Source organism: Humulus lupulus, chromosome 9 (genome assembly GCF_963169125.1).
Source record: "Humulus lupulus chromosome 9, drHumLupu1.1, whole genome shotgun sequence".
Classification (NCBI taxonomy): Eukaryota; Viridiplantae; Streptophyta; class Magnoliopsida; order Rosales; family Cannabaceae; genus Humulus; species Humulus lupulus.
In genome coordinates, this window is record NC_084801.1 from 80,313,597 (window position 1) to 80,457,775 (window position 144,179).

Consider the following 144,179-nt stretch of genomic DNA (forward strand, 5'->3'; position numbering starts at 1 on the left):
TGGATTAATGATTACTGATTTATGTGAGGTGTGGGAGGTGCCTAAGTATACTAGTGATATTTATAAGAAAGCAATGGGGCCCATTTCTCGAGCTTCTGTGTTTAAAATAAATGCCCCATCTATGGAGCCATATGCACCACAGCCATGTCCTGTGAGAGTTGAAGAAGAAGGAGATGCAGTTGATGAACCCGTCCATGCCTATGCTCAACCAAAAGAATCAAGGGAATCTGAGGAGGAGAGGAGAGGAGCTTATCCTCAATTTCTGGCACTTGAGGCTCCACCGGATCCACAATTGGCAAGATTGGATTACATCATCTGGAAAAACCAACACACTCATAATTATTTGGGGGAGCTTCGTGATTATCATTGAGCTCAGGTAGACAGACAAAATGAGTTGGTTTACCGGTGGTCCAATTAGGAGGAGGACAGACATTATTTTCCTTATCCACCACCTTGGCATCCTTTCCCAGATCCACCACACTTTTGACATGATCCGTAGCATGTATGTTTCCTTTATTTACTTATTTTTAAACATTGGTGACCAAGTTTAGCTTATGTTTTGGGGAGGGAGCTTTATTTTTTCGTTCGTTTTGTTTGTGCTGTTTGTTTTTTTTTTTTGTGTTTGTTTGTCCAGTTTGTGTTAGTTGTTTAGTGTAAAGTTTTTTTTATTGTGTGTTTAGTACCAACATGAATGATGGTTGACAACAAGAGCTAATGAGAACAAAGTGAATTATATGCGTATAATCCAAAGAAAATGAAATCTAAAAAAATCTGTGTGCTTGATTGAACACTCCGTTAGTTCATTTTAGTTTATGCAACATTTGTTGAATATCTTATCATGATGTTTAAATTGATGTTTTGATATTGATTATGATTGCTGGAATTGGTTCGTGGATTGATGAATGGAAAGTGGAAATTATTTTCTACAATTCTAGAACATGCTTACTTGTTATTTGAGGCGAAATAATATATCATGTATGCTTAGGAATATGATTTAGGTTATCATTTGGACCGTTTGAACTTTTCTTGCCGACCTGAAATTAATTGATCCTTTGTTTAACCCTTTTGAGCCTAACATTGTATCTTTTTGTTCTAAACCACAATTTAAGCCTAATTCTTGAAACTTGGTTATATATTTGTCCCTAATATACTATAAGCACCTGATTGAATAAAGTTATGAGGATTGATGTGTAATGGAGTTTATTTGTGAATATAGTGGGGTTAGAAAATGAAAAGTGCAATAAATTAGAGAGAGTATATATTGAGAAAAAAAAGAGTTCAATAAAAAATACACTCCCAATATGAATATATAAAATAATCAAGTTTGGGGGAGTGTAGTTATCATTTTCAAAAGAAATATTTTATATCTCTCTAAGTAAAATGAAGAAAGGGGATTATGGGAATGTATTTTTGTGGCAATCTTGAGTATTTATGTTTGTTTTGTGCAAGATTACGCATGTTTTTGTCTTTGTTGTAGGTCGGTGCGCTAAATCATGTGATAAATGTGAAAATAAGAGGAAATGGTGAAAAAAAGGAGCCTTCAGTGGTTTCTTGATTCAAAATGGCGCTAAGGATGAGTTATAATAAGCTTTTGATGAAGCAAGGATGTTAAAAGGCTAAAATTTGAAAATAATGGAATTAGAGTCGCATCATGGGCTGAAGGGGTGTGACTCTAGTCAAGTTAGAGGCTGAAGGTTGCTGAAGGAAATTAGAGCCGAAACTTGCTCATATGAGTCGCGGCGCTAGTAGAAGTCAGAGGGGAACACAGGTGGTGCATCAACACGTGGGCCGCAACCTGGGTTTAGAGGGTCGCAGCGCCTGATGACTGAATCAGAATTTGTAGTACCTTGAAAACGACATTGGTCGCGACCTAGGAAAGGCCATGTTGTGACCCGCCTATAAAAAAAAGGAAATCGTGTTTTTTTTAAGTATAAATTTAGACTTTATGTTTTAATTAGGGTTAGGTCAGATTTTAATTACGAATTTAAAGACTAAATTTGATTCTGAGACTAGTTTTTCTGCCCTTTCATTTTTTTATTTCATCTTCAAGTGTTTGAATTTTATGTTTCTAAATAATTATTTTGTTGTTTTAGTCATGTCTGATATGAACTAAACACCTCTGTCTAGGGGTTAATTTAGTCGCTTCGATTTCTATTTAATGTCATTAAGATGTTCTATTTATTCTTCTTCTTTATTCTAATCTATATAATGTTTGCTTAATGCTAGTAAATACCTAATCGATATTTGCTTGATTTATGATTTTGATTCAAAATTCGAAAGATGAAAATTGAATATGCTATCGTTATATAGACATATGTTACATATTAGACGAAAGTACTTGTATGGCTTGTATAGCAATTAGGTTTTTTTTATGCTTAATGCCCACTATATGTTTAAGTTTATCATAGAGATGTAGAAAATCTGCATATAGGATGAGATATTATATCATGAAAAAGAATAGGACTCGATTTATGTTAACCTGCTATTAGAATAGGAAGAAAGAAATTTAGAACCGATTAATAAAATTAATAGAATGAAAAGTTGATGAAGTTAATATCCTAGGTATTTTTATTATTGATTTTCATTTTTTAATTAATTATTTTGTTTATAGTTATTTTAATTTTATAGTTAGATCTATTCATCTTAATTTTACTTGCCAAGTAGAATGTAATGAAAAATTATTGGTAATTGGTTAATAGTCTCTGTGGGACGATATCCGTTCATCCAGAATTTATTACTTGACAGGACCACGTACACTTACGTGCATATAATATAGATAAAATTTAAACTCCACACTCATAGAGATAAGCCACAAGCTTTTAAGAGTTATAATTGTCACTTTAAATAATCATTATGGCCCAAGGCTGCCAAAAGTGATAAATATACACCAAGTTCACACATAGGCACTAACATATCACTTAATTAATATAGGAACTATATTTTTGAAAATATAAATCATAAGACATAAAATGTGGTTTACATTTTAAAGGGACGTGGTTCAAATTTTAGGTCTTATGGTTTAGATTTTATGCCTAGTTGTTTACATTTTAAAGGGTTGTGGTTTAGATTGTCAAGGATTGTGGTTAATATTTTAAAGAGTTGCGATTTACATTTTCAAGAGACATGGCCTACATTTTAAGCCTTATGGTTTACATTTTAAAGAGACGTGGTTTAGATTTTTAGCCTAGTGGTTTACATTTTAAGTCTTGTTGTTTAAATTTTAAAGAGTCATGGTTTAGATTTTAAATTTATGCTATATAGTTTCAAGGGTCATCTTTTAGATTTTTAGCCTAGTTGTTTGCATCATCAACTTTGTGGCATACATTTTAAAGAGTTGTGGTTTAGATTTTAAGCCTTGAGGTTTAAATTTTAAAGGGTCGTAGTTTAGGTTTTAAGACTAGTGGTTTAGATTTTAAGCCTTGTGGTTTACATTTTAAAGAGTCGTGGTTTAGATTTTAAGCCTTGAGTTTTATATTTTTAAGGGTCATGATTTAGATTTTAAGCCTAGTGGTTTAGATTATAAAGGAATGTGGTTTACATTTAGAGAGATGTGGTCTACATGTAAAGCCTTGTGGCTTACATTCTAGAGAGATGTGGTTTAGATTTTAAGCCTAATGGTTTACATTTTAAAGGGTGTGGTTTAGATTTTAAAGGTGTAACGCCTTGGTTACCCCAGAACAGTTACGCTGAACGGTGAACTGGAAATTTGACCCGATACCCGAGTCCTTTGGTTAAAAACGTGTTCTAAGTGTTATTAACAGGCTAAGGTGAAAAATCAATAAAAAGGAAAGGATATGTTTTATTTAATACATAAAACTATTCATGGGCCCATAAAAGCATTCACAAGTTATTTACAACTTAAAATGGTCATTACAGTTTCAAAAATTACAAACCCGCTGACCTAAGAGGCAAAAATAGGGTAAAACCCCTAGTTCCTCTGAGAACTCCTTGGCCGTGGTGGTTAAGCGGCCAAATATGTACACATCACAACCTAAGCTCTCCACTCAAGGTTGGGTGAGTTTTTCTTTCTATTTACCTGCACCACATAGCACCCATGAGCCAAGGCCCAGCAAGAAAACACAATAAAGCATAATATAATATCAACAATGATCATAATAATCATTCAGGACCATCAATCCAAACAAATAGGTGACAGTCGCAAAAGTTACTAAGTTGGGTCTAGCTCTCTTTAGCCTTGTGACGATAGGGTCACCGGGGCTTAATAGATAAGTGAAATTTTATTAGTTCGAACAAGATAGGTGCACGATGACTAATCACCAACATAACCTTCCTCATGACCTTAGAGTCATAGCCCTAGAACAACGTTCCCTAGCCATGTGACAAACAGTCACCTAGGCCTTTGGCCTTGGCTCTAGTAACTAGTCTTAGAGTAGACAAGCGCTTATAACTTCATCGACCTTAGGGTCGGTCCAGCGTTAATGCCTTAGAGCCATTCAACGCTGATATCGATTAGATCTAATCTTCATTTGGCCTTGCGTTCATGACGCTATGCCATTTCTGAATCTTAGGTCAGTGTCCCTAACTAGTCATTACATATACATATAAACAACATTCGCTAGCATTTAATAGGCAATCCATGTCCACATTTATCAATCAACATGCCTCAATAACAATCACGCATGTCATATATACACAGGGTGCAGTTTTCTTACCTCGGGTTCGAGCGAGAAATAATATAAGAACGACCCTTGAGAACGATCAACCTTTAGATTCCTTAGCAGTTACCTAACCATAACCAATTAGAAACCGTCAATAAAGTAAATCAATGAATGGTTCATAATCTAAACCACACTCCCAGGATCAATCCCTAACTCTCGTGACTCTCAAACTACTCAAAAAGGGTAAAGGAACTAACCCCCGAGCCTTAAAAAACCATCCCGAGCCCTAAAAATAACTTTCCCTGAAACTGACCTAGCGCCTAGGCGCTGCCAACCAGTGTTAGGGCGCTGCCCCAAAAATAGAGAGGGCTACTCTCTGCCCTGCATAGCGCTGGGGCGCTAGGACTGGCACTGGGGCGCCAACTTCAGACCAGCAACTCCACAGATTTTCCCTCCTTGCGATTCCCCTTGAAACCAACCTTACAAACCAATCCCAAACCTTACCAAAACATCCAATTCAACCCTAAACCTCATCTACATCACCCCCTCACCAAAACCCAATCAATCTTACACAAAAGCTCCCCTTGATTCCAACTATCCACATCAAAATCTATAGGCTGAAAAATAAAAGAAAAACAGAGTAACACTTAAAACTCATGGACAATTTCTTACCTCCAGATAGTTTTGAATCCTCCTTAATAGATGAACAAAGTCTATAACCTCCAAGCTTTGATTTCCTAGCTTGATACTTCAATTTGGGACCAAATCCTTCAAAGGTAGATAGAGGGAAGATGATGTACGGGAAGAGGAAGCCTTGCTCTATTTTTGTTCTATATGTTTCTACAGCCAACTTAAACCATATATATCCTAAGCCAAATGACCCTAATGCCCCTAGGTCATTTAAAGCCTTTAAAATCTCACCAAGGGTAAAATCGTCATCTTTCACCTATTTCGTTAATCATAATTAACGCTCTCCAATTCCCACTATTCTCGTCATTCCCAAATACCAATAATTCATATCCCGTTACCCTTTTATTCCCGGCAACGCTCTAACCATTAAAACATCCCGAGACTCACCCCGAGCCTCGAACTTAATCCTGTTATGACTAAGCCGCTACTTGGTATTCAAAGATGGTCTCATGATGAATAGCTCGAACAAATCCACATTATAATGTGGCCTCAACAACATATCACCGACATGCATACAAATATACAATTACGCCCTCAACGGGCCAAATTACCAAAATACCCCTGTCATGAAATGTGGTCCCACATGCATGCATTTAACATCATATTATAATATAATTAACATAAACATTCATATTATCATTTAATGGCACAATTAAACAATTATGGCCCTCCCGGCCTACCAATCCAGCCATTAAACCGCATTAGGGATTTCGGGCCATTAAAAAAGGATTGTGGTTTATATTGTAAAGATTTATGGTTTGCATTTTAAAGAGACGTGCTCTACATTTTAAACTTTATGGCTTACATTTTAAAGAGATGTGATTTAGATTTTAAGCCTAATTGTAACATCCCAAATTTGTTAATAAGGCTTAGTGCCTTGATTAGCATGTCGGGAGGGCAATAATTGATTTAATTATGTTATTACATGGATTAAATGATTACGTTATTAGAAATGCATGTTTTGGTGACTTAAATATACATGTGGGATCAATTTGGTTAATAGGGCTATATTTGTAATTTTGGCCCGTTGAGGGCATAAATGTAAATTGTATGTGTGTTGTGGTTGTGTGATTCGAGACGATTCTAGGGAGAAAAATAGCGAAATAGTCACAACGGAGTCGAGTACTCAGCTCGAGGTGAGCCTAGGAGTATTTTGGGAATGTAGCACGTGTTTGGGGTTACTACGTAGCAGCAGGTAGTGATTTAGTGATTATATGGGTATGTCAGGATTATATTGGGGAATTATAGGAATACTCGACGAATTAGTGGGATGTGGCAAATGATGGGATTGTCGTTCGAGGCATTAGGTGGTTAGGCTAGATCTTAGGGGTAATTTGGTCAATTTGGAGGATGAGGATGGGCTTGGACTTATTAAAGGCTCTAGAACTAATCAGAAGAAAATAGAAGGAAACACTTAGACTTTTCCTCTCAACCTTATCTCTCTCTCTCTCTCTCTACTCGGCTCTTTCCCTGTTTTTGGTGTGTTTGGAAGCTTGGTGGATTTTGAGGAGTTTGGCTAAGGAATTGAAGAACTGGAATCTTGAAGTGCTTGGGGATTACCTCAGGTTGAATTCTTAGTGAGGTAAGGGTTTCAATTTGATGTTTTTTTATGAATTATGTTGTGATCCATAGGATTTCATAAGGTTTGAACTCTAGACTGATTTGTGGGTTTTGGATGAGCTTATGGGATAATTTTGAGGTATTTATACTGATTATGTTACTTGAATATGAATTCTAGACTGAATTCAAGGTTTAAGGTTTGAATTTGGTGAATTTTAGGGTATTTAGCTCGTAAAGATGCTTGAGGATTTTTGAGTTTTGGGCTTTAGTCACGGCCCTGTTCTTCAGGCGTCGCGACCCGTGTTTGCGAAAATGGTTGGGAAGCCTCTCACTTTGCCCAGGCACCGCGGCCCATGTTCCCCAGATGAGAGAGCCAAGTTCTCTGACTTGCTGTAGTCTGTGGCCCTAGGGGGCGGGCCGTGACTTAAATTAGGGAAAATGGGCTATGTTCGGTTTTAAGCTTGGGAACCCAAATCTTAAGGCTCGGGAAGGATTCTACTACCCAGTTTAGTAGAATTTGAGGCTCTTAAGGCTAGTATTTTAATTTGATGTTCTTAATTTGTTAGGGATTGATGGATGTTTATTTATTAATGCATTGTGACTAGGTTTTATGTCAAGGCACGGGTTTAGGGGTTCGTGCTCACCACTCCACTCGGGACATAGGTAAGAAAATTGTTTGTGCCCTTAGAGCAAGGCATGGCCCTATTATTTGTTTTTAATATGTGTGTGAATACTTGTAAATGCTATGCTATGTTGTGCATGATTATGAATGAACGACGAAGGCTGAGAACGACAAAGGCTGGGAATGGCAAAGGCCAGGGATGACAAAGGCTGGGAATAGCGAAAGCATATTGAATGCAAGTCGCTAGGACGAGACCCTCTAAGTATGCAGTATTCACCTGCTCGGTGAAGACCGTGAACACAGTGCCTGGTAAAGCACCTTGCTCAGCATATGTTGCTTTGTGTTTGATCTACTGTCTGTTTAAGTTGTATATTATTGGAATGGATTGTGATGTGCTATGTGTTGAATTTTCTTGTTGGGCCACGGCTCATGGGTGGTCTATGGTGCAGGTAAGGAAGAGGGAAAGGTCGATGAACCATGAGTTGGAGAGCATGTAGTGCCGTGTACATGTTCAGCCTACCTGGTTGCCAAAGCCATAATTGTTTTGCAGGATATGCTGTAAATAGTTAGTTTTGTTGCTTAGGTCGATGTTATCTACACTTTTGAGTTGTAACACATTTTTGAAATAGTATTTTGGGATCCCAGATGTATAAATTTTATGAATTTTAATGACTGTCCAAATCTTTTGTAATTAATGTTTTCAAATGAGTATTTATTTTGATTGTATCACACTTTTCAACCTAAAACCTTGATTAAAGAACTAATGACACATTTATAAATCACACGGTAACGACTCTAAGGTAGTAGGGCGTTTGTATTAGAGCGTGCCAAGGTTTATGGTTCCTGAGATCGACCAAACCTGTATGCTTACTATCAGAACAAGCTTGACTAAGGGTTGGTAGGTATTAAGTGAATTATGTATTTAATTGTTTGTTTAAAGTTGCCCTGTTTGCCTGAATATTGTAGATAGAGCATGATGAATGTGTTTATATATGTATTATGCTAGGGCACGACCCCTTGATTGCTATATTCTTATGCATTGTGTGCAATTTGCTGATCTGTTGTTTGTGACTGATCAATGGGACTGGGAGGTGGTTTTTGGATGTTGTTATCATGCTTGATCTGCGATATCATTGATTTCAGGCTTATTGAAGCTATGCCTCGAAGATTGATTAGACTCCGCGACAATGTGGCCAAAGATCCACAGAACTTGCAATAGTTGTTTGCTGAAATGGAAGCAAGGCTTTAGCGAACGAAATAGGAACTCTAAGAACTGAGGCAGCCGACCCCTCCTTGGGGTATTGGGTTATAGATTCCATAGGATTTGGCACCAATGGCAGCCTCCCCTGTGATGGAAAATAGATGGGAGCCCTTGTATGAGAGGTTCAGGAAGCAACACCCTCCCACCTTTGATGGTGATCCAGACCCACTGCGGGTAGAGTAGTGGATAAATATGACTTCTTCCATCCTTGATTTCATGAGGGTTGAATGGAACGAAAGGATGTCCTATGCCAACTACATGTTGAGAGAAGACACCCGTATCTGGTGGGAAGTTGTGTCCCAGAGGAGGGATGTGACACCTATGACATGGGTAGAATTTAGAGATGTCTTCAACAAGAAATACTACAGTGTCACAGTTTGAGCTGCAAAGGTGGATGAGTTTGCTAATCTGACTCAGACCTAAATGACAGTTATAGATTATGCACTGATGTTTGACCGGTAGGTGAAGTTCGCGCCAGACTTGGTGCCTACTAATATGGCACAGAGGGATCAATTTGTTCAGGGACTGAACGTCATGACAGCCCGTGACGTCCTCATAACATTAGATGTGAGGAATACCACCTATCCTTAGGTAGTGGAGAAGGCCCTTACAACTTAGGGGGTCGAGGATCAGATATGGCGAGAGGGTGCTGCAAGGTGCGATGCTCAGAGGATAGTGCCTCCTTTCACTTTTTCTAGCCTGTGTAGTTTCCCTAGTGAGCAGAAGAGAAAGGCCTCAGATTCCTTTGTCCCTCCTGTTCCAGATAGGAGGGCACGGGGTGCTTTCAGCAGCCGCAAGGGCGGTGGAAAGAACTGGAGGAGTTTCCAAGAATGTCCTCAGTGCAAGCGATGACATTAGGGAAAGTGCAGAGTCAGAGCATGTTTCATATGTTGGTGTGTCAGTCACCTGCGGAAGGACTGCCCACAAACCCGGAAAGAAGAACCAAAGAAGAGCGACAACCTCACTCTAGGTAGATTGTTCACTTTGACCCAGAGCGAGGTTGAGGCTAGTCCCTCGGTCATGACAGGTAAGATTTGTAGTGTTGGTTCTTCATTTACTGCATTGATTGATTCAGGAGCTACATAATCATTTGTATATGCTAGAGTGATAGATCGTTTGTGTAGACCTTGTGATATGTATGCTAGAGGATTTAGGACATTGTCACCAATTGGGGAACTGGTAGTCTCTAGGAGATGGGTTAAAGCATTACCAGTAGAGATAGACAGTAGGGAGTTGTCTATGGATCTGACTGAGCTAGTGATTGATGACTTTTATATGATTATGAGGATGGATTGGTTATCAAAGTACGAGGCAATGATAGACTGCAAGCAAAGAATGTTGACATTTGAATCAGAAGGGGAGGTACCCTTTGTATGTGTGGGGACAGTGAGAGGGCCACGAGTACCTATGAACTCTGCACTGAAGGCTAGAGACATAATACAAGATGGTTGCATAGGATTCCTAGCAAACATAGTGGATACCTCTAGGATTGTTTTAGTTGGACCGGATGAGACCAAACTAGTCTTTGAGTTTCCGGATGTATTACAAGGAGACCTGCCAAGGTTGCCACCACACAAAGAGATCGAGTTTGTTATAGAGTTGGCGCCAAGGGCAGAGCCAGTATCTAGGACATCTTACTGAATGGCTCCAGTAGAGTTGAAGGAACTGAATATTCAGTTGCAGGAATTACTAGAACTATGATTCATTAGACCCAATTTTTCGCCATGGGGTGCTCAAGTGTTGTTCGTCAAGAAGGAGGATTAATCCTTAAGAATGTGCATCGACTACAGAGTGTTTAATAAGTTGGTAATTAAGAATAAGTATCCATTGCCCAGGATCGACCACTTGTTTGACCAGCTACAATGGAAGATGGTGATCTCTAAGAGTGACCTTCGGTTTAGCTCCCACTAGTTAAGGATTAAGGAGGAGGATATACCAAAGACCGCATTTCGTACGAGGTATGTACATTATAAATTACTGGTCATGTCCTTTGGATTAACCCATGCCCCAATAGTCTTCATGGACATGATGAATAGGGTCTTCAAGGATTACTTGGATAAGTTTGAGATCGTATTCATCGATGATATATTGGTGTACTCCCAGTTAGAGACAGAGCACGAGCAACATGTTTGCTTGGTACTACAGCGGTTGAGAGAGCATAGGCTATAGGCTAAGTTCAGTAAATGTGAGTTTTGGTTGCCCCAAGTAACATTTCTAGGCCACATTGCGAGTAAGGAGGGGATTTTGGTGGACCCAACCAAGAAGCCGTAAGAGATTGGCCAAGGATGAGCAGTGTACCAGACGTTATGAGATTCATGGGATTAGCAGGGTACTATCAACATCTTTTTCAGGGATTCTACAGAATATTCACACCGTTGACTGAGCTGACGCCTAAAAAGACCAAGTATGTTTGGACATATAGATGCAGAATAGTTTCAAAGAGTTTAAGCGGTGATTTCTCACCACTCCGGTACTGAGTCTTCCATCAGAAAATGAAAAGTTTATAATCTATTGTGATGCTTCGAGGCAAGGATTGGGGTGTGTGTTAATGCAAGCTAGGAAGGTGATAACCTACGCGTCGAGACATCTTGAGTAGTATGAGCAGAGGTATCCCACTCATGATTTAGAACTGGTAGCGGTTGTGTTCGCACGGAAGGTATGGAGGCACTACTTTTATGGGGAGAAGTGCAAAATATACACCGACAATAAAAGTTTAAAGTATTTCATTACTCAGAAAGATCTAAATATGCCCCAAAGGCGTTGGATGGAGTTTGTGAAGGACTATGATTGTTAGAACATGTATCATCCAGGAAAAGCCAATGTGGTGGCCGACACACTGAGTTGGAAGGGCCCAAGACAGTTGTTCAGTTCGAGTTAGATATCAGAAAAGTTAGTTGAAGAGATGACTAGAGTAGGAATTGAGTTGGTAGTTGGTCAGCTAGCCAATATCACTCTTCAGTCCACGCTCCTTGAGAGGATTAGAGAAGCACAGAAGGATGATCCCCAGTTGAGGAAATACAGGGAGGATATCTTAAACAGAGTGGCTAGAGACTTTTCAATTTCTGAAATTGATCTACTAAGGTATAAAGGTCAGATTTGAATTCTGATGGAGACCGGTATTAGTCGAGGGATTCTGGATGAGTCTCATTCCACTCCTTATTTTTTACATCTAGGTACTACGAAGATGTACCAGGACTTGAGAACTCTGTATTGATGGCCAAGGATGAAAAGGGACGTAGTGGATTATTGGCCAAGTGTTTAACCTTTCAGCAAGTGAAGGTTGAACAACAAAGGCCAGTAGGGTTGTTGCAGCCTTTACGGATTCCAGAGTGGGAGTGGGAGGATATCACCATGGACTTCGTGGCTGGACTGCCAACGACAGTGGGGAAACATGATTCGGTGTGGGTGATTGTGGATAGGTACACCAAATCAACCCACTTTTTGCCTATTAGCACGACATATACGGTGGAATAGTATGCTGAATTGTATGTAAAGGAGATTGTGCGACTCCATGGGGCTTCGAGGTCGAATACCTTCACCTCTAATTTTTGGGAGAGCTGCAAATGACAATAATTGATTTAATTATGTTATTATGTAGATTAAATTATTATATTATTAGAAATTCATGTTTAGTTGAATAAAATATGCATGTGGGCTTGTTTTCGTTAATAAGGGCATATTTTTAATTTTGGCTAGTTGAGGGCATCAATGTGATTATGTGTGTGGGTTGTGCTTGAGACCATAGTATGGTGGAGATATAGTTGATATGTGTGATTCGAGACGGTTATAGGGAGCAGAATAGTGGAATAGTCACAAAAGGGTCGAATACTCAACTCGGGGTTAGCCTAAGAATATTTTGGGAATGTAGCACGTGTTCGAGATTACCGGGTAACGGGTAGGGATTTAGCAGTTAATTGGGGATTTATAGGAACATTCAGGAATTAGCGGGAATAGTGTGAATGATAGGGTTGCCCTTGGAGGCATTAGGGCTAAGGGTTAACCTAGGGGCATTTTGGACATTTTGCAACTTGGGATAGACTTAGACTTGGGTTAGGATTCTAGAGCTAATCAGAAAACACAACTCTCTCTCTCAAACACCTCTCTCTCTCTCACTAAGCGTTGAAGTTTTGGTGAATATTGAGGAGATTGGCTGATGATTTGAAGAACTTAAGGCTTGAAGTGCTTAGGAAATAGCTCAGGTCGAATACTTAGTTGATGTAAGGGTTTCAATTTGTTTTTTCTGTTGATTTTCTGTTGTGATCTAAGGGCCTTCATGGGGTTTGAACTCTAGGCTGGTTTTATGGTTTTGATGAAATTATGGGATAGTTTTTGAAGTGTTTATACTGATAAAGACTCCTATATACGGATTCTAGATTTAATTTTGGTTGTAGGGGTTGAATTGGGTGTGAATTGGTAAATTTGGTTGAGGAAAACGTAGTGAAAACATGCAAGAATTCTGGGTTTTGAGCTCGAGCCACAGCCTTGTTCTTTAGGCACTGCGGCTTGTTTGTGCGAAGAGGCTTGGGGAGCCTCTTATTTTGCCCAGGTGTCGCGGTGCAAGTAGGGCGTGCGCGGCTTGTGTCCCATAGAAGATAGCGTCAAGGCTCTCTGACTTGTAGCACGACGTGAGCCTAGGGGGCGGGCCGCGACTCAAATTGGGAATAATGGCCAATATAGGGGTTTTCAGCTCGGGAACACAAATTTAAAGGCTCAGAAAGGATCCTACTACTCATTTTAGTAGGATTCGAGGTCGCGGAGGCTAGAATTTTTTTTTTTTGAAGTTTTTAATTGGTTTAGTGCTAGATGAATAATTATTATTAGTGCGTTGTGGCTAGGTTTTACTGCCAAGGCTCGGGTTTGGGGATCGTGCTCAAGATCGCACTAGTCAGTCAACTCGGGACACTAGTAAGAAAAATGTTTGTGCCTGTAGAGTAGGGCATGGTCCGATTATTTGTGTTTAATGTTGTGTGTGAATATTTGTAGTTATTATGCTATGTTTGCATGATTATGATTGATTTGCGAGGGTCGGGATCGGTGATAAGCATGAAGAATGCAAGCTGAATGACAACAAGCATATTGAATTCAGGCTGCCATGGCATGACCATCTAGGGTGTTGTACTTACTTGTTCGGTGAAGACCGTAAACCTAGTGCCTGGTAAAGCACCTTGGTCGGCATAGGTCGTTATGTGAATAGTCAGTTTTCTGTTTAAGTTGTGCATTTACTAGATTGAATTGTCATATGCTATGTGTGGAGTTTTCTTTCTGGGCCTTGGCTCACGAGTTCTCTATGGTTCACGTAAGGGAAAAGGAAATATCGACCAAGCATGAGTTGGAGGGCATGGAGCGGTGCGTGCATGTTCAGGCCTACCTAGTCGCCACAGCTGGAGTTGTTTTGAGGGACAAGTTGTAGACATTTGATTTTGTTTCTTAGGTCGACTATACCTTAAGTTTTGAATTGTAAATACATTTTGAAACAGTATTTGGGATCCCAATGTATCACTTTTATAGCTTTAATTCATGTCCATAACTTTTATACTTAATTTTCATCAAATAAGTCTTTATTCTGATTTAATCACACTTTTTGGTCTACAGCCTCTATTAGCGAGCTAATGACACATTTTAACATCACATTGTAAGGACTCTAAGGTAGTAAGGCATTACATTGGGGCCTGGAGTAATGAGCATTATAAAGTAAGTGCCTTCCTCCTGCTGGATCTGTACTTTGTAGACTTCCAGAAATACATTGAGCTCGCTCCATTCCAGTTCCCCCTGAGTTCATATCGCTTCCTTACGGGGTTATATTATTTATTCCTCAAGAACGAGTGGGAGGGCCCTACTATAGAAGACATTATGTATATTTTTTTTTCTGAAAGCAAACCCAAACATTATATTGGAGGTGACGGTTTCTACTACCTCACCCAGTTTCCTAAATCTGCCAGCGTCATCGACCTCCTCCGCCACCCAAATGACTATAAAGACAAATTCTTTATGTCAAACAGGTTCAAGATCTGCACTCACCGATACTTCAACCGTCCTTGTAAGGTTCTCAGCTTTTTGAACTCCTTACTTGAGTTCATTATCTTACCCAAGTTAAAACTTATTATGATAGAGTTGTTACCTTGAGCAACTATATACAGGAGAACAGAGAGATATGAGACCCTTGGAGGTCAATACTGGACTCTGGCCAGTGGTCTTGCCAAGGAGAAAGAGTTCAGGATGGTGGTGAATGACGCCACCATGGTGGCTTGTAAGCTGATCAAAAAGGATCAAACACTAGCAATCCGGCTCTGGTGTCATCTCCTGGAACTCCCTCCTCATAGAAGCTCTTCTCAATCTCTAAACAGGTTAAGGAAGAAGATGAGACCACATTGTTGGTGCGTAAGAGAAAATGTTATCAAGATAAACAATAATCTGGTGCAGGTCGTGCTTAATCAGGGGCAGCAGCCGACACCTCTGGCAAAGGTAATCCATAAAGAGAAATAAACCAGGCTGCTATAGTTTTAGGGTAGACTGATTCAATACTATAGTGTGTTGATCAGCTGCTCTTACGCCATGTTTATGGCTACCCCAGATGTACTGTAGTGGTAGATATTACCTTGCATTTTAGATCCACTATTTTTTAACAGTATGGTACAAACCTTTTGTCATGGCCTTCCCCATGTCATGGTATATTTACTCTGGGTATTAGGCAGGCTGAGCATGAGTCTAGTCTTGATGAAGAGCCTGAACCCCATAGGTCCCATAATGTTGTAATGCTAGAGTCTCTCCCTCCTCTGATAATGCAAGAGTTAGAGGTTTTACCCAGCCCGGTCCATAACCCGGAACTGATCATGGTAGTCTCATCCTCTAGTTCGGAGGGTAGGGTTCTTGTTCTATTAGTCTTTGCTTTGTGTTATCTTATCTAACATTTCTTGGGTCTGACTTTTCTGCTCGCACTTTTGAATACGAAGACATGAATCTAAATGAAGGTCTTTACACCAGAACACACATAAAGAGGCAGAGGGCCATGACAAGGGTCTCCAACGAAATACACCACCGGGTCTCCTACGAAAGATGAAGGCCGCAACAACCTCATCCCACCATAGTCACGACCCTACTAGTTCCTCCACCAGTTCTTCACAACCCCACTCCAGTCCCTAAGGTTGCCCAAAATGAAGCCCCGACTGTCACTATCCCAGTTCCCCCTCACGAGGTGGGGAATTATCGAGAGCCTTTGCGCTGTTCATATCATGAAATCATGAGCCATATGATGAAACACGCAAGTGTGGTAAGTGCAAAGAGTTACAGGCTATTGAGTCGCGACCATCAATGACAATCCTCAACTCTGCATTGGGGATGACTCTGATGGTATGTATTATACTTATCCTCTTCTAGTTCCATCCTTTCAGAAACTAACCTCTCTTTATTCATTTTTTGCAGTCTTGCATGGCTCAGATCTGTTCCATCGATCGGGTCTTAGCAGAGGTTGATGTTCTCAGGGCATCCATGGGGGAGGCACATGTCACCTTTGAGGAAGCCAATGCCACAAAGGCCACCCTAGATGAGGCCAACGAGGCCCTAAAGACCTCGTAGGAGAATGAAAGAATTTCCAAAGCAGAAACCTTGGAGATAATCCGTTAGCGGGACCAGCTTTAGCTCGAGGAAAAAGATCTTAAGCAGAAGATTACGTAGGTTGACAGTCTCAAGCGAAGATTTCTGGAGGTAGAGGTCAAGGCCAAGGAGGACGCTACAGAAGTAGAGAACTCGTTAGAAGAAACTTTTTATCGGGTTTGGGCATATAATTAGGAAGGAGATTTCTCATTCCTGGACGTAGAACTTTTGCAGGCGCTACCTCGCCCCGTTCAAAGACTTGTTATCGAAGGGGCCTACAGATATAGTTAAGGCTTCTGGAGCTGTGCCAGCGACCGAAGTAGAAGAGGTGTCATACTGGGAGCAAGTTACCAGAGCTCAGGGATGAAGGAGGACCTTTTTTATACATATTTATATCTTTTTTGGCCTGGATCCCCTTGTATGTGGGCCCTTTAGACCGAGACAATTGCCCTTGAGCTTTTAATTCAGGCTTATTTTTATCCTCAATACAATTCACATATTTTGGTATATCTCTAATCTTTTTGTTTATTCCCATTTTCTATCAAGTATTTATGTTTGTGAACCTTTAATGTCCTTATACATCCAAATAGTCATACGGGTAATTTTAGATCAAGGTATTGTTGCCTGATGGCTCGCCCAGTTAATTTTTGGTCGATGACTTGGTTATTTCTAGGATTTTGATCACCTATTCACATATACCTGTTAGGGATCAGGCCTTCGACCTGGTTTAGTTCAATAATTTTTATCCGTAGTTATGTTCTATGATTTTTGCTTGTGCTTTGAATTTTTTCAACTTAGTTCATATTTGAATTTTTTTTGAAAGCTCAAGCTTTAAGTAGCCTTAGAATAATATATTTTCCAAATTCTATGTTGAAAAAAAATTTAACCTAAATATGCCGAATATTTCAAGGACTTTTAAAGGGTTACATGGCCCCCAACTGATCAAAATTTATAAATATTCTAAATCGCTTTTACATAATCAACTCACGCTGAATTACAAGAATAAAGTGAAAAAACTCGTACCACGTTTAAAATATGTAGCAACAATTTATTTTTCAAATTTGAATAAAATGAAATGGCTTTTATAAATGAGCCTTACAAAGAACCAAACACATTAAATCCAACAATGATGTCCTATTACTGTAGCGTCCCAAATTTGCTAATAAGGCTTAGGGCCTTGATTAGTGTGCCTGGAGGGTAATAAGTGGCTTATTATTATAATTTGTGAATTTTGATGAGTATGTGATTAGAAATGCATGTTTTAATGAAATAAATATGCATGTGGGCCCCGTTTGGTCATTAGAGGCATGTTTGTAATTTTAGCCCATTGACGGCATACATGTAATTATTGTGATATATTGTGATATATATGTGTGCATGATCCGAGACAATCTTAGGGAGCGGTTAGCTAGGAAGTCCCAACAGGGTCGAATACCCAACTCGAGGCTAGTCGAGAGGTATTTTGGGCATTAGACAATTTATTGGGTTATCAGGTTTTGAAAATAAATATTTGGAGATATATTTGAAGTTATAACGTTTAGAAGGAAATATTAGGGAAATTTACAATTTTTCCCTCGGGGACATTTTTGGTACCCCGAGCCTTTGAGGTAACCATAGAAACTGAAGTTAAATAAAAAAAAATTGAGGAAGCACTGAGAAAACCAAGGAACCAACCCAAAACTCTCTTCTCTCTCTCTTGTTTTCTCTTAACCTTACCAAGGGGAACTTTGAGGAGATTAAGCTGGGAAATTCAGAACTCAAGGCTGGAGCTTAGGGGGATTGAAGCTTGGAGCTTAGGAGATTAACTCAGAGATTCAATTAAGTAAAGGTAAGCTCTTAACTTGATGAATTGTGTTGAATTTCTGCTGATATTTCAAAGTTATGCATGTGAGCTAAGAGAGAAATCATTCTTGAGTTTTAGATGAGGTTTGGTGTTAATTCTTGTTAGGTTTTGTTGCTGAGACCATAGTAGAGCTTCTGTAGTAATTGAATTGGACTATTGGGTTGATCTGGGTTCGAAGGGTCGGGTTGTGGCATTGTTCTCGTTGAGCCGCAGCCCTCTAGAACAAGTTGGAGGCCTAGATGAAGGGAGGGACGCGACACACCCTAGTTTGGGCCGCGACGCGCCTGCCCTGTTTTGGGGTTGGGAGTTTCTGGTTGAGGCGGGCCGCGGCATGGGTTCTTGGGGCCGCATCACTTCGTGCGTTTTTGGGCTTCAAGGAGGTTTTAGGCTCGGGAATCCAAAAGTTAAGGCTCGGATTGGATTTTATCACCTGGATTGATAGAATTCAAGGTCCCAGAGACTAGAAGTATGACCTAAAGCTATTTAATGGATTAGAACTTGATGGATGGATGTTGTTGATGCGTTGTGACTAGGTTTTCAACGAGGCTCGGAGTAGGGGACTATGCTCGGGACATCGGTGCTTGGAAAGCTCGGGATGCAGGTAAGAAAACTGCTATACCCGTAGAGCAGGGCGAGGCCCTATAGTTATGTTGCAGGGAACGACCCTATATGATTACGTTGCAGGGCATAGCCCATTGATTTTGTTTATACATGTTGAAGTATTTTTTTAGTTATGTTGTGTGTGCATATATGTGAATGAATGGCAAGAGTTGGGAACGGAGAAGGTCGAGAACAACGAGGGTCGGGAACGGCGAAGGCCGAGAATGGCGATGGCCGGGAACGGCGAAGGCCAAGAACGGCAAGGGGGCCGGGAGCAGCGTTTAGCACGCAGAGTGTAAGTTTCCAAGGAGAGACCGTATAGGATACCTGGGATATCCTCACAGTGTAGATCGCGAACCCAGGGCCTAGTAAAGCACCTGGGACGACATGCCTGTATGTGTTTAGCCTGGTGGTGGCTTGATTATATGTTGAATGATTGATATGCATATGCTATTTGCTTTTATGAGTTTTCTTTCTGGGCTTCGGCTCATGGGTGCTCTATGGTTGAGGTAAGGGCAAGGGGAAAGTCGACCAACCAATAGTACGGAGAGCGTGAAGTGACGCATACATGTTTGGCCTGCCTGGCTGCCACGGGCATGGGTATTTTGGGAGATGTTTGTATTAAACCTAAATTTTGTCATTTAGCTAACCTTAATTATATTTTTGAGTTGTAAATATTTCTAAACAGTATTTTGGGATCCCAAATGTTAAACGCTTTATAATTTTCAATGAATGGATATATTTTCAAATTATGTGACTTTGTTTATGGTTTAGCTACACTTTTGCCTTAAAACCTTGATTAGTGAGTTAATTGCACGTTTAAAACTCACTTAGTAACGACTCTAAGGAAGTAAGGCGTTACAATTACTGATACTACTTTTTGAGATGTAGAGAGTTCTAAGTTTGTGGAACCAATTATCGACTTAACCGACCTAGTTTGAAGGTTCCGTCTTGTAATATCTCCATGATCTGATAGGGTCCTTCCTCGTTCAGTCCCAATACACCATCAGTAGAATCATTGTTAGCCAAAAATACCCTTCGGAGCACCAAATAAAATATCGAGGTACTCTTTGCTGATAATGGGCGAGCTGCAATTGATATTCTTCCCGTTGCTCTTCAATTAGATCTAGGGATGCTTTTAGCAGTTCATGAATCCAATAAATGTTGTAGGTCCTTTGCCTATGTGACTTCACTAGAGCCTCTGCATGGAGCATAGCCTCACTCCCAAAGGTTAGAGAGAAGGGAGTATGTAGTGTCCCAAATTTGCTAATAAGCCTTAGGGCCTAGATTAGCGTGCCTGGAGGGTAGTAATTGATATTGTATTAATATATAATTTTGATAAGTATGTGATTAGAAATGCATGTTTAGGTGAATTAAATATGCATATGGGCCCCATTTCATTGTTAGGGTTATATTTCTAATTTTAGCTTGCTATGGGCATACATGCAATAGTTGTATATATTGTGATTGATACCACGTGTGAGTGGTGATAAAATTGTGTTGCATGATTCGAGACAGTCATAGGGAGCAGTTTAGCCAGAAAGTCATCGGTGGGAATAATTAGTGGTTAGTGGCACGTAGGTAACTTTGGTAACTATAGGTAACTCTTGGGGATAGTTGTTATAAGTGGGAATGTGGCATTCTTGCAAGAGGTTAAGAAAAAGTCTAGGCTGCCTTTCAGGATTAGTTAGAATCTAAGTTAGAATGGAGGGTATTTTGGCTTAGTTAGTGGTGAGGCTTTGGCTGAGGAAAGTTTTGGTACGTTTCTCTCATTTTCGGCTTATACATGGGTTATGTAGACGCTCAAGATTCCGTACTTGTGAAAGGTCCAAAGCACCCATTAAAGTCCCCTAAACGCCTAGATATAAGCCTCGCAAGCGGCCATGCCTTACTGGAGGTGTCTCGCGAAGATTGCGTGACACAACTTGGCATGCCCAGATGCTCTACCTCGCGAGTGGCGTCTCGTGAGGGCCTCACACCCAGTGGCCATGCCTCACTGGAGGCGTCTTGCGAAGGCAGCGTGCCACTACTTGGTGTGCCCAGATGCTCCGCCTCGCGAGGGACGTCTCGCAAGGGCCTCGCGCACAGCCGTCGTGCCTGGCTGGAGGTGTCTCGCGAAGGCAGTGTGCCACAACTCAGCGTGCCCAGATGCTTCACCTCACGAGGGGCATCTCGCGAGGGCCTCATGCCCAGCCGTCACAACTCGCTGGAGGCGTCTCGTGAAGGCAGCGCACCACAACTCGGTGTGCCCAGATGCTCTGCCTTGCGAGGGGCGTCTCGCGAGGGCCTCACGGCTCGCTAGAGGCGTCTCATGAAGGCTGTGTGCCCAGATGCTCTGCCTCACGAAGGGCATCTCGCGAGAGCCTCACGTCCAGCAGCCACGCCTCACTAGAGGCATCTCGCAAATGCAGCGCGCCACAACTCGGCGAGCCCAGATGCTTCGCCTCGTAAGGGGTGTCTCACGAGGGCCTTGCGCCCAGCCATCACGCCTCGCTTGAGGCATCTCGCGAAGGTTGCGTTCCCAGATGCTCCGCCTCGCGAAGGGCGTCTCATGAGAGCCTCGCGCCCAGCAGCCACGCCTTGCTCTAGGCGTCTCGCGAAGGCTGTGTGCCACCACTAGACGTGCCCAGATGTTCTGCCTCGCAAGGGTCTCACGCCCAGCAGCCACGTCTCGCTAGAGGCATTCTGTGAAGCCTTGCATCATGCCTTATTGGCCTCACTAAAGGGGTCTTTTCTCACCCCTTAAGATTAGCACCAACTACTAGGCACCACTTTTACCGTAAGTCCAACAAGAGGTAAAATCATGGATCTCTCTAACACACCAATAAGGGCGAATTGGAGGGGCCTCATAGAGATTCACACCAAGTCAGAAGAAGTACGGACACTAAGCCCATGCTAGATGAGTACTGGCCGTACAGGTGAAGTACTTGTTATGATCCACACCAGGAAATCTCTGACACTCGTACTGAATAAGCAGTGGAGACATCCCCACGGACTCTAACCATGTACTGGAGCTGACACCACTACCCTTGAGAACACTCTCCTGATAGTGTATTCATGTACCATCTGGTCCCCTAGACCACAAAGTATCAAGGGCCATTAGAGCCCACTATAAAAGGAACCCCACTTCCACTTGGAAGGGGGTTGGAAAAAACACTGTAGCACTACACTATAAAAAATACAAGTTCATTTCACCATTTTCTTTCTGCAACTATTCTTTGAGTTTTTTATTAGATCTTTGAAGTTTTTCATTGATAAGCTCTATATTTCAATTTTTCTAACTTAACTTGGTTGATGAGTTCTCCTCGTAACAAGTATGGTGCCGTCTGTGGGAAGAATAGGTTGTAAGCCACTATTCTTCCGTCGATTTCGATAAGAAAAAGATGCCGCGACGTTCGAAACGATTGAGAGAGCCGCGAGAGGTGGAGGTCAATCTTGATGGAGATCAGCTAAAAGCCTCCATGAGGGATCCTCCTCCACCTACAAACGTGGAGGCCCTAAAGGAGCCTGAGGTTTACAAAGATGAAAGGGAGGCCTCGTCCCTGGCGGTCCCACCTGAGGAGGATCATCCAAGGCCGACGGCTGCCCCAGCAAGGGGTGCCGGTGAGTTCCTGCCTCCAAGGCCGCCGTAGGTGCCAAACTCCTGTCGGAAGGATCCAGGCCCATCGATGCACCAGGTTGACATGCACCCTCGTGTCCACTCCGTGAGCTCGAGTTCTAAGTCTCAATTCTACGAACTTCACCACAAGAATCAGAGGCTAGAAACCACCTTGGAAAACATGCAAGAGGTGCTAAATGGCCAGTTGCAAGGGAGAATAGGAGGGGGTAGAAACCACCGTCCCAGTAGAAGACAGAAGGACCCGACTCTCCACTAGTAACAGCCCCCGGACAAAGCAGCACAAACGTCCCAGACCACCGAAGCAGCCTCAGGGGCCAGATTCGAAAACCAACGCTGCTCCTCGTAATGATGTTGAGGTCACCTCAAGGAGAACTCAACAAAAATAGGGCGGGTAAAAGGACCACACCCCCTATGGCGCCCCGGAAAGGCAAAGGAAAGGGGGATCCTAACCCATCCACGCTGAGAGACTCCTTGAACAAGAGGAGACAAGACTTGGACACAGAAATGAGGAGCCTACGAAGCAAAATCATCACAGCCTCCAGAGGTCAAGCCTTTGAGGATGAGTTCGACCATGAGTCGCCCTTCATCAAGGAGATCCAAGCCATCCAGCTCCAGGCCAAATTCAAGGAGCCCCATATGACCCCTTACGAAGGAAGCACAAATCTGAAATACCATTTGGATGAATTTAACGACTTGATGAAGCTGAGGGGAATTAGTAGCGGGGCCAGATGTCATTACTTCGCTGTCACATTGAAAGGACTTGTGTACAAATGGTTCAAAAGACTTAGACCGGGGTCCATTAGATCTTGGCAACAGTTTTCCGATGAATTCCTCCAGCAACACCACGCCGTACGAGACTACACGATGCCAAGCACTAGCCTCGCCAATGTGAAGCAAGGAGAAAACGAGAGTCTAATGAGCTACATTCACAGGTTCAATATGGAGGCAGCTAAAGTAGGGAGCTTGACCTGCAGAGAGCGAAAAATGGCCATCACAGCTGGAGTGTACCCGGGAAGCAAGTTGTGGGATAACAAGCTCAAGAGGGAGGTCACAGACTTGGATGATTTCTCCGAGCCAGCACAAAAATATATTCGCGTGGAGGATGGTCATGAAAGACTCAAAGCCAGAAAAGGCCAGTCGCCACCAAAACCTTCAATCCAAGAAAGCCAAAGTGGTGCAAAGAATAAGAGGGTCTATGAGGGAACGAGAGATGATCGACCCCGGAAGCATCAACGCTCTGATGAACGTAGACAGGGCCTCTACACCTTTTACACTAACCTCACCCATGCAAAAGAGCATATTTTCGTTACGAATGAAAACTAGGTCCCTTTCTGAAGGCCCCCGCCTATGAAAAAAGACCGGTCTAAAAGAGACCCCATCAAGTATTGCCAGTATCACAAAGATATTGGCCACACCACCGCGGAATGCAACCATTTGAAGGTGGAAATGGGGGAGCTAATCCGCAGGGGACATTTGGGCAGATATGTGCACAAGGAGAACCAAAGGCCAGAAGAAGGAGCATCCCCTCCGCGGGTGCGAGAGGTGGCCCCAGAAGTACAGGGAGTGGTTAGGACCATCTTCGGAGGACCAGGATTAAGGGGCGAATCAAGGAAGGGATGAGACAGATATGCCAGGGAGGCCAGATGAAGTCCATCACCGTGCGTCTTAAGTCTGGAGCAACGCCCCCAAAGAGTTTTAAGGGTGAAAATGACTCAATAACCTTCACCGAAGAAGACGCCCGGGGTGTACACTTCCCCCATAATGACCCCCTAGCGTTGACTGTACATGTTGCTAACATGAGGGTGCATCGGGTCTTGGTGGATAACGGAAGCTCTGTGGACATCTTATATCGCCCAGCTCTGGAGAAGATGGGACTAAACATCGGACCCCTAAAGCCTTGCAATACTTCTTTGTATGGATTTACGGGAGATTCGATACAGCCCCTAGGGGAAATCGAGTTAGCCCTCACTATGGGAGAACAACCCAGACAAACCACCATCATGGAAAACTTTGTTGTGGTAGATTGTGCCTCATCCTTCAATGCAGTATTAGGGAGATCTTCCCTAAGAGAATTGAAGGCGATAACTTCTCTATACCACTTAGCTATGAAATTCCCAACTCCTGGGGGAATAGTGTACATGGAAGGAGAGCAGAAGGAAGCGAGAGAATGCTATAGCACATCCCTCCGCACAGCCACAAAGCCATCAGCGCCTATGGAGATGGTTGTGCATGAAGGCGCGAACCCACACGAATTGGACCCACGAGTCACAGAAGAGCCCAGAGCTGAACCGGTAGAGGAATTGGAGGAAGTAACGGTCATGAATGAGCCGTTGAGAAACTTGAAGGGAGGAAAAAACCTTGTAGGTGATATAAAGGAGAAGCTAGTAGAGTTCTTAAAAGCCAACCTCGACGTATTCGCCTAGAGTCACGAGGATATGGTAGGGATAGACCCAGAGATCATGTGCCACCATCTGAACATCGACCCAAAAGCAAGGCCGGTGAGGCAGAGAAGGAGAGCGCTGGACCTAGAGCGATACGCGGCCCTAAAAGAGAAGGTTGACAAGTTGAAGGCGAATGGGTTCATCCAAAAGGAATTTTACCCACTATTGGTATCAAACCTAGTGCTAGTCCCGAAGCCCAACGGAAAATGGAGGACTTGTGTGGATTTTACCAGCCTCAATAAGGCCTACCCTAAGGACAGCTTCCCGCTTCCTAGGATAGACCAATTGGTAGACGCCACAGCAGGGCATGAGCTACTTAGATTCATGGACGCATATTCTGGGTATAACCAAATACCCATGAACCTTGCTGATGAAGAGCAGACTTCGTTCATAACGGACAATGGGTTGTATTTCTATAAAGTGATGCCCTTTGGTTTAAAAAATGAAGGTGCCACTTATCAAAGGTCAGTGAACAAAATGTTCGCAAATCAAATAGGAAGGAACATGGAAGTATACGTGGACGATATGCTTCTGAAGACAAAGAAGGCGGGGGAGCTCACCAGCGACCTAATGGAAATGTTCAATACCCTTCAAAGGTATAAGATGAACCTGGATCCACTCAAAAGCACCTTCAGAGTTTCGTCAGGAAATTTCCTTGGTTTCATGGTGAATTCTCAAGGTATCGAGGCTAATCCTGAAAAAATCAAGGCCTTGTTGGAAATGAGCCCACCACGAAGCAAAAAAGAGGTACAATGCTTAACGGGGAGAGTAACAGCCCTCAATAGGTTCATCTCCAGGTCTACTGACAAATGCCTCCCTTTCTTCAACATCCTAAAAGGGAACAAAAAGCTCATTTGGGATGATGAATGTCAGGATCCCTTCACCAAGCTAAAGGAACACCTTGGAAAGCCACCCCTTTTGGCTATGACAGAAAAAGGGGAGAAGTTGTATTTGTATCTAGTTGTATCAGAGCATGCCATAAGTGCCACCTTGGTCAAGGGGGAAAAGAAGCACCAGCAACCTGTGTACTATGTGAGTAAATGGTTGACAGACGCAGAAATAGAGAAGATAGCATAAGCCCTGATAGTGGCCTCTCAAAAGTTGAGGCCCTATTTTCATGCTCATATGATTGAGGTGCTCACAAACACCCCCTGAGTCAAGTCTTGCACAAGCCGGAGACTTCGGGAAGGTTGTTAAAATGGTCGATTGAATTGAGTCAGTTTGACATCACTTACACCCCAAGGACCTCAATCAATGGGCATGTACTTGCAGATTTTATAGTCGAGTTTGCATACCGACCACGAGAGGAGGGGGAAATAGAGGAGAATGAACCGGCGCATGAAGAGGAAAGGCACCCTGAAGAATGGAGTCACCATGTAGATAGGACGTCTAACGAAGGGGGAGTCGGCGCTGGCATAGTGATGATGGGACCTGAAAGGCACAAGATGTATTGTGCCTTGAGATTTGGATCTGAAGCTTCCAATAATGAGGCAGAATATGAGGCATTGTTGGCTGGCCTGCGGCTAGCTAAGGAGTTAAAGGTAGCCCACTATCATGTCTTTAGTGACTCACAGCTGGTAGTGTTTCAAGTGAAGGGCGAATACTAAGCTAGAAGTCCAAAAATGGCTGCATACCTCACCAAGGTGTAGGAATATTTGGATCAGTTTGAAAAATACACGATAGAATAGATCCACAGGGAGCAAAACGCAAACGTTGATGCGCTCGCGAAACTCACCTCCACACAAGACAAAGACACGCTTGAGTTCATACCGGTCAAATATCTCCCCAAGCCAAGCATAGCAGAAGAACGGATCAACATGGTCAATAGCTCTGAGGAGTCATGGTTTGCACCCATTGGGAGGTACTTAAATGACAGGACATTGCCTTTTGATAAAAAAGAGGCCCGTAGACTGATTTATAGAGTTGCTCAGTACACCCTAGGAGATGGAACCTTGTATAAGAGAGGCTTCTCTACCCCGCTCTTGCGGTGCGTAGATAAGGCATCAAAATTTTTACAAGAGATACACGAAAAGGAATGTGGAAACCATGCTGGGGGGCAGTCCACGGCTAAAAAGGCCATCAGGCAGGGGTATTATTGGCCTACCATGGAGAAGGACGCGAGCAACTTCGCGAGAAGGTGTGACAATTTCTAGAGACATGTGAATTACCCCCGACAGTCACCAAATGAGCTGGTGAGCATGACCAGTCCGTGGCCCTTTGCTGTGTGGGGGATTGACTTGATTGGGGCATTGCCAACAGGAAGAGGGGGAGCTAAATACGAGGTGGTAGCAGTCGACTATTTCACTAAGTGGGTGGAAGCGGAGGCTTTAGTCAACATAACAGCTAAGCAGATCACCACCTTTTCCAACGAGTATATTGTCTGCAGATTCGGAATACCTTACAAAATTATCTCCAATAATGGAACGCAATTTGGAGCGATGTTCGAGGAATACTGCAGGAGTAAAGGAATCAAAAGGAGTTTCTCCACAATAGTACATTCGCAGGCCAATGGACAAGTAGAGGCCATCAACAAGATCCTGAAAAGGAACTTGAAAACTAAGTTGGAAATGTTGAAAGGGGCCTGGGTCGAGGAACTCCCAAATGTACTCTGGGCCTATAGGACCACCCCACATTCCACCACTTGGGAGACACCTTTCGCCTTAGCCTACGGCTGCGAGGCTGTCCTTCCGATAGAAATAAAGATTAGCTCCATCCTCACACAGGCATATGATGACAAGGCTAACATCACAGCATTGGTCGGGAACTTGGACCTGCTAGAAACCAAGAGAGAAAGGGCACAACTAAGGTTAGCCACGTATCAGCAACGGGCTGCGAGGTACTACAATTCAAGGGTGCGAGAGAGAAGGTTCAAGGTAGGAGACTTGGTACTAAGGAAGGTACTCCCCAACACGCGAGACCCGAGGGCGGGGGTACTAGGGGCGACCTGAGAAGGATCCCATCAGGTCGCTCAGTGCATACAACCAAACACCTAAAAACTGGCCCGCATGGATAACACCATTATACCTCAGGCATGGAATGCGTAACACCTCAAGAAATACTACGAGTGAGACTTCTACACCCATGCAAAGAAGACCTATGTTTAGTTTGTTACCTGGGTAACCTCCTAGTTAGATGTAACCCTTTCATATGTATTTCATTGTAACCCGCACGCTATGAATGAAATAGTTCGCCACTTTACGTGTCATTCTTCTTCTCTATAGCACCTGCCAAAGTCCCTGCTGAAATAAATTTCACCAAGCACTTGGGGGGGTAGGACAACATGCAAAACATACAGCAAAGAAGAGGATCCTAAAAAGGATCCCTATAAAGGACTCCTAAAAAGAACCCCTCGTCTCAAGACCCCTTATCAAGAGGATCCTAAAAAGGACCCCTTATATCAGAGGGAACCTAAAAAGGACCCCTTAACAGGAGGATCCTAAACAAGACCCCTCATATCAGAGGGAACCTAAAAAGGACCCCTTATATCAGAGGGAACCTAAAAAGGACCCCTTATATCAGAGGGAACCTAAAAAGGACCCCTTAACAGGAGGATCCTAAAGAAGACCCCTCATATCAGAGGGAACCTAAAAAGAACCCCCTATCAGGAGGGTCCTAAAAGGACCTCTTATATTAGGACCTTAAACGAGGTCCTTATATATAAAAAAAATGTGATGAACCTTTAAAAATAGGGAGAAGACATTGCAAGGAATCTCTTGAGTTCACAAGGATTAGATACCCTCGTGAACATCAAGGAGGGCACGAGGTCTTACAAAATAAAAAAAATAACTTCCAAGTAAAGGCAGATACTCCCACAAAAGGAAAGGCCTCAGAAAGAGTACCCACCAATAAGCCTAGAGCGGCCACCAAGCCGTCTAGCAAAATAGGGTCCAAAAAGAGACCCTTGCAAAAATAGTACTATGAATAATGATGAGAAGGGGTCAATATATCCTTATAAGAAAATTCAAGAGGCACCAAAAAGGACCTATTAAACCCCTTCACATGGGCTCCGAAGGACCTCTAGCCTGATAAATAAAAAAGAGAACCTATCGAACCCCATCATATGGGCTCAAAAGGACCTCGAACACAAAGGAATAAAAGATGAATGATCGCATATGTATATATTAAAAAGAATTTTGAAAACATAACAAGAATTTTAAAAATTACAAGAAAAATAAGGCTCGAACGAGCATACACCCACAGTGGACTAACTGGCAAAAGTCATAAAATGATAATATCAAGGCCTCCTGCCACGGGCGTTCCACTAAGCCGCCCGGGCAACGGCGTGCTCTCCAAAGGAGGAGAAATTGAAGTTAGGATCCTGCCTCCATACCCCATAAAGGGAGCGCTCTATGGAACTATACTCAATAGCTGCCTTGTCCACCTCTAAGGAAGCGACCCTCCCCTACAACGCAGTTGTAGTAGCCTTGGCACCCTCAAGTTCGGTCTCTAAGCTAGTGACCCTTTCTTGCAGCATCGTGCCCTTGGCAATTGCCCTCTTCTTCTTTTTTGATGAGGAAGAAGCTTTCCCCAAGGCCTTCTCTAGCTTAAGCCTGGTTTCAGCAAGTTCCCTCTCGAGCTCCTGGACTTGGACCGTAAGATGGTCCCTCTCAACATTCGACGCGAAAAGGTTTTGAACCGAGTCAGAAAATCAGTGAGCCATTCTATAGGTCTGCACAAGAAAAATAACAACAACAATGATAAGCAACAAACAAGAAAAGGAAGAAAAAGGGACAAGGCCAACATAAGATGCATGAACTCACCCAAGCAGTGGAGCGCACAAGAGTCTCCCCAAGATCCGACATAGCAAAACTCCCAAGACCACTCCAATCAGCTTCAGGAAGGTCAGTGGCGATCTGGACATACAGCCGCCCGTAAGAGGCCGCCATGCGACCCACCCAGGGTGCCCCTTCTGAGCCAAGGGTACTTGGCTGAGTAAGGTCAGACGACCCGCTCGCCGAAGCAGGAGGGGGCGCAGGAAGATCGGAAAAATGAGCCCCTGGTAGATCAGGATGGGGTGCAGGAAGATTGGAAAAGTGAGACCCCGATGGACCAAGTTCGAGGGGAGCCTAAGGAAAAGCATCGAATTCCTCAGGATAAGGGCAGACGAAATGCCCGGCATGGCCTGTTGATCCTGGGAGTGAGAAGCCATGTCAGGGTCTAGAAGGGCTAAAGTAGGGCATCCCCCAGGGGACAAAGATAGCTGGTGGGGTTGTCCGTGTCCAAGGGAGACCCCCTCTAGCACGCGTTCGGCCTCACCCTCATCCGAGCGATGTTCAGTCGAGGCAGCCTTCTTCTTCTTTGACCCGGGAATATTCCCAAACAACCCGGGATCCGAAACCGGGGACAACTTGTGAAAGTTGAGTTTTTCCACAGTGAAGAGGTATGTAGCCATTTTCTTGGCAGGGTTAGAATTGATGAATGCATTCATCGTGTCCGTCTCCAACCCAACAACTCCAGGCATGGCGAAAGTCTCTACACGATTCACACAATTGCCGACACAAGCATATGTTACAATACAGTAAGTTTAAAAAAATAAAAACAAAAAAGGTGGCTTGAAGTACTTACTGGGTGTAGAACGAAAGTGCTCACGAATAGAGAGGGGACCCTGTACAAAGAAAAAGTCCTGCTTCCAAGACCCCAAGTGGGACACAGCGCCCTCTATCAAGGGGACCGAAGTATTGGATTTTTATAGGAAATAAAAGCCCTTGGACTTAGGAGAGGGCATGAGATTGTATATGAAATGCACCTCTTGGGCCGTAGGAGCACGATGGACAAGATCCCTAAATGAGATGAAGAGGCAACTCAAGGTCATCCAACTGTTGGGCGCCAGCTGGAGTGGAGCGAGGTCAAAATAATTGAGAACAGCGATGAAAAACGGGTGTAATGGGATTGTACCACCTGCTTTCAAGATATGCTCACTCATAGCCATGTAGCCCGGATTTGGGCAGTCAGCCCGATACTTGTCCGAAGGAAGGTAGAATGCGTATTCTAGAGGAACACGTTAGTTCCCTATTATTTCCAACAATTTAATATCGGACACATGGGACACTAGAGAGGATGCCAACAGGGGGCAGTGTCCTAATCATCAGCAGTCACCTGTCGTCGCCCTCTCTTCGGCTTATCTGTAAAACAAAAAGAAAAAGGTGAGGTGGAGACAGAACACTTTACCCTCAATTTTTCTTCCTAGCAAGAGACTTCCACTAAGGCACCGACTGCGAAAGAGCTAAACTATGGTAGATCGAGAATAAGGGTTGAGGAGAAGACAGGACGGCCCCATGACAGTCATTAGGGGAGAACGGTCTAGGAGGCTCAGGCGGGAGATATCCCTCCATAAACTCCAACTCCATCTACAAATCTAAAAGGGTCACCCTAAGGTTCGCTACATGGTCGTTAAGGTCAAGGGGGAAAGGTACTTCGTCTCCTCTCAACACTGAGTCTATTTCTCTCTCTACCACCCAAATTTTACGCCTAAGTTCAGCCATATGCTCGAGATGATGAATACGGGCCTGCCTTAAGGTGTCATAGTCATGGTAAGGATTTTCCTCAGGGGACTCTGAGTCTGAAGACAAGTCAACAAACTCGACCCCTGAAGGAATGTCGAAAGGACCTTCACATGCCATGAGACCTCGTCCCGAAAGTAAAAAGGGTTCACATATAAATGATAGGATTGCAACAAAACACAAAGGAATGGGCTCAAAACCTCTAGGTACAAACACTCTGAATGACCCACTACGTGGTATGAATAAAGCGGCATGCAACAAGGTTAGTTCACGACAAGCTCAGGCCAAAATACCCCATCCCGAGTAATGCTAATTTCAACCCAATGAACATAAGGAAAAAAAAGAAAATATACCTCAAGCAGGTAAAATGAGGCACTTTCGTGGTCAAAAGGAGGTTGAGGGCCAAAAGCACTGTCGCAGTAGAAGAGAAGCAAATGGTCGAAAGCACGCGTCTGCAAAAACAAAGGAAAAAGGTGTTTTAGTCCTCAAGTACTTGCATGGATATAGACCTACAAAAAATGAACTCAAATAATAAAAAAAAAGGGTAGAAAAAGTGAGGTTGTGGGGGATTGAACCACCTACCTCTTGAAAAGAGCAAGGATCTAAAACCCACTAGGCCAAGGAGATGGAGTGTAAGGAATAGGCTAGCTGTGAAGGCTTATTTATAGGAGCCACAGGCTCATCTCAACCATCGAACAAAAGGCGTGATCAATGGTCAAGAGTGGAGCATGGTACTTGCCTTGGGACCCGCAGAGCACAATAATAAGCCTAAATTCACCCTCAAAATCTCGCAGACATCCTGAATGCATCACACCATGAAGTCTACAAGAGAGCCTAAAGACCCTCTCCTAGACTGGGGGCAAGTGTAGACGCACAAAATTTCGTACTTGTGAAAGGTCCAAAACACCCATTAATGTCCCCTAAATGCCTAGATACAAGCCTCACAAGTGACCATGCCTTACTGGAGGCGTCTCGCGAAGGCTGCGTGCCACAACTCGGCGTGCCCAGATGCTCTGCCTCGCGAGGGGCGTCTTGCAAAGGCCTCACACCCAGCGGCCATGCCTCACTGGAGGCGTCTCACGAAGGCAGCGCGCCAGAACTGGGCATGCCCAGATGCTCCACCTCGCGAGGGGAGTCTCGTGAGGGCCTCACGCCCAGCCATCGCGCCTCGCTGGAGGCGTCTCGCGAAGGGAGCATGCCACAACTCGGTGTGCCCAGATGCTTCACCTCGCGAGGGGCGTCTCGCGAGGGCCTCGTGCTTAGCAGTCACGCCTCGGTGGAGGCATCTTGCGAAGGCAGCGTCCCACAACTAGGCATGCCCAGATGCTCTGCCTCACGAGGGTTTGTCTCGCGAGGGCCTCGCGCCCAGCCGTCACGCCTTGCTGGAGGCATCTCTCAAAGGTTACGTGCCCAGATGCCCCACCTTGTGAAGGGCATCTCGCGAGAGCCTCGCGCCCAGCATCCACACCTCGCTGGAGGCATCTCATGACGGCAGCACGCCACAACTCAACGTGCCCAGATGCTCCGCATCGCAAGGGGCATCTCGTGAGGGCCTTGCTCCCAGCCGTCACGCCTCGTTGGAGCCGTCTTGTGAAGGCTGCGTGCCCAGATACTCTGCCTCGCAAAGGGAGTCTTGCGAGAGCCTCATGCCCAGCACCCACGCCTCGCTGGAGGCGTCTCGTGAAGGTAGCGCGCCACGACTCGGCGTACCTAGATGCTCCGCCTTGCAAGGGGCATCTCGCGAGGGCTTGCGCCCAGCCATCACGCCTCGCAAAGGCTGCGTGCCCAGATGCTCCCCCTCACGAAGGGCGTGTCGTGAGAGCCTCATGCCTAGTAGCCATGCCTCGCTGGAGGGATCTCGTGAAGGCTGCGTGCCACCACTCGGGATGCCCAGGTGTTCCGCCTCGCGAGTGCCTCGCGCACAGCAGCCACGTCTCAATAGAGGTGTTCCGCCTCCTCTTGCTGCACTCGACCTTACCATGCCTCATCCACACCACTAGGGGTCACCTCCCAAAATTGGCCTCACAAGAGGGGTCTTATCTCACCCCTTAAGATTAGCGCCAACTACTGGGCACCACTTTTATCGTAAGTCCAACAAGAGGTAAAATCATGGATCTCTCCAACATGCCAATAAGGGCGAATTGGAGGGGCCTCATAGCGATTCACACCAAGCCAGAAGAAGTATGGAGACTAAGCCCACGCCAGATGAGTAGTGGCCGTACAAGTGAAGTACTTGTTATGATCCACACCAGGCAATCTCCGACACTCGTACTCAATAAATAGTGGAGACATCCCCATGGACTCTGATCATGTACTGGAGCCGATACCACTACCCCTAAGACCACTCTCCTGACAGTGTACTCATGTACCATTTGGTCCCCTGGGCCACAATGTATCAGGGGCCATTAGAGCCCACTATAAAAGGAACCCCATTTCCACTTGGAAGGGGGTTGGAAAAAACACTGTAGCACTACACCTTAAAAAATACAAGTTCATTTCACCATTTTATTTCTACAACTATTCTTTGAGTTTCTGATTAGATCTTTGAAGTTTTTCATTGATAAGCTCTATATTTCAATTTTTCTAACATAACTTGGTTGTTGAGTTCTCACCGTCAACAGGTTATTTTTGGGAGCTCTAGAGAGAACCAGAAACCAAAAGAAGGAAGGACTTCTGATTTTTGTGGGATCAAGTGGGGAATCAAGCCAAGGATGCTAGAGGTTGTTCTACATATTTGAGGTAAGGATTTTAAGTGGTTATTTTGTGGAATTTAGCAAAGAAATGTTATTGTTGAGAGCTGAATTTTGTTTTGTCTTGTGGATTATTGGAGTAAAATTCAGCTTGGGAATCAAAGGATTTAAGCTTGGAGTTGGACTTGAAAGTAGCACAAGGTTGAATTCTTGCTTAAGGTAAGAATTCCATGCATTTTCGAGGTTTAAGTTTTCTAGTTTGTGGTTTAAGTTTGTGGAGTTTTAAACCACTAGGTGATTCTTGGATTTGATTGTGTGTTTGAGTGTGTTTCTGGTGTTTATGGGTTGCTATACTGTCTATATGGGGTTTTAGTTCGAATTGGGATTTGGGTGTACCTTGGTATTAATTTGGAAGAGTTTTGGCTTGGGGAAAATGTTAGAAAAAAACCCAGTTTTCTGGGTTCGCGTATGAGCGTCGCGTCCCTGTTCTTCCGTGTTGCGGCGCTAGGTTGAATTAGGATATGGGAACAATTCTTGGTGCCGTGGCCCCTATAGGGTTGTGCCGTAGTGCTAGGCCAAATTTAGAGGATGGGATTTTGTGTTTAGGGTTTTGGCTCAGGAGGCAAGGGGGGACACTTTCGCTACCTTGTGTGGGGAAACGGGAGGTCCCGAGAGCACGAGATTGGTTCCGGGAGATGAATATGAATTTGTTAGTAATGAGAGTGCTATGTATGTGTTGTGACTAGGTTTTCCGTGAGGCTCGCGTTAGAGGAATGTGCTCGGGACTTTGGTGCTCAAGAAGCTTGGGGTATAGGTAAAAAAACTGTTGTACCCATAAAGCAGGGCAAGGCCCCAAAGTTGTGTTGCAGGGCACAACCCTATATGATTGTGTCTAGGGTGAGGCCCCATTGATTATGTTAATACGTGTTTAAATTATGCTATGTGTGCATGTATGTGAATGAACCGCAAAAGACGGGAACGGTAAAGGCCAAGAACGGCGAGGGTCGGCAACGGCGAGGGCCGAGAATGGCAAGGGGCCGGGAGCAGCGTTTAGCACGTGGAGTGCGAGTTTCCAGGGTGAGACCCTAAAGAATACCTGGGATATCCTCACGGTGGAGACTGCAAACCCAGGGCTTGGTAAAGCACCTGGGACGGCATGGTCGTATGTGTTTAGCCCATTACAGCTTGATTATATGTTGAATGATAAATATGCTTATGTTATTTGCCTGTATGAGTTTTCTTGCTTGGCTTCGGCTCATGAGTGCTCTATGGTGCAGGTAAGGGTAAGGGGAAAGTCGACCAACCATGAGTACGCAGAACGTGAAGCAATGCGTACATATTTGGTCGGCCTGGCTGCCACGGCCAGGGGTATTTTTGGGAGACGTTTGTATTAAACTTAATTTCTACAACAGTATTTTGGGATCCCAAATGTAAAATGCTTTATAATTTTCAATGAATGGAAGTATTTTTAAATTTTGAGAATTTTTTTATGGATTAGTTAGACTTTTGTCTTAAGACCTCGATTAGCAAGTTTAATGCACGTTTTAAACTCACTTAGTAACGACTCTAAGGAAGTAGGGCGCTACAGAGTATGCTCAGTAGAGGTGCGATGTGAGGTCCTGTAGGCCCAGAGCACTTGTGGGAGCTGTTCACGCCAAAGCCCTTTAGCATCTTCTATTCAATTTTTTAAGCTCACCTTTAGTGTTTTGTTTACCTCCTTGACCTGCCCATTGGCTTGAGGGTATGCTACTGAAGAGAAACTCTTCACTATGCCATATTTCTCACAATAGGTTGTGAGTAGGTCACTATCAAATTGAGCTTCGTTATCAGACACAATCTTCTTTGGGCATCCAAAATGACATATGATGTTTGTCACGAAAAAATCTAGGACTCCCGTTGAGGTTATAGTTGTTAGGGCTCATCCTCAACCCACTTAGTAAAATAGTCGACCGCGACAACTTCATAGTAAAATCCTCCTTTTCCAACGGGAAATGATCCTATTAAGTCAATCACCGATGCAATAAATGGCCAAGGCGATGAAATCATGGTTATTTACATGGGAGCTACTCTGGCAATAGTGGCAAAACGCAGGCACTTTTCGCACTTTTGGACATACAAAGTTGAGTCCTTCTTGAGAGTAGGCCCGAAATGGCCTTGCCTTAATACCTTTAGAGCCAAGTTTTGCTCCCCAGGGTGGTCTTCAAAAAATCTGTAATATCCATCTTTTTACTAGTAAGGGTATTATGGTAAATTGTATGACAATATGTGTTTAATTATGTGAATTGCGGTAAATGTATTTTGTCAAGCAATCCACACAGATTAGTTTCTTCAAGTGTTAGGGACCATGGTGTAATAGAAGTTGTGTAGTGGGTGTCCAAATAGAATTATGGGTTTTATGATAGAAAGTGTAATTATTAAAAGTTGAAGCTTTTAAATTTGGATGGAAATTACAATAAGGTTCTTAAGAGATAATTAAGGAATAATTTGGGGTTGGGGACAGAAAGGTCATTTGGTTTTTATACGAATTAATTCAAATTAAATAAATCAAAATAAGTCAAATAGGTTTAGAAATTGTGTCTTTCAAACTCTGGTTTTGGGCGATAGACTAAAGGGGTAATAGACCAAGAATAATCTCTTTTTCTTGTTCTAAGTTTGTGAAGACTTGAAGTTGAAGGAGATCAACGGTCTGGGCTAATAAAGGGCTAGGAATTTCATAGGTGGCATAGATCAAAGTCTTGTGGCTGGATTTTATCTATAAGTATTCAAACCTTTACTGTTTAAAGCTTTCTCAAATCTATGTTTTGGATGATCTAAGACTGTTGTTATTTTTTTTGGGTTGACGAATATTTAATATAGGTTTAGTGATGTTAATATCTAGATTCATGGGGTTAGAAACATGCTAGGTGTTATCCAGATTTCTGGATAGCAGTTAGATCGACATCCTCGTGGAAGCAGAATTACCAATGTCTTTCACGGTAGGTGACCAGAGCTCGCGGATGGACAGAAAGGCTTCGCCTCTCCCGTTTAGTGTCCGAATTACTCTTCCAAGCAAACACAACACGGAAACTCGTCAACTCTCCCGGACTCCCGAAGGGGTATCCTTCGGGGAAGCCCCTTCCAGGAGAAGCTCTTCGAGTGGTCTCCGCGGAAATAGTTCCGTGCCTCGCACGGAACAAAACCAAACGGTCGAGTCCTGGAGGAGGCATATTTGGAATGATATCCACCTGACACAGGATCCCGCCTAACACGCCCGTCAGGTCAAAGCCGCACACATCCCAGCACGCCTAAGGGTACCTTTTCGCCTACTGTTCCGCTGACAACTTGGAAAAGACGGCTGACTTTGTGTGTTCCCCATACTTTCACGTAAATATACCCACATAGAGTCTTGTAGCCATGCTACTACAGTAATTGTATCCCCTATTTATGGCTGGTGTAATTAAGACTCATGTACGTAGAGAAAAACCCTAATCCAAAACCCTAGCTATAAAGACCCCTTCATTTTACAAGAAGAGGGTCGGCCAACAAATCACATAGCAAGAACTCTGCTAAAATCTCTCTAGCTTCTTCTTCTTCAAGAGAACCCGAGAGAAACATTGTGAGTGTGTGAAGTTCTTGTACACCAGCCATCTTACTGTAATCCTTTCCAAGTATAATAACATCGACTCGTGGACTAGGGCTCGTTAACGCCTGAACCACGTAAAAACACTGTTTGTTTAGTTACATTTTAGTATTTCTACAGTCCTTATCTTTTTATTATTCTGTTTGTATTCGTTTCCGAAAACTCGGTAAACATTTTGGTGCTTTCATTGAGAGCTGTAGGAAGTTGTTAGTCAGCTCTTTTTCTATGTACGTTTTTTGTATTCACTTCGTGCTAAAGAGATGGTGACTACGAGAAAATCCGCGGTTGACAAAAATGCTAGGGTCAACCCCGATACTGCGATGGAAGATGCGGTGCAAAGCGAACCCTTGGACTACCAAGGTGAAGACCCGACATCCCGCCAGGATCGGGTCAGTAGCGAAGATACGACATACTTAGAAGACGAAGAAGACTATGTCCAAGACGATTATTACAAGGACGGCTGCTACTATGAGAAGGACCCAGAAGAACTGGAGGTCACCAAAGCCAAGCTTGCTGAGCAGGAGCGCCTCTCCGAAAAAATGCAGCGCATGATGGAGCGCCTCCAAAGCAAGCTCGGAGACCTAGGCGACTCAGATGAGGACGCCTCTGTTTTAGCTGGTGCTGATGCCGCTATGCCGGATCCAGCCGCTGCTGGACCATCCAAAGCCGCCCCTAACAAGGGCAAAGAAAAAGTTGGAGAGCCTGTACGCGCTGACGCCCCTGCACCTCCTAAAGGCTTGAATCACCAGGCCGACTGCCCCCCCCCGCGCGCAGAAGGTCTCTGGCGCTCCTACGCCCAGAAGTCCTTCAGCCCCAAGGGGGCACTCCGTGCCTAAAGGGCCCGGTGCTAAGGCACCCAGGCCTAGGGGAAGGAACAACCGCCCCAGTGATTCCGTCAACCAGGACGGTCGGGCTGCGAACTCGCACTCCGAAGATAGCTGGTCCACGGTGGACCTAAGAAGAAGGTTGGAGGCCAAGTATGAAAAGGCCAAAGGAGAAAAGGCCCGGCCTCGCGGAGATGACCTCCGAAATCATATTGATGACAAGCTCCGGGGACGTCACCTCCCGGAGAGTGATACGAAGAGGCTCGAGGAACAGATTGCTGCCTTGACCAAGCTGGTCCGGAAGCAAAGTGGGGCCCTGTCAGACTCTGAGGAGGAAGACCCGGAACCATGTATTCGAAGGATCGCAGAAACGTCCCTCCCGGATAACTTCAAAATGCCTCACATAGAATTATATGATGGGAGGACGGACCCGCGTACCCACCTAGCTAAATACAACAAAATGATGCAAGTGGCGCGTGTCAGTGAAGACGCCAAATGCATGTGCTTCTCACTCACCCTTACCAAGTCCGCGGAGGACTGGTGGAAAAGATTAGCTCCCGGATCAATCCTCAGTTGGAAGGAGCTACAGTTCGCATTCAGGAGGCAGTTCATTGCTGCCCGCGACCACGACATGGAGGTTGGTTCCTTAACCAACATCAAGCAGCAACCCAATGAGAACCTCAAAGCTTTCATTCAGAGAATGATGGAAGCTGCTGCAAAGACCAAGGTCAGCGATGACATGAAGCTGATCGCCCTTGAATCGGGCCTTACTGTCGGCTCCCTGCTATGGGGGGAAATGCAAAGGAGACGGGCAGAAACGCTGTCCGAATTCATGTCAAAAGCTCAGGGAATCATCAACATTGAGGATGCCTACCAGCAGGCCTTTAGAGTTCCCCCGGCTCCAAAGCCTTCCGTGACTGCGCCGAGCTTTGCTTCGCAAGCTCCCACACCAGCCCTCACGCTTCCAGGAGCCCAATTCACTCCAAGTGTGTATGGGCCTTCTGCGTCTGCTCAGACGCCGAGTCAAACCCATTTCTCTGGGTACGGAGCTGTACAAACCGGATGTAGTATCGCTCCTGGCATGCCGCAGCCGCAAGCGGAAGGTCCAGAACGAAATTTGAGCCAATCGCGGAGCAAACGAAGCGGAAGAAACTCCAACCGGGGAGACCATTCAAAGAAACCCCGGAAGGACTATGAGCCCAAGTTCACGGAATATACCAGTTTGATAGACTCGCGAGAGAATGTTTATCGGGCGACCTGTAATATGGTCAATTACAGGAAGCCCCCGAAAGTGTCTCACGGAGGAAGGCGTCCGCGAGACTCCAATAAGAGGTGTGAGTTCCACGGAGACGTGGGGCACACCACGAACGAGTGCCTTCAGCTGAAGGATGAGATCGAGTCCCTGGCAAGAGTGGGACACCTCGGTCAGTGGGTGAGGATACCCATTATCTATCCCGTACAGGGGGTAGTTCACGGAACTGCGTATTCCCCGGGACAGAGGGGGACCGCTGGCGCTCCTGGAGCCGGTCACCCCCAAGCTCCCGGGTCTCAGTTCCCTGCGCTTCCTGCTCCAACCGCCCCGGCACCCATCGCCTTGTTGGCTCCAGGACCGGGCAACCCATATCCGCCCGGCCTTGCTCCGCCACCCGTTGACGCACACGTAGCCACCATTTCCGGAGGACCGCACCTTGCCGGAAGCACCCGCAACTCCCAGAAGAGGTACTTGAGGGAGTTAGAACACACCGGGGAGATGTGTGCCTTGGTTCAATCACCTGCTCAACGTCCCCGAATGATGGACCTTCCCATCACCTTCACGGAGGACGACGCTCGACATGTGCACTTCCCCCACAACGATCCCCTCGTGGTGGAAGCCCAGATTTCCAATAAGAAGGTCTCACGGATCTTGGTCAATAACGGAAGCTCCGTAAACATCCTCTTCAAAGCGGCCTTCCACGCGATCGGATTAACCGAGACAGACCTGACCCCATGCCCCATCCTGCTTCAAGGGTTCAATGGGGACGCACTCATGCCATTAGGAAAAATTCAACTTCCAGTCACCCTCAGAGGAGAAAGCGACGCTTGTGCCTTCAAGCACAGCACATTCGTGGTGGTCGACTGCCCCACGGCGTATAATGCTATCTTAGGCCGACCGATCCTAATCGATTGTGGGGCCATAACCTCGATACGCCATTTATGCTTGAAGTTTCCATGCGACGATGGGCGTATTGGCACCCTCCGAGGAGACCAACGAAGTGCACGGAGCTGTTATAACGTCTCCGTCCGTTCCGTCTACACGGTCCATGAGACGTTTGCTGCCATTCCTTTGGCGGAAGAATTACCAGAAATTGGGGGTGCTCAGGAGGCATACTTTGACGAACTCGACCCAAGAGTGGGAATCGAGAAAGCAATAGAGCCGATGGAGGAAGTCGAAGAGGTGATCCTCAACCCGGGAGATCCCACCAAAGTCATTCAGGTGGGGAAAAACCTGCCGTCGGCCATTCGAGATAAGATCGTGGCCACTGTGAAGAATAATCAGGATATCCTGGCATGGTGCCACGCTGATATGACAGGGATTAATCCTAATGTTGTGTGCCACGCACTCAACATAGACCCATCTGCAACTCCAATTCGCCAAAAGAGGAGCCCGTTAGACCCAGTGAGGGCCGAAGCTGTCAAAGCTGAAGTGGACAAGTTGATGTCCATAGGCTTTCTCCAGGAGTCACACTATCCCGTGTGGTTGGCCAACCCAGTTCTGGTCCCAAAACCCGATGGGTCCTGGAGAATGTGCATTGACTTCACGGACCTAAACAAATCCTGCGCGAAAGATTGTTTCCCTCTTCCGCGAATCGATCAGATGGTAGACGCTACTTCCGGGTACGAACTCTTATCCTTCATGGATGTGTACTCCGGATACAACCAGATCAAGATGCATGTCGTGGACCAGGAACACACCAGCTTCCTCATGGACAAAGGTGTCTACTGTTACGTGGTCATGCCTTTCGGTTTGAAGAATGCTGGGGCGACGTACCAGCGTCTAGTAAACAGGATGTTCAAGGACCAACTGGGGAGGAACATGGAGGTGTACGTGGACGACATGTTGGTAAAGTCCAAGACCTCCGGGGACCACAGTGACGACCTTGAGGAAGCTTTCGACGTGATCCGAAAGTACGGAATGAAACTGAATCCAAAGAAATGTACTTTCGGGGTCTCGTCTGGGAAGTTCCTCGGTTTCATTGTCAGCTCCCACGGAGTGGAAGCCAACCCTGAGAAAATTAAGGCGTTCATAGATATGCCTTCCCCCCGGAAGCATAAGGATGTCTAGAGTGTTACCGGAAGGATAGCTGCTCTCAGCCGCTTCGTATCCAAGGCCACTGACAAGTGTATCCCCTTCTTCAACGTGTTGCAAGGAAACAAGAAGTTCGAGTGGACCCCCGAATGCGAAGCAGCCTTCCAACACCTCAAGGAACATTTAACCCGAGCTCCCATTCTGTCCAAACCTGTCGAAGGAGAGGCGTTGTTCTTATACTTAGCCGTGACTGAGCACGCAGTGAGTGCCGCTCTCGTCCGGGAAGATGGCCGTATCCAGCTCCCTGTGTATTACGTAAGCAAGAGGTTATTGGACGCCGAGTCCAGATATTCAATGATCGAAAAACTCTCCCTCTGCTTGCTAATTGCTTCGTGGAAGCTGAGGTCATATTTCCAGGCGCACACCATCAAAGTACTCACTAATCACCCTCTCCGACAAGTCTTGCAAAAACCCGAATCTTCTGGCAGATTGCTTAAGTGGGCCATGGAACTGAGCCAGTTCGACATCCACTACCAACCACGTGTTTCCATAAAAGGTCAAGCACTCGAGGACTTTATTGTGGAATGCTTGGGAATGAATGACCTCCCGGAAGATCCTGTCCCGGAACTTCCCACCTGGAAGGTCTATGTAGACGGAGCCTCAAATGAAAAAGGAGCTGGAGCAGGGGTCATCCTAATATCTCCCCAAGGGCATCAGCTCTAGAGCGCTATCCGTTTCGCGTTCCCCGCTTCCAACAACGAGGCAGAACACGAAGCCACGATAGCTGGATTACGACTGGCCAGAGAAGTCGGAGCCCAAAAAATCGAAGTATACAGCGACTCCCTACTTGTGGTAAACCAAATATCCGGGAAATACCAGACGAAGGGCAAAAAAATGGCTGCCTACGTGTCTCTCTCCCGCGGCCTACTGCAACATTTCAAAGGCTACCAAATCCGCCAGGTCCCCCGGGACCAGAACTCACTCGCGAACACGCTGGCCAAGCTTGCAACGGACCCGGAGATTGAACAGTATGGCCTAGTCCCCATCGGGCACTTAGAAGCCCCCAGTACTGAGACACGGAGGATAAACGCCATCATCGACCATTCCCACTCCTGGATAGGACCCATCCTCAGACTTCTCACCACCGGAGAGCTCCCCACTGATAAAGCTGACGCAAGGATGCTCCAATATCAAGCTCCCCGATACGTGGTTATGGATGGAAAGCTTTACCGCAGGGGGTTGTCCATACCTTTCCTTAGGTGTGTTGCCGGAACCGACGTCAGCACCATCATCCATGAGGTTCACGGAGGCTTCTGTGGCGATCATACCTCTGGGCTGAGCCTCTCCAAAAAGATCCTTCGACAAGGATACTTCTGGCCCACCATGAAGAAGGATTGTGTGGATTATGTCCAGAAATGTGAGCAGTGCTAGAGGTACGCCAAGGTTCCGCGAGCGCCGCCTATAGAAATTACCTTAATGACCAGCCCCTGGCCGTTCGCCGTTTGGGGCATTGACCTAGTAGGTTCCCTCCCAACTGGAAAGGGTGGAGTGAAGTATGCCATAGTCGCGGTAGACTACTTCACCAAATGGGCTGAAGCTGAACCTATGAACACGGTCACATCTAAAAAAGCACTGGACTTTGTCATCAGGAATATAGTGTGTCGTTTTGGAATTCCACGAAAAATTATGTCCGACAACGGAAAGCAATTTGACAGTGAACACTTCACGAACTTCTGTGCTTCGCATGGAATTATCAAAAGCTTTTCCGCAGTCGCCAGACCCCAGGCTAATGGGCAAGTGGAGGCTGTAAACAAAATATTAAAGACCACGTTGAAGAAAAAAATCCAAGCCTGCAAGGCTCACTGGCCGGAAGAACTTCCGCGAGTACTTTGGGCCTATCGCACAACAGAGAGAACTTCGACGGGGCACACGCCTTATTCCATGACCTTCGGTTGCGAGGCCGTCATCCCAGTAGAAACTATGATCCCCTCTCACAGGCAGGACACCTACGACCCTACCCGGAACCATGCCCTTCTCCAGGAGTCCTTGGACATGATCGAAGAGCTCCGGGAGCAGTCACAGGTCCAACTAAAAATGTACCAAGGCAAGATAGCCCGACACTTTAACACGAGAGTCAAGAGCCGTACATTCGAAGTTGGGGATCTTGTCCTACGGAGAGTATTTCCTGCTACGCAGGATCCGGGAGTGGGAGTCCTCGGACCCAACTGGGAAGGCCCCTACAAAGTCCAAGAAAAAGTGAGCCATGGGACGTATCACTTAAAGAGACTCGACGGATCTAAAGTCCCGCGCGCCTGGAACGCGGAGCACCTCCGCCGTTACTACCAGTAAGCCCCGGACCATCTAGTCGGAAGTCCTTGGTGAAATTAGCAAAAGTGAAAAATGTGGAAATAATCCTCCCTGTTGTAAAACTCACGCCTAGCAGGCTAATTTAATGAAACACGGAGAGATTCACTCCGCTTTTACTGCACTTTTTATCCCTGTGTTCAAAGCTGCGTTTTAACAAGTGACCACGCGGTCCGGATACGTCCGGACCCCACGCTCACTTGGGGGGGTATACATGGCTAAGGCATAGCCATACGCCCCTTGAACAAAACGTACACAGAACATCAATATTGTGCTAGCATTGTGTTTGAAATTTTTAAATTGTTTGAAATGTTTAAATTGTTAAGCTTAGGTTTATTTGTTGCCATGAACATGCTTGCATTACGTGTCATATGTGCATTATGTGCTTATGTGAAAATTGCCATGGAAATGCCTACCATTATGTATCATGAAAATTATCTCCTGTGTAGCCCAGCGATGGACAGGACTGGGGGTTGAGGGACGTTCATAGAGCTACGCCGAAACACCCCCAACTCCCTGACAAGTCCTTTGCAGAATACCCTGCGATCGCTGTAGAGCTTTGCTTCGCAAGCTCCAGCGCCGGGTCCCGCAAGGCGAAAGATGGCAAGATCCGCGATCGCTGTAGAGCTTTGCTTCGCAAGCTCCAGCTCCGGGTCCCGCAAGGCGAAAGATGGCAAGATCCGCGACCGTTGTAAGCCTTGCTTCGCAGGCTCCAGCTCCGGATCTCACAAAATAATGCATGGCGAGCTCCTCGACCATTGCAAGTTTTAGCTCCAGGAGCAGACATGGTCGATCCCCCACTCACAGCAGGCTTTGCTCCGCAAAGCCCCTGCTCCGGTATCACACCTGGTGGGCGTGGCGATTTCCCCGACAGCAACGAGCCTTGCCTCGCAGGGCTCCATACCAGGTCCCTGAAGTCTGCCACCATGAGGTTCGCAACAACAGTTATTTTTGCTTCGCAAAGATCTAACCTTAAGTCTAGCGACGCTCACCAAAAGAACTCCCGTTCCAAACCATGGAACGGCTCACCTTAGCAATCCCAGCGAACAGTATAACTACAAGTCCCGGGATTGGCTATTTGCCTTAGGAAAGCTAAAATACGGTGAAAGGAGCCTGGCCTTTGGAACCAGGAAACCTTCGTAACCTAGAAACTACGTGGGAAAAGACATCAGCCGTTAAAGCTTCAAGTGGGAAGTGCATAGGTTTTGGCCGTTGGAACCAAAACCTCATGCGCCCCTACAACAGTTTCTACCGTATAAAAGTCTACCCTAAGCGCAAAGATAAATAAAGAACTCGGCAGAAAAGAAAGGAGAATGCTATAATTATGGCAAATATGTCCGCAATGAAAAACTCAAATGAAAAATAATTAAAGATAAAACCCCTTCAAGCATTGGGGGTAGCTGCAGCTTCCACGACCGCGGCCTCGGGGGCATCGGCTTCAACTGAGGCTGGCGGAGTCGGCTCATTGGAAGGCGGAACTTTGTCACGGGAAGGTTCAGAGGTCCCCGCCTCTCCGGGATCTCCCGCCTCAGGGGCTCCAGCACGTTCGTCAATATTGTAAGTTTGGACGTACGCCTCTGGGCCTTGATCCCATACGAGTAGCTTCTCCCTCATGGCTTCGGCATCCTCTCCCAGATAGCCTAGTACCTCTGGGTTCACTTTCCAGAGTTGATGCATGAGGACCACATGCGATATATTAATCGTCCTGTTCAGTATCACCTCAGCATCCTCCTTCTCCTTCAAGCGCTCCGCCTCGGAGGTTGCCAGCTGTGCCTCCGCGACAGCTAATGGAGCCCTTACTTTGTCCATCTCGGCCTTGGAGGCATCCCGCTCCCCCTTAAGAGAATCAATCTCCTCGCGCTGCTCCCTATTTTGGTTCAGCACGGATTGCTTCTGGGTCACATGCCCCCTGGCAGTGAATTGCAAGGCCCCGATCTCTTTATCCTTCTCGGCGAGCCCCAACTGCAGCATAGACATGAGATCCCTGCTCCTCTTATGGAGTTGCTCCTCCTCGTGCAGCTTACTCTGAAGAGTGGAATATTCCTCTTGCTGCTTAAGGAGGAGATCATTTTTTGATTGCAAGCGGGCTTCCAAGGTATCCTTCTCCACCCTGGCTTGGGACAGCTCTTCCCGGAGCTTGGAGTTTTCGGCCTTCTTCCCATCCGACCGCTGTCTAAACTCATTCTCTGCCTTTTCCCGGTACTCTTGATATTTGGCAAGATATTTCTTGTCCGCCTCTTCCTCAGCCGTGCGCCGGGCATGATCAATCTTCTCCGAAGCCTCCAAGGCCTGTTGGGTCAGTTTCTGCTTCTCCGCCTCCAAGGCCTGGCGAGCCAGCTGGCTCTCCTCCAGCTAAACCAGAACTGCACCAACCTCCCAGAACAAGCGTTCCGCGATCATAGAGGCCTGTAAGGAAAGACAATAGAATGAGTTAAGCCAGACCAAAAGACAGATGATCCCAAAACACAACAACTGACGGCTTACCCCGGACAGTTGCTGCTTCACAGCGTGTGTCAGCAACAGCGGATCCTTACTGTTACTGATGGCCCATTTCTCATAATTGAGCTCGCACAAGCTCAGGGCCATGTCCTCCATCATCTCAGCTCCGAACGGCACCAATGCACGTCCGAGCCTAGGCACCAGCCTCTTCTCCAAGGCTGGGCCATCCAAAACCGCTCCGGCCGGGTGAAGGGATCTCACCCCCTCGGCCAGCTCAGCTCTCTTCACGGCAGACAAGTTATCTTCCCTTCCCTGAGTAACAGCCTTCTCCGCCTCTAACCGCCTCTTCAAAAAACTATCGGCCCGTCTTACACCCTCCAGGAGGGCAGCGGGGAAACTGGTTGGCTTCCGAGGGAAGTGGAACTTCAGGCCAGGCAGAGGAAGGTTTGTTTGCTGAGAAGAAGGAGACCCCGAAAGGTTGGACTCCCTTTGGGCTGGAGGAGGAGGAAGACGGGGTATTAAGGCCCCGGCTGTTGCTTTTGCTGCTGCGGCAGTGGATGTAATTGCCCTTGTTGCTGCTGCTGGTTTGGATGTTGTAGTTGATGCCGCTGTGGCGTTGGTGATTGTCTCTGTTGTTCTTGTTGCTGCTGTTGTTGTGGTTGTGGTTGCTGTCGTTGCTGTTGTTGTTGCCTTCGACCAGGAGAAGAGTGTCTAAGGCGTTTCTTCTTAGCGCCCTCAGCATCTTCTCCGGGACGCTTGCTCACCCCAATTGTCTTCACGGGGAACACAAGCCCTTCCCCGTCGCTGCTGCTACTCGAGACCATCATAGTCTCGGAAGGCCCGTCGGCAGGAGACTTCTCTACCCCCGGAGACGCTTGCGCCTCGCCACTTGTCTTCTTGGGGGAGGCAGCTTTACCTCCCCTACCAGCCTTAGTCTTCCGTCCTTTCCCCGTGGACGGGTCTTGGCTGGTGGCAGCCTTCTTAATGAGCAAAGTAACCCTCCCCAACATCTTGGCTTCTGGATACTCTGCAAGAAACGTACAAAGCAAGGTTAACAAACCAACAAGCAATGAGAAAGAAGATAAGCGGAAGACAAGATAATCAACAACATAAAAGCACAAGCAAGCCCGCCAGCAGGGAACAAGAAGCAAGAAAAAGAAAAGTTTGAAAGGGACGACCATGCACGAGAAACGTGGATGGCCTTCCCCAAGCAAAACAAAACACCGCTTCCTGCTCGAGGAAGCTCCCGTACTCCTTGAAGTCCGGGAATGACATGCTGAGGGAAGAAGGGTCAACCATGATGACACCTTCTGGCAGACTACCGTCACTCAGACACCCGAGGAGCTCATCTACCCTATCGCAATATCTGTCAAAAGGTATCCTACGCGGATCTAGCCTAAGGAAGCGGGGATCGAACCCCATCTGAGAGGTCCGGGAAACCTCAGACAGGCTGGGGGTGTGGATCAATCGAAAACTAGTCTTACCTCTCCCGGAGGTACTAGCCCACGGAGCCCCTTCGTTAGGGTAAGCCGCGGCGTGGCGGACCTCGATCTCCTCTTCCTCCGGCTGGGGGTCGGGGAACCTCTCCGCCCAACTAGGAGATAAAGTATTCTCGTCCCGTGCTGCTTGGTTGATCACCTTGGACAGCTCCAGGGCAATCTGCTCCCGGATGTCGGCAGACACCTGAATTTGCCCCCTGCCACTCACGGGCTCGATGTTTTGGAAAGAGGCGAGCAGCCCATACTCCCTCAAAGATTCAGAGGTCACAAGTCCCTCCACTTTCAACTCTTCCTCCGAAAGCCCTTCGTAGAACTTGGACCTCCTTATCATCTCCGCACAGCGAGGTGTCCGCGGAACGACTTCTGCAAAATTCAAATACAAGCATTAAAGATCCTCCCAAAAGGAAAATCAAACGCAAAGAAACAAAGTTGAAAAGGAGAGGAAGGAGCACTTACCAGGGATTTTGAAGTCCAAAGATAGGGCTGGCACCCTCTTCAGCGGGAAGCCAGTCGTCACGAACCAGTACTCCCGGAGGTCTGGAACCCTCGCGGTATGACAAGTGGGGCACATCACGTCCGGGTGCCTTTCCAGCCTCTAAAACCCCACCTTGTCTGGATGACCCCTCATAGGCTGAGACTTCAACCCGTAGAAGTACAGCACCTCCTCTGGGGTAGGAGCTTCCAGTTTCCGGGACTTGCAAAAGATGAACCACCCCGCTAGGAGCTTGTAGCTGGGAGGAATCAATTGGAAGGGGGCAATCCCCTCCTTTACACAGAAATTGGCAAAGTAACTTCTTAGGGGCAAGTGCGCCCCACACACTATGTGTGCCCAGCTCCAGGCACCAAAGCCCTCGTGAATCTGGCTAGCCGACTCGCCCAGCACCGACAGACGGTGCCACATCGGACCTGGGATGTTCTTCAGGCCTGCCTCGGAGGAATACAGCTCCAGCATGCCATAATTCCTGAAAAGGTTCGGCTTCTGGTCCATCTCCCAGATTGAACTATTGGAAGTCGGTGGGCTAGCCGCGACCACTTTTGCCTTTCCTTTCCCCTTTGCGCCAGCGACAGGGGAACCCTTCTCCTGGGCATAATGAGCCTCCACCACAGCGAGGAGTTGTTCCTTTGAGATTTTCGTCACTAAACAAAAGAAACAAAGAAGAAAACACTCTAAGCAGTCAGCACCCTTGTCATACCCTAGTTGTATCAAAGGCATCGAGGAGACCCTCCCCGAAAACTGCTTGGAGAGGCTCCCATCGAGCTTGCCGAAGGGTTGGCACCATGCCACCCGAAGGGCAGCAAGGAGCCAGACTCAGACTCCGAGCCTAAGCCCACCAAAAGAAGTGTTTTTCCAGAGAAAGACACCCAAAAGGCGTTCATGCTTATGCCCTAAAACAGCAAAACAAGGAACGACTTTCCAAACGCAAATCGTCAAAGCATGCAAAAAAGGCTACTTATCGACTCACATCAATCACATGCCTACCAAATCCCTATTCACGCATGCACATAGGCGATAATGGCAGAAACCTCAACTCTAACAACTACCAACAACCTAAGGTTTGGGAGGAATGAGCAAAGTAGAAATACTTACTGGTATTCGGGTAGTCGGAGGTCGAAGGAGTAACCGGATCACTGCACAGCACGATCGCGAGAAGTAAAAGCTGCAAAGACGAACGGCGATTCAAACCAGGAACTTCGGCGAATAAACCCACTGCCAAATCAAAAGAAAAGTTTCCAGATCCCTTACCAAAAGAAGTGGCAAGTTCGAAGGAACGGAAGCTTGGAAGCCTGAGAGTTCGAAGGTTTGGAAATCTAAAAATCCGAAAGATAGAGAATTTGAAAGCGTAAAGAGGAAGAAAGGTCCTTTCCCTCGTTTTTATAGCAGGGAAGAAGTCGTTTCGAATTCCTCAAACGGACGGTCCCGATCTTCCCATTCCGTGTGCATCGGATCCAGCGGCTGGAGATGAAGCGACGATCCTATTTATGACTCCTCGGATGGGAATAAAGTATTTATTTCCCATCATTATACCACCTCGGGCCCGGAGTACCATTAAAAACCGTCAAATCATTACTCAGATGACTGACGCACGCATACTCAACCAGTCACCTCACGCACACGTCTTGGTCGCAGAACCATCCCCAGCATGACGCGTGGTCCTTGCCGCACTTGAGTACTTGAGTTCAAACAGAAGAAATTCCCTTTCTTTTTCATACTAACGTTCAGGCAGGAAAAAGGAACCCTTCCGGGAACACAGAAGGTGGCCCCTCGCCTAAACTAAGAAACCGAAGTACCCGGAGGACTGTACAAGCTCCCGGACCTCTCAAAGCTCCGTGACCTTGGGGGGTAAATGTTATCCAGATTTCCGGATAGCGTTTAGATTGATACCCTCGGGGAAGCAGAATTACCAATGTCTTTCACGGTAGGTGACCAGAGCTCGCGGATGGACAGAAAAACTTCGCCTCTCCCATTTAGTGTCCGGATTACTCTTCCAAGAAAACACGACACGGAGGCTCATCAACCCTCTCGGACTCCCGAAGGGGTATTCTTCGGGGAAGCTCCTTCCAGGAGAAGCTTTTCAAGTGGTCTTCGCGGAAACAGTTCCGTGCCTCGCACGGAACAAAACCAAACGGTCGAGTCATGGAGGAGGCATATTTGGAATGATATCCACCTGACACAGGATCCCGCCTGACACGCCCGACAGGTCAAATCTGCGCACATCCCAGCACGCCTAAGGGTACCTTTTCGCCTACTGTTCCGCTGACAACTTGGAAAAGACGGCTGACTTTGTGTGTTCCCCATACTTTCACGTAAATATACCCACATAGAGTCTTGTAGCCATGCTACTACAGTAATTGTATCCCCTATTTATGGCTGGTGTAATTAAGACTCATGTACGTAGAGAAAAACCCTAATCCAAAACCCTAGCTATAAAGACCCCTTCATTTTACAAGAAGAGGGACGGCCAACAAATCACATAGCAAGAACTCTACTAAAATCTCTCTAGCTTCATCTTCTTCAAGAGAACCCGAGAGAAACACTATGAGTGTGTGAAGTTCTTGTACACCGGCCATCTTACTGTAATCCTTTCCAAGTATAATAACATCGACTCGTGGACTAGGGCTTGTTAACGCCTGAACCACGTAAAAACACTGTTTGTTTAGTTACGTTTCAGCACTTCTATAGTTCTTATCTTTTTATTATTCTGTTTGTATTCGTTTCCGAAAAACTCGGTAAACAGGGCTTAAATGGATTAATGGGTACTACCTATGCCAACAAGATGCTTCTTCTTTTTGGTAGCCCATCACTTGAGAACTCCAAAGTTAAGCGTGCTTGACCTAGAGCAATCTGGTGATGGGTGACCTCCTCGGAAGTTTTTCCAGGAAGCGTGCGAGTGAGGACAAAGCACGCTGGAAAGACTCGTGTTGGTTTGTAGGGCCAGTCGTCATTCCAAGAAGCAACCATAGTGATGTGGGGCGTTACACTTGAAGAGACGCGTTAGGGTGTGTGTTGATCACTTCTACATTTGTGTGAAGAAGAGTGGACACCTACACACAAGGTGCCACTTGACGTACTCTATGGTAGAAATTATTTACATGATATGCTTATGTTATTCATGATATGGTTAGTGAATGTTATGTTTAATGAGCTTATGTGAATTATGGTTATGTTTTGTGCATGTGTATGTGATAACTGTTTGTCCTTCTTATGTCTAAAATGCATGCTTAGGTTATACGATAGTTGTGAAACTCCACTTGGACTACGTTTTATTTTCATGAGTTGTGATTTATGTTATATTATTGTTATCGATTTAAGTTCCCGGTTAAAGGTATGGGGTTGTGTCCTACATATTTCTTCTTGTTAGGCTTTGGCTCATCGGTACTCTATGCTACAGGTATAGGGAAAGCGGTGGTTATTTGGAGAGCTTTGGCAGAGGGCGTACATGTCAATTATTTTAACGACCATAGGGGATCGGGCCTATTTTTGAAATTTACTAAGTATTTATTTTTGAATGATGTTTTAGTTTTATGGATTAGATTTTAAGTTGTTTATTTTATTTTATTTATGAAAACTCTGAAACTCTGGAGTTTCATTCTTTTTAACATTTGAGTGGTATTATTAAAAGATTTTATAAATGAAAGAGTATTTTTATTTTGAACTTTAATTATGTGTCTTGTCAAGTTAATGCTTCAAGAAATTGGGGTGTTACAAAATCCTCCATGGATTTCTCAGAGGATAGCTTGTGATTCAAGGGTAAAACGCAACTTAGAAGGGGTAAAGAATGACCTCGCCTATAGACAATTTTTTCGACCATAATGTTGACCGCGTTTTTGGCCAACGACGTGTAGACGTCAAAAACGATAAAAACCTTCCAGAGAAATAAACGACATAGACGATTTTTATAGTGGTTCAGCCCCAATGTGTTGGTAATAGCCTAATCCACTTAGAGTTGTGATTATAGATCTACACTGAAGATCAGATGAACCTGAGTCAACTGAGTTTTCTTAGTGCAAATTACAAGAATACAAGAATTCTCTCTCTAGAAAATTAGAATTCGAATCAAAAAATCCAAAAGCCCCCTTTATGATGCCATAAAACCTTATATTTATAGGCTCAGGATCGTACAGATGATATCCCCCCATAATCGGGATATTTTGCTATTCGCATTATATTTAATTTACAATAATATTCAAAATATAACAGTATACTATATTCATGGGATAAACTTAGAGATTCCCTCGCAAGCCAAGACCGATTCTTGTTGAAGCCGTTTCTGGGATCTCTTATATAGCCCTGCTTTGTCTAGTCGATCCATATCACACTCAAGCTGGTCGACCACACCTTTACTGGGCAGACACGCACCTGACTGGGCAGACATGCACTTGACTGGGCAGACATGCACTTGGCTGGGCAGACATGCACTTGACTGGGCAGTCATGCACTTGGCTGGTCGGACATGGTCATGACCGATCGGCCAAGGTCATGCCTAGGCAGACAAACATGTGACTGGCCGGACAAGGTCATGCCTGGGTAGGCAAACATATGACTGGTCGGACATGGTCATGCCTGAGCAGACAAACATGTGACTGGTCGGACAAGGTCATGCCTGGGTAGACAAAAATGTGACTGGCCAGTCCAAATTCTTCACTGGTTTACAGGGTCATTCCTAAGCCAGATCACCTAACCATTCCTTGCCATTTGTCATTTCTATTGCCATGTCATCGAACTCCAATTTTTGGGATAACATTTGCCCCCCAAGTTTATTATATGATATACTCACATAATAAACTTTTCTTCTAGCAAAATGCTTTTGAGGTCATCCAAAATCATCCCTTCGGTGGATAACTTTCACGTAATCCCTTGATTGAACTTGTCTTTGGATTTCTTCAAATTCTATTTTTTGATCTTAAGGTAGTATCCCATGAGTAAGAAAACATGTTTATGCCCCATGTCCTTGAGATTTATTGTCCTTTTGGACCATATAGCCAATTGGTCATTATTTTTTCTTACCATTCGGACCATGGGTATGCCCCAAGCTGCTCGGACGCAAAAGATTTAGTCTTGAATTTCTATGCCCACCCATCGGTCACCTTGATGCCCCTCGAACACCTTGACGCTCCTCGGACATGCACTTGGACACCTCGGCGCTGGCTGGTCGGATGCCTCAGCTTCGCTCGGATGCCCAAGGCTTAGCTACTCGGACGCGTGCGGCAGCTCCTTGAAGGTGCACCCCAGCCGCTTGGACGAATGCTACTGTCCACTCGGACACGGGCCTGGCTGCTCGGACACAGCCCCAATCAATCGGACGCAACCCAATCTGCTCGGACGCAGCCCTAATCTACTCGGACGCAGCCTTCGGATGCCTCTCCCCCTTGAATGCCCAGCCAGCCATTCGGATGCAGCCTCCAGCTGCTCGGATGCAGCCTTCGGACGCGTGTGCAGATGCAGCCCAGCTGCTCAGACACCGCTCGGATGCAGCCCAGCTGCTCAGACACCGCTCGGATGCAGCCCTCGGACGCACGCAGGGGCCTGCTTTAGCACACTTGGCATCCGCTTGGGTATATGGCATAGCCATTTAAGGCTATGCATAAAACTTTCCCTACCAAAAACCATCAAAGCACCTTGCTCTAATCTCCCAAAATTGACCTCTCTTCTCAAAGAATTTTTTTCACTGTGAGGTAAGTAGTTTTACTTTGCATTCATTTACTTGTGTTTGTTTGATTCACTCCAGGGACTCATCGATGTTATTTATGCTAAACAATAGAGTTTCCTACTCGATCAGTGATACATGCTTAGCCGACCAGGGAAGTTGTATCTGCTCTCCTGACCAGGAAAACTTTGCACCTAATCAGCTAAACCTTATACCTGGCTAGTAGTTTACTCTTTATTCTTGTGAAGACAATTGTTACTTAGAAACTTTGATATTTTTCTCGTATGGTCGAGCTATTGGCATTTATACTTTACTTTTCTTCTCTAACTTAAAGCATTCTAAGTCTTTTTAGACTTAAAAATTTATAAGTTTTTTGTGAACAATAAAGTCACTCTGATCTATGCCTTATATTTTTGCATGAGTACTTAGTTTTCTAACTTAGAAATTTTAGACATTTCATAAGTCCATACTAAGTATACTTTCTCACACTCTTATTGCTCTAACATTTTATGAGCATAATGTTTATTGTCACACGAATATCTGCTTCTAACTTGAAATTTTAAAAAATTCCAAGTTACTTAAGCTTTGTCAAACAAGTTAGCTTAATGGCCTTTTTGGACTTTGAAAATTTACAAGTCAGCCTAAAAACAGATATATTAACTTGTGCTTTTATTGCCTGTGTTAAATTAGATACCAGTATACCCCATGTGATCCCCAGGTGATCGAGGGTTGAAAGATCCTTAGTCACTTGCTACTTGACTGAATCTGTTCGAGCAGTTAATTACTCGTGAAACACATAGAATATATGGAAAATATTCGAGCAGTTGAACACTTCTTGAACGTATCGACCAGTTGAACACTGTCCGATTTTACCGACCAGTTGAACACTGCTCGGATAACTAACACACATGCATATTTGTAGCAATAATCAACCACGCTGCGCGTAGTCTCTTTTATTACTCGTAAATTAAAAAGGACAAAACATGTCTAATAATGAGTCTTAAACAACCAAAATTGTTCAAAAATAAAATGATTAGTTAGTAAAAAACAAGATCATAAACCAAACTTAAATAACAAGTCAAACAACTCGAAATCAAGCTACCACTCTGAAAGCAGTATTTAGAAATAATATATTCACAGACGTTCACCGTTCCAGTGGCTCCTAATCCAAGCACTCCCGCTCGGCATACTTCTCCTTTGCTTCGTTGCTTTCCTCAGCCAAGTGTGGACCTCCACATATAGTGTCTAAGGTAAAGTCCACAGGTCCGGGCTACAGTGGTGGAGATCTTTGTCGCTTGAAACCAGGATTGCTGCTACCTCCTTCTCCTTGGGGTGTCTCTGCTCGGTACTTCCTCAACTTGCCCGACCGGAGAAGAAATTCTATCTCGTCCTTGAGGTGATTGCATTCATTCATGTCATGACCATAATCTCCATGGAAACGACAAAACTTATTCATATATTTCTTCCTAATCTCTTTCCTGATGGGGGGAGGCTTCTTGTATGGAACCTCTTCATGACTAGCAAGATATATCTCTGCTCGGCTGGTCGAGAGAGTGGTGTAGTTAGTGAACTGAGGCTCATACTTGGTTGGCTTTTCATTTGAACTCAACTTTACTTTCTTTTCCTCATGGTGATCAAACCCGTTATTTCCACGTTTCTTTCCACCATCCTTAGGAGAGTCAGTTGATCCGCCCGGATTGTTTATGCCATTCTCCTCTTTCTCGATTGCATAATCCAATTTCATATACTTGTCTGCTCGGTCAAGAAATTATTGAAGTGTTGAAATTGGATTTCTATGTATGTTATCCCACAAAGGGCTCTGATAAGTTATCCCAGTAGATATTGCAACCATCTTCCCCTCGTCTCCTACAGCAGTTGCTCTATTGGCTTCTCTCATGAATCTCTGTATATAATTCTTTAGAGACTCATCTTTTCCTTGTTTGATATTTGCCAAGTGGTTGGCATAAACTGGTGGAGTCTGGGCAGTGTTGAATTGTCTACAAAATTCCTTCCTGAATGCTTCCCAAGAGGTAATGGAGTTTGGCTTAAACTTCCAATACCATTCCTGGGCAGGATCCGACAATGTAGTCAGGAAAACTCTACACCGATAATCGTCACTTACTCCGAGCAATTCCATCTAGTCCTCGAATTTCCCAACATGTCTAATGGGATCTGCCTTTTCTGTATATATTGGCAGAACTGGTGCTTTATATTAATCCGGCAGCTGGGCTGCTCTAATCTGGGTACAAAATGGGCTGCCACTCCGTTGGTCTATCGCATCTATCCCGGAAGGTCGTTTTCACAAACCTTGCACTACAGCTGTTAGCATGTCAAGCTGGGCTTGGATGGCTGGTGCAACTGATGAAGTTCCAAGGTCTTGACCACTTGGTCGGGCATTACCATCAGGTGCACTGTCGTTAAGTATTTCTACTTGACTAGCAGGGCGGTTCAGATTTTGCCCTTCGACTGGGACGGTCGTCCTCTTGTTGGTGATAACGTCCCTCAGATCCTTCCAGGAAGCATGCTCTCCTACCCGATTGAACACCGTACTTTTCGATTTTTCAGATGGCTTACTACGCGGGACTTGCGCTCTCCCACTACGTTGCTGGCTAGGGTGCAGTGGAGGCCTTTCAGTACACCCCAGGTAGTCTTTTCCTCCTTGTTGGTCATTGCCCTCCTTTTCCTTTGACTGGTCGGTGTGATGACTATCAGCCTCATCACGACCATGCCCATCCTTGAATTGTGAAGTCCTCTTCTCTCGAGGAGTCTTGGTCTGATCCTGCTTGGGTGGAGTCTTTTTACTGCCCGATCGGTGACTCCCTGATCTAGAAGTCTCTGATCGATGGCTCCTGGAGGGGGTTCTAGAGTGCTCCTGTAACACCCTACTTCCTTAGAGCCATTACAAAGTGAGTTTTAAGACAAAACAGTGTGCAATGAACTCACTAACCGAGGTTTTTAAAACGAAAGTGTGAATAGTCAAAAGTTTAAGGCTGTAATCTTTGAAAATGCGTTGTTTCACTAAAACTTCTAGTATTAAACATTTGGGATCTTAAAATAAGGTTTGAAAACTATTTACATCTTAAAATAAGTTTACAGTTGATTAGTTATAAAAATCATAGATTATTACAGCCATTTCTCGAATAAACCCCCAACCAAAGCAGTCGGGCAAGCCGAACATGTACGCGTCGCTTCACGCTCTCCGTACTCATGGCTGGTTGACTCAATCTTTGCCCTTACCTGCAACACAGAGCACCCGTGAGCCGAAGCCCAGCAAGAAAACTTATACAGTACATAACATATGCAAATTATACAGTTAATCATATCAGATAGACCACAGATAAACGGGTCAACTAATAGACTTAAGCGACCCGGCCATGCCGCCCCAGAAGCCTTACCTAAGCCTCGGGTCTCGGTCCTCACCGTAAGGATATCACATGTATCCATGGGGTCCCACCCTGGCAACAAGCACTTCACGTGCTAAGTGGTACTTCCGGCCCCACTGCCGTTCTCGGCCTTTCGCCGTTCTCGCCTCCTCGCCGTTACATTCAACTATAATCACAGATAGTCTAACTCAAATAACAATTGAACATATATCAATTCAATCAAGTCTGCACCCTAACAAGTAATGCAATATAGGGTCGTGCCCTGCAACCACACTATGGGCCCATGCCCTGTCCTATGGGTGCTATAGTTTTCTTACCTGTCAATTTGATAGCTTTCAACACTTGACTCCTTGAGCACGATCCCACTCGAGCCTTAGCGCACACCTAAACATAGCCATAGGTCAAAGTCAACACCGAACCCCAAGTCCGAAAACCTAGCCTCGGGACCAATCCCGAGCCCCCCAGGAAGTCCTAGATCCACAAAATAAGGTGGTGGAATCAAACCCCAAACCCTAGGTCAAAATCCCTCACAAATAGCCCAAAAACCCCATTCTGGGCGCAGGGTAGCACTACAGCGCTCAAAAGAGAGCGCTATAGCGCTACAAGCAGAATCAGCACCATCCCAGAAACAAGGCCTAGCACTACAACGCCCAAAGACTAGTGCTGTAGCGCTAGTTGCAGGCAGGCAAAACCCAAATTCCATTTCTGTGATTTCTTTGAGCCAATCTCAACCCAAACTTCCCCAAATATTTACCAAACTCAAAATCAAGCTTATAAACACTCTCCACTCATCCCAAGCATCCCAAATCCTCAAAACCCAAGCACATTCAACCCAAATCTCAAAATTAACCATGATCAACCCTAACTCAGAAATTCAGTCAAACAACAAAGTTAAAGGCTTCGAATTCATACCGTTGATGCAATTTCGACCTTGATTCATTTCCTAGACCTTCATAGCTTGATCTTCCACAAAGCTTGCCCAGAAATTCCCTAAAATTCCCATAATCTCATCTCAATACACAGTTCAAACCAACTAAACCCTTAAAACTGAAAACTCTAAAAACTTACCTCAAAAGTTGATGTGTTCTTGCTAATCCTTGCCAAATCTTCCAGTATAACCTTAAGATCCTTGATGCTCAGCCTATCCTAGCTCTCCACTGAGTTTTGCTCCAAGAAAAATGGAGAGAAATGGTGCAAGAATGCATAAACCGATCCTTTAGAAAAACCCTCTGTTTTCTCTCTTTTCTTTTCTTCCTTTTTCTTTCTTTCTTTTCCTTCAGATTTCTCACACTCTCTAACAATCTCACTCACTAAATAAAGCCTCATAAATCAATCTCTAAAAGCCAATTGACCAAAATGCCCTCCCTATTAATTCTAAACCCTTTTTGTCCAAGTAGGGCCATTTTAGTCATTTTACCCAATTCCCGCTTGCTCCCCAATACCTGAAAAGTCACCAAATAATATTCCTCGATATCAAAATTAACCTCAATATATTCTCTAAATCCGAGCTTACACCCCCAGGCCTAACCCAAGCCGGGTATAAATTTCCTCCTTGACTTTCCGCTAATCCGCTCTCTGGGATCGTCTCGAGTCACAAGTCACAGGTACATCCACATACCAATGTGGTCTCAACAATCATCACATATCAATACAGTTATGCCCAAAATGGCCAAAATTAAAATTATGCCCTTCTAACACAATCAGGGCCTACATGCATACTAATACACATATCCATGCATCTCGAATAGTCAAATAATCATATAACATGCTTTAAATCATAACCATGCATTTAACTCATTAAAATCAAACATAAATTCCATTATGCCCTCCAGGCACACTACCCAAGGCCCTTAAGCCTTAATAGCGATTTTGGGTCGTTACAGCTCCCTTTGCGCCAAGGCAGTTCTGGATCGGTCCTCATCATCTTCCCGACCAGGGGGGTTACTCCTGCTTCTGCCCAGTCCTCGAGAATCGGCTCTGTCAGTGGTCCTCCGACCAGCATTATTATTTCTTGCTCCCTGGGTGGTTGCTTGTTGTAACGACCCAAATTCGCTAATAAGGCTTAAGGGCCTTGATTAGTGTGCCAGGAGGGCAGGTTGGGATTTATGTGTGATTTTATGAATTAAATGCATGATTATGATTTAAAGCATGTTATTTGGCTATTTGTTTAACTGAGATGCATGGCTATGTTTACTAGTATGCATGTAGGCCCGGATCGTGTTAGAAGGGCATAATTGTAATTTTGGCCATGTTGGGCATAACTGTATTGATATGTGATAACTGTATTCTGTGAATTGTACCACGTGGGTGTGGTTGTATTATTGTGATGCACGTGCCGAGACGGTTCTAGAGAGCTCGTTAACTCAAGAGTCACAACGGGATTTCTATACCCGGCTCGGGAGGAGCCTAGGGGTACCTCGGGAATTTTATGGTTAAGTTGAGATTTAGTGGGTAATGGTTATTGGAGATTTAGTAACTTGGGTAACCATTAGTTACTACTGAGAGTAACAAGTTTTAGAAAGAAAATGGTAGAAATGAAATAGAAATGAAAAGACTTAAGTACCCTTGAGGTTTAGGTGGGAAAGGATAGGCAAGGAGGGGCAAAATGGTCATTTGGTTGGGAATTAGATAAATGGCAGCTGGTTTTATGGGGTACACGGTTTGGGGCTTAACCATTTTGGTCTTGATAGTGTTTGAAGAGAAGAGAAAAGAGAGGGAAAAGCTAGGGCATGAGGAAGAAGAAGAAGAAGAAGAAGAAGAAGAGAAGGAGAAGTTGGAGACCTAGGAGATGAAGGAAGCTTAGGGATGGATTCTCCATATGAGGTAAGGAATTTTATACACATTTAAGGCTTGATTATGTTATGGGTTAAGAATTTGAGCATGGGTTAAGTTTGATGTTTGAGTTTTTATTTTTCTGAAATTGAAATCAAGGATGTGGATTTTGGGGATTTGATTGGGTGTTTAGATGTTTTGGTGATGTTTATGGGTTGTTGGATGGTTTATTTGGAGTCTTGAGTTGGTTTTGGGGCTTGGGTGTGAGTTTGGGTTGATTTGGTAAGGTTTTAGCTCGGAGAAAACGCAGGAGAAAACCCAGAATTCTGGGTCTGCGAAGGCGTGCCGCGACACAGGTTTTTCGTGCCGCGACAAGGGAGCCTCTGACTGATGGGTGCCGCGGCACAAGGATGTGGTGCCGCGGCACAAGGATGTGGTGCCGCGGCACAAGGCTAATTTCAGGGCATCATTTTTAGGCAATTTTAGGCCTTTGCTCCGGGGGTTCGGGGGATGCCTCCGGGGTGTTGTTCTAAGGTTTTAGGGGTCCCGAGAGTGCGGGATTGGTCCCGGAAAGTGGTTTTGGGTTGATTAGTAATGAGGGATGTTTCTTGTGTGTTGTGACTAGGTTCTTTGAGAGGCTCGTGCTAGAGGACCGTGCTCGCGGCTTTAGTGCATCAGGAGGCTCGGAATGCAGGTAAGAAAACTATAACACCCGAGGTTAGGGCATGGCCCCAGATTGTATTATGTGCAAATGTTTAAACTTAAATGAATCATGATGTGTGTGAACGATTATTTCGAATGTACTATATGTGTGATTATGATGAAATGAGCGGCCGTGGGCCGAGTACGGCGTAGGCCGGGGTGGCCGTGGGCCGAGTACGGCGTAAGCCGGGGCGGCCGTGGGCCGAAAGTAACACCTAGCACATGGGATGCTATATTCAGGGTGGGACCCAAGGGATACATGAGTTATCCTCGCGGTGAGAACCGATACCCCAGGCTTCGGTAAGGCTCTGGGGCGGCTTGGCCGTGTTTGCTTAGTCTAATGATTGACTTGTTTATTGTGGATTATCTGTTATGATAAACTGTATACATTGCATATGTTATGTCCTGCATGAGTTTTCTTGCTGGGCTTCGGCTCACGGGTGATCTCTGTTGCAGGTAAGGGCAATGACTGAGTCAACCAACCATGAGTACGGAGAGCGTGAAGCGACGTGTACATGTTTGGCCTGCCCGACTGCTTTGGTTGGGGGTTTATTCGAAAATGGCTGTAATAATCTATAATTTTATAATTTCTCAAACTGTAACCTTATTTCAAGATGTAATTAGTTTTCAAACCTTATTTTGGGATCCCAACTGTTTAATAATAGAAGTTTTGATGAAACGATGCATTTTCAAAGATTACAGCCTTAACTTTTAATTAGTCACACTTTTGTTTCAAAAACCTCGGTTAGCGAGTTCATTGCACACTGTTTTGTCTTAAAAACTCACTTAGAAACGGCTCTAAGGAAGTAGGGCGTTACACTTGTGCTGCGGCTTGAGCATTGGCTTGGGCCAATTGGGTAGCCGCTTCTAGAGCAAGAGCTGCTTCACGATGTCTTCGGTTGACCTCCTCCTGTTGTTGTCTGAGCTCTTCACTTCTGGCCTCCATATCGCGTCTTTGCTGCTCTAACGCAGCTCTCTGCCTGGCCATCTCTTCAGCGAACGCCTCCTGTCTGGCGTTGAATTGTGCCATCTCCTCCTGGATGGCCCCCATGGCTTCCTGGAGTTCTTCAACTTCTGGAGTCACGTCCTCGAGCATGACTCTAGGCTCAGCCTCATGATCTTGAGGTCCGGGACCTTCTGATCTGGTAGGCTCTTTAGAGGAACCTATCTTCTTGGAGGCCGCATTGGTGTTCTTAGGCGCCATAATACTTCAGGGACCATCTCTCTTTCTTTTCAGGCTCTCAATGAAAGCACCAAAATGTTGACCGTGTTTTTGGCCAACGACATGTAGTCGTCAAAAACGATAAAAACCTTCAAGAGAAATAAACGACACAGATGATTTTTATAGTGGTTCAGCCCCAATGTGTTGGTAATAGCCTAATCCACTTAGAGTTGTGATAGATCTACACTGAAGATCAGATGAACCTGAGTCAACTGAGTTTCTTCAGTGCAGATTACAAGAATACAAGAATTCTCTCAAATACTAATTCTCTCTCTAGAAAATTAGAATTCGAATCAAAAAATCCAAAAGTCCCCTTTATGATACCATAAGCCATATATTTATAGGCTGAGGATCGTACAGATGATATCCCCCAATAATCAGGATCTTTTGCTATTCTCATTATATGTAATTTACAATAATATTCAAAATATAACAGTATACTATATTCATGGGATAAACTAAGAGATTCCCGTGCAAGCCAAGACCGATTCTTGTTGAAGTCGTATCTGGGATCTCTTACGTAGCCCTGCTTTGTCTAGTCGATCCATATCACACTCAAGCTGGTCGACCACACCTTCATTGGGTTGACACGCACCTGACTTGGCAGACCTGCACTTGGCTGGGCAGACATGCACTTGACTGGGCAGACATGCACTTGGATGGGTAGACATGCACTTGACTGGGCAGTCATGCACTTGGCTGGGCGGACATGGTCATGACCGATCGGCCAAGGTCATGCCTGGTCAGCCAAGGTCATCCCTAGGCATACAAACATGTGGCTGGCCAGACAAGGTGATGCCTGAGTAGACAAACATGTGACTGGTCGGACAAGGTCATGCATGGGCAGAAAAAAATGTGACTGGCTAGTCCAAATTCTTCACTGGTTTACAGGGTCATTCTTAAGCCAGATCACCCAACCATTCCTTGCCATTTGTTATTTCTATTGCCATGTCATCGAACTCTAATTTTTGGGATAACACATAACATACCACGAGATCTGATACAATAACTTTCGTGCATTCTTTTGATCTTCTGGAAATTTTCCAATCGTAAGGTATTCTGTTAAATGAGTCATCCAAGTTGGCTCTTCGCAAATAATTCGAACCTCAACTAGCTCTTCATTAATGCTTAGTTTATCCAAGAATTCTGCAGGTAACACATTTAATGTGTAGTGTGGGATTCATATTCTACTCGTGTGACGCATTTTTAATGGAATAAAACTCAAATTATGACAGTTTACCTTTAACCTTAGCTAGATAAGCTACCATTTTGATTCCTCGAGCTTAATACTCCCCTAATAATTGATTAACCATGAGCTGAGAACCACTAAAACATTCAATTGCCCTTGCCTTCAACTCTTTTGCTACTCGAACTCCAGCCATTAATTCCTCGTACTGCGCTTCTTTGTTGGAAGCGTCGAAAGCAAACGAAAGAGCCTTATGGAAGCGATGTCCTTCGGAAGAAATTAAAATTATTCCAACTCCAGACCCATTCTCGTTTGATGATCCATCAATGAAGAGTTTTAACAACTCATGTAAAGGTTCTCTCCTTGGTTTGTCCTGGAACCCTGTACATTCAGCCACGAAGTCAGCGAGCGCCTGGAGTTTGATTGCCGTTTGTGGTTTGTATAATATCTCAAACTGACTGAGTTCGATGGCCCACTTTAACAAACGTCGTGATGTCTCTGGATTTTGCAAGACTTGTCTTTATGGTTGATGGATTACAACGTGTACTGTGTGGGACTAGAAATACGACATGAGTTTTCTCGAGGCCAAGATCAAGCAGAACATGAGTTTTTCAATAACAAGATATCTGGATTAGCTTTTGTGTTATGTTTTCCTCTCGAACTAATTTAGCGTTGACGGCGCTTTCTATTACTGCTAGGTGTAAATATAAACATTCCCCAACAACTTATTTTCATAACATGGGCGGCTCAGCCAAATGAGTCATCCGATCCTGAAATTCCTGTTCGCATTCTTCTGTCCATTCAAACCATCTATTTCCCCTAAGAATGTTCATATGAATCAATTCAATGCAACGACTTTTCAAGTTAAGCTCTGTACAAATTTTCACGACCTTGGTGAAGGCATTTCCATAAAGCGACCTAATCTTCTCAGAATTCACTTTAATTTCCCCTGCATTGACTATGAAGCCTAAGAACTTCCTCGATGAAACCCGAAAGGTACATTTCTGAGGGTTCCCCTTCATGTTGTATTTTCTCAGCACACCAAAACATTCTTATATGTCGTATACATGGTGATTGGTAGTCTTTGACTTGACAAGCATGTCATCAATGTACACCTTCATGTTTGCCGATCTTATTAACGAATATCTTATTGACCGACCTTTGATATGTTGCACCAAAATTCTTTAACCAAAATGGCATGACCTTGTAGTAGTATACGTTATGTTCGGTCATGAAGCTAGTGTGCTCTTAGTCCGTGGGGTTCTTCACGATCTGGTAATATCCACAATACACATCCATGAAGGACATGAGTTCATGGTCGGCTGTGGCGTCAACTATCTGATCTATTCTCGGTAGTGGAAAACAGTCGTTAGGACAGGCCTTGTTGAGGTCAGAGAAATCAATGCATGACCTCCACTTTTCGTTGGGCTTCAGGACCAAAATGTGGTTGGCTATGCTGGTTGGACATTTCGCCTCCCTAATGAACCCGCATTTCAATAAGTGAGCTACCTCATCCTCCAGAGCTTTTCTCACTCTTTCCCCAACAACCAATGTTTCTATGCCTTTGCAGGCACATTTTTGTCCAGGTTTAATATGTGCATCATGATTCCAACCATGTCCTCATGCAACCAGGAAAAGATGACAAGATTTCTTCTTAAATACTCGGTCAATTCTATCTTTCTTTCGGATACGAGATTTATCCCAACCTTTACCACTTTCGAAGGTACATTTGGGTCGAGGTTGATTGCCTCTAGCTCCTCTAAAGCCTACAGTTCAAATATTTCTTCACCTAATCACCGATCAATTTCTTCAGGATGGGCGACCTCATTTCTGACTCCTGAGGTTCTTCGACCTCTCCGGTAACTAGCATTGCCCATTGTTCCCCATTCTCCCCAATTATTACCATTGCTTGCTGCTCCAGTTGTGATTTTCTGTTCATGAAAATATTATAGCATTCCCTGGCAGCGAGTTGATCTCCCCTTACAGTGCATATCCCTGTGGACGAGGAGAATTTCGTGGACAAATGGAGAACTGAAGTTATAGCTTCAAATGCCATTAGGGCAGGTCTCCCCAATAATGCATTGTAGGTGGCCAGACAGTCAATTGCTACATACTTTAGCATCTTGGAAACAACTCGTGTCTCCTCGCCTAATGTTACTACGAGCTCAAATGTTCCTATCGCTGCCATCTCCGCTCCTGAAAATCCATAGAAGGTCATAGAGATCGCATTTAGATCGGCTACAGACAACCCCATCTTTTCAAGGGTGCACTTGAATAGCACATTCACGAAGCTCCAATTTTCAATCAGTATTTGATGCACCCTCCTATTAGAAAGTGGAATAGTTATCACCAACGGATCATTATGAGGTGATTCGAAATGGCTAGTGTCTTCTTCCATAAAAATGATTGCATGTTTATCCAGTCGTTGTTGTTTTGATAACCTTTTCTTCGGGACGAACTTGGTGCCATTATGCATTTTTAGCTCCTAAATATATCTCTTCTTGGCCTTACTGCTCCACCTTGCCAGATGAGGTCCTCCTGCAATGGTGGCTATGTCCCTTCCTTCAATAGGGGGAGGGTTGATCTGATTTCCCTGAGTTGATTGTGCTAGATTGACCTGGTTATCTGGAGCTGGTTAAGGGTTCTGGCCAATGTCATTGTGATGCCGACATAATTTTCCCTTTGCCCATTGATGCTTTATGAGCTAAGCCATAGCTGCAGGATCCACTACGTCTCTAGTGGGCTGAACGAGGGTTCCTACGACAACAAATTCCACCACTTCTAACTTTATCCACTCTTGAGCTCGAGCCAAGAATTCATCTAAACTTTCACTCCTTTACTTTGGAGCTCCTTCCATAAATTTCTTGATATAGTGATTCCTTTTCTCATGGTCATGAGCTTGGCACTATCATCATCATCTCTAGCTTATAACCCCGGTTGAGGTAGGCCTTCAGGAATTCATTGGGTTGTTGCTTAATGTTGGTCAGTGAGTCGGCCTCCACTCGAACCTCTTTTGTAGCTCAGAACTGTCTCTACAACTCAAAGGAAAAAAAAAATTAGGAGGTAATTGAGTGTTTCTTATACTTATTGAACCACAACTTGGTTCGTCCAATTAATGTATGTGGGAAAAGAATATTGTTGGGAAAAATTATACAGGATCTTTATTTATTTTTATGTAGATCTAATATTAAACAAGTTAATATGAGACAACCTAGAACATATTTAAAAAATTGAATTCGAAGAGAAATTCTCAACACATGAGATAGACACAGAGAGAAGAAGAGAAAAGAACAATAAGGCTTAGAAAAAGACTTATGTTTAGAGAGAATCTAAAACCTATTAGAAAACCAGTATCTGTGTCTTATTTCAACTCTCACTTATCATAACTTTTATAGAATTATTTAGGTCATTTATTTAATTAAAAAATCAATAAAGTAATAGCCAATTAACAACCCTAGGTCGAAATAATCATGGACTTTAGGCCCAAGAAATTTTTCATTTGATTATAAGCCCGTTGGACATAAAATCAAGGCCTGTATTATTTTCTATTGATTTAATTAATTAAATAATTATTTAAATCCTTTGTCAATTTAATTATTTATGTTTACCGAGTTTTTCGGAAACGGATACGAAAGGAATAATAAAAAGATAAGAATTGTAGAAGTGCAGAAATGTAAATAAACAAACAGTGTTTTTACTTGGTTCAGGCGTTAACAAGCCCTAGTCCACGAGTCGATGTTATTATACTTGTAGAGAATTACAGTTAAACAGCTGGTGTACAAGAACCTCACAACCTCACAGTGTTTCTCTCGGGTTCTCTTGGAGAAGATGAAGCTAGAGAGATTTTAGCAGAGTTCTTGCTATGTGATTTGTTGGCCGTCCCCCCTATCGTAAAATGAGGGGGTCTTTATAGCTAGGGTTTTTGATTAGGGTTTTACCCTGTCCCCTTAGTCTTAATTACACCAGCCATAAATAGGGGATACAATTACTGTAGTCGCATGGCTACAAGACTCTACGCAGGTATAATTACATGAAAGTATGGGAAATAGCAAAAGGCAGCCGTCACTTCCAGGCAGTCAGCGGAACGGTAGGCCAAAAGGTACCCTTAGGCGTGCTGGGATGTGTGCGTCCTTGACCCGTCAGGCGGGATCCTGTGTCAGGTGAATATCATCCCAACTATGCCTCCTCCGTGACTCGACCACTTGGTCTTCTTCCGTGCGAAGCACGGAACCGTATCTGGGAAGATAACCTGAAGAGCTTCTCCTGGAAGGACCTTCCCCGAAGGATATCCCTTCGGGAGTCCGGGAGAATCGACGAACTTCCGGGTTACGGCTGCTTGAAAGCGTGTGCTAGACACTGAACGGGAAAGGGGAAGCCTTCCTGTCCATCCGCGACCCCTGGTCACCCTCCGTGAAGGACTGTGATAATTATGCTTCCCGAAGGCTATCCATCTAAACGCTATCCGGAAATCTGGATAACATTTACCCCCCAAGGTCACGGAGCTTGGGAGGTCCGGGAACTTGTACGGTCTTCCGGGTATTCGGGTCTCTAGATTAGACGAGGGGTCACCTCCTGTGTTCCTGGAAGAGTTCCTTCTTCCCGTCTGAGTGTTAGTACGAAAAAAGAAGGAAATCTCTTCTGTTTGAACTCAAGTACTCTAGTATGGCGAGGGCCACGCGTCATGCAAGGACTGGTTCTGCGACCAAGACGTGCGCGTGAGGTGATTGGCTGAGTTCGCGTGCGTCAGGCATCTGAGTGGTGATTTGACGGTATTTAATGGTACGCTGGGCCCGAGATGGCGCAATGATGGGAAATAAATACTTTATTCCTATCCGAGGAGCCATAAATAGGACCGGCCTTTTACCCCCAGCCGTTGGATCTGATGCACACGGAATGGGAAGATCGGGACCGTCCATTTGAGGAATTCGAAATGACTTCTTTCCTGCTATAAAAATGAGGGAACGGACCTTTCTTCCTCTTTACGCTTTCAAATTCTCGAGCTTTCAGATTCTCAGATTCCCACATCTTCGAACTCTCAAGCTTCCAAGCTTCCTTTCCTTCGAATTCGCCACTTCTTTTGGTCAGGAATCCAGAAACTTTTCTTTCGTTTTGGCAGTAGGTTTGTTCGCCGAGGTTCCAGGTTTGAATCGTTGCCTGTCTTTGCAGCTTTCACTTCACGTGTTCGTGCGGTGCAGTGATCCGGTTACTCCCTCAACCTTCAAATATCTGAATACTAGTAAGCGTTTTTACTTTGAAATTTCCTTCTAAACCTCAGGTTGTTGGTAGTTGTTAGGGTTGAGTTTTCTGCCGGTGTCATCTTTATGCATGCGTGAATAGGGCTTTGATAGGCATGTGACTGATGTGAGCCAATAAGTGATCTTTTTGCATGCTTTAATGATTTTCATTTGGAAAGTTGTTCCTCGTCTTGCTTGCGCTGTTCTGGTTTGCTGTTTTAGGGCATAAGCGTGAACGCCTTTAGGGTGTCTTTCTCTGGAAAAACACTTCTCTCGGCGGGCTTAGGCTCGGAGTCTGAGTTTGGTTCCTTGCTATCCTTCGGGTGGCATGGTGCCAACCCCTCGGCAAGCTCGGTGGGAGCCTCTCCAAGCAGTTTTCGGGGAGGGTCTCCCCGACGCCTTTGATACCGTTAGGGTATGACAAGGGTGCTGACTGCTTAGAGTGTTTTCTTCTTTGTTTCTTTTGTTCAGTGACGAACATCTCAAAGGAACAACTCATCGCTGCGGTAGAGGCTGAATCTGCCCAGGAGAAAGGTTCCCCTGACGCTGGCGCAAAGGGGAAAGGAAAAACTAAAGTGGTCGCGGCTAGCCCACCGACTATCAACAGTTCAATCTCGGAGATGGACCAGAAGCCGAACCTATTCAGGAACTACGGCATGCTGGAGCTGTATTCCTCAGAGGCAGGCCTGAAGAACATCCCAGGCCTGATGTGGCACCGTCTGTCGGTGCTGGGCGAGTCGGCTAGCCAGAGTCACGAGGGTTTTGGTTCCTGGAGTTGGGTACATATAGTGTGTGGGGCACATTTGCCCCTAAGGAGTTATTTTGCCCATTTCTGCGTGAAGGCGGGGATTGCCCCCTTCCAGTTGATTCCCCCCAGCTATAAGCTCCTAGCGGGGTGGTACATCTTTTGCAAGTCCCGGGACCTGGAGGCTCCTACCCCGGAGGAGGTGCTGTACTTCTACGGGTTGAAGTCTCAGCCCATGAGAGGCCATTCAGACAAGGTGGGGTTTTACAGGCTGGAGAGGTATCCGAACGTGATGTGCCCCACCTGTCATACTGCGAGGGTTCCAGATCTCCGGGAGTACTGGTTCCTGACGACTGGTTTCCCATTGAAGAGGGTTCCAGCTCTGTCTTTGGACTTCAAAGTCCCTGGTAAGTGCTCCTTCCTTTATTTTTTAACTTTGTTTCATCACGTTTGATTTGCCTTCCGGGAGGATCTTTGACACCCATGTTTGAATTTTGCAGAAGCCATCCCGCGGACGCCTCGCTGTGCGGAGATGATAAGGAGGTCGCAATTCTACGAGGGGCTCTCGGAGGAAGAGCTGAAGGTGGAAGGACTTGTGACCACCGAATCTCTGAGAGAGTATGGGCTACTCGCCTCCTTCCAAAATATTGGGCCAGTGAGTGGCAGGGGGCAAAGTCAGGTGTCCGCTGACGTCCGGGAGCAGATTGCCCTGGAACTGTCCAAGGTGATCTGCCAGGCAGTCCAGGACGAGAATAATTTGTCCCCCAGTTGGGCGGAGACGTTCCCCGACCCCCAGTCGGAGGAAGAAGAAATTGAGGCTCGCTACGCCGCGGCTTACCCCAATGAAGGGACTCCGGGAGCTGGCACCTCCGGGATAGGTAAGGCTAGCTTTCGATTGATTCACACCCCCAGCCTATCTGAGGTTTCCCGGACCTCTCAGATGGGGTTCGATCCCCGCTTCCTTAGGCTAGATCCACGTAGGGTACCCTTTGACAGATATTGCGATAGGGTAGATGAGCTCCTCGGGTGTTTGAGTGACGGTAGTCTGCCAGAAGGTGTCATCATGGTTGACCCTTCTTCCCTCAGCATGTCATTCCCGGACTTCAAGGAGTACGGGAGCTTCCTGGAGCAGGAAGCGGTGTCTTGTTTAGCTCGGGGAAGGCCATCCACGTTTCTCGTGCATGTTCGTCCCTCTCAAACGTCTCTCTTTTTTGTTCCTTGTTCCCTGCTGGCGGACTTGCTTGTGCTTTTATGTTGTTGATTGTCTTGTCTTCTGCTTATCTTCTTTCACATTGCTTGCTGGTCCGTTAACCTTGTTTCGTACGTTTCTTGCAGAACATCCCGAAGCAAAAATGTTGGGGAGAGCTACCTCGCTTATTAAGAAGGCGGCCACCAGCCAAGACCCGTCCAAGGGGAAAGGACGAATGGCCAAAACTGGTAGGGGAGGCAAAACTGCCACTCCCAAGAAGACAAGTGGCGAGGCGCAAGTGTCTCCGGAGGTAGAGAAGTCTCCTGCCGATGGGCCTTCCGAGACCATGATGGTCTCGAGTAGCAGCAGCGATGGGGAAGGTCTTGTGTTCCCCATGAAGACGACCAGGGTGAGCAAGCGTCCTGGAGGAGAGGCTGAGGGCGACAAGAGGAAACGCCTCAGACATTCTTCCCCCAGAGGTGACGGAGACCTCCAGGCCGCGTGCAGTCCCCGCCAGACTACCCTCTCCCAGCAGCAACCACAACCCCAACAGCAAATGCAATAACAACAACATCAACAACAACAACAAAGAAAATCAACACCGCCACAGCAGCAGCCGAAACAACAGCAACATCAGCAGCAACATCAAACCGGGGTGGTAGTGACTCCGCTACCATCCCTAATACCCCGTCTACCTCCTCCTCCGGTCTAAAGGGAGTCCACCCTTTCGAGGTCTCCTTCTTCTCCTCCTCTTCCACTTTCTCAACAAACAAGCCTTCCTCCGCCTGGCCTGAAGTTCCACTTCCCTCAGAAACCAACCCGTTTCCCCGCTACCCTCCTGGAGGGTGTGAGACGGTCTGATAATTTTTTGAAGAGGCGGTTGGAGGCCGAGAAGGCTGTTGTTCAGGGAAGGGCAGACAACCTGTCTACCGTAAAGAGAGCTGAGTTGGCCGAAGGGGTGAGATCCCTTCACCCAGCTGGAGCGGTCTTGGATGGCCCAGCCTTGGGGAAGAGGCTGGTGCCCAGGCTCGGACGTGCATTGGCGCCGTTCGGAGCGGAGATGATGGAGGACATGGCCCTGAGCTTGTGCGAGCTCAATTCTGAGAAATGGGCCATCAGTAGCAGTAAGGACCCGCTGTTGCTGACGCATGCCGTAAAGCAGCAACTTTCTGGGGTAAGTCGTCAGTTGTTGTGTTCTGGGATAATCTGTCTTAGTGCATTTGGTTCTGCTTAACTCATTCTGTTGTCTTTCCTTGCAGGCCTCTCTCATCGCGGAACGCTCGTTCCGGGAGGTGGGTGCAGTTCTGGTTCAGCTGCAGGAGAGCCAGGTGGCTCGCCAGGCCTTGGAGGCGGAGAAGCAGAAACTGACCCAACAGGTCGAGAGCATAAGGGGGGAGGCTTCGGAGAAGATCGACCAGGCCCGGCGCACGGCTGAGGAAGAGGCGGACAAGAAATATCTTGCCAAATATCGAGAGTACCGGGCCAGCGCAGAGAATGAGTTCAAACAGCGGTCGGATGACTTGAAGGCCGAAAACTCCAAGCTCTGGGAAGAGCTATCCCAAGCCAGGGAGGAGAAGGATACCTTGGAAGCCCGCTTGCAATCGAAAAATGATCTCCTCCTTAAGCATCAAGAGGAATATTCCACTCTTCAGAATAAGCTGCACGAGGAGGAGCAACATCATAAGAGGAGCAGGGATCTCGTGTCTATGCTGGAGTTGGGGCTCGCCGAGAAGGATAAAGAGATCGGAGCCTTGCAATTCACTGCCAGGGGGCATGTGACCGAGAAGCAATCCGTGCTGAACCAAAATAAGGAGCAGCGCAAGGAGATTGATTCTCTTAAGGGAGAGCGGGATGCCTCCAAGGCCGAGATGGAAAAACTGAGGGCTCAATTAGCTGTCGCGGAGGTACAGCTGGCAACCTCCGAGGCGGAGCGCTTGAAGGAGAAGGAGGATGCCGAGGTGGTACTGAATAGGACGATTAATATATCGCATGTGGTCCTCATGCATCAACTCTGGAAAGTGAACCCGGAGGTATTAGGCTATCTGGGAGAGGATGCCGACGCCATGAGGGAGAAGCTACAGGTGTGGGATCAAGGCCCAGAGGTGTACGGCCAAACTTACTGCTTCCACTTGCCCATTAGCTTGAGGTCTGGCGACTGCGGAAAAGCTTTTGATGATTCCATGCGAAGCACAGAAGTCCGTGAAATGTTCACTATCAAATTTCTTCCCGTTGTCGGACACAATTTTTCGTGGAAGCCCAAAACGACACACTATATTCCTGATGACAAAGTCCAGTGCTTTTTTAGATGTGACCGTGTTCATAGGTTCAGCTTCAGCCCATTTGGTGAAGTAGTCTACCGCGACTATGGCATACTTCACTCCGCCCCTTCCAGTTGGAAGGGAACCTACTAGGTCAATGCCCCAAACGGTGAACGGCCAGGGGCTGGTCATTAAGGTAATTTCTGTAGGCGGCGCTTGCGGAACCTTGGCGTACCTCTGGCACTGCTCACATTTTCTGACATAATCCACACAATCCTTCTTGGAGAGGCTCAGCCCGGAGGTATGGTCGCCACAGAAGCCTCCGTGAATCTCATGGATGATGGTGCTGATTTCGGTTCTGGAAATACACCTAAGGAAGGGTATGGACAACCCCCTGCGGTAAAGCTTTCCATCCATAACCACGTATCAGGGAGCTTGATATTGGAGATTTCTCGCGTCAGCTTTATCAGTGGGGAGCTCTCCGGTGGTGAGAAATCTGAGGATGGGTCCTATCCAGGAATGGGAATGGTCGATGATGGCATTTACCCTCCGTGTCTCAGTACTGGGGGCTTCTAAGTGCCCGATGGGGACTAGGCCATATTGTTCAATCTCCGGGTCTGTTGCAAGCTTGGCCAGCATGTCCGCGAGTGAATTCTGGTCCCGGGGGACCTGGCGGATTTGGTATCCTTTAAAATGCTGTAGGAGGCCGCGAGAGAGAGACACGTAGGCAGCCATTTTTTCGCCTTTCGTTTGGTATTCTCCGTATATCTGGTTTACCACAAGTAGGGAGTCGCTGTATACTTCGATTTTTTGGGCTCCGACTTCTCTGGCCAGTTGTAATCCAGCTAGCATGGCTTCGTGTTCTGCCTCGTTGTTGGATGCTGGGAACGCGAATCGGATGGCGCTCTGGAGCTGATGTCCTTGGGGAGATATTAGGATGATCCCTGCTCCAGCTCCTTTTTCATTTGAGGCTCCGTCTACATAGACCTTCCATGTGGGAAGTTCCGGGACAGGATCTTCCGCGAGGTCATTCATTCCTGAGCATTCCACAATAAAGTCCGTGAGAGCTTGTCCTTTTATGGAAACACGTGGCTGGTAGTGGATGTCAAACTGGCTCAGTTCCATGGCCCATTTAAGCAATCTGCCAGAAGACTCGGGCTTCTGCAAGACTTGTCGGAGAGGGTGGTTGGTGAGTACTCTGATGGTGTGCTCCTGGAAATAGGGCCTTAGCTTCCGCGAAGCGATTAGCAAGCAGAGGGAGAGTTTCTCGATCATTGAATATCTGGACTCGGCGTCCAGTAACCTCTTGCTTACGTAATACACAGGGAGCTGGAGACGGCCGTCTTCCCGGACGAGTGCGGCACTAACGGCGTGTTTTGTCACAGCTAAGTACAAGAACAACGCCTCCCCTTCGACAGGTTTGGACAGAATGGGAGCTCGGGTTAGATGTTCCTTGAGGTGTTGGAAGGCTGCTTCGCATTCGGGGGTCCACTCGAACTTCTTGTTTCCTCTCAACACATTGAAGAAGGGGACACATTTGTCAGTGGCCTTAGATACAAAGCGGCTGAGAGCAGCTATCCTTCCGGTAACGCTTTGGACATCCTTATGCTTCCGGGGAGAAGGCATATCTATGAACGCCTTAATTTTCTCAGGGTTGGCCTCCACTCCGCGGGAGCTGACAATGAAACCGAGGAACTTCCCCGACGAGACCCCGAAAGTACATTTCTTCGGATTCAGTTTCATTCCATACTTTCGGATCACGGGGAAAGCTTCCTCAAGGTCGTCACTGTGGTCCCCGGAGGTCTTGGATTTTACCAACATGTCGTCTACGTACACCTCCATGTTCCTCCCCAGCTGGTCCTTGAACATCTTGTTTACTAGACGCTGGTACGTCGCCCCAGCATTCTTCAAACCGAAAGGCATGACCACGTAACAGTAGACACCCTTGTCCGTGAGGAAGCTGGTGTGTTCCTGGTCCGCGACATGCATCTTGATCTGGTTGTATCCGGAGTACGCATCCATGAAGGATAAGAGTTCATACCCAGAAGTAGCGTCTACCTTCTGATCGATTCGCGGAAGAGGGAAACAATCTTTCAGGCAAGCTTTGTTTAGGTCCGTGAAGTCAATGCACATTCTCCAGGACCCATTGGGTTTCGGGACCAGAACTGGGTTGGCTAACCACACGGGATAGTGTGACTCCTGGAGAAAGCCTATGGACATCATCTTGTCCACTTCAACTTTGACGGCTTTGGCCCTCACTGGGTCTAACGGCCTCCTCTTTTGGCGAACTGGAGTTGCAGATGGGTCTATGTTGGGTGCGTGGCACGCAACATTAGGATTAATCCCCGTCATATCAGCGTGGCACCATGCCAGGATATCCTGATTATTCTTCATAGTGGCCACGATCTTTTCTTGAATGGCCGACGGAAGGTTTTTCCCCACCTGAATAACTTTGGTGGGATCTCCCGGGTTGAGGATCACCTCTTCGACTTCCTCCATCAGTTCTATCGCTCTCTCGACCCCCACTCTAGGGTCGAGTTCGTCAAAGCATGCCCCTTGAGCACCCCCAGTTTCTGGTAATTCTTTCGCCAAAGGAACGGCAGCAACCGTCTCCTGGACCGTGTAGACGGATCGGACGGAGACGTTATAACAGCTTCGTGCATTTCGTTGGTCTCCTCGGAGGGTGCCGATATGCCCATCGTCGCATGGAAACTTCAAGCATAAGTGGCGTATCGAGGTTATGGCCCCACAATCTATTAGGACCGGTCGGCCTAGGATGGCATTATACGCCGTGGGGCAGTCGACCACCACGAATGTGCAGTGCTTGAAGGCACAAGCGTCGCTTTCTCCTCTGAGGGTGACTGGAAGTTGAATTTTTCCTAATGGCATGAGTTCATCCCCATTGAACCCTTGAAGCTGGATGGGGCATGGGGTCAGGTCTGTCTCGGTTAATCCGATCGCGTGGAAGGCAGCTTTGAAGAGGATGTTTACGGAGCTTCCGTTATCGACCAAGGTCCGTGAGACCTTCTTATTGGAAATCTGGGCTTCCACCACGAGGGGATCGTTGTGGGGTAAGTGCACATGTCGGGCATCGTCTTCCGTGAAGGTGATGGGAAGGTCCATCATTCGGGGACGTTGAGCAGGTGATTGAACCAAGGCGCACATCTCCCCGGTGTGTTCTAACTCCCTCAAGTACCTTTTCTGGGAGTTGCGTGTGCTTCCGGCATGGTGCGGTCCTCCGGAAATGGTGGCTACGTGTCCGTCAACGGGTGGCGGAGCAAGGCCGGGCGGATATGGGTTGCCAGGTCCTGGAGCCAACAAGGCAATGGGTGCCGGAGAGGTTGGAGCAGGAAGCGCTGGAAACTGAGACCCAGGAGCTTGGGGGTGACCGGCTCCAGGAGCGCTAGCGGTCCCCCTCTGTCCCGGGGAATATGCAGCTCTGTAAACTACTCCCTGTCCGGGATAGATTATGGGTATCCTCACCCATTGACCGAGGTGTCCCGTTCTTGCCAGGGACTCGATCTCATCCTTCAGCTGAAGGCATTCGTTTGTGGTGTGCCCCACGTCTCCGTGGAACTCACACCTCCTATTGGAGTCTCGCAGACGCCTTCCTCTGTGAGACACTTTCGGGGATTTCCTGTAGTTGACCATATTACAGGTCGCCCGATAGACATTCTCTCGTGAATCTATCAAACTGGTGTACTCCGTGAACTTGGGTTCATAGTCCTTCCGGGGTTTCTTTGAATGGTCTCCCCGGTTGGAGTTTCTTCCGCCTCGTTTATTCCGCGATTGGCTCAGATTTCGTTCTGGGCCTTCCGCTTGCGGCTGCGTCGGGCCAGGAGCAATACTACATCCAGTTTGTACAGCTCCGTACCCAAAGAAATGGGTTTGACTCGGCGTCTGAGTAGACGCGGAAGGCCCATACACGCTTGGAGTGAACTGGGCTCCTGGAAGCGTGAGGGCTGGTGCGGGAGCTTGCAAAGCAAAGCTCGGCGCAGTCACGGAAGGTGTCGGAGCTGGGGGAACTCCAAAGGCCTGTTGGTAGGCATCCTCAAGGTTGATGATTCCCTGAGCTTTTGACATGAATTTGGACAGGGTTTCTCCCCGTCTCCTTTGCATTTCCCCCCACAGTAGGGAGCCGACGGTAAGCCCCGATTGAAGGGCGATCAGCTTCATATCATCGCTGACCTTGGTCTTAGCAGCAGATTCCATCATTCTTTGAATGAAAGCTTTGAGGTTCTCATTGGGTAGCTGCTTGATGTTGGTTAAGGAACCAACCTCCATGTCGTGGTCACGGGCAGCAATGAACTGCCTCCTGAATGTGGACTGTAGCTCCTTCCAACTGTGGATTGATCCGGGAGCTAATCTTTTCCACCAGTCCTCCGCGGACTTGGTAAGGGTGAGTGAGAAGCACATGCATTTGGCATCCTCACTGACGCGCGCCACTTGCATCATTTTGTTATATTTAGCTAGATGGGTGCGCGGGTCTGTCCTCCCCTCATACAATTCTATGTGAGGCATTTTGAAATTCTCCGGGAGGGGCGTTTCCGCGATCCTCCGAATACATGGTTCCGGGTCTTCATCCTCAGAGTCTGACAGGGCCCCACTTTGCTTCCGAACCAGCTTGGTCAAGGCAGCGATCTGTTCCTCGAGCCTCTTTGTATCGCTCTCCGGGAGGTCACGTCCCCGGAGCTTGTCATTGAGATGATTTCGCAGGTCATCTCCGCGAGGTCGGGCCTTTTCTCCTTTGGCCTTTTCATACTTGGCCTCCAACCTAATTCTTAGGTCCACCGTGGACCAGCTATCATCGGAGTGCGTGTCCGCAGCCCGACCGTCCTGGTTGACGGAATCACTGGGCGGTTGTTCCTTCCCCTAGGCCTGGGTGCGCGCCTAGATCTCCGAACTTGCTTTGGGGGCGCTCCATCATGCGTTGCATTTTTTCGGAGACGCGCTCCTGCTCAGCAAGCTTAGCCTTAGTGACCGCCAGTTCTTCGGCTACTTGGACCAGTTCTGGATCCTTCTCGTAGTAGCAGCCGTCTTTGTAATAACCGTCTTGGACATACCCTTCTTCGTCTTCTAAGTATGTCGTATCTTCAGTACTGACCCGATCCTGGCGGGATGTTGGGTCTTCACCTTCGTAGTCCGAGGGTTCGTTTTGTACCGCATCTTCCATCATAGTATCGGGGTTGACCCTAGCATTTTTGTCAACCGCGGATTTTCTCGTAGTCACCATCTTTTTAGCACGGAGTGAATACAAAAAACGTACACAGAAAAAGAGCTGACTAACAACTTCCTACAGCTCTCAATGAAAGCACCAAAATGTTTACCGAGTTTTTCAGAAACGGATACGAACGAAATAATAAAAAGATAAGAACTGTAGAAGTGCAGAAATGTAAATAAACAAACAGTGTTTTTACGTGGTTCATGCATTAACAAGCCCTAGTCCACGAGTCGATGTTATTACACCAGCCATAAATAGGGGATACAATTACTGTAGTCGCATGGCTACAAGACTCTACGCAGGTATAATTACATGAAAGTATGGGAAATAGCAAAAGGCAGCCGTCACTTCCAGGCAGTCAGCGGAACGGTAGGCGAAAAGGTACCCTTAGGCGTGCTGGGATGTGTGCGGCCTTGACCCGTCAAGCGTGTCAGGCGGGATCCTATGTCAGGTGAATATCATCCCAACTATGCCTCCTCCGTGACTCGACCTCTTGGTCTTCTTCCGTGCGAAGCACGGAACCGTATCTGCGAAGATAACCTGAAGAGCTTCTCCTGGAAGGACCTTCCCCGAAGGATATCCCTTCGGGAGTCTGGGAGAATCGACGAACTTCCGGGTTACGGCTGCTTGAAAGCGTGTGCTAGACACTGAACGGGAGTGGCGAAGCCTTCCTGTCCATCCGCGACCCCTGGTCACCCTCCGTGAAGGACTGTGATAATTCTGCTTCCCGAAGGCTATCCATCTAAACGCTATCTGGAAATCTGGATAACAATTTATAATTTGAACCTTGATTTAAACTTATTTATTAATTTAGATACCAACTTATCTTAATTAATAAATCTGTCCTATTAACTCTGTGAAACTATCAAAAATTGACCTGGTCAACTTTGATAATTCTAATTAATAATTAAATCAATTAATTGAGATTATCTAGATAATTTTATCCAAGGTACAGTGTGTAGCGACCCCAATTTTCTAATCAAGCTTAGGGCCTTGATTAGCGTGCCTGGAGGGAAATAAGTGGTTTGTTATGTTAATATATGAATTTGATGATTATGTGAATAGAAATGCATGTTAGTTGAATTAAATATGCATGTGGGCCCCATTTTGTTGTTAGGGGCGTATTTGTAATTTTAGCTCGTTAAGGGCATAAATGCAATATTTGTGTATATTGTGATTGATACCATGTGTGAGTGGTGATATAATTGTGATGCACAATCCAAGATGGTCCTAGGGAGCGGTATAGCTAGAAGGTCACAACGGGGTCAAATACCCGGCTCGAGAGGAGCCTAGCGGTATTTTGGGAATATAACTTGTGTTTGGGAATTATTGAGTAATGGTTAGTAGCTTATTAATAATTTGGTATGTCGGGATTAATGGGGATTTTTAGGTATACTGGAGGACCTAGCGGGATGTGTTAAATGACTAAACTACCCGTGGTGATATTTGAGGACTTAAGTTAACTTAAGGGGCAATTAAGTCATTTTGGCAATTGGATATACTCAGTTAAGAGCTGGGGAATACTACAAAACACTTAGACAAAATAGAGGAAGGAAAAGTGAACCAAATTCTCTCAACTCTCTCACTCCCATTCGATGCTCTCCCTCTCCCTCTCTAAGGTGGTTGATTTTGAATGATTTTAGGCCAAAAATTCAAGGGATTCAAGGCTAGGATTTGGGAGACTAAGCTAGGTTCAAAGGTCAGTTCTAATTCAATTCTTTGATTGAATTGTGTTGAGAAATTTTATGGTTGGGAGCTGATATGTGTTTTGATTTGTCGACATTAGAATGATGTTTTGGCAAGATTAAGCTTAGGAATTTGTGGATTTGAGCTTGGAACTAGATGTGGAAGCAGCTCAGGGTCGAGTTCCTACTTGAGGTAAGAATTTCATTGATTTTTGAGGTAAAATTTCTGGTGTGGTTAGGTTTCTGTGAATTTTAAACCACTTTGTGATTTTGAGTTTGGATGAGGGTTTGAGTGTGTTTCTGGTGTTCATGAGTTGTTATACTTTTTATATGAATTTTTAGGTCGAATTGGGGACTTGGGTGTACTTGGGTATTGATTTGGTTAAGTTTTGGCTCGGGAAAAATAGTAGGAAAAACCCAATTTTCTGGGAAAGCGTATGAGCGTCGTGGCCCTGTTCTTCCGTGCTGCAGCGCTAGGTTGAATCAGGATGTGGGAACCATTCTAGGCTTCGCGGACCCTATAGGGCTGTGCCGTGGCACTAGGCAAATTTTAGGAGATGGGAATTTGTGTTTTTAGGGTTTTGGCTCAGGGGGCTCGAGGACGCTTTCGCTACCTTGTGTGGGGGAAACAGGAGGTCTCGAGAGCAAGGGATTAGTTCCAGGGTACAATTGTGAATTGGTTAGTAACGAGAGTGTTACTTGTGTGTTGTGACTAGGTTTTCAGCGAGTCTTGGACTAGAGGACTGTGCTCAGGACATCGGTTCTTGGAAAGTTTGGGACACAGGTAAGAAAACTACTATACCCGTAGAGTAGGGTGAGGCCCCATTATTGTGTTGCAGGGCAGGACCCTATATGATTGTGTGTAGGGCGTGGCCCCATTGATTATGTTAATACGTGTCTAAGTATTGCATATATGTGAATGAACGGCAAGGTCCGGGAACGGTGATGGCCGAGAACGGCGAGGGTCGAGAACGAAAAGGCCGAGTACGGCAAGAGGGCCGGGAGCAGCGCTTAGCACGCGGAGTGCGAGTTGCCAGGGTGAGACCCTATAGGATACCTGGGATATCCTCACGGTGTAGACGAAAAACCCAAGGCGTAGTAAAGCACCTGGGATGGCATGTCCGTATGTGTTTAGCCTGTTGGCAGTTTGATTATGTCTTAAGTGAAAGATATGCATATGTTATCTGTTGGTGTGAATTTTCTTGTTGGGCTTCGGCTCACAGGTGCTCTATGGTGCAGGTAAGGGCAAGGGGAAAGTCAACCAACAATGAGTACGGAGTGTGTGAAACGGCGCGTACATGTTTGGCCTGCCTAGCTGCCACGACCAGGGGTATTTTTTGGGAGACGCTTCTATTAAACCTAATTTTGTCATTTAGTCGACCTTAATCATATTTTTTTGAGTTGTAAATATTTCTAAACAGTATTTTGGGATCCCAAATGTAAAACGCTTTATAATTTTCAATGAATGGATATATTTTTAAATTATGAGAGTTTGTTTATGGATTTGCTACACTTTCTTCTTAAAACCTCGATTAGCGAGTTAATTGCACGTTTTAAACTTATTTAGTAACGGCTATAAGGAAGTAGGGCATTACAAAGTGGGGACCATGGACCTCTGAAATCAAGCTCCAATACGTTCTCATAAATCTAACAAATAAATTTACTAACTTATTAGTACCTCGTGACTCCACTAAAGACTCAGAATTGCACTCTTGAATTCATAGAACATCTATAAAAAATATAGATACGCTATTAATTATCCATTGTTACAACCATGTTCTGGAAAGAACATAACACTACAATGTGTAAGTATATCACATCGTAGATTGGAAAGTCAGTGTAAATCCTGTGCACTGACTAATCTTAGGACTAACTTATTTTGAACATATAATCATATTTATATTCCATTGTGATTACATCACTATAAATATGATTAGCTATATGCTCGGGATTTAATAGAAGTTTATATTAAATAAATAATCATGAGAATAAAACATGTGAGCAAAGTGATTGAACAAGTCAAAAAATGATTTCTATTCTTTAATTGATAATAAAATGAGATTACAAAGAAATTGAATTTTAATTAGGGCATAAAAACCCAACAAAATCCCACTTGCACTAATTGAAACTAATGCCTTAATTCTACTAATTCCATTTCTTTGATATACTTATCAAATGTAGCTTCTGGTAGTTTCTTTGTAAATGGATCTGCAAGATTGTCTTCAGATGCAATCTTCATAACCTTCGCATCTCCCATGGCCATATATTCTCGAATTATGTGATACTTCCTTTCTATATGCTTACTCCTCTTGTGACTAGAAGGTTCTTTCGAGTTGGCTATTGCTCTTGTATTGTTACAAAACCATACAAGCGGTTTATCCATTTCTGGAATAATACCATGATCTGAATAGAACTTCTTTAGCAAGACTATTTCCTTAGCTGCTTCTGACGCAGCTATGTACTCAGCCTCCATGGTGGAATCTGAGAATGCAGACTGCTTTACGCTTCTCCATATCATAGCTCCACCCCCAAGAGTAAACAACATTCCAGAAGTAGACTTCCTGTCATCGACATCAGTCTAAAAATCTAAATTGGTGTAGTCTACAGGGTTCAGAACACCACCCTTATAGACTAACATATAATCCCTAGTCCGCCTTAAATACTTCAGGATATGCTTAACTGCTATCCAATGTTCCGGTCCTGGGTTTGACTGATACCTGCTCATTACTCCCACTACATAGAAGATATTTGGTATAGTACAAAACATGGCATACATTAGACATCCAACTGCAGATGCGTAAGGAACTTTTCTCATTGCATCTTCCTCTTCAGGAGTCAAGGGAGACTGCTTCTTTGAAAGATGAATTCCATGGCAGGACGATAAACATCCTATCATGGAATTTGTCTTGAGAATCGTTCAAGCACTTTATCTATGTAAGCTGATGGAGATAGAGCTAAGAGTCTGTTCTTTCTATTCCTAATGATCTGGATACCTAGAACATAACTTGCTTCACCCAAATCCTTCATCTGGAATTGAGTGCTCAGCCAATTCTTCATATCTGACAATTTCTTAACATTGTTTCCAATGAGTAAGATATCATCTACATAAAGAACCAGGAATATCACTATTTGATTTGTCTTCAGTTGGTAAACACAAGGCTCTTCAATATTTTGTTCAAAGCCATAGGTTTTGATTATTTCATCTAACCTAAGATTCCAAGAACGAGGAGCTTGCTTAAGTCCATAAATCGACCTATTCAACTTGCAAACTCTTCCTTCTTGTCTAGCTACATTAAATCCTTCTGGATGATCCATATAAATGACTTTGTCAAGCTTTCCATTAAGAAAAATTGTCTTGACGTCCATTTTCCAGATCTCATAGTCAAGAGTGGTTGCTATGGACAGGAGGATGCAAATGGATTTGAGCATGGTGACCGGACTAAAAGTTTCCTCATAGTCCACGCCTTCTCTTTGGGTATAACCCTTTACCACTAATCGAGCTTTATAAGTCTCGATATTTCTATCAACACCTCATTTCTTCTTATAGATCCACTTGCACCCAATGGCCCTAAAGTCACTAGGTGCTTCCACAAGATCCCAGACAGAATTTGAGTACATGGAATCATTTTCCTGTTTCATGGCTTCGAGCCATAGTTCCTTTTCAGGGCTCGCCATTTCCTATTTGAAAGAACATGGATCATCATCACTAGTGTCACCAACAACCATATTGGTTTCACCATTCGTACCATAGGGAATTGGGTTCCTGGAAACCCTTCCACTACGACGAGGCTCCGTGACTGTTTGCTCAGGAACAGTGGTACTTCTTTCTAAAAATTGACTTGCGTCGGTTAGACATGGAAAGTGGGAATTTCATCATCAACTCGCATTGATGACGATGAAACATTGGTTGGAGTCAATTCTTTAACTGTCTCCTCTAAAACTACTTTGTTGTGTGGTTTGAACTTTTGGACAGTCATTTTCCAGAAAAGTAGCTTTCGTAGAAGTAAACACTTTATTTTCTGAATGACTATAGAATATTCCACCTCGAGTACCTTTAGGATAGCCAACAAACATGCAAACTTCAGTTTGCGGTTCTAGCTTTCCTTCCTTTTTCCTCAGGACGTGGGCGGGACACCCCTAGATTCTACAATGGTGTAAACTAGGTTCACGACCATTCCAACATTCTAAAGGTGTTTTGTGGATTGATTTAGATGGCACAACATTGAGAATGTCATTCACGATTTCAATAGCATGTCCCCAGAATGAAGTTGGTAGAGTTGAGTAACTAAGCATGCATCTAACCATTTCCAATAAAGTTCTGTTCAGGTGTTCCGCTACACCATTTTGTTGCGAAGTACCTGGGGCAGTAAGTTGTGATAAAATCCCACGTTTAGTTAAAAGATCTTTGAACTGCATATCCAAATATTCTCCACCCTTATCAGATCGCAAGATCTTTAACATTTTACCTAATTTGTTCTGAGCCATCGCTTTGAATTCCTAAAACTTTGAAAATGTTTCTGATTTCCTATGTATTAGGTAAAGACATGGGTATCTAGAGTAATCGTTAATGAAAGTGACAAAATACTCAAAACCACCCTTGGCTTGTACATTGAAAGGTCCACAAACATCTAAATGCACAAGTCCATGTGTGTAACGCCCTACTACCTTAGAGCCGTTACTAAGTGAGTTTAAAACAGAAATTGTGCATTTAATTGACTCAAAGTGGTTTCTAAAACCAAAAGTGTGATTAAACTAGAGTTTAAGGCTGTATTCTTTTAAAATGGTCAACTTCATTGAAAACGTTAAATATAAAACATCTGGGATCCCAAAATAAGGTTTACAAAATGTTTACAACACCAAAATAGATTTACACTTGATCATCTATCAAAAGAATGGTTAAATACAGCCATATACAAAATGCCCCCAACCAAAGCAGTCGGGCAGGCCGAACATGTACGCGCCGCCCCCACGCTCTCCATACTCATGGCCGGTTGACTGACTCCTTGCTTTTACCTGCCACACGGAGCACCCGTGAGCCGAAGCCCAGCAAGAAAACCCAAATAACACATAACATAAGCAAAACAAATAGCTGGCAATAATTCACTGATACATAGGAAAACCACCATAATAAACAAGTACGGCCATGCCGCTCCCAAGGCCTTACCAAAGCCTGGAGTTTCGGTTCTCACCGCGAGGATAACTCATGTATCCCTTGGGTCCCACCCTGAATATAAGCATCCCATGTGCTGTGTTACTTTCGGCCCACGGCCGCCCCGGCCTATGCTGTACCCGGCCTCTGCCGCTCGTTTCATCATAAACACACAAATAGTACATTCAAAATAAACATTCACACACATCATGGTTCATTTAAGGTTAAGCATTTGCACGTAATACAATCCGGGGCCACGCCCTACAATCACACAGTGGGGCCATGCCCTAAACTCGGGTGTTACGGTTTTCTTACCTTTAGATTAAGTAGCCTTGATCAACCTGACTCCTTGAGCACGATCTTACCCGAGCCCTAGCGCTTACCTAAGAAAAATCCACAAGTCAAAGTCATCACCAATCCTCAAGTCCAAAACCTAGCCTCGGGACTAATCCCGAGCCCCCGGGAAGTCCTAAATCCCCAAAACAAAGTGGCGGAATCGAGCCCCGAACCCTAGGTCAAAATCCCTTCACAAAAGCCCAAAAGTCCCCTCTGTGAACAGTCCAGCGCTACAACGCTCAAAAGGTAGCGCTGTAGCGCTACAAGCAGAACCACCCTCACCAGACAGGGGCTAGCGCTACAGTGCCCCCTGCCTAGCGCTGTAGCGCTAGTTGCAGCATGGCAAAACCAAAAATCGCATCTTGCAATTTTCTTCCCCCAATTCGAACCCAAACTTGTCCAACTCTTTCCCAAGCCCAAAAAAAAACATATATACACCACACACTCATCCCAAGCACCCCAAGAACTCAATCCCAAGCTCAAGCAACCCACAACTCAAAATCTAACCCAATGAACCCCAAAACCAGAAAAATCAATCAAACTACAAGGATAGGGTCTTAGAAATCATACCGTGGGTGGAATTTCGACCTTGAACTGAACCCTAGACCTCCTTGGCTTGCACCTTTACAACCTTGACCTGTTTTCCCCCAAAAACCCCATCCATTTAGCTCAAAAACACAGTTCAAAACCAGCAAAACCCTAAAACCGAAAACCTCAAGAACTTACCTCAAATCTCTGATTTGATCTTGCTAATCTCTTGCAAATCCACAAACCTAGCTTACCACTGAGCTTCACCTCAAGAAAAATCAAAGAAAAAGGGTTGGAGAACCACAAACCAAATCTTCAAAGCCAACCCTTCAGCTTTCCCTCTCTTCTTTTCTCTTCTTTCTTTCTTTTCAACCTATAATTTTCTCTACTAAATCCACTAAGTATAAAGGCCTCCTTTATTTTATCTCTTGCAAGCCTAATGACCAAAATACCCTCTCTTACCAATTCTAAGCCTTTATGTCCATAAAGGGCATTTTAGTCATAATACCCAAATTCCCACTAATTCCTCAAGTGTTCCTAATAATTCCCGTTCGCTACCCAATGCCTAATAAATCACCAAATACATTCCCAAATTCTCGATTAACTCCCCAGGCTTAACCCAAGCCTGGTACAGTTTCCCGCTTTGACTTTCCGCTAACCCGCTCGTTCTAGGATCGTCCCGAGTCATAGATCACAGGTATCAACATAGTCATGCCCAACATGGCCAAATTACAAATATGCTCAATTAGGTCTACATGCATATTAATTCACATAATCATGCACCACAATTAATCACATAATCGTAAAACGTGCACTAAATCATAATCATGCATAAAACCCATTAAAGACCCACACAGAATTCCATTATGCCCTCCAGGCACGCTATCTCAGGCCCTAAGCCTTAATACCGAATTTGGGGTCGTTACAACTATCCCCTCCTCATGAAAATTTCGTCCTCGAAATTTACCTGAATAACTCGGGATACCGCTCCCGCATATCCGATTCCAGTTCCCACGTCGCCTCTTCGACCTTGCTATTCCTCCATAGTATTTTAACCAAGGCGATTGTCTTGCTCCTCAAGACCTTGTCCTTCCTATCAAGGATCTGAACAGGCTTTTCTTCGTACGATAATTCCCGATCCAACTCCAAGTTCTCATAGCTCAACACATGAGTAGTGTTTGAAACATACTTCCGAAGCATGGATACATGAAACACGTCATGAACCCCTAATAGAGCTGGAGGCATTGCTAACCTGTAAGCCACCTCCCCAACTCGCTCTAGAACTTCGAATGGGCCAACAAACCTGGGACTCAGCTTGCCCCGAACGCCAAATCGTTTTACTCCTCTCAGGGGTGAAACCCTGAGGAATACATGGTCACCAACCTGAAATTCCATGTTCCTGCGTTTCAGATCTGAATAACTCTTCTGGCGACTCTGGGAGGCGAGCATACGAGCTCTAATTTTCTCAAGTGCCTCATTGGTCCTCTGAACCATCTCAGGACCTAAATACCTTCTCTCCCCTGCCTCCTCCCAGTGAATCGGTGATCTGCACTTTCTTCCATACAGCATCTCATACGGAGCCACTCCGATAGTCGCCTGATAACTATTATTGTACGAGAACTCAATCAGAGGGAGGTACTTACTCCAAGATCCCTCAAAATCCAACACACACGCTCGTAACATGTCCTCCAGTATCTGAATTGTCCTCTCAGACTGTCCATCCGTCTGAGGATGATAAGCGGTACTAAACCGAAGCTGCGTGCCCATAGCCTTCTGCAGGCTCTTCCAAAACTTGGAAGTGAAAGTGGGGTCTCTGTCGGATACTATCGACCTCGGAGCCCCATGAAGTCGAACAATCTCCTTAACATAAAGCTCTGCATACTGCTCCACAGTATAAGTCATCTTCACAGGTAAGAAGTGGGCGGACTTCGTATACCTGTCCACAATCACCCATACCGAGTCATGCTGACCCACGGTCTTTGGCAATCCTACCACAAAGTCCATGGCAATATCTTCCCATTTCCACTCGGGAATCCCAAGAGGCTGTAATAATCCTGCTGGCCTCTGGTGTTCTGCCTTAATCTGCTGACAGGTTAGGCATCTAGCCACATAATCCACCACGTCCCTCTTCATGCCTGACCACCAATACAAAACCTTCAGGTCATGGTACATCTTCGTAGAACCTGGGTGTAAAGAGTAAGGAGTGGTATGAGACTCGTCCAGAATCTCTCGCCGAATGTCTGGATCAATCGGAACACAATCCATCCTTTGTACTTCAACAAACCCATCTCAGAAATAGAGAAGTCCTTAGCTGCTCCCGATAGGACATTCTCTCTACGTTCTACTAACTGAGGGTCCTTTCCCTGTGCTTCCTTAATCCTCTCGAGGAGCGTTGACTGAAGAGTAATGTTGGATAACCTACCAACCACTAGCTCTATACCCGCTCTGGTCATCTCTCCTGCTAGTCTGTCAGATATCTACCTCGAACTATACAACTGTCCTGAGCCCCTCCGGCTCAATGCATCAGCCACCACATTAGCCTTCCCAGGATGGTATAGGATATCACAATCGTAATCCTTTACCAGCTCTAGCCACCGTCTCTGGCGCATGTTCAAGTCCTTCTGGGTAAAGAAATACTTTAGACTCTTGTGATCAGTGTATATCTCGCACCTCTCTCCATACAGATAGTGTCTCCAAATCTTAAGTGCGAATACCACTGCAGCTAATTCCAGGTCATGCATGGGATACCTCTGCTCGTACTCCTTTAATTGCCTTGATGCGTACGCTATCACTTTCCCAGCCTGCATCAACACGCATCCCAGACCCTGTCTGGAAGCGTCACAGTAGACCACAAACTTCTCATTATCTGTTGGCAGGCTCAGCACTGGTGCAGTAATCAACCGCCGCTTCAGCTCTTTGAAGCTATTCTCGCATCGATCTGTCCACACAAACTTGGTCTTCTTCCTTCTCAATTCTGTCAACGGAGTAGCAATTCTGGAGAACCCCTCTACAAACCGCCGGTAGTAACCTGCTAGTCCAAGGAAACTTCTAACTTCAGGAACATTGCTGGGTCTAGGCCAATCTCTTACTGCTTCTGTCTTGCTTGGGTCGACTAGTAACCCATCCTTACTGATAATGTGGCCTAGAAATGAAACTTGCGATAACCAGAACTCGCATTTGCTAAACTTAGCATATAACTTATGCTCTCTTAACCGATGCAACACCAGGCGCAGATGATGCTCATGTTCTGACTCTGACTGGGAGTATACTAGGATATCATCAATAAACACAATCACGAACTTATCCAAGTAATCCTTGAAAATTCTGTTCATCAAATCCATAAATGCCGCTGGGGCATTGGTTAATCCAAAGGACATAACCAGAAATTCATAATGCCCATACCGTGTCCGAAATGCAGTCTTTGGTATGTCCTCATCTCTGATCCTCAACTGATAGTAGCCTGATCGGAGATCAATCTTTGAAAACACTGTACTCCCTTGAAGCTGATCAAATAAATCGTCGATCCTAGGCAATGGATATTTGTTCTTGATGGTCAACTTATTCAACTCCCTGTAATCGATGCACATCCTGAGCGATCCATCCTTTTTCTTAACAAATAAAACTGGAGCACCCCACGGCGAGAAACTCGGTCTGACAAACCCCAAATCAAGTAGTTCCTGCAGCTGAATCTTCAATTCCTTTAATTCTGCTGGAGCCATTCTGTAAGGTGCCTTGGAAACTGGCTCTGCTCCCGGAGCCAACTCTATGACGAACTCAATCTCCCGCTGTGGCGGCAACGCCGGTAGATCTGCTGGAAACAAGTCTGAAAACTCGCAGACGACTCTGGTTTCATTCGGTCCCACTGCCGCCACCTTAGAGGAATCCACTATACTTGCTAGGAATCCTATGCAACCCTCTTGCATCAGGTCTCTAGCCTTTAGTGCCGAGATCACAGGTACCCGCGGTCCATCCACCATTCCCACGAACACAAAGGGTGCCTCGCCCTCCGGTTCGAAGGTCACCATTCGTCGCCTACAATCAATTGTTGCTCCATACCGCGTCAACCAATCCATCCCTAGTATTATGTCAAAATCGTCCATATCTAGTTCAATCAGGTCAACAAACAATTCTCTACCGTCTACCACTACTGGTAAGGCTCTAACCCACCTCCTAGAGACTACCAGCTCCCCTGTAGGCAATATAGTCTGAAAACCCCTAGCATACAAAATACTAGGTCTACACAGCTGATCAATCACCCTAGCAGAAACAAATGAGTGCGTAGCACCAGAATCAATCAATGCAGTAAACAAGGATCCAGCGCTAAAAATCTGACCTGTAACCACTGATGGACTGGCCTCTGCCTCAGTCTGACTCAAGGTGAAGACCCTAGCAGGTGCGAGGCTGTCTCCCTGCCTAGGCTCCTCCTTCTTAGCCTGCGGGCAATCTTTCTTCAAGTGACTGGTGCTTCCACAAACAAAATAGGCCCTGATGCCGGTACCCGCCCCAGAGGCAGACCGGCACTCGCCCTGATGCCGTCGCCTGCATCGAGGACACCATGGATAACTCCTCCAGTTGTCATTTCTGCCCTGGCGGCCACCCACAGAACCGCGAACCCTCCTGTCAGAACCATAGGGAGTAAAGGAGTCTGGTACTCTCCTCTTCTGCTCACTGGGGCCGCTGCCCCGACTAGGCCCAGAAGAAGAAGGCACTACCCTCTTGGTATCACGCCTAGCAGCGTTATCCTTCCAGATCTGATCCTCAGCCCTCTCAGTAGTGAGGGCCTTGTCCACCACTTGCGCATAGGTACTCTCTGGAGCCATTGTAATACTCACGTCACGGGCGATCATTGCACCTAATCCCCGTACAAATCTGTCCCTTCTGGCCGTATCAGTCGGCACAAGCTCTGGCGCAAACTTCGCCAATCTATCAAATACCAAGGCATACTCAGTGACAGATAACCTGCCCTGAGTCAGACTGTTAAACTCATCCGCCTTCGCCGCTCGAACGGCTATGCTGTAGTATTTCTCGTTGAAAAGGCTCTTGAATTCCTCCTAGGTCATAATAGCAGTATCCCTTCGCTGCCCTACTACCTCCCACCATATTCGTGCATCATGTCTAAGCATATAACTGGCACAATCAACCCTATCCCTTCCTTCAACCCTCATGAAGTCCAGGATTACAGACATTGTACTCATCCACTGCTCAGCCTGCAGTGGGTCTGCTCCCCCCTCAAAGGTAGGAGGTTGTTGTTTTCTGAATCTTTCATATAGAGGTTCCAACCTGTTCCCAGTCACAGGTTGAACCGGAGCCAGTACCACACTAGGCGGTGGTGGTATCACAGTGGCCGGTGGAGGAGCTGGTTTCCTGTACTGACTAAGCTCATCCTCTGTTTTCTTCAACCTAGCCTCCATCTCTGCTAAAATCTGCTGCTAGTTCTGAGGGGCAGGTGGAAGGTCCTGCCCCTGGTTATCATCCTCGGCCTGAATGCCGCGGAGTCTCGATGATTGGCGAGGCATTGCAACTAAATGCCTGCAATCAATGACACCGCTCATTAGGCATGATAACAAGGTCCAATTTCCACCTCTCCATCTCAACAACAACCAAGATCAATCGACCAGAATGCCATACAAATATCATGCAGCATACAACGGGCCTCGCCCTGGCATCATGCATATGTTATTTGAATCATCATGCTCATAACAATCTAGGCAGGCACACAAAGCATTAAACACATATTCATGAATATATCAATCGACCATACCAAACCACCCTGAGTCGAGCTTTTCAATGGCAGCGTGCGTACATGTTCGGTCAATCTCCAGAACCAATAAACCTTGGCTTGCTCTGATACCAAGTTGTAACGCCCTACTACCTTAGAGCCGTTACTAAGTGAGTTTAAAACAGAAATTATGCATTTAATTGACTCAAAGTGGTTTCTAAAACCAAAAGTGTGATTAAACCAGAGTTTAAGGCTGTATTCTTTTAAAATGGTCAACTTCATTGAAAACGTTAAATATAAAACATCTGGGATCCCAAAATAAGGTTTATAAAATGTTTACAACACCAAAATAGATTTACACTTGATCATCTATCAAAAGAATGGTTAAATACAGCCATATACAAAATGCCCCCAACCAAAGCAGTCGGGCAGGCCGAACATGTACGCGCCGCCCCCACGCTCTCCATACTCATGGCCGGTTGACTGACTCCTTGCTTTTACCTGCCACACGGAACACCCGTGAGCCGAAGCCCAGCAACAAAACCCAAATAACACATAACATAAGCAAAACAAATAGCTGGCAATAATTCACTGATACATAGGAAAACCACCATAATAAACAAGTACAGCCATGCCGCTCCCAAGGCCATACCAAAGCCTGGAGTTTCGGTTCTCACCGCGAGGATAACTCATGTATCCCTTGGGTCCCACCCTGAATATAAGCATCCCATGTGCTGTGTTACTTTCGGCCCACGGCCGCCCCGGCCTATGCCGTACCCGGCCTCTGCCGCTCGTTTCATCATAATCACACATATAGTACATTCAAAATAAACATTCACACACATCATGGTTGATTTAAGGTTAAGCATTTGCACGTAATACAATCCGGGGCCACGCCCTACAATCACACAGTGGGGCCATCCCCTAAACTCGGGTGTTACGGTTTTCTTACCTGTAGATTAAGTAGCCTTGATCAACCTGACTCCTTGAGCACGATCTTACCCGAGCCCTAGCGCTTACCTAAGAAAAATCCACAAGTCAAAGTCATCACCAATCCTCAAGTCCAAAACCTAGCCTCGGGACTAATCCCGAGCCCCCGGGAAGTCCTAAATCCCCAAAACAAAGTGGCGGAATCGAGCCCCGAACCCTAGGTCAAAATCCCTTCACAAAAGCCCAAAAGTCCCCTCTGTGAATAGTCCAGCGCTACAACGCTCAAAAGGTAGCGCTGTAGCGCTACAAGCAGAACCACCCTCACCAGACAGGGGCTAGCGCTACAGCGCCCCTGCCTAGCATTGTAGCGCTAGTTGCAGCATGGCAAAACCAAAAATCGCATCTTGCGATTTTCTTCCCCCAATTCGAACCCAAACTTGTCCAACTCTTTCCCAAGCCCAAAAACAAACATATATACACCACACACTCATCCCAAGCACCCCAAGAACTCAATCCCAAGCTCAAGCAACCCACAACTCAAAATCTAACCCAATGAACCCCAAAACTAGAAAAATCAATCAAACAACAAGGATAGGGTCTTAGAAATCATACAGTGGGTGGAATTTCGACCTTGAACTGAACCCTAGACCTCCTTGGCTTGCACCTTTACAACCTTGACCTGTTTTCCCCCAAAACCCCCATCCATTTAGCTCAAAAACACAGTTCAAAACCAGCAAAACCCTAAAACCGAAAACCTCAAGAACTTACCTCAAATCTCTGATTTGATCTTGCTAATCTCTTGCAAATCCACAAACCTAGCTTACCACTGAGCTTCACCTCAAGAAAAATCAAAGAAAAAGGGTGGGAGAACCACAAACCAAATCTTCAAAGCCAACCCTTCAGCTTTCCCTCTCTTCTTTTCTCTTCTTTCTTTCTTTCTTTCTTTTCAGCCTATAATTTTCTCTACTAAATCCACTAAGTATAAAGGCCTCCTTTATTTTATCTCTTGCAAGCCTAATGACCAAAATACCCTCTCTTACCAATTCTAAGCCTTTATGTCCATAAAGGGAATTTTAGTCATAATACCCAAATTCCCACTAATTCCTCAAGTGTTCCTAATAATTCCCGTTCGCTACGCAATGCCTAATAAATCACCAAATACATTCCCAAATTCTCGATTAACTCCCCAGGCTTAACCCAAGCCTGGTACAGGTTCCCGCTTTGACTTTCCGCTAACCCGCTCGTTCTAGGATCGTCCCGAGTCATAGATCACAGGTATCAACATAGTCATGCCCAACATGGCCAAATTACAAATATGCTCAATCAGGTCTACATGCATATTAATTCACATAATCATGCACCACAATTAATCACATAATCGTAAAACGTGCACTAAATCATAATCATGCATAAAACCCATTAAGGACCCACACAGAATTCCATTATGCCTTCCAGGCACGCTATCTCAGGCCCTAAGCCTTAATACCGAATTTGGGGTCGTTACAATGTGGTTCTTTGGCCCTATCACCCTTTACAATGAATGGACGCTTGGTCAGTTTGCCTTCTAGACAAGATTCACAGACAGGTAATTCACCTAAGGTGAGTTCCCTCAAAGGCTCATCCTTTGTATGTCTTTAAATCCTATCATAGCCAATGTGACCTAGTCTCAAGTGCCATAAATACGTCATATTATCATTATTGGTTTTTTGACGTTTATTGGTCCTAAGTTTAGCTACTTCGAATATATCATTATTAAATGCGAGGGGTTCATAAGGTCGTAGAATATAAGGCCTGTTTTCCAAACATGCAATACAAAATTGTGATACAATGAAAGAAAAAGATATATCAAAACTTGTGAAAGTCATAACAAATTGTTCTAATTACAACATGGAAACTGAAATTAAATTTCTACTAAAATCTGGAATAAAAAATACATCATTTAAAATTAAAAAATTTATTTCCAAACTTCAGACGAGGTCTTCCACTAGCTTGGATCGCATCAAATGCTCCGTTCCAAACTCTAAGCTTTAAGTCGCCTTCGTCCACTTCCTCCCACGATTCAAGAAGCTATAACGAGTTGCAAACATTGTTAGTAGATCTAGAATCAATAATCCAAATAGATTTATCATTCTCTAAAACACATGTTTCTAAGATAAATGAACTATAATCATTACCTTTCTTTTATGCCGCTAGAAACTTGAGGCAGTCTTGTTTCCAATGCCCCTTCTCTTTGCAGTGAAAACACTTACTTTTACCTTTCTTGTTTTTCTTGTTCGTCCCCTTTGGCGTCAGTGCATTTGGTTGTGCACTCATCTTTGCAGCCTTTGCAGGGTTCGGGTTGTTGTTTTGTCCACCTTTCCTCTTATTTCTAGCTTTCGAAGACGAAGCTTGGTTATCTTCAGCCTTAGCTGGATTAGTTGTAGTAGTAGTAGTAGTTCTCCTCCCTTACTTGGTCCACCCATGATAGACTCAAAAGTCTGCAACTTGTCCATGAGCTGTGTCAGACCATAGTTGAGTTTATTCAACATATAGTTGGTGGTGAACAGCAGGAAAGTTGGAGAGAGACTATTGAGGATTAAGCCAACTTGAGTTTCCTCATCTATTGTTGCTCCATGTAGTTCAGCTTCCTGAATGTAGTTTGTCATTTTGATCAGATGATCGCTGACATGTTGAGAAGGTGCCATCCGAGCATTGGCATATTTCTTGGTGGCCTCAAAACAAGTCTGCGCTGACTTGGCAGCAAACATTTCTTGGAGCTCATCAAGGATTTCGTAGGCTGTCTTGACATTCTCCATCTTCGTCTTGAGAGTGTCGACCATACTATTCAACATGTAGTACCGTGCCTTGTTGTTATCCTTCAGCCAACACTCATACTTATCCCTCACAGACTTGTTAGCTCCTTCAGTTGGAACTTTTGGGGATTCTTCAGTCATGATGAACTTGGAGTTGTCACCAATCAACACAATGTTGATGTTTTGCTTCAATTTAAGGAAGTTTTCTCTAGTGAGTTTCTCCATCAAAAGTTGAGAAAGGATGGGAGTAGAGATAACCATACTAAAAACTACCAATTATCAATAAAATAGAAATCAATCACTTTTGCTCAATAAAACATCTATTCACACAAATTTCAAGAAATAGCACAACATATACAAAAAAATATGCAAGATATATGAAAAAATTACCAAAATAATCATATCTCTATTTATTTAGGTATTTAACCAATCTATGATATCCTTGTATCAGTTGGTGAGAGTAAAAAATACCACTACTTAAATAATGTTGTAAACTTATTTAATAACGGAAACCAATACTGACAACCTACTATTCGATCAAAATAAGAAAACAAAATCTCATGTTTTATGAGCTAGACCCATGGTTTCAATAATCACAGATTTAGTCCTAGTAGTAACCGTAGGGGTGAGTCAAGTAGAATTTGACCTATAATTATCTATCTTTCGAAATCTAACATTGTCAAAATAACTAATGAACACCTTCTATAGGGGGACGAATCAAATCGTTTCGAGGCCCCATTAAGCTATTGACCTTGTTAAACCAACGGTGGAGATCGAATATAATTCTTAAAATAAGCTTATTATAATATTAAAAATAGAATTTTTATTATTTAGTTTTAGAAAATTAATGACTATGGTTCTCCAAAAAATTGAAAAGATTAAATTTTTAAAACCAGAGTCCTATAATTTCCTATTAATTCTAAAGTGTCACATTGAAACAAATTCAACTAATTTAGAACTAATTTGTTGCTAATCAATATTTAGGTTTAACTAATATAATGAACCTATACAATTAAGTTCAACTCAGGTAAATGGGCCTTAACAATTGGGCTTGTATGGAGGAGGGCTGGGTCCAATATGTCGTACCCACTACAAAGGCCCCCATACTTCCATACAAGGTCCAAAAGACAAGAATTTAAACCTTCATTTTATTGATTGTTACTAATTGATTAGGCCAACTGTAGTCATGCAAAGCAAATGGTCCTTCACAAGTGGAACCACCCACAAGAGAGAAATTTAAACTTTACATTTTCTAATGGTCCCAAATAAAACATATCATGTTATGAATGTTTTATTTGGCAAAATCCATATATCTAATAAACATATGGGACACTGTCTGCATCTAAGCCCAATTGCAAAAATACCACATATAGTGTAAACAGACATGTTATAATTGGATATGTTATAATTGGATGAGTCTAATCATGTTACTATATGAGCAAGTCTATGAATTTATGCAAAAATACCACAATTTATTTCATTTGCAAAAATACCACAATTAATTTTCTAGAATTTATCAAAAAATTCGAATTAATTAATTTTTTTCAAAAATTAAGTCAATTTAAATGAAATTTAATCAACTTGGTTTAGGTTAATTTGAAATTTTTTAATTTAGATTAAATATGATTTATCAACAATTAACCAAAGTTAATTTAAATCCCATTTTTTTAAAAAAATATTTTATTAACTGGTTGAAAAAAAAATTAAATTTTTCAAAATTTAATCAATTTTAAACTTTAAAATCAATCTCTTAACTATTTTTTAAAAGAAATATCATGTGTTGTTAAAACTATAAGCTAATATTTTAACCATTTAAAAAAATATATATAAAATATTAATAGTTATAACAGACCTAAAATATCTCAAAACAATTAAACAAATTCAAATATCAATGAAAATATCTAACTAACAAATTTCAAATAATTTAAATATTAAAAACTATAGAATAAACAGATATTTATATTTTCAAATAAAGATTTAATAGAAATAACAAGTATTTAAAAGAAAATATTTTAAATATCTGATATCTTAATTCTAATATTTTAATTGTTATCCAAAAATCAGGCACAGATGACGTGGCAGACGTTTTTAAAGACGTGGCTAACACCTGGCAGAAGTTCTGTTCGACCAGTAAGATTCTCCTTGCGTAACATTTGAAGTTTCTATATGACCAGCATGGTCATATACTCCGCGTATTTCAAGGTGATCTTGAGTAAATCATAGTCAATTCCGAGATTGTCTCCTATGATTCCTGATTATCCGATTAATTAGGAATCAATATCTGTAACAAATTCATGTAATCTTCCTTGAGCCTATAAATAGAGAAAGATAGCTCAAGGAAGAGACTTTTGGCTTTTGGTTGATTGAAGCTATACACTTACGAGAGAATTAGAGCTATTGTATTACGATTGTATTGTTTATCTCTCTCAGGACTGTGAAACTCAGAGAACCCTAGTTCTTTGATCACTCCTTTAAGATCTCATATCAATAATAGCTTAAGTGGACGTAGGTCATTACCAATTCAAGGGGCCGAACCACTATAATTTACTGTGTTCTTTACTGTTTTTGTCATTATATCTATTCCAACACATCTATCCACATCAAGCGTTTTGACTCCGCGTCAGTTGACCAAAACGAGGGTCAACATTCAGGTGCTTTCATTGAGAGTTTGATACGAGACTGTTGAAGTAGTAATGGCAAAAACAACAAAGAAGACTGGGCAGGCGGCTGGCGCTGCACCATCTCAATTGCCTCCTCCCCAAAACATGGCTGAAAATGAGCCACATTTGGAATTTGATGAGGAGGAACTGGATTGCGAGACACTGAGAAATACCCTGCGGGTATTGCAAGATGAATTGGCCAATCTGAGGGCCAGCCAAGAAAGTGCTGCAGAGATTATGGCGCGATAGCAACAAGGGATAGAGCGTCAGCACCAGGAGCTAAGTGAGAGACAGGCGGAGATGGATCGTCATTAGAGGGAGGCCATGGCAGCCCTCGAAGCAGCCCTGCAGTTGGCTAGGAATCAGGCTGCACCTGCCTCACAGCCTGATCAACCCTCAAATGGGCCACCCCAAAGGGGTCCCAATCCTAGCCCTCCAATCTAGCCGACGAGCCCCCAAAGGCCCGAGCAGCCACCAATGCCTCAGGATGACGTCCCACCAAGGGATCCTGAAATGCAGCCTCCATCCCAGGCTGGTCGAGGCAATCTCCTACATCCAAGGAAGAATAGGGCCGGGTAGCATCCCCGCAGTCCTAGACGCCATAGGGGCGAAGAGCCGAACCCATCGAGCAGGGGGCAGCATCCTTCTGGCAACAGAAGGAACTGAGAGATAAGCTCTGCGGTTCGGGGCCCTCCACGGCGTGATAATGCACGGGGACCTACCGACCTACGCAGGCCACCCTCTAACGCTCGGGAAGTTCCAGCCCGAGGAGGCAACGTAGGGGACAGTCGGTCCCACCATAGCCAATCAAGGTTCAGAGATGGCCATGGTTACAATGAGGCCGACTCAGGAAGAGGAAATGCCGGTCGGAGAAATGAAGAAAGAGGTGGGGGCAGAAGCCCACCACCTAGGGAAGACCAACCAGAGAGACGTAACGCTGGGCAGCAGCCCAGACAAAATAACGTCTTTAACCGGCTCGGAGCAAGTGAGCAACGGCTAAGAGACGAAGACTTAAGGGATGTACTCAACGACCGTCGGGAACAGCACGATAAGTACATTCCCCCAGCAGCAGAGGCCCCGGCGATTCCTGACACCGTGCAAGCCCAAATAGATGCCCTGAACTAGGCAGTACAATAGCTGTTCAGGGGAAGGACGTCTCATATCGAGTATGACAGGAGAAGGGGCACTCCTTTCATTCAAAGGATAGCTGTGGCAGAAACTCCCAGCAAGTTTAAGATGCCCACGCTTCCGAACTTTGACGGGTATGGTGACCCGGTATCTCATGTCAACATATTTGAGATACAAATGGACATTCAGAAAGTGTCCGAAGATGCTCGGTGCAGGATCTTTCCTGCAACACTTTCTGATGCTGCACAGGAGTGGTTTTTTAAATTCCCTCCTGCAAGTATTGTTTCTTAGGAGATGTTCATAAAGGAATTTTACAGACAATTCTATGCGGTTCATGTGCACCCACCTCAGACGAATCAGCTGGTGGAGATACGCCAGCAAGAAGGAGAGGCACTGAAGGATTATGTCCAGCGCTTCATGCGAGCAGCGGCTGGAGCTAAAACACTGGGAGATGAGGGCAAGATGATGGCCCTAACTGCAGGAGTTAGGCATCGTACGCCTTTGTGAAGTAGCCTCAGAAAGCATGGAGTTAAGACTACTCAAGAATTCTTGGATCGAGCTGATAGGTATATCAAGCTCGAGGATGCCATCGCCAGCGAGGGAAAGCCCCCAGGAAAAGATAAGGGGACTGCAGAACCCGCCAAAGCCGCCAATGGGTCAAAACCCAACAGCAACGGCAAAGGCAATGGGAACGGCAATGGAAATGGCAAGAATGGAGGGAAGCGGTCCCATAATGAACCCTCCACCTATGAAAACAAGCGCGCTAAGGGCAACCGTTATGAACCACGGTTCACTAATTACATTGCCCTTATCGAGTCTCGAGGAGAGGTGTACCAGGCCACAAGTTCTAGTGTGCCTTACAAAAGACACGCTCCCATTCGAAAGAATATTTTGAAAAGAGATACTACCAAGTTCTGCCGTTATCACAACGAGTACGGACACGATACAAATGAGTGCAACCAGCTAAAAGATGAAATCGAGTTCCTTATCAGACAAGGACACTTGAGGAGATACGTACGGGCCTCAGGAACATCCCAACGAGAGGCTCCAGATGGCAACGAGCAGGTGCCTGCACGCCCATGCTCGTCACCTTTGCAGCCTGATGCCGTAGCTGGCACTTTATTCACCATCTGTGGAGGCCCGCACCTTGCGGGAAACAGCAGAAAGGCAAGGGAACGATATGCTCGGACCCTACGCCACGACCAGGACATCGAGATGATGACTGTGGAGGACCGGGCATCAAAGAAGGCTCTGTCAGAGGACGATGAAACAACCTTCTCTGATAGCGATGCCCAGCATGTCTGGTTCCCACATTCCGATTCGCTGGTCGTCGATACAGGAATTTCAGTAAACATCCTGTACAAGTCTTCGTTGGAATGCATGAAATTGTCCGTCAATGACATGGAGCTCTACAACCAAACAATTTACGGCTTCTCTGGTGAGGGACTCACCCCAACAGGGTCAATCAGACTTCCGGTAACAGCAGGAACAATGCCTGCTACCAGGACATTACTCACTACTTTCATAGTAGTCGATTGTCCTTCGGCGTACAATGCTGTAATCGGAAGGCCCATACTGGTTGACCTTAGGGCCGTCACCTCAGTATGGCACCTGGCCATGAAATTCCTGACAGACACAGGGGTAGGAGGCGTGTTGGGAAATCAGAGGGAAGCAAGGGAGTGCTACAATGCCTCGATCACGAATGCAAAGAAGGGAACGTCGAAGAGCACTCCTCCAGAGAGGTTGCAGATGGCCATTGATACACAAGCCCAATCCGGTGATTGAGTCACTTTGGGGATAGAGATTTAGAACCTCACTTTGGGGATTTTGAGGAAGATATTGGACCCGTCTAGGACCTTGAAGAGGTCTAACTTGACGAAAAAATTCCGACCAGAGTTGTAAAGGTCGGTAAAAATTTAGAAGCAACAACGAAGCACGTACTTGTGGAATTTTTGAGAAAGAACTAGGAAGTTTTTGCCTAGTTGGATAAAGACATGGCTAGGATTGATCCTGTAGTCATTAGCCACGTCCTGAACGTTGACAAAAAATTTCCACCCGTGCAACATAAAAGAAAGCTGCTCGATAAGGACAGATTGAAAGCCTTAAAAGAGGAAGTTGAAAGACTGAAGGAGAATGGGTTTATCAGGGTGGCATTTTATCCACCATGGGTCTCTAATCCAGTACTGGTTCCCAAACCTAACGGCAAATGGCGAACCTGTGTGGATTTCACAGACCTTAATAAAGCCTGCCCAAAAGATTGCTTCCCACTCCCAAGGATCGACCAGCTGGTCGATGCAACTGCAGGACATGAGATCCTCTCTTTCATGGATGCATACTTAGGATACAATCAAATCAGTATAGATCCCCCTGATGAGGATCACACTAGCTTTCGGACCGATACATGGTTATACTGTTATAAAGTAATGCCCTTCGGACTGAAAAACGCTGGTGCGACTTACCAGCGATTGGTTAACCACATGTTTAAGGAGTTGATCGTAGTAAACATGGAGGTGTACGTGGACGACATGCTGGTAAAGTCAAAGAAGGCAGAAGGACATGTGAAGGATTTACAGGAGTGTTTCAATGTTTTGAACAAATATCAGATGAAGCTAAATCCTCCCAAATGTTCCTTCGGAGTAGGATCAGGGAAATTTTTGGGGTTCATTGTCAATTCAAGAGGAAGCGAGGCCAACCCCGAAAAGATCAAAGCCCTGATCGACATGAAATCGCTGGTGAAAATTAAGGATGTGAAAAGTTGAACTGGAAGGATTGCTGCACTCAGTAGATTTATTTCAAAGTCGACAGATAAATGCGTCCCTTTCTTTAATCTACTTAGAGGCAACAAGAAGTTCGAGTGGACCGGAGACTGCGAACAGGCTTTCCGAGCCTTAAAAGCCCACATGGCACAGCCTCCTGTTTTATCAAATCCTATAGATGGAGAAATTTTGTTCATTTACCTGGCGATCACCGAATATGTTGCTAGTGCGGTGCTAGTACGAGAAGAAGAAGGCGTACAAAAGGCAGTTTATTATGTTAGCAAGACGTTAATCGGGGCCGAATTGCGGTATCCTCCCATCGAAAGATTAGCCTATAGCTTAATTTTGGCCTCAAGGAATTCACGTCCTTACTTCCAAGCCCTTCCCATGATAGTCTTAACTGGCCAGCCCCTTCGGCAAGTTTTACAAAAACCGGAGGCAGCTGGACGTTTGTTAAAATGGCAGTCGAACTCGGGCAATTCGATATCGCATATTCACCGCGAGCAACAGTAAAAGGACAAGTCTTGGCTGATCTTATCGCCGAATTCACTGAGCTCCCAGACAATGAGCAGTGCAAAAAACCTAGTGCGCCTGAGCCCCAAGTTGAAGCTCCTTCGTGGAAGTTATTCACGGACGGATCATCCAACGAATCTCACACAGGAGCAGGAGTGATATTGATAATGCAAGAAGGGCATCAATTTCACTGTGCTATTAGGTTCGAATAATGAGGTTGAGTATGAAGCACTCCTCGCTGGGCTGAGGTTGGCCAAAGACATGAGTATAAAAGTGCTGGATATTTACAATGATTCACAACTGGTAGTGAATTAGGTCTTAGGGTTATATCAAGCACGAGGCCTGAAAATGGTGGCCTACCTGAACAAAACGAAAGATCTATTGGCGCAATTCGAGAAATATACCCTCCAGCAAATACCTCGAGATCATAATTCAAACGCAGATGCCTTAGCCAAACTCGCGATTGCGAAAGATGCTGACACTTTAAATATAGTGCCAGTGGAGTGGCTGCGCAAGCCGAGCATACGAGCAGATGAAACCAGTATGGAGATCCGGATAGAAGATACATGGATGGCACCATACTTGGAGTATCTCACGAATGGTGTACTACCAACAGATAGAAACAAAGCCAGGACTCTTTAGAGACGGGCTGCTAGGTACATATTGGTCGATGGTATTCTATACCGAAGAGGGTACTCCATGCCATTGCTCAGATGCATTACACTAGAAAAGGCCAAAGAGCTGATGAAGGAGGTACATGAAGGCTTCTGTGGGGATCACGCTGGGGGCAGAGCTTATCGAAGAAGATTCTGAGGCAGGGTTATTTTTGGCCGACTATGAATGAAGACTCAATGGAGTTTGTGGGAAAATGTGATAAGTGACAGAGGTTTTCCAAGATCCCACGCGCAGCTTCCAATGAGTTAAAGCAGATGCAAAGTCCATGGCCCTTCGCAATATGGGGTATTGATTTAATTGGATCCTTGCCAACGGGAAAAGGTGGAGTAAAATACGCGGTTGTAGCAATCGACTACTTCACCAAATGGGCCGAAGCTGAGCCACTCGCTACCATAACGACAAAGAAAGTTCTTGACTTCGTCATCAAGAACATTGTTTGTCGATATGGATTTCCTCGGAAGATTGTCTCAGACAACGGCACCCAGTTTGACAGTGACCTATTCACAGATTTCTGCAAAAGGCATGGAATCATCAAGAGCTTTTCTTCAGTCGCGCATCCACAAGAAAATGGGCAAGTCGAAGCAGTGAATAAAACACTTAAGGATACCCTAAAGAAAAGGCTCGAAGAAGCTAAAGGAGCATGGCCTGAACAGCTGCCTAAAGTACTCTGGTCGTATAGAACTTCTCATCGAATGGCAACAGGCCATACCCCGTTTTCCTTAGCATACGGGTATGAGGCTATGTTGCCAGTCGAGTTAGATCTGCCCTCACATCGAAGAATCACATACGACCAAGAGCAGAATAGCCAACTGTTGATGGAGTCCGTAGACTTGCTTGAGGAGAAACGAGAAAAAGCCCACCTCCGAGTAGCTGCGTACCAGCAAAAAGTCGCTTGGTATTTTAACTCAAAAGTAAAAGAAAGAAAATTCAATGTCGAAGACCTAGTACTTCGACGAGTTTTTTTAAACACCCGCGACCCGGCGACTAGAGTACTCGGACCAAACTAGGAAGGACCTTACCAGATTGAAGAAGTCCTTCATCCAGGCACATACAAACTTGCACGCTTAAATGGAGATCTCGTTCCGCGCTATTGGAACGAAGAACACCTGCGCAAGTATTATCAATAAATAGTCCTTCTTAAAGGGCTGGCTTGTATTAATTTTTACTTTTTACATGTTTTGAAAAAGGGTTAGTCATGTTATATGGCTAATCGCTTATAAGTGTAAGATCTTTTTAAAAGATCACTCGTAAAGACATGTTTAGTCCATTTTAATATGAGAATTATAAGGGATTGTGTGCAGCCGGTCATTCTTGCCAAACCTTTGTAAATTTTTTTACAAGTATTTGTTCATTACGTGTGTTGTTTTGCTGTATTATAAGTGTTGCATTCTATATCGAGCAGTAATGTTCGCACAGGTCGTAGTCAAGGCAAGTGACCAAGGACCTAAAGCTCCTCAGTCACTTGGGGGGCATATAAGGTACATCGATAGCAAAGCATACCAAGAGGTATGTAAACACATGAACAAAATAAGTGAAAGCATGCTATGGTACTTAGAGTATTTTTAAAAATTTATATTTTGTTAAATCAAGACAAAGTACTATGCTAAATTCGGTCATGCGAACAGATGTTATAATAAGCAGAAATATTATAATATCGAAGGAAATTCTTTTACACCGCAAGCAGTACTGCTTTGATGTAATTGTTCAAAAGTAAAAGTAAAATATGCTGCCCATGCAGCAAAATTAAAAAGAAATCAGTCTTTACATCATGACCCGTAGGTCGTGTAATTAAAGAAAAACAAAAAGAAAAAAAAAACTTTATGGAGCTTGAGGAGTAGGAGGATCCTTTGGAGCATTTTGATCAGCCACGTCCCCAGCAGCTTCTCCTCCTTCCACTCCAGCGGCCGGTGAAATGTTTGGGGAAGCAAGGACCCTGGCTCTCTCTTCGGCAACCAATCGAGCAGTGCAGCGAGCTAGCTTGGCATTCCTAGCATCCTTTGGAAGGTAACTAAAATAGGCACTTTGGTTGTGTTTCAAAAAAACATAGAAACACCGAAGTGTCGCGTTCTTATACCTCTCCAGGTCATTGGCATTAGTAAGCTTAAGCTGCTCCACCTAGCTCTGAGGGACAGCAATGGTCGTATCCTTAGCAAGATGCTCCTCCCTAAGTTTTTTGACTTCGCGCCATTGGATTCGGCTAGATTCCTGGTAGTCATCCTTCTGCTTCCTAGTAGTATCCAGAGAAGTTTGCTTCTCTGGCAACTCTGCCTCCAAGGCATCCTTCTGCTGGGTGACCACCTCCAGCTCCCCGCCATGCCTAGCCTCTGCGGCCTGAAGCTCCTCAATAAAGTTTGCCCTAGACTGCTCGATACTCGCACCCGCGCGGGTACAAACAGTGGTCATTGTCAGCATGGCCTGCAATCAAATGATAAGAGTTAGGCCAGCTGAAAAGGAGAAAAATCAAAACCATAATCATAAAAAGAGAAAGATTACTAACACTAGCAACTTCATTAATGACTCGGTTGAAGAGCTGGTCGATCCCCATGTTCTCAGCCTCATCCATTGCCTCCCTGCAACGGTCATACTTCAGGATATGAGCGAGGCGATCCTTAGCTGATCGTAGGGAGCGAGTTGAGAGTTTGATCCCAGGAAGTTCGGTCTGCTGGGCCTGTTCTTTTGGAGCCACGGGTGATTGATTTGTGGCAGCAGGCGGGGTCTCCTTCTCAGCATGAGCAGATGGTTGGGCAGAAGGTTGGCCAGAGAGCCCATCCTTTGGAGGATCAGCTGCTCGACTCTTCTTGGCTATGGGTGCTTGGCTAGACTCGCCATCTTGTCTCCTGGCCGATTTCCTCCGTCGAACCAGGGGAGCCTCCTCCTCCTCCTCCTCCTCCAAAGTCTTATACAATTTGAAAACGTTGGGGGAGGCCATTTCTGCAGAATGAGATAAACATGCAGATAGTAAGAAAAAAATAGGTGACAAATTATGGCACATCAGAAAATAAGTAAAGAAAATCACAAAGTCCAATACCCGAGCTACTACTACTTGTCGCTACACTACTGACTCTACTAGTCATACACTCACTCTATGGCACAAAGAAGTCTTGCCCTAGATTTTGAGTATACGTAAAATTGTCGTCCCCGTCAAATAAGTGACAGGGAATTGGCAAGCTATTTAAAAGCAAAATAACAGTACCATTTTCATCTGAAGACTCATCCAAGTCTACGATAGTCTCTGCTGCCTTTTGTTTCCCCTTCCCTTGGGGGGCAGAAGGCCTTTCTACTGAGGGGGTGCCAGTCGGTTCCCTGATCGTAACCCTAGTCAGTCTCCTTCGAGGAGGGGACGTTGGGGGTTGCTGCTCGCGATGCCCCTTGGCAGTGGCGTCAGCCACCGTGGGTTCTCTCATTTCCTGATGAGGGGTCAGGAGGCCAGACAGCCTCAAGTTTTCATCAGTGACTAGAGAATTAACACTTTTTTCAGCGTCAGTCATCCTGGCTAGTGCGTTGGACCTCAACACCATGTTTGGTGTTGGGTTTGGGCGTGGCCATGGTCCTGAATGGCACAAGATACTTTAGAGAAGTAGAAAGAAATTTGCTAAGTAAAATTAGCGACCAGTGGAAAAGGACATTTACCTCCTCGAGCGAAGGCCAAGTTGTTTGTAGTCATGTTGGGCGTGAGGAAATACACCTGGCTGTATTTCACCACGTTGGAGATACTTGAGTTTGTAAAGGATATAGAGTGCCGCTAGCATTCTATATCCGTTTGGAGTAATTTGAAAGGGGGCGACACCGAAGTAGTTTTCCACCCCCTGATAGAACGGATGTAGAGGAAGGGTAGCTCCCGCCTCTATGTGGTACCTCGACTAGGCGCTGTAGATGCCCCCAGGCAAGTTAGCCCTCTGGTCAGCAACAGGGATCTTAAGATTGACCCCAGTGAGAGAATACTTCCTAAGATAATTGGCAAGCATCCTGGGGGTCACCTGGCTGAGGGGAGAAAGATACCACTCGACATGAGGAAGGGTTGAATGCTGAGGGCGAGCCCTGACCTGAATGCGAGGGTCCGGGACAATGTTTTCTCGACCGCTGGTCGAGGGAACCCTAGCCTGCGAATCAGGCTGGGCAGAAGGATTTGGATTGTCTTCAGGGTTTGGTTTCTTTTTGCCAGGAGATTTAGAATGGGCCATTTTAGGAGGTGATGGTTGAGGTCTGGAAGAAGAGAGTCTTGCGAATGGAATCTCGTGAATGCGCTGGGCTGGCTATTCTTCACCTTCAAGCAGTTGTGCAAGAAGATCGTCTTCGATAGGCCGCTCACCTCCCCACAAATTTTGGCATTAAAATCTGCGAATAGAAAATTGGGGAGGTGAGGATGGAGAGTCTAGAAAGTTGGTTAGAATAACGCTGGTCGTGTATAAAAGTGAAACTTTTATACAACAGCATTCTAACAAAAAACAAATATTTTCACACGAACAGTTTGAAAAATAGATCAAAAAGTGAAAGCAAAAAGCTTTTTCAACTCCTTCAAGGGCGGGAAAAACTCAGTTTTTCAACTAGCATAAAAATCTAATTTTTACTTCGGTTTTACGTCCTAAATTTATGATCTCAACTATCAAACTAACTCGTAACTCCTGGATGGCAAAGAAACATCATCCTATCTAGTATCACCCGATAAATCCCCTACTTTCATGCATCTCAACCCAAGAACACAAAAAATGCCAGAACTTAAAAGTTAACTCACAGCGGCATGCATAGCGAAAATAAAGAGTAGAAAGGTTCTAAAACTTACCAAAGCAAAGATTGTGGAGGTTTGAAGGAATTTTGAGCGTAGACGAACGAATGGTTGGTTCTTGAAACGTTGAAAGATGATCTTCAGAGAGAATGATGGTTCTGATTTTAGGGTTTCTTGAAAGAGAAATAACTTGCGTAAAAAGAAAAAGAAGGATATGAGAAGGCTATATATATTTTGTCTGTGGCATGAAAAAAGAGGAAATCATCAGTTTCCTCTTTTCGAAGCATGGGGAAGGGTGATAGCCGTCAATAGGTTACTTGGGAACCGAAAAGCCGTGATTAGACAGGGGTAGGTCACTTTTTCCAAGAATGCACGAACTACTCTGACAAATCTGGTGCAGTAATCGAAGAGTCGTTTTCCTTAAAGTTTATTTATTATTGGTCGTAATAAATAAACTTGGGGGGAAAATGTTATCCAAAAATCAAGCACAGATGACGTGGTAGACGTTTTTAAACACGTGGCTGACACCTGGTAGAAGTTCTATTCGACCATCGACCAGTAAGATTCTCCTGGCGTAACATTTGAAGTTTCTATATGACCAGCGTGGTCATATACTCCGCATATTTATAGGTGATCTTGTGTAAATCATAGTCAATTATGAGATTGTCTTCTATGATTCCTGATTATCCGATTAATTAGGAATCAATATCTGTAACAAATTCATGTAATGTTCCTTGAGCCTATAAATAGAGGAAGATAGCTCAAGGAAGGGACTTTTGGCTTTTGGTTGATTGAAGCTATACACTTATGAGAGAATTAGAGCTATTTTATTACGATAGTATTCTTTATCTCTCTCAGGCCTGTGAAACTCAGAGAACCCTAGTTCTTTGATCACTCCTCTGAGATCTCATATCAATAATAGCTTAAGTGGACGTAGGTCATTACCAATTCAAGGGGTCGAACCACTATAATTTACTGTGTTCTTTACTGTTTTTGTCATTATATCTATTCCAACACATCTATCCACATCAAGCGTTTTGACTCCGTGTCAGTTGACCAAAATGAGGGTCAACATTAATATATTAAAATATTTAAAATTAAGTTGTTAGTCAATTTTTTAGATTTGAATTTGAATCTTTGTAGAAAATATCTAATTATTTATGTCTCAACTAGCAAAAATATATTATTTTAAAAGATAAAACAAATCCGATATTTTTGTCTTTGATTATGAATAATCAATTTTCACATTTTATTTAAAAAAATTAAAAATTAAAAAAAAAATCGGATTAACAGTACCTGAGACGGGTACTGTTCACCGTGCGGGCATAGAGTGGTATGGCTGTTGTGGTGTGCACGCGCGACTGTGGTGATGCGCGCAGGCGTGCGCGCACGGTGTGCAGAAGACGTCCGAGGGACGCGCGCGCATGGCAAGGTGATGCGCGCGCACGAGCGCGACTTGCAGCTAGAGGAAATAATAAAGCAAAACGAAAACCATTTCTAATTAATTTTTAACATGTTTTACACAAAATAAAGCAGTTATAAAAATTAGTGGCATAGAAAACTTAACAAAATAACCTAAAAATTGCTAATAATCACATAGAATTCAATATGCTTCATAAAATCATGAAATCAATCCAATTACTCAACACATCAAATAATTCAATTTTTAACATGTTCAGGCATTAAAATAAAGATTACCAAAGGCTTTGAGGCTAGTTGTTGGGAAAACTTATACAAGATCTTTATTTATTTTCATGTAGATATAATGTAGCATCCCAAATTTGCTAATAAGGCTTAGGGCCTTGATTAGCGTGCCTGGAGGGCAGTAAGTGGTTTATTATTATAATATGTGAATTTTTATGAGTATGTGATTAGAGATGCATGTTTAGGTGAATTAAATATGCATGTGGGCCCTGTTTGGTTATTAGGGGCATGTTTGTAATTGTAGCCCGTTGAGGCCATAAATGTGATAAATGTAATAATTGTGATATACTTGTGATATATCTGTGATGCACGATCCGAGATAGCCCTAGGGAGCGGTCGAATACCCGAATCGGGGCGAGTCAAGGGGTATTTCAGGCATTGGACGTTTTATAGGATTATCGGGTCATGAAAAAAAATATTCAGAGATATATTTGAAGATAGAATGTTTAGGAAGGAATATCAGAGAAATTTATCATTTTTCCCTTGGGGACTTAACGGGATTTCTTAAGGGTTAAGAGTAGGTTTAAGAGGCAAAAGGGTAATTTGGCTTCAAGGGTTGATAGACATGAGGCTTAAGGGAAATGCTTCACGTTTCATTACTTAGGGTTATGCTGGAATCATATTTTCGGAGGTCTAGAGAAAAATTAGAAGCAAGAAAAGAAGAGAAGGAAAAACTGAAATTCTCTGGGGTCAAGGAGGGAACACAAGGCTGAATTTGGGAGGAAGAGAAGTTGGGGTAACCAGAACCAAGCTCAGGCCAAGATCAATATTGAGGTAAGGACACAATAAAAATTCTACATGGTTTTTTCTGTGTTTCCTTTAGAATTTGGAAGATCGAACCTAAGTGGTAAGATTGAAGTGTTTTGGAGACTTGTTGTTGGAGTTTTTTAGAATATTAATTGATTATGTGGTTGGAATTGGGCTCTGGGTAGAACTCTATGAATTAGGCTCAGAAGTGGTGAAATTCAGGGAGGTTAGCTCGTAATTTGCATGGAATTTTCTAGGTTTGTAGGTCGAGTCGTGGCTCTAGGAGGGACATATCGCGGCCCGTGTGAACGCGAGGCTTGGGGAGGCCTCTGATCTGGAGGGGCACTGCGGTGCTTGGCTAAACACGCCGCAACCCATGTCTCTTTCTAGGGAGGTGTTTTGCCTTTGTTTTGAGGCAAGCCGCGACTCTGAAGGGGTTAGGCCACGACCATAGTTTAAAGTTCTGGGTGTTTTGTGGGTTTTTGGCTTGGGAACCTAATTGTTAAGGCTCAAGATGGATTTTACCACCCGAATTGGTAGAATTCAAGGTTTCAGGGATTAGAATGGTAACCCAAAGTTATTTTATGGATTAGACCTTGATGGAAGAATCTTGTTGATGCGTTATGACTAGGGTTTCAGCGAGGCTTGGGCCAGGGGACTGTGTTCGGGACATCGGTGCTTGGAAAGCTTGGGACACAGGTAAGAAAACTGTTGTACCCATAGAGCAGGGCTAGGCCCTATAGTTTGTGTTGCAGAGCACGACCCTATGTGATTTCTTTGCAGGACGTATGCTTATGCATGTTTAAATATTTTTTTAATTTTTCTATGTGTGCATATATGTGAAAGAATAGCAAGAGCCGGGACCGGAGAAGGCCGAGAATGGCAAGCGGTCGGGAGTAGCATTTAGCATGCATAGTGCGAGTTTCCAGGGCAAGACCCTATAGGATACCTGGATATCCTCACGCTGTAGACCGCAAATCCAAGGCCTGGTAAAGTGCCTGGGACGACATGGCCGTATGTGTTTAGCCTGTTGGCGATTTGGTTATATGTTAAATGATAAATATGCATATGTTATCTGCTTGTGTGAGTTTTCTGGCTGGGCCTCGGCTCACGGGTGCTCTATGGTGCTGGTAAGGGTAAGGGGGAAGTCGACCAACCATGAGTATGAAGAGCATGAAGCGGCACGTACATGTTTGGCGTGCCTAGCTGCCACGGCCAGGGGTATTTTTGGGAGATGATTTTACTAAACCTAGATTTTGTCATATAACCGACTTTAGTAATATTTTTGAGTTGTAAATATTTCTAAACAATATTTTTGGATCCCAAATGTCAAATGCTTTACGATTTTGAATGAATGGAATTATTTTCAACATATAAGACTCTGTTTATGGTTTAATTACACTTTTGACTTAAAATCTCGATTAGCGAGTTAATTGCACATTTTAAACTCACTTAGTAACAACTCTAAGGCAGTAGAGCGTTAAAAGTTTGTATCAGAGTGAGCCAAGGTTTATGGTTTCTAGAGATCGACCTAACATGGACGCTCGCTGTCAGTGACAAGGTCGACTCAGGGTTGGTTGGTGATGACTGATTTATATGCTTGAATGTATGTTTAAATGCCCTGTTTGCCTGCTATTTTATATAGAGCATGGTGAATGAGCTAACATATGCATAATGCCAGGGCGTGGCCCGTTAAATTTTATATGTTATTTGTGTGTTTTGTGGATTACTGTTATTGTTGGCTGATGTGATTGGGAGGTGGTTTTGGATGTTGTTATCATGCCTGATTAGCGACGTTGTTGATTGCAGACATATTTGTGGAGATGCCTCGACAATCATCGAGACTCCGCGGCAGTAGGGCCGAGGATGACAACCTGGGTCTGGACCCTCCACCTGCCCCACAGAATTGGCAACAGATGTTTTCCGAAATGGAAGCAAGACTACAATTAATAGATGAAGAACTTCGACATCTGAGGTAGTAGGCCCCTCCTCAGGCTACTGGGTTTTCAGTTCAGCAGGCTGTGGTGCCAGTGCCGGTTCAGCCTATTATGGAGAACAGGTGGGAACCTTTGTATGGGAGGTTCAGGAAGCAACATCCTCCCACCTTCGAGGGTGGACTAGACCCATTGCAGGCTGAGCAGTGGATGAATATGGTTTCTTCTATCCTTGATTTTATGAGGGTTGAAGGGAACGAGAGGGTAGCTTGTGCTAGCTACATGTTCAGAGAAGATGCTCGCATTTGGTGGGATGTAGTAGCTCAGAGGAGGAATGTGGCAGTTATGACTTGGGAAGAGTTCAGGAAAATCTTTAACGAGAAATAATACAGTGTTGCAGTCCGAGCTGCGTAGGTTGACGAGTTCATCAACATGACTCAGAACCGGTTGACCGTTACAGAGTACGCCTTGAAATTTGACTGGTTAGCGAAATTCGCGCCGGATTTGGTGCCAACTAATGTGGCAAGAAGAGATAGATTTGAATTGGCCTTGAATGTTATGATTGCCCATGATGTCAAGATTACTTTAGATCCAAAGACTACTGCTTATGCTCAAGTCGTGGACAAGGCCCTTACAGCTGAGTGGGCCGAGGATCAGATTTGGAGAGAGAGCGCGGTGAGGCATGATGCCAGGAGGACGGTGCCTCCTTTTATTGGATCCAGTTGGGATAGTGGTTCCAGTGATCAGAAGAGAAAAGGCCCAGATTCTTTTGTTTCTCCTAGCTTGGATAGGAGGGCACGGGGTGCTTTTAGTGGCCGTCAGGGCAAAGGTGACATCTGGAGGAGTTTACCAATATGTCCTCGGTGCAAACGATGACATCATAGGTAGTTCAAGATCAGGGCCTGCTTTATCTGTGGGAGTGCGAATCATCTGATGAAGGACTACCCATAAGCCATGAAAGGGGAGATGAAGCAGGGAGACAGTCTCGCTCCTGCCAAATTGTTCACCTTGACTCAGACTAAGGTGGAGGCTAGCCCCTCGGTTGTGACAGGTCATATTTCTAGTGTTGGTTCTTTGTATATTTCATTGACTGATTCTGGAGCTACCCATTCATTTGTGTCTGCTAGAGTGATAGATCAGCTGTGTAGACCCAGTGGTGTGTATGCTAGGGGTTTTCAGACTTTGTTTCCAACAGGGGAACTGGTAGTCTCTAGGGGATGGATTAGAGCATTGCCAATAGAGATAGATGGAAGGGAGTTGTCTGTTGATCTGATTGAGTTGGAGATGGATGACTTCGATGATCCTAGGGATGGATTGGTTATCGAAGTATGGGGCAGCGATTGAGTGCAAGCACGTGACGGTGAATTTTGAACCAAAAGGGGAGGTACCCTTTGTATTTGTTGGGATAGTTAGTAGACCGCGAGTACCGATGATTTCAGCATTGAAAGCTAGAGACTTGATGCATGAAGGTTGCATAGGATTCCTAGCGAATGTTATGGATACCTCTAGGGTTGCGTCGATTGGATCGGGGGAGACCAGATTGGTATGTGAGTTTCCATATTTATTTCTAGCGGATCTGCCCAGGGTGTCGTCGTAGCAAGAGATTGAGTTTGTTATATAGATAGCGCCAGGGGCGGAGCCAGTATCTAGGACACCTTATAGAATGGCTTCGACAGAGTTGAAGGAGTTGAAGATTCAGTTGCAGGAGTTGGGGTTCATCAGATCGAGTTTCTCGCCAAGGGGTGCTCCAGTGTTGTTTTTCAAGAAGAAGGATGGATCTCTTAGGATGTGTATTGAATACAGGGAGCTGAACAATCTGACCATTGAGAACAAGTATCCACTGCCTAGGATCAACGATTTGTTTGACGAGCTACAAGGAAGGACAGTGTTTTCCAAGATTGATCTCCGGTCAGGTTACCACTAGTTAAGGATCAAAGAAGAGGACATACCAAAGACCACTTTCCGCACGAGGTATGTGTTGACCGTGTTTTTGGCCAACGACGTGAGAACATCAAAAACGATGAAACCTTCAAGAGAAATAAAACGACACAGACGGGTTTGAAAAGAAAATAAATAACACGCGCAATTTTTATAGTGGTTCAGCCCCAATATGTTGGTAATAGCCTAATCCACTTAGAGTTGTGATTATAGATCTGCACTCAAGATTAGATGAACTGAGCCAACTGAGTTTCTTCAGTACAGATTACAATAATACAAGAATTCTTTCAGATATAAGCACTTTCTCTCTCCAGAAAACTCAGACCCAAAATTTCCCAAAAGTCCAAAAATACGAAGAATCCCCCCTTTCTAATCCCATAAGCCATATATTTATAGGCTTAGGATCATACATCTGATATCCCCTAGAATCGGAATATTTCATTATATTTATTATATATAAATTACAAAAATATTCAAAATTTAACAGAACACCAAATTTGTGGGAAGAATGAGAGATTCCTGCGTGTGCCAAGACCGGTTCTTGTTGAAACCGTTTCTGGGAATCTTGATTTACTCCTCCTCTATCTGGTCAACCCATATCTCCTTCAAGTTGGTCGAACACACCTCTACTGGACAGTCACGCACTTGGCTGGTAGGACACGCATTCCTCTGGTCTAACATGGCACTCTGGTCTAGCATGCCATGTCTCTCGTCTAACATGGCACTCTGGTCTAGCATGCCATATCTCTACTTGGACATTCATGCACTTGCTAGCAGGACATGCACTTGCTGGTAGGACATGCAAGTGCTGGTCGGATATATGCATGCTGGTAGGACATGCACTTACTGGTAGGACATGCATTTGTTGGTAGGACATGCAAGTGCTGTTCGAACATATGCATGTTGGTAGGACATGCAAGTGCTGGTCGGACATATGCATGCTGGTAGGACATGCACTTGCTGGTAGGACATGCAAGTGCTGGTCAGACATATGCATGCTGGTAGGACATGCCAGTGCTGGGCAGCATTGTCACTCCTGGGCAGTAATGTCACTACTGGTCGGACAAGGTCATGCCTGGTTGGTGAAGACACTTTCCAAGCCAGTCAAAATTTTATCATAACTCTGAGGAGCCAATATATTTATTGACTATTAATGTGTTTTTTACTGACCATGCACTGCCACTTGTCACCTCTATTTCCACGTCATCGATCTCCAATTTTTGGGGATAATAGTATGGACATTATGAATTTCTGGTTATGTCCTTTGGATTAACCAATGCCCCAGCAACTTTTATGGATATGATGAATAGGGTTTTTAAGGACTACTTGGACAAGTTTGTGACTGTATTTATCGAAGACATTCTGGTGTACTCTCAGTCAGAGAGAGAGCATGAGCACCATCTACGTTTGGTATTGCAGCGGTTGAGGGAGCATAGGTTATATGCTATGTTCTGGCTACCACAAGTTAAATTTCTGGTCCACATCGTTAGTAAGGAGGGGATTCTGGTTGACCCAAGTAAGGTTGAGGCAGTGAGAGATTGGCCAAGATCGAGAAGTGTTCCTGAAGTTAGGAGTTTTCTAGGATTGGCAGGGTATTATCGGTGGTTTGTTGAGGGGTTTTTCAGGATAGCTACGTCGTTGACAGAATTGACAAAGAAGAAGACAAAGAATGTTTGGGCAGACAGATGTGAGAACAGTTTTAAGGAGTTGAAGCGGAAACTGATCACCGCGCCAGTGATGAGTCTGCCGACAGATAATGAGTAGTTTGTTGTTTATTGTGATGCTTCGAGACAGGGTTTAGGGTGTGTGCTGATGGAACCTGGTAAGGTGATAGCCTACGCATCGAGATAGTTAAATGAGTATGAGCATAGATATCCCACGCATGATCTGGAGTTGGCAGTGGTGGTATTCGCACTTGAGATTTGGAGACATTATTTATATGGTGAGAAATGCGAGATATACACCGACCATAAGAGTTTGAAGTACTTCTTTACTCAGAAAGATCTGAATATGCGATAGAGATGGTGGCTAGAGTAGGTTAAGGATTATGATTGTGATATCCTATACCATCCTATGAAGGCTAATGTAGTGGCTGATGCATTGAGTCGAAAAGGCCCAGGACAGTTGTTCAGTTCGAGACAGATATTTGATAAGTCAACTGAGGAGATGGCTAGAGCGGGTATAGAGTTGGTGGTTGGTGGTTGGTCAGTTAGCCAGCATCACTCTTCAGTCTACACTCCTGGAGAGAATCAAGGAGGCGCAGGGGAAGGATTCCGAGTGTAACGACCCAAATTCGCTATTAAGGCTTAAGGGCCTTGAGTAGTGTGCCTGGAGGGCATAATGGGATTTTGTGTGTGACTTTAATGAGTTTAATGCATGATTATGATTTAATGCACGTTATATGACTATTTGATTATTTGAGATGCATGACTATGTGAATTAGTATGCATGTAGACCTGATTATCTTAGAAAGAGCATAATTGTAATTTGGCCATTTTGGGCATGACTGTGTTGATATCTGTGATCCGTGACTCGAGACGATCCTAGAATGAGCGGGTTAGCGGAAAAGTCAAAGCGGAAATCTATACCCGGCTTGGGTTAAGCCTGGGGAGTTTAAATGAGAATTTGGAAAATATATTGAGGTTAATCTTGATAATGAAGAATGTATATTTGGTGACTAATCAGGTATTGGGTAGCGAGCGGGAATTATTAGGAACACTTGAGGAATTAGTGGGAATTTGGGTAATATGACTAAAATGTCCCTTTATGGGCAAAAAGGTTTAGAAATTGTTAGGGAGGGCATTTTGGTCTTTAGGCTTGTTAGAGATAAGTTAAAGGGAGCTTTATACTTAGTGGATTTTGTAGGAAAAGAGTTAAGGCTGAAAAAGAAAGAAAGAAGGAAGAGAAAGGAAAAGAGAGAAAAGCTGAAGGGTTTTGTTCCAAAGAATCGGTTTGTGGCTCTCCCAACCATTTTCCTTCATTTTTCTTGGAGTTAAGATCAGTGGAGAGCTAGGGTAGGCTGAGCATCAAGGATCCTAAGCTAGACTTGAGGATTGGGAAGGGATTAGCAAGATCACATCAGAAATTTGAGGTAAGTTCTTGGAGATTTTAGTTTAAGGGCTTGACTCGTTTGAGCTGTGTATTTGAGCTAAATAGATGGGATTTTTGGGGAAATGAGGTCAAGGTTGTGAAGGAGCAAGCTAAGGAGGTCTAGGGTTCAACTCAAGGTCGAATTTCTATCCACAGTATGATTTCTAAGACATTATCTTTGTTGTTTGAATGAATTTCTGGTTTTTGGGTTCATTATGGTAGATCTTGAGTTTTGGGTTGCTTGAGCTTGGGGTATGAGTTCTTGGGATGCTTGGGATGAGTGTGAGGTGTTGATAAGTTTGTTTTTGGGCTTGGGAAAGATTTGGACAAGTTTGGGGTTGAAATGGTAGAAGGAAATCGCAGAATGCGATTTTGGGCATTGCTGGTCTGCAACTAGCGCTACAGCGCTAGTCAGTGGGCGCTGTAGCGCTAGCCCCTGTTCTGGGGGGTGTGTTCTACCTGTAGCGCTACAATGCCCTCTTTAGAGCGCTGTAGCGCTACATTATTCATAGAAGGGGATTTTTGGGTTTTTGTTGAGGGATTTTGACCTAGGGTTCGGGGCTCGATTCCACCACTTTGTTTTGGGGATCTAGGACTTCCCGGGGGCTCGGGATTGGTCCCGAGGCTAGGTTTTGGACTTGAGGTTTGGTAATGACTTTGACCTATGGATTTTTCTTAGGTAAGCGCTAGGGCTCGAGTAGGATCGTGCTCAAGGAGTCAGGTGACCAAGGCTATCGAATTTAAAGGTAAGAAAACCGTAACACCCGGGATCAGGGCATGGGCCCACAGTGTTGTTGCAGGGCATGGCCCTAGATTGTTTTACGTGCAAATGTATAACCTTGGATTTATTATTATATGTTTGAATGATTATTTCGAAATGTATTATGCGTGCGATTATAATGAAATGAACGGCTAAGGTTGAGAGCGGCAAAGGCCGGGTACGGCCTTGGGGCCGGAAGTAACACTCAGCACATGGGGTGCTTATGGCCAGGGTGGGACCCAATGGATACATGAGTTATCCTTACGGTGAGGACCGAGACCCTAGGCTTGGGTAAGGCCTTTGGGGCGGCATGGCCGTGTTTGTTCAATCTGATGGTTTTTCCTATTTATCAGTGGATTATGTCAGCTATATTCTATGCATATGTTATGTACTATTTGGGTTTTCTTGCTGGGCTTCGGCTCACGGGTGCTCCGTGTTGCAGGTAAAAGCAGAGAGTCAGTCAACCGGCCATGAGTATGGAGAGCGTGGGGGCGGCGAGTACATGTTCGGCCTGCCCGACTGCTTTGGTTGGGGGCATTTTGAATATGGCTGTATTAACTTATTCTTTTGATAGTTAACCTGGTGTAAATCTATTTTTGAGTTGTAAATATTTTGTAAACCTTATTTTTGGGATCCCATATGTTTGATACTTAATGTTTTCAATGAAACTAAACATTTTCAAAGAGTACAGCCTTAAATTCTGGTTTATTCACACTTTTGGTTTTAGAAACCACGTAGAGTCAGTCAAAAGCACGATTTCAGTTTTAAACTCAGTAAGTAACGGCTCTAAGGTAGTAGGGCGTTACAACTTGGTATCTGAGCGAGCGAAGGTTTATTGGTTCTGGAGATTGACCGAACATGTACGCACGCTGCCATTGAAAAGCTCGACTCAGGGTTGATTGGTATGGTCGATTAATATATATCTGAATGTGTTTAATGCTTTGTGTGCCTGCTTAGGTTGTTATGACCATGATGAGTGAAATAACATATGCATGATGCCAGGGCAAGGCCCGTTTTGTGCTCTATGATATCTATATGTATGTTAGATTGTTGATTTTGGTTGTTGTTGAGATTGAGAGGTGGAAATTGGACCTTGTTATCATGCCTGATGAGCGGTGTAACTGATTGCTGGCATTTAGTTGTAATGCCTCGCCAATCATCGAGACTCCGCGGCATTCGGGCCGAGGATGACAACCAGGGTCAGGACCCTCCACCTGCTCCTCAGAACTGGCAGCAGATTTTAGCCGAAATGGAGGCTAGATTGAAGAGAACAGAGGAAGAGCTTAGTCAGTTGAGGCAACCATCTCCTCCACCAGCCACTGGGTTACCACTACAGCCGAGTGTAGTACCAGCTCCGGTTCAACCTATGACTGAGAACAGGTTGGAACCTCTGTATGAAAGATTCAAGAAACAACAACCTCTTACCTTTGAGGGCGGAGCAGACCCACTGCAGGCTGAGCAATGGATGAGTACGATTTCTGTAATCTTGGACTTCATGAGGGTTGAAGGAAAGGAAAGGGTTGATTGTGCCAGTTATATGCTTAGAAATGATGCACGAATATGGTGGGATGTGGTAAGGCAGCGAAGGGATACTGCAGCTATGACTTGGGAAGAGTTCAAGAGCATTTTTAACGAGAAGTACTACAGCGTAGCAGTTCGAGCTGCGAAAGCTGATGAGTTTATCAACCTGACTCAGAGCAGGTTATCCGTCACCGAGTACGCCGTGGTATTTGACAGATTGGCGAAGTTTGGGCCAGAGCTAGTGCTGACTGATGCGGCCAGGAGAGATAGGTTTATACGGGGTTTGAATGTGATGATCGCCCGTGATGTGAGTATTACATTGGCTCCAGAGACTACCTATGCGCAAGTGATGGATAAGGCCCTTACTGCTGAGAGGGCTGAGGATCAGATCTGGAAGGATATCGCTGCTAGGCGCGATACCAGGAGGGCAGTGCCTTCTTCTTCTGGGCCTAGTCGGGGCAGCGGCCCCAGTGAGCAGAAGAGAAGAGCACCAGATTCATTTGCTCCTTATGGTTCTGATAGGAGGGTTCGCGGTTCGATGGGTGGCCGTCAGGGCGAAAATGACAGCTGGAGGAGCTTTCCGATGTGTTCTCGATGCAGGCGACGACATCAGGGCGAGTGCCGGACCAGGGCATGCTTTATTTGTGGGAGCACCAACCACTTTAACTCAGACTGAGGCAGAGGCCAGAAAGAGGAGCCAAGGCAGGCTAAGAAAGAGGAGCCAAGGCAAGGAGACAACCTCGCTCCTGCTAGGGTTTTCACTTTGACTCAGACTGAGGCAGAGGCCAGTCCCTCAGTCGTGACAGGTCAGATTTTTAGCGCTGGTTCCTTGTTTACTGCATTGATTGATTCGGGTGCTACTCACTCATTTGTATCTACTAGGGTGATTGATCAACATTGTAGACCTAGTATTTTGTATGCTAGTGGTTTTCAGACTTTATTGCCAACAGGGAACTGGTGGTCTCTAGGAGGTGGGTTAGAGCATTACCAGTAGTAATAAACGGTAGAGAATTGTTTGTTGACCTGGTTGAACTAGATATGGAAGATTTTTATATAATACTAGGAATGGATTGGTTAACGCCGTATGGAGCAACAATTGACTGTAAGCGACGACTGGTGACCTTTGAACCAGATGGCGAGGTAGCCTTTGTGTTTGTGGGAACGGTGAATGGACCGCGGGTGCCTATGATCTCAGTACTAAAGGCTAGAGACCTAATGCAGGAGGGTTGCATAGGATTCCTAGCGAGTATTGTAGATTCCTCCAAGGTGGCGGCAGTGGGACCGATTGAAACCAGAGTGGTCTGTGAGTTTCCAGCAGATCTGCCAGGATTGCCGCCATAGCGGGAGATTGAGTTCGTCATAGAGTTGGCTCTAGGAGCAGAGCTAGTGTCCAAGGCACCCTACAGAATGGCTCCGGCAGAATTAAAGGAATTGAAGATTCAGTTGCAGGAACTACTGGATTTGGGGTTTGTCAGACCGAGTTTCTCGCCATGGGGTGCTCCAGTATTGTTTGTTAAGAAAAGGATGGATCGCTCTGGATGTGCATTGACTACAGGGAGTTAAATAAGTTGACCATCAAGAACAAGTATCCATTGCCTAGGATCGACGATTTATTTGATCAGCTTCAAGGGAGTACAGTGTTTTCGAAGATTGATCTCCGATCAGGCTACTATCAGTTGAGGATCAAAGAAGAGGACGTACCAAAGACTGCTTTTCGGACACGGTATGGGCATTATGAATTTCTGGTTATGTCCTTTGGATTAACCAATGCCCCAGCGACATTTATGGATTTGATGAATAGAATTTTCAAGGATTATCTGGATAAGTTTTTGATTGTATTTATTGATGATATCCTAGTGTACTCCCAGTCAGAGACAGAGCATGAGCATCATCTGCGCCTGGTGTTGTAGCGGTTAAGAGAGCATAAGTTATATGCTAAGTTTAGCAAATGCGAGTTCTGGTTATCGCAAGTTTCATTTCTGGGCCATATTATCAGTAAGGATGGGTTACTGGTCGACCCAAGCAAGACGGAAGTAGTAAGAGATTGGCCTAGACCCAGCAATGTTCCTGAAGTTAGAAGTTTCCTTGGACTAGCAGGTTACTATCGGCGGTTTGTAGAGGGGTTCTCCAAAATTGCTACTCCATTGACAGAATTGACAAGGAAGAAGACCAAGTATGTGTGGACAGATTGATGTGAGAACATCTTTAAAGAGTTGAAGCGGCGGTTGATTACTGCACCAGTGCTGAGCCTGCCAACAGATGATGAGAAGTTTGTGGTCTACTGTGACGCTTCTAGACAGGGTCAGGGATGCGTGTTGATGCAGGCTGGGAACGTGATAGCTGTTATTCAATAAATTAGCATTGATGACGTGGCAAGTGATCCCTTGACACGTGGCTGACACCTGGAAGCGTCTGCTAGAGTATCGCCAGAAGACACAGTAGAAGCAGGGTAAGCCCGTCTTACCCGCGACCATTCTGGTCGATGGTTCTGTGTACAAGGCAACATTTATGGGAAAATCTTTGTAATTCCGAATTTATCTCACTCAATCTCCTAAGTACCCGATTATTCAGGGGAGAATATCTGTAATAATCTTTTGTAACCCCCCTTGAGCCTATAAATAGCAAGAGATAGCTCAAGGGAGGGACTTTTGGCTTTTGAATCACTCGAAACTATAGTAATTCTCCTAGTAAACTTGTATTGTTCTTCAGAGGTTAGTGAAACTCATTGAACCCTAGTCCTTTGATCACTCTTCTGATTCTTATATCAATATCAGTCTAAGTGGACCTAGATCATTACTAGATCCTGGGGCCGAACCACTATAAAAATTCTTGTGTGATTTACTGTTTTTGCCATACGTTCTTCTCTATACATTCATTCACATCAATCACATTTTGACTCCGTGTCAGTTGGCCAAATCTTGGGTCAACATTCTGGTACTTTCGTTGAGAGATTGATTTGTTGCTGTTAAGAAAACTAATGACAAAAGCTGGAAGGAAAACTGGACAAGCGACCGCCACTGCACCGTCAAACCTGCCACCTCCTCCTCCTCCTGCAAGCATAGCGGAAGATGAGCCGCAACTGGATTTTGAAGAGGAGGAAATGGACGATGCGACGCTGAAGAGTACTCTGGGAGCGTTGCAGGAAGAGCTGGCTAATCTGAGGGCCAGTCAAGAGACTGCCACTGAAGTTATGGCGCGGCAGCAGCAGGAGATTGAAAGGCAACGCGCGGAATTGAGCGAAAGGCAGACGGAGGTTGACCGCCGCCAGAACAAAGCCATGGCAACCCTTGAGGCAGCCTTGCTGTTGGCTAGAAATCAGGCTGCACCTGCCTCACAGCCTGACTAACCGGTGAATGGGCCACCCCAGAGGGGTCCTAATCCGAGCCCACCGATTCAGCCTTTGAGTCCGCAAAGGCCCGAGCAGCCTCAGATGGCCCATGACGATGTCCCACAGGATCCTGAGGCGCAGCCACCATCCCAAGCTGCTCGGGGTAATCCCCTGCAACAGAGGCAGAATAGGGCCGAGCATCAGCCTCGCAACCCTAGACGCCATAGGGATGATGGGCCGAACCTACCGAACAGAGGTCAGTACCCTCCTGGCAACAGGAGAGACTCAGAGTTAGGCTCTGCGGTCCGGTGCCCCCCACGACACGATGGTGCACGGGAACACTACGACCAGCGCAGTCCACCCTCTAACGCTCGGGATGGTTCAGCCAGGGACGGGCATCGAGGGAAAAGTCGATCTCACCATAGCCAGTCGAAGTTCAGAGATGGCCACGGATACAATGAGGATGACTCAGGCAAGGGAAATGGCGGTGGGAGGAATGGAGAAAGAGGTAAAATCAGGAGCCAAGTACCTCAAGATGACCAACCAAATAGACAGGATGCTGGGGGGCAGCCCAGACAAAATAATGTCTTCAACTGGCTGGGTGGTAGCGAGCAGCGAAGAAGAGAAGAGGACCTGAGAGTTGTACTCAATGATCGCCGCGAGAGGCACGGTGAGAACATCCCCCCAGCAACAGAGGCCACCGCGATTCCTACTGCAGTGCAGGCCCAGATAGACGCACTCAACCAGGCTGTTCAGTAGCTGGTCGGAGGAAGGACTTCTTACATCGACCACGATGGGAGGATAGGCACTCCTTTCGTCCAAAGGATAGCTAACGCCGAAACTCCCAGCAAATTCAAGATGCCTACGCTCCCAAACTTTGATGGATATGGGGACCCAGTCTCGCATGTGAATAATTTTGAGATTCAGATAGACATTCAGAAAGTGTCCAAAGACGCTCAGTGCAGGATCTTCCCTGCAACACTTTCTGAAGCAGCGCAGGAGTGGTTCTTTAAATTCCCGCCTGCAAGCATAGTTTCCTGGGAAATGTTCGTAAGGGAGTTTTACGGACAGTTCTATGCGGGTCGTGTGCACCCAACCGAAGCAAACCAGCTAGTCGAAATTCGCCAGCAAGATGGGGAGTCAGTGAAGGATTACGTCCAGTGCTTTATGCGAGCGGCAGTTGGAGCAAAAATAGTCGGAGACGAAGGCAAGATGATGGCCATCACCGCAGGGGTTAAACGTTTCTCTCCCCTCTGGAAAAGTCTCTGAAAGGAAGGAGTTAGAACAACCCAGGAGTTCTTGGACCGAGCTGATCGTTACATCAAGCTCGAAGAGGCCATTGCTGATGATGGAAAACCCTTGAACAAGGGTAAGAAGGCCGCCGAACCCGCCAAAGCCGCCAATGGTTCCAAACCTAATGGCAACGGCAAAGGCAACGGAAACGGCAACGGTAATGGCAAGAATGGTGGAAAACGACCGTATAACGAGCCTTCCACCTCCGACAACAAACGAGCCAAGGGTAAACGTTATGAACCTAGGTTCACTAACTACACTGCCCTCGTTGAGTCTCAGGGAGAGGTTTACCAGGCCACAAGCTCTAGTGTGCCTTACAAGAAACCTGGACCCATTCGAAAGGACATTTCGAAAAGAGACACTATTAAGTTCTGTCGTTACCATAACGACTACGGACATGACACTAATGAGTGCAACCACTTAAAAGACGAAATTGAGTTCCTTATTAGACAAGGACACTTGAGAAGATACGTACGGGCCTTGGGAAATTCCCAACGAGAAGCTCTAGGTGGCAACGAGCAGGCGTCCACACGCCAACGCTCGCCACCATTACAGCCTGCCCCCGTGGCTGGAACACTCTTAACCATCTGTGGAGGCCAGCACCTCGCGAGAAATAGCAGAAAGGCCAGAGAACGATATGCCCGGACTCTGTGCCACGACCAAGACATCGAGATGATGACTGTGGAAGACCGTGCACCAAAAAAGGCTCGGTCAGAGGAAGGTGAGATAGCCTTCTCTGATGGCGATGCCCAACACGTCCGGTTCCCACATTCCGATCCGCTGTTCGTGGACATCCAGATGGCCAATATGATGGTAAAGAGGGTACTAGTTGATACCGGAAGTTCATGAACATCCTGTATAAGTCAACATTGGAACGCATGAAATTGTCCGTAAAGGACTTCGAGCCCTGCAATCAGACGATATATGGCTTCTCTGGAGAAGGACTCGCCCCAGCCGAAATGATCAAACTTCCAGTAACGACGGGTACAATGCCTGCAACAAGGACATTACTCGCCACTTTTGTAGTGGTCGATTGTCCTTCAGCGTACAACGCCGTTATCGAAAGGCCCATACTGGTTGATCTACGGGCTGTCATCTCTATTTGGCACCTATCCATGAAGTTCGCAATGGACGCGGGGGTAGGACGCGTTTTAGGAAACCAAAGGGAAGCCAGGGAGTGCTACAACTCCTCGATCACAAAGGCAAAAAGTGGAACGTCGAGGAGCACCACCCCGGACCGATTGCAGATGGCAGTAGATACGCAAGCCCAATCAGGTGGTGAAGTCACCAAATAGGGTGTTGCCCAAAGTGATGATGGAGATTTGGATCCTCGCTTTGGGGATTTTGAAGAGAATGTTGGACCCGTCGAGGACCTGGAGGAGGTCCAACTCGACAGAGAAAACCCGTCCAGAGTCGTGAAGGTTGGGAAAAACTTAGAACCTACCACGAAGCATGCACTGGTGGAATTCTTGCGAAGGCACCAGGAAGTTTTCGCTTGGTCGCACAAAGACATGGTGGGGATAGATCCTGCGGTAATCAGCCATGTCTTGAACATAGATAAAACTTTTCCACCCGTGCAACAAAAAAGAAGGCTGCTCGATAAAGATAGATCAAGAGCCTTGAAAGAAGAAGTCGAAAGACTTAAGGAGAATGGGTTTATCAGGGTGGCGTTTTATCCATCGTGGGTATCAAATCCGGTGCTGGTCCCCAAGCCTAATGGCAAGTGGCGGACCTGTGTGGATTTTACAGACCTCAATAAAGCCTGCCCAAAAGACTGTTTCCCACTCCCAAGAATCGACCAGCTGGTCGATGCGACTGCAGGACATGAGATCCTCTTGTTCATGGATGCATATTCGGGCTACAACCAGATTAGCATGCATCCCCCTGACGAGGATCACACCAGCTTTCGGACCGATACGGGCTTATACTGTTACAAAGTCATGCCCTTCGGACTGAAAAACGTAGGTGCGACTTACCAACGGCTAGTCAACCACATGTTTAAGGAGCTGATCGGTGCAAACATGGAGGTATATGTGGATGGCATGCTGGTAAAGTCTGAAAAGGCAAAAGGACATGTGAGGGATCTACAAGAGTGCTTTGATGTGTTAAACAAGTACCAATTGAAGTTGAATCCCCTCAAATGTTACTTTGGAGTCGGATCAGGGAAGTTTTTGGGGTTTATAGTAAATTCAAGGGGAATCGAGGCTAACCCTGACAAGATAAAAGCCCTGATCGACATGAAGTCGCCGGAGAAGATCAAGGATGTACAAAGTTTGACTGGAAGGATCGCTGCCCTGAGTAGATTCATCTCGAAATCAACTGACAAATGTGTCCCTTTCATCAATCTACTCAGACGCAATAAGAAGTTTGAATGGACGGGAGACTGCGAGCAAGCATTCAAAGCCTTGAAAGCTCATATGGCGCAACCTCCCATCTTGTCAAAACCGATCGAAGGAGAAACTTTGTTTATTTATCTGGCGATTACTGAAGTTGCTGCTAGTGCGGTACTTGTACGGGAGGAAGAAGGCGTACAGAAAGCAGTCTACTATGTCAGCAAGAGGCTAATCGGTGCAGAATTAAGATATCTGCCAATCGAAAGGTTAGCATATTGCTTAATACTAGCCTCCAGGAAGTTGCATCCTTACTTCTAAGCCCATCCTATCACAGTTCTAACCGACCAGCCCCTTCGGAAAGTCCTCCAAAAACGTGAGGCGGCTGGGCGATTGTTAAAATGGGCAGTCGAACTAGGGCAGTTCGATATAACTTATTCACCGCGAGCAGCAATAAAGGGACAAGTTTTGGCCAATCTTGTTGCGGAGTTCACCGAACTCCCAAACAATGAGCAGTGCGAACAGCCTGAAGCGCACATGCCTCAAGACAAAGCTCCTTCGTGGAAGCTATTCACGGATGGTTCATCCAACGAATCCCACGCTGGAGCGGGAGTGATATTGATAACGCCGGAAGGACATCGATTTCATTGCGCAATCAGGTTCGACTTCACCCCGTCAAACAATGAAGCAGAATACGAAGCACTCCTCGCTGGATTGAGAATGGCCAAAGATATGAGCATAAAGAAGCTTGATATTTATATTGACTCACAGCTAGTCGTGAATCAAGTCCTGGGAGAATATCAAGCACGAGGCTTAAAGATGATGTCCTACCTGAATAAAACGAAGGATTTGCTAGCCCAGTTTACAAAGTACACCCTCCAGCAAATTCCTCGAGACCAGAATTCGAATGCAGACGCCCTGGCTAAACTCGCGAGTGCGAAGGATGTAGACACCTTGAACATAGTTCCAGTAGAAAGACTGAATAAGCCGAGCATAGAAGCGGCTGAGGCCAATATGGAGATTCGTCTAGAAGATACATGGATGGCGCCTTACTTGGAGTATCTGACAAATGGTACACTGCCAGCAGATAGAAACAAAGCCAGAACTCTGCAAAGGTGAGCCGCTAGGTACATACTGGTCGATGGTGTTATGTACCGAAGAGGATATTCAATGCCACTACTCAGGTGCGTTACACCAGAAAAAGTTAAGGAACTCATGAAGGAAGTGCATGAAGGCTTCTGCGGGGATCACGCTGGGGGGCAAAGTTTGGCGAAAAGGATTCTAAGACAAGGCTACTTCTGGCCAACAATGAACGAGGATTCGATGGAGTATGTACGAAGATGCGACAAATGTCAAAGGTTCTCCAAGATTCCACGGCCAGCTCCGAATGAACTAAAACAGATGCAGAGCCCGTGGCCTTTCGCAATATGGGGGATAGATTTGATTGGATCCCTGCCTACAGGGAAAGGTGGAGTAAAATACGCAGTTGTGGCAGTTGATTACTTCACCAAATGGGCCGAAGCTGAACCACTCGCAACCATCACAACCAAGAAAGTTCTTGACTTCGTCATCAAGAACATTGTATGCCGGTGTGGTCTGCCCAGGAAAATAGTTTCAGACAACGGGACCCAGTTTGACAGCGACTTATTCACCGATTTCTACGAAAGGCATGGAGTTATTAAAAGCTTTTCTTCAGTCGCACACCCCCAAGAGAATGGGCAAGTAGAAGCTGTGAACAAAACTCTTAAAGACACCCTGAAGAAAAGACTTGAAGAAGCTAAAGGAGGGTGGCCAGAGCAGCTGCCTGAAGTCCTTTGGTCGTATAGAACGTCCCACCGAACAGCAACAAGCCATACCCCATTTCCTTGGCCTATGGATATGAGGCCATGTTGCCTGTCGAGTTAGATCCCCCCTCACATCGGCGCTTAACTTACGACCAGGATCAGAACAGCCAGCTATTGATGGACTCCCTAGACACAATCGACAAGATGCGAGAGAAATCTCAACTCCGAGTTGCTACTTACCAGCAAAATGTCGCCCGGTACTTTAACTCCAAAGTTAAAGAAAGAAAATTCAACGTCGGTGACTTAATGCTACGACGAGTTTTCTTAAATACCCGCGACCCCACTGCTGGAGTGCTTGGACCTAATTGGGAAGGACCTTACCAGATTGAAGAAGTCCATCACCCAGGCACATACAAACTTGCACGCTTAAATGGAGATCTCGTTTCACGTTACTGGAATGGAGAACACCTGCGCAAGTATTATCAATAAAACAGTCCTTTTTAAAGGACTGGCTTGTGTAAAGATTTTCAATTTTTTACAAGTTTTGAAAAGAGGGTTAGCCACGCTGTATGGCTAACTGCTCGTATATGTAAGGTTCTATTATAGAATCACTCGTAAAGACATGTTTAGTCCATTTTTAATACGAGATTATAAGGGACTGTGCGCAGCCAGTCATTCTTGCCAACCTTTGTGAATTTACATTTGCAAGTATTTGTTCATTACGTGTGTTGTTTTGTTGTATTACAAGTATCATTTTTTACACGAACATGAATGTTCAAACAGGCCATGGTCAAGGCAAGTGACCAAGGACCTAAAAGCTCCTCGATCACTTGGGGGGCATATAAGGCACATCGAAAGAAAAGCATACTCTCAAGGTATGTAAACACATGAACAAAATGAGTGAAAGCATGCTACAGTACTTATCGTATTTTTCAAAATTTAGGTTTTGTTAAATCATGCCAAAGTACTATGCTAAGTTCGGTCATTCGGACAAATGTTATAATAAGTATATTTATTATAACATCAAGATTTAAGCTTTTACACCGCAAGCATCGCTGCTTGGATGTAACTGTTCAAGTAAAAGAAAAAATATTTACTGCCCGTGCAGCAGAGTTTAGAAAAGAAACTATTGTCTTTACATCATGACCCGTGGGTCGTATATCCAAAAAGAAAGAAAAAATATAAGAGAAAATTCTTAGAGGCATTCGGGGCCGGAGGGTCCTGGACAGCATCCTGGTTGGTCGCGTCCTCGACAACTTCATCTTCCACACCAACGACGCTTGGAGAGGCCGGGGTTGCAGCTCTCGCCTCCTCTTCGGCCAGTTGGGCAACGTATCGAGCCAACTCAGCAGTTCTGACTTCCTCTGAAAGGTAACTAAAGTCAGCACCCTGGTTATGTTTCCAGAAATTGTAGAAACATCGAAGTGTCGTCCTCTTGTACTTTTCCAGATTCTTGGAGTTGTCAAGCTCCAACTGCTTCACATTGCCCCCGAGAGTGACAATAGCCTCATCCTTGGACTTGAGTACCTCTCCCATATGCTTGATTTCGCGAAGATGGGCTTGGTTGAAATCTCAATACTCCTGCCTCAACTTGACTGCTGCATTCATTGCAGCTTCAGCCTCTGATAGCTTAGTCACCGCCGCATCCCTCTCTCGGACCATTGCCTCCAACTCCTTGGCATGCCTAGCCTCAGCAGCCGAAAGCTCCTCGGCCCCCTTCACCTGATACCTCTCGATGGCCTTTGCCTTAGCCTGCTCGAGGTAAGCCTGGGCTCGGGTACGAGCAGTAGTGGCAGACAGCAAGGCCTGTAAATAAAGAAAAAAGAAGTTAGAATTCATCATGAGGACTAAAAGACTAAAGCTTGAAATACAAAGAAGTACTTACGCTGGAGATTTCGTTCAGAGCCCTGTTCAGGATCTGGTCGACTGGCAAGTCTTCAGCTTTGACCATTGCAGTTCTAACACGGTCGCCTTTACTGATGCGATCGAGATGATCCCTGGCAGATTGAATGGCACGGTTCATAAGTCTGGCCCCAAGAGCTTCTTCACGAGTAAGCTGCTCTCCGGCAGGCATGGCTGGAGGTTTCGACGGGGCAGGGGGAGTCTGCTGCTCGGAAAGAACTAGAGGAGGGGTAGAAGTTTGCCCTGTTGGCGCAGCACTTTGCCCAGTTGGCGCGTCCTGAGGAAGGTCTTCTGCTCGACCCTGCTTGGCTGGAAGGCCTTGGCTGGATTCACCAGTTCTCTTCTTAGGCTTCCGTTGGAGTTGAGGAACCTCCTCTTCATCCTCGGCCTGGTACATGTCGAAGATGTTGGGAGTAGACATATCTGCATGTAGGTAAACACAGCAAGTTAATAAGAAAGGAGGCAGGTGAAAGTATGTTATACAACTGAAAGGAGGTAACAAAGTAAATACTCGAGCTACAACTACTGGTCGCTACACTATTGACTCAATTAGTCATATACTCATTATCTAGCATGAAGAAGTCTGGCGCTAGATTTGGAGCATATGTAAAGTTACCATCCCCGTCAAACAAGTGACAGGGAATTGGCAAACCATTTAAAAGCGAAATAACTTTACCATTATCGTCAGAAGATTCTCCTAAGTCAACAATAGGCTCTTTGGCCTTTTCTTTCCCCTTGCCTTGGGGAGCAGAAGGCCTTTCTGCGGAAGGGCTACCCGTGGGTTCTCTGATTGTAACCCCCGTTGGCCTCCTCCAGGGAGGAGGCACAGGAGGTTGCTGCTCGGGAACCCCCTCGGCAGTGGCTTCGTCCCCCATGGACCATCTATTTTCATGGCGAGGAGCCAGGACGCCAGAGAGCCTCAAGTTTGTTTCAGTTATCAGGGTCTTGACACTTTTTGCTGCGTCAGATGTCCTGGCCAGAGTGTTGGACCTCAACACCATGTCTGGTGTTGGGGTCGGACGTAACCAAGGGCCTGAAAAAACAGATTACAGTTTGAGAAAAATGAAAGGAGACACCTTAGGTTAAAGTATCGACCAGTCAAAGACAAGCTCTTACCTCCTCGTACGAAGGCCAAATTGTTGCTAGTTATGTCTGGAGTAAGGAAATACTCCTTATTGTAGTGCCCCACGTTTGATATATGGGTAGTGCCACTCAAGCACGTCCAGCCGGTCTCCTGGTGGCAGAAGTGGAATAAGCCCGTCCCGTTGTGCTGCGGGTTAGATTTAAGGTCAAAAAGATAGTTGACCTCGTGGGGCGAAGGTTCTGGCCATTTGTTAAGTTTATACAAGATATAGCGTGCGGCCAGCATCCTATATCCGTTTGGAGTTATTTGGAAGGGGGCGACACCAAAATAATTTGCCACCCCCACAAAAAAGGGATGAAGAGGGAGGTAAGCTCCCGCTTCAATGTGATACCGGGACCAGGCGCTGTTCGCACCTCCTGGGAGGTTAGCCCTCTGGTCTGCTATAGGACGTATAATAGTAACCCCCGTGAGGGGGAATTTTCTGAAGCAGTTAGCGACCATTCGAGGGGTCACTAGACTGGCTGGGGAAGTATACCACTCGACACCAGGCGGATTCCGATGGCGAGGGCGGGCCTTAGTTTGGATATTAGGGTCAGGAACAAGATTTTCTCGACCACTGGTCGAGGGAACCCTAGCCTGCGAATCAGGCTGGGCAGGAGAATTTGGGTTACTTTCGGACTCAGGTCTTTTCTTGCCAGTAGACTTGGAGCAGGCCATTGGAGAGGAAGGATGGGGTCTGGAAGAGGATCGCGAGAAAGGAATCTCGTGGACACGGTCAGCTGGTTGTTCTTCTCCCTCGAGCAGCTGGGCGAGAAGGTCGTCGTCGATGGGTCTTTCACCTCCCCACAAATCTGGCATTAAAGTCTGCAAACAGAAGAATGGGGAGGTGAGGATATAGAACTTTAAAAGTCTTTTTAGAATAACGCTGGTCGAGTATAAAAGTTAGGCTTTAATACAACAGCATTCTAACAAGAAGCTAAATCTTTCTACACGAACAGTTTGAAAAACGGATCAAAGGGTGAAAGAAAAAAGTTTTTCTGGAAAAGCTTTTTCAAATCCCCTTAGGGCGGGAAAAATTTATTTTTCAACTTGCTTAAAGATCGAAATTTTACTTCGATTTTACGTCCTAAAAAGCATGATCCTGGATTTTAAACTAACTCGTAACTTTACTTTGCCTACAAAACATTCTGTCTACAAGCACCTTAAACCAGAAACAGAAAAACTTAAACAGTCCACCATCAGAAGCATGCACCACGAGAAATTAGAAGCATGGGGTTTCAAAAACTTACCAAGAAGAGTGATCGTGGAGGTGGAAGAAAGGTCTTCGGAGACAAAGGAGCTCACGGTCTGAGTCTTGGAAGTGCAGGAAAACGGTCTCCGGAGAAGTTTAAAGCTCTGGTTTTTAGGGTTTTCTGCAAAGACAATGGCGTGCGTAAAAAGAAAAAGGAGGCTTCGACGGTCTTATATAAGTTTGTCTCTGATATTAAAAAAGTGTAATCATTAGTTTTCCTTTTTCAAAGTATGGGGAAACGGGATGGCCGTCGAAATCATTTCTGGGGAACTGAAAAGGCATGATTAGACAGAAGTGGGTTGCTTTTTTCAAGAACACACGAAGGGTTCTGACACGTCAGGTGGGGTTACCGAAGAGTCGTTCGTTCAAAAGTTTATTTACTGTTCGTAGTGAATAAACTTTGGGGGGCAAATGTTATCCAATAAATTAGCATTGATGACGTGGCAAGCGATCCCTGGACACGTGGCTGACACCTGGAAGCGTCTGCTAGAGTATCGACCAGAAGACACAGTAGAAGCAGGGAAAGCTCGTCTTACCCGCGACCATTCTGGTCGATGGTTCCGTGTACAAGGCAACATTTATGGGAAAATCTTTGTAATCCCGAATTTATCTCACTCAATCTCCGGAGTACCCGATTATTCAGGGGAGAATATCTGTAACAATCTTTTGTAACCTCCCTTGAGCCTATAAATAGCAAGAGATAGCTCAAGGGAGGGACTTTTGGCTTTTGAATCACTCGAAACTATAGTAATTCTCCTAGTAAACTTGTATTGTTCTTCAGAGGTTAGTGAAACTCATTGAACCCTAGTTCTTTGATCACTCTTTTGATTCTTATATCAATATCAGTCTAAGTGGATGTAGGTCATTACCAGATCCTGGGGCCGAACCACTATAAAAATTCTTGTGTGATTTACTGTTTTTGCCATACGTTCTTCTCTATACATTCATTCACATCAATCACATTTTGACTCTGTGTCAGTTGGCCAAATCTTGGGTCAACAATAGCGTATGCATCAAGGCAATTAAAGGAGTACGAGCAGAGATATCCCACGCATGACCTGGAGTTAGCTGCAGTGGTATTCGTACTTAAGGTTTGGAGGCACTATCTGTATGGAGGGAGATGCGAGATATACACTGATCACAAAAGTCTAAAGTATTTCTTTACCCAGAAGGACTTGAATATGCGCCAGAGACGGTGGCTAGAGCTGGTAAAGGATTACGATTGTGATATCCTATACCATCCTAGGAAGGCTAATGTAGTGGCTGATGCATTGAGCCGGAGGGGCCCAGGATAGCTGTATAGTTCGAGGCAGATATCTGACAGACTAGCCGGAGAGATGGCCAGAGCAGGTATAGAGTTAGTGGTTGGTAGGTTAGCCAACATTACTCTCCAGTCAACGCTCCTTGAGAGGATTAAGGAAGCATAGGGAAGGGACCCCCAGTTAGTTGAACGTAGAGAGAGTGTCCTAACTGAAGCAGCTAAGGACTTCTCTATTTCTGAGATGGGTTTGTTGAAGTACATAGGACAAATTTGTGTTCCGATTGATCCAAACATTAGGCGAGAGATTCTGGACGAGTCTCATACCACTCCCTACTCCTTGCACCCAGGTTCTACGAAGATGTACCATTACTTGAAGGTTTTATATTGGTGGTCAGGAATGAAGAGGGACGTGGTGGACTATGTGGCTAGATGCTTAATCTGTCAGCAGATTAAGACTGAACATCAGAGGCCAGCAGGATTATTACAGCCTCTAGGGATTCCCGAGTGGAAATGGGAAGATATTTCCATGGACTTTGTGGTTGGATTGCCGAAGACCGTGGGTCAGCATGACTCGGTGTGGGTGATTGTGGACAGGTATACTAAGTCCGCCCACTTCTTACCTATGAAGACAACTTATACTGTGGAGCAGTATGCAGAGCTTTATGTGAAGGAGATTGTTCGACTTCATGGGGCTCCGAGGTCGATAGTATCCGACAGAGACCCCACTTTCACCTCCAAGTTTTGGAAGAGCCTACAGAAGGCAATGGGCACACAGCTTCGGTTTAGTACTGCTTATCATCCTCAGATGGACGGACAGTCTGAGAGGACAATATGAGATGCTGTATGGGAGGAAGTGCAGATCACCGATTCACTGGGATGAGGCAGGTGAGAGGAGGTATTTAGGTCTTGAGATGGTTCAGAGGACCAATGAGGCACTTGAGAAAATTAGAGCTCGTATGCTCGCCTCCCAGAGTCGCTAGAAGAGTTATTCACATCAGAGACGCAGGAGCGTGGAATTTCAGGTTGGTGATCATGTATTCCTCAGGGTTTCACCCCTGAGAGGAGCAAAATGATTCGGCGTTCGGGGCAAGCTGAGTCCCAGATTTGTTGGCCCCTTTGAGGTTCTAGAGCGAGTCGGGGAGGTAGCTTACAGGTTAGCAATGCCTCCAGCTCTATCAGGGGTTCATGACGTGATTCATGTATCCATGCTCTGGAAGTATGTATCGGATGCTACTCATGTGTTGAGCTATGAGAACTTGGAGTTGGATCGAGATTTATCATTCGAAGAAAAGCCTGTTCAGATCCTTGATAGAAAGGACAAAGTCTTGAGGAGCAAGACCATCGCCTTGGTTAAAATATTGTGGAGGAATAGCAAGGTTGAAGAGGCAACATGGGAACTGGAGTCGGATATGCGGGAGCGGTATCCCGAGTTGTTCAGGTAAATTTCGAGGACGAAATTTTCATGAGGAGGGGATAGTTGTAACGACCCAAATTCGCTATTAAGGCTTAAGGGCCTTGAGTAGTGTGCCTGGAGGGCATAATGGGATTTTGTGTGTGACTTTAATGAGTTTAATGCATGATTATGATTTAATGCACGTTATATAACTATTTGATTATTTGAGATGCATGACTATGTGAATTAGTATGCATGTAGACCTGATTATCTTAGAAAGAGCATAATTTTAATTTGGCCATTTTGGGCATGACTGTGTTGATATCTGTGACCCGTGACTCGTGACGATCCTAGAATGAGCGGGTTAGCGGAAAAGTCAAAGCGGAAATCTATGCCCGGCTTGGGTTTAGCCTGGGGAGTTTAAATGAGAATTTTGAAAATATATTGAGGTTAATCTTGATAATGAAGAATGTATATTTGGTGACTAATCAGGTATTGGGTAGCGAGCGGGAATTATTAGGAACACTTGAGGAATTAGTGGGAATTTGGGTAATATGACTAAAATGTCCCTTTATGGGCAAAAAGGTTTAGAAATTGTTAGGGAGGGCATTTTGGTCTTTAGGCTTGTTAGAGATAAGTTAAAGGGAGCTTTATACTTAGTGGATTTTGTAGGAAAAGAGTTAAGGCTTAAAAAGAAAGAAAGAAGGAAGAGAAAGGAAAAGAGAGAAAAGCTGAAGGGTTTTGTTCCAAAGAATCGGTTTGTGGCTCTCCCAACCATTTTCCTTCATTTTTCTTGGAGTTAAGATCAGTGGAGAGCTAGGGTAGGCTGAGCATCAAGTATCCTAAGCTAGACTTGAGGATTGGCAAGGGATTAGCAAAATCACATCAGAAATTTGAGGTAAGTTCTTGGAGATTTCAGTTTTAGGGCTTGACTGGTTTGAGTGGTGTATTTGAGCTAAATAGATGGGATTTTTGGGGAAATCAGGTCAAGGTTGTGAAGGAGCAAGCTAAGGAGGTCTAGGGTTCAACTCAAGGTCGAATTTCTATCCACGGTATGATTTCTAAGACTTTATCTTTGTTGTTTGAATGAATTTCTGGTTTTTGGGTTCATTATGGTAGATCTTGAGTTTTGGGTTGCTTGAGCTTGGGGTATGAGTTCTTGGGATGCTTGGGATGAGTGTGAGGTGTTGATAAGTTTGTTCTTGGGCTTGGGAAAGATTTGGACAAGGTTGGGGTTGAAATGGTAGAAGGAAATCGCAGGATGCGATTTTGGGCATTGTTGGTCTGCAACTAGCGCTACAGCGCTAGTCAGTGGGCGCTATAGCGCTAGCCCCTGTTCTGGGGGGTGTGTTCTGCTTGTAGTGCTACAGCGCCCTCTTTAGAGCGCTGTAGCGCTGCACTATTCACAGAAGGGGATTTTTGGGTTTTTTTTGAGGGATTTTGACCTAGGGTTCGGGGCTCGATTCCACCACTTTGTTTTGGGGATCTAGGACTTCCCGGGGGCTCGGGATTGGTCCCGAGGCTAGGTTTTGGACTTGAGGTTTGGTAATGACTTTGACTTATGGATTTTGCTTAGGTAAGCGCTAGGGCTCGAGTAGGATCGTGCTCAAGGAGTCAGGTGATCAAGGCTATCGAATTTAAAGGTAAGAAAACCGGAACACCCGGGATCAGGGCATGGGCCCACAGTGTTATTGCAGGGCATGGCCCTAGATTGTTTTACGTGCAAATGTATAACCTTGGATGTATTATTAAATGTTTGAATGATTATTTTGAAATGTATTATGCGTGCGATTATAATGAAATGAACGGCTAAGGCCGAGAGCGGCAAAGGCCGGGTACGGCCTTGGGGCCGGAAGTAACACTCAGCACATGGGGTGCTTATGGCCAGGGTGGGACCCAATGGATACATGAGTTATCCTTACGGTGAGGACCGAGACCCTAGGCTTGAGTAAGGCCTTTGGGGCGGCATGGCCGTGTTTGTTCAATCTGATGGTTTTTCCTATTTATTAGTGGATTATGTCAGCTATATTCTATGCATATGTTATGTACTATTTGGGTTTTCTTGCTGGGCTTCGGCGCACGGGTGCTTCGGCGCACGGGTGCTCTGTGTTGCAGGTAAAAGCAGAGAGTCAGTCAACCGGCCATGAGTATGGAGAGCGTGGGGGCGGCGCGTACTTGTTCGGCCTGCCCGACTGCTTTGGTTAGGGGCATTTTGTATATGGTTGTATTAACTTATTCTTTTGATAGTTAACCTGGTGTAAATCTATTTTTGAGTTGTAAATATTTTGTAAACCTTATTTTTGGGATCCCAGATGTTTGATACTTAATGTTTTCAATGAAACTAAACATTTTCAAAGAGTACAGCCTTAAATTCTGGTTTATTCACACTTTTGGTTTTAGATACCACGTAGAGTCAGTCAAAAGCACGATTTCAGTTTTAATCTCACTAAGTAACGTCTCTAAGGTAGTTGGGCGTTACACCAAGTTGAGAGGGCACAAAGAGAATATCTTAGTCGGAGCGGCTAAGGACTTTTCTATCTCAGAGATGGGATTTCTGAAGTACAAGGGTTGGATCTGTATTCCGACGGAGTCTGATATCCAGCGGGAGATCTTGGATAAATGGCATACCACTCTCTATTCCTTACATCCAGGTACGATGAAGATGTACCAAGATTTGAGGGCTTTGTATTGGTGGTCGGGCATGAAGAGGGATGCGGTGGATTATGTGGCCAAGTGCTTCACTTGTCAGCAGGTCAAGGCTGAACATCAGAGCCCAGTAGGGTTGCTGCAGCCTCTAGGGATTCTAGAGTGGAAGTGGGATGATAGCACGATGGACTTCATGGGTTGTTTGCCGAAGACCTTGGGACAGCATGACTCAGTGTGGGTGATTGTGGATAGGTATACCAAATCCGCCCACTTTTTATTTGTCAGGACCACTTATACCGTGGAGCAGTACGCTGAGTTATATGTGAAGGAAATTTTTAGAATTCATGGTGCTCCAAGGTCGATAGTATCTGACAGGGACCCCACCTTCACCTCCATGTTTTGGGAGAGTCTACAGAAGGCTATGGGCACGTAGTTACGGTTTAGTACCAATTATCATCCTCAGACATATGGACAGTCTAAAAGGACGATTCAGATACTGGAGGACATGCTACGTGCTTGTGTGCTAGATTTTGGAGGATCTTGGAGCTAGTATCTCCCTTTGATTGAGTTCTCATACAATAACAGTTATCAGGAGACAATCGGAGTGGCTCCGTATGTGTAACGCCCTACTACCTTAGAGACGTTACTTAGCGAGTTTAAAATGTGCAATTAACTCTCGCTAAATGAGGTTTTAAAACAAAAGTGTGTTTGAACAAAAGTCAAGGCTGTAATCTTTGAAAATACTCTATTTCATTGAAAATTTCAAGTGTCTTACATTTGGGATCCCAAAACATGGTTTATAAAATATTTACAACTCAAAATAGATTTATAGATAATTAACCATCAAAATCATAGTTTAAATACAGCCATTTCTCAAAATGCCCCCAACCAAAGCAATCGGGCAAGCCAAACATGTACGCGTTGCTTCATGCTCTCCATACTCATGGCTGGTTGACTTTTTCTTAGCCCTTACCTACAACACAGAGAACCCGTGAGCCGAAGCCTAGCAAGAAAACTCATACAGCACATAACAGATGCATATTATATAATCAACATATTAGATAATCCACAGATAAACAGATTGTCCATCATACTAAATAAATACGGCCATGTCGTCCTAGAAGCGTTACCAAAGCCTGGGATCTCGGTTCTCACAGTAAGGATATCCCATGTATGCAATGGGGTCTCACCCTACCCATAAGCACTCCATGTGCTAAGTGTTATTCCCGGCCCCTTCCCTGTTCTCGGCCCTTCGCCGTTCTCGGCTCCTTGCCGTTCCCGGCTCCTTTGCCGTTCATTCTACTATAATCACATATAGCATAACTCAAACAACATTCAAGAATATAATAATTCAATCAAGGCTACACCTTAACATGTAATACAATCTAGAGACGTGCCCTGCAACAACACTATGGGCCCATGCCCTGCTCTACGGGTACTACAGTTTTCTTACCTGTATCCCGAGCTTCACAATGCACCAAAATCACGAGCACGGTCCTCTAACCTGAGCCTCTCCGAGAACCTAGTCACAACACATACAAAACACTCTTTAATACTAATCAATCCAAAACCACTTCCCGGAACCAATCCTGTACTGTCGGGACTTCCAATTTCCCAAAACAATGTAACGGTAACATCCCCTGAGGCCCTAGGGCAAATGCCCAAAATTACAAAATCTCTCTACCCAGAAATAGCCTAGCGCCCACCAAGAAGAGCCGCGGCACCTAGAAAATCCCATAGCTCCTGATGCAGCCTTACGCCACGGCGCCAAAGAACAGGGCTGCGGCGCCCCTTCGCGAACACAAAATTTTGGGTTTTCCCCTGCATTTTCCCCAAACCAAAACACCTCAAATCCAACCCAAACACATACCTAAACCCCAAAACCAATTTGAAACCTCAAATGAACCATCTAAAAACTTATAAACACCAGAAACAAGGTCAAACACACAATCTCACCCAAAATCCACACTTTGGTCTCATACTTCAGAAACTTAAACGAGTAGGCCAAAAACTTAAACCAATGCTTGAAAAACTTAAACCATGCTTCCAAATTCTTAAACCACATCAGATACGAGAACTCAAAGATGTTTAAAACTCTTACCTCAATAAAAAATTTGACTTTGAGCCCTCTCCAAACCCAGCTTCAAACCAAATCCTCTTGATTACCAAGCTGAATTCCCATACAAAACCAGCCACCACAATATTTCAATTTTCATGCTTACTTTCTAAAATCAAACTTGAAACGTAGTAAAACAGGGGATAAACTCTTAACTCTGAACAAGCCTTGGCCTACACTTGATTTTAGTTGCCTCAAGCCTCTTGATTCTCCTCCTAATTTCCCAATTTTAGCTCCCCTCTTTTCTTCTTCTTGCCCTTGGTTTTCCTTTTTCCTTCTAGTTTCTCCTCCAATTTTAGCAAGAGGAAAATGTGACCAAGTGTTAGAACGTGAATCCTCTTTTCCCCCAACTGAAGCTATCTAAACCTCTGCCAAAAGACTATTTTATCCCTCCATCAAAATCCTTTCCTAACTAAACCTCAAGGGCATCTTTGCCATTCACCTTTCCTACAAATCTACCATTTTCTCATCTAAAATCTGTTACTCTTAATGGTCACCAATGGTCACTCAAGTTACTCAATCACCATTAACCATTAGCACACAAACTCACATTATAAGATCCCCAAAATACCCCTAGGCTCCTCCCGAGCCGGGTATTTAATCCCGTTGTGACTTTTAAACTAATTAGCTCCCTAGGACCATCTCGGCACGTGCATCACAATAATATCACCACTCACACGTGGTACTAATCATATAATACAATTATCACATTTATGCCCTCAGCGGGCTAAAATTACCATTTTACCCCTAACATACAAATGGGGCCCACATGCAAATTTATTCCACATAAATATGCATTCTAATCACATATTCATTTAAATTCATATATTATCATGTTAATTCATTTATTGCCCTCCAGGCACGCTAATCAAGGTCCTATACCTTATTTGCCAATTGGGGGTGTTACAGTATGAGATGCTTTGTGGGAGGAAGTGCAGATCCCTATCCATTGGGATGACACGGGTGAGAGGAGATATTTGTGTCCTAAGATGGTTCAGAGGACCAATGAGGTGATTGACAAGATTAGAGCTCGAATTCTCGCCTCCCAGAGTCGCCAGAAGAGTTACTCGGACTTGAGACGCAGGAGCGTAGAGTTTCAGGTCGGTGATCATGTGTTCATTAGGGTTTCACCTTTTAGGGGAGTGAAACAGTTGGATGTTCGAGGCAAGCTGAGCCCTAGGTTTGTTGGCTCCTTCGAGATTCTGGAATGAGTTGGAGAGGTAGCTTACAGGTTGGCGAAGCCTCCAGCCTTATCAGGGGTTCATAATGTCTTTCACGTATCCATGCTCTGGAAGTACGTATCAGATTCGACGCACATACTGAGTTATGCAAATTTGGGTCTGGACAAGGATTTGTCTTATGAGGTGAAGCCAATTCAGATTCTTGACCAGAAGGATAAAGTCTTGCGGAGTAAGACCATCGCCTTGGTGAAAGTGAGGTGGAGGAACAGCAAGATTGAGGAGGCGACGTGGGAACTTGAATCAGATGTGTGGGAGCAGTATCCCGAGTTGTTAAGGTAATTTTGAGGACAAAATTTCTATAAGGAGTGGATTGTTATTGTGTCCCAAATTTGTTAATAAGGCTTAGGGCCTTGATTAGCGGGCCTGGGGGGCAGTAAGTGGTTTATTATTATAATATGTGAATTTTTATGAGTATGTGATTAGAGATGCATGTTTAGGTGAATTAAATATGGACGTTGGCCCCGTTTGGTTATTAGGGGCATGTTTGTAATTTTAGCCCGTTGAGGTCATAAATGTGATAAATGTAAAAATTGTGATATACTTGTGATGCAGGATCCGAGACAGTCCTAGGGAGCGGTTAAGCTAGAAAGTCACAACGCGGTTGAATACCCGACTCGAGGAAAGTCGAGGGGTATTTCAGGCATTGGACGTTTTATGGGGTTATCGAGTTATGGAAATAAATATTCGGGGATATATTTGAAGATAGAATGTTTAGGAATGAATATCGAGGAAATTTATCATTTTACCCTCGGGGACTTAACGGGATTTGGTAAATGACTAAATTGCCCTTGGGGTTTCTTAAGGGTTAAGAGTAGGTTTAAGGGGAAAAAGGGTAATTTGGCTTCATGGGTGGATAGACTTTAGGCTGAAGGGAAATGCTTCACGGTTCATTACTTAGGCTTATGCTGGAATCATCTTTGTGGAGGTCTAGAGAAAAATCAGAAGCAAGAGAAGAAGAGAAGGAAGAACTGAAATTCTCTGGGTTCAAGGAGGGAACTCAAGGCTGAGTTGCCAGGGTGAGACCCTATAGGATACCTGGGATATCCTCATGGTGTAGACCGCGAATCCAGGGCCTACTAAAGCGCCTGGGACGGCATAGCCGTATGTGTTTAGCCTGTTGGAGATTTTGTTATATGTTGAATGATAAATATGCATATGTTATCTTCTTGTGTGAGTTTTCGTGCTGGGCCTCGGGTAACAGGTGCTCTATGTTGTAGGTAAGGGCAAGGGGAAAGTCGACCAACCATGAGTACAGAGAGCGTGAAGCGGCGCGTACATGTTCGACCTGCCTGGCTGCCACGGCCATGGGTATTTTTGGGAGATGATTGTACTAAACCTAGATTTTGTCGTTTAGCCGACTTTAGTTATATTTTTTAGTTATAAATATTTCTAAACAATATTTTGGGATCCCAAATGTCAAATGCTTTATGATTTTCAATGAATGGAATTATTTTCAACGTATAAGACTCTGTTTATGGTTTAATTACACTTTTGACTTAAAACCTCGATTAGCGAGTTAATTTCACGTTTTAAACTCACTTAGTAACGACTCTAACGCAGTAGGGCGTTGCATATAATATTAAACAAGTTAATATGAGACAACCTAGAACATATTTCTAAAATTGAATTCAAATAGAAATAATGATAAAAATACTTACATTATCCGCAGCTGAATGAATGAGTCATTCCTTCAGTTTCTCTAACCCTTGTATCCTTCCTGTGGTTGAGTATTACCAAGAAACTAAATTGATCTTCAATTTTCTTCACAGCCTTCCAAAGTAACCTTAGAATCACCTAGACTAGACTGGGCAATTCTCAACACATGAGATAGATACAGAGAGAAGAAGAGAAAAGAACAATAAGGCTTAGAAAAGGACTTATGTTTAGAGAGAATCTAAAACCTATCATAAAACAAGTATTAGTTGTCTTATTTCAACTCTCACTTAACATTCCTTTTATAGAATTATTTAGGTCATTCAATTAATTAAAATATCAATAAAATAATAGCCAATTAACAACCCTAGGTCGAAATAATCATGGGCTTTAGGCCCGTAAAATTTACCATTTGATTATAAGCTCGCTGGACTTAAAATCAAGGCCTGTATTATTTTATATTAATTTAATTAATTAAATAATTATTTAAATCCTTTATCAAATTAATAATTTATAATTTGAAATTTGATTTAAACTTATTTATTAATTTAGATACCAACTTATCTTAATTAATAAATATACCCTAATTTCTCTTTTCTTCTCAAAATTACATAACTCTGTGAAACTATCCAAAATTTACTTGGTCAACTTTGATTATTCTAATTAATAATTAAATCAATTAATTGAGACTATCTAGATGATTTTATCCAAGGTACAGTGGGGACCATGGGCCTATGAAATCAAGCTCCAATAAGTTATCATAAATCTAACAAATAAATTGACTAACTTATTAGTTCCTCATGACTCCACTAAAGACTCGGAATTGCACTCTTGAATTCATAGAACGCTCTATTACAAATATAGATACGCTATTAATTATTCATTGTTACTGTTATCCAGATTTCCGGATAGCGTTTAGATTGATGGCCTCGGGGAAACAGAATTATCGATGTCCTTCACGATAGGTGACCAGAGCTCGCGGATATACAGAAAGGCTTCACCTCTCCCGCTTGGTGTCCGGATTACTCTTCCAAGCAAACACCATACGGAAACTCGTCAACTCTCCCGGAGCTCCCGAAGGAGTATCCATCGGGGAAGCTCCTTCCAGGAGAAGCTCTTCGAGTGGTCTCCGCGGAAGCAGTTCCGTGCCTCGCACGGAACAAAGCCAAACGGTCGAGTCCTGGAGGAGGCATATTTGGAATGATATCCGCCTGACACAGGATCCCGCCTGACACGCCCGTCAGGTCAAAGCCGCACACATCCCAGCACGCCTAAGGGTACCTTTTCGCCTACTGTTCCGCTGACAACTTGGAAAAGACGGCTGACTTTGTGTGTTCCCCATACTTTCACGTAAATATACCCACATAGAGTCTTGTAGCCATGCTACTATAGTAATTGTATCCCTATTTATGGCTGGTGTAATTAAAACTCATGTACGTAGAGAA